This window comes from Nuphar pumila, chromosome 6 (assembly GCF_984573655.1).
Source record: "Nuphar pumila chromosome 6, dmNupPumi1.hap1.1, whole genome shotgun sequence".
In the NCBI taxonomy this organism is placed as follows: Eukaryota; Viridiplantae; Streptophyta; class Magnoliopsida; order Nymphaeales; family Nymphaeaceae; genus Nuphar; species Nuphar pumila.
Window position 1 is genome coordinate 16,105,576 of NC_143254.1, and position 121,896 is coordinate 16,227,471.

The following is a 121,896-nucleotide window of genomic DNA, read 5'->3' on the forward strand; positions in this document are numbered from 1 at the left end:
TGGTGAAAAAACAAAAGGATACCGATGGTTTGACTTATCAAATAATAAACTTTATATATCAAAAGATATTACTTTTCTTGAAGAAGATGGTTTTGTAATTGATAAGCCAAAAGAAAACATTGACTATTCTTTCTTATTTGATTTACTACCCCAATAAGATGAATCAAATTCGATTGAGAATCTTGAACTTCTCAATGATGTTGAAAATCAAAATGAACAAACTTTTAACAATGAAAGAAATGATTCTCATGAAAGTATAGATGAACATGTAGAAAATAATACCCAAGTTTATACTCAAAGAAGTGAAAATACCCATCCATGTGCTTTTGACAAATTTTCTCAAAATATGTCTTTAGAAGAATCATCTTAAAAAAGGTTAAATCGTATCTCTGAAGCACCAAATAGATTTGTCTTATGTGTTTTTTTCACCACATTTTAGAGCTTATTTATTAGTCATCAACTTCTTTTATGAACCATCTCATTCCAATGATACTAAACAATATGCACATTGGAATGAAGCTATGTAACATTAACTTAATGCACTTAAGAAAGCTCAAACTTGGGAAATTGTTAATCCCCCTCGAAAAAAGAAACCCATAAAATGTCGATGGGTTTTTAAGGTAAAAACGAAAAGTGATGGATTCTTAAAAAGATATAAGGCTAGATTGGTAGCTAAAGGCTATGCACAAGAGTATGGGGTAGATTATGATGAGACGTTTGCCCCGATTGCTCAAATGATAAGTGTTCAAGCTCTTATTACAATTGCTTCTATTAAAAAACGATATATTTATCAACTTGATGTTAAAAATATTTTTTTAAATGGAGATCTTAGTGAAGAGGTTTATATGGATTCTCCTCTATCATTGTTAATAAAACATGTGATTCTATTGTAATTCCTCTCATTTACGTTGATGATATGATCATCATAAAAAGTGACAAAGAGGGAGTAAATGACATTAAGTCTATATTAAAGAAAAAATTTGATATGTCTGACTTGGGTTTTCTGAGATATTTTCTAGGTATTGAGGTGGCCTATTCAAAGAGAGGATATATTTTATCCCAAATGAAGCTGACAACGAATATTTGTGTTAAGTCAGGGATTTTAGATGATAAGAAAGTAGAAACTCCTGAAGTTATATATAAATGTCAAATTAAGACTTGAATATGGTGTTCTATTTGATGATCCTACTCCTTATCGACAATTAATTAGATCACTTACTTATTTGTTCATCACCCGACCGGATATCGTTCATGATGTTCATTCAGTAAGCCAGTTTCAGTATGCTCCTACAACAATTCATATGTCAGCTGTCATGAGAATTGTGCGATATATCAAGAATACTATCTCAAAAGGGATTTTCTTATCCTCTTCTTCTTCTTTTGATTTAACTTCTTACACTGATGTAGATTAGGGAGATAATCCCAATAATCGAATCTCAACCATTGGTTTTTGTGTTTTCTTAGTGAATTCACTTTTTTCTTGGAGGTGTAATAAGCAACAAAAAGTATCATTTTCATTAATAGAAGCTAGATATCGTGTCATGGCGACTACAATTATGGAGATTGTATGGCTTAAAAGTCTTCTTTGTAATATGGGGGTCTCATCTCAACTCCTTTCAAAATATCACTACAAGAAAAACATCAATTAGCGACAGAAATTTGTGACAGAATTACATCCATCGCAATTTTACGATGGATTAGCAAGAGAAAATGAGTCATCCCTAAAATTTGATTTAGTTGCAGAATTTGCGACATAACAATTCCGTTGCCAAATTCGTCGCTAATTAGCGATAAAATTACGTCTGTCGGAAGCTGTGTCGCAACGTAGCGACAGATTAGCATCGGCTTTTTCCCGTCACTACTCTGTCGCTAATTAGCGACGGGGTTTGCAACAAAATGTTTTTGTCGCTAATCCGTCGCTCAGTAGCGTCAGTGTTGGTGACAAAATTGTTCCATCGCAAATCCGTCGCTAAGTTTTAATGTAAAATGCCCATCCAGGGCACAAAATTAACTCTGCTCTCTCTCTCTCTCACCCGCGCTACTCGACCCGACCACCTACCGCTCTCCGACGACAGCTCCGGCCACCTCCTTCTCCCTGTGTCTGGCAGACACCCCGAAGACCCTGAGACCCCCCCCCCCTCTCCATGTCTCCTCTCATTTCCCCAGCGGCCATCGATGACTAGAGCTGTCGGCGATTACGTCGACGATCTCCCCGTTGTCGTCCCTCTCTGACCTCGCTCTCTAGGAGCCTCCCTCGGTCAACGACCTCTTTTCCCCGGCTACGCCTCCCTCAAACCCTTCTGGTTGCCGTCGACATAACCCCGAGCCCCATCCAACTGCCAACCATCGTTGTCGTTGCTCCGGCGAGCATCACCACGCCTCTAATTCCATTCCTCTCCTCAGATAACTCCTTCCCCCTTTTTTCTTCGGCCTTCTTCTCCTTCGTCTTCTTCGACCTTCTCCCTTCAGCAGGTGGCAGGGTTGCTGCCTGCGTTGGGTCGAATGGCCAATAGGGGCCAAGCCCCTGCTGCCCCCTCTCTTTTCCGTTGGCAGGGGCAAGCCCCCTGCCTTCGATTTTGTCTTCCATCCCCTGCCTTCGTGTGTCTTTCGGTAGAGGGCAAAGCTCCCTTTGCTCCTTTTGTTTTTCCCGACAGGGGGCAAAGGCCCCTCCCTATTTTTTTTTTGCCAGGGAGGGGCCGATCCCCCTCCCTGTCTCCCTGTCTTACGGGATATGTGGGAGGGGCTCGACCCCCTCCCCTATTTTTTTTTTTCACCAGGGAGGGGCCGAGCCCACTCCCTGTCTCCCTGTCTTACGGGATGCGAGGGAGGGGCTCGACCCCATCCCCTATTTTTTTTGCCAGGGAGGGCCCGAGCCCCCTCCCTATTTTTGTTTTCGCCAAAGAGGGGCCGATCCCCCTCCCTGTTTTACGAGATGAGAGGGAGGGGCCGAGCCCCCTCTCTATTTTTTTTTTCGCCAGGGAGAGGCCGAGCCCCCTCCCTATCTTGCGGGATGCGAGAGAGGGACTCCGACCCTTCCCTGTTTCCTTTTTTGCCAGAGAGGGGTCGAGCCTCCTCCTTATATTGTTTTGTATATTTGTGCTTCGCAGGTACGTTGCTGAGCTAATTTCGCGATGCTTAGTGCTAAGCATCGCATGCGGTTAAAAATGCAATACAAAAAGAAATAAGAAAAAAGTGCAAAGGCAAAAGCAATGCAAATTGAGTAAATATCCGTGGTGAGTAAGTGATGCAAGCACATCACATGTTATTTAATTTTTTGGATGCAACACTATTCTGTTCACCCAATCACTTAGTTGTGGATATCTAGGACTGCTTTGACAGAGTTTGGAGATCATGCTGCGCATGATTTTAAGGTATGAAAATAGAAGTGTTCTTATTTTTAGAGTCCAGATTTCATGCTAGGCATGATAGTAGTTAGCGGGATATTAGAGTGTATTTGCTGCAGGTATACGAGACAACGTCGGATGCAGGGTCTTATCAGTGTGACACACAATGACTTATTCAAATAGTGTATATCGATAGTCAACCGTAAGTATTTCATTGTCACATGTCTAATACTTATCTTATAAATAATGTATATCGACAGTCGATTGTTAATGTGTATCAATTCATGTGCAGTGCGAGGTTTGAACAACAAGAAGTAATATGAGAAATTAGGAAGTCACTACTGCAGTATCTTCCAGGACCGAACGTGCAATAGAAAGAGTACCCGACGATGGTGTTGAAGAGATTAATGTCCTCATTCATGGTATGCATTCATTTATCATAACTAATGTATTTTATATTTAATTTTTTGTTATACTCATGTGTGCAAACTTTCTGAAAGTATTTGTAGGCTTCCCATCGCTTTGCTACTGCGAACGAGGAGAAAGACGCGAGGGTAGTTTGACAGAAGGTGATTGTCAATCGATTTGCCGACATGCTGCACAATATGAAGACTGCAACAAAAAAAAGCAGCTGGTGGGATAGATGATCCACTGTAGTGGAAGGGCCATGAGCCTTCTACTATCAGAAAAGATTATTGGGAGGGCATGTGCGACAAGTGGGCGAGCAATGAATTTAAAAATCGCTCAACAAAGACTGCATAAAATTGAGCGAAGATGCCCGATGCCCATCTACACACAGGTATGTATTTATTGTATTAATAAACATTATAATATACAAGTTATTATAAATTACATTATCATAAACATTATAATTTTTAATTCATATTGGAATCATTACTTTATAGGAGTCATACGAGCAGCAAATGGTAGAACGATATGGCGATGACTCTACTCAGCATCTGCCTTTTGATCCTGCAACATGGGTGTCTGCAACTGGTGAACCCAAAAAGGGTTGTGTGTTCGGGTTTGGGAGTAACATGAACACCACAACAGTCGTTGCCTCCTGCAGCCATAGCTCTCAGAGTTCTCTCGCCAGCATCAACTCCCAACGTCCAATTGACCCTGCTATGTCTTAGGATGGTGTTTGTCAGCATCTTAAGGACAAAATGCAGTATTTTTTAAATGAAGTCATTCTCAATATTGTTCATAATGAGTTTTGCAACTTTTTTTAGGACGGAGAAACTTCGTCTGCATTCAACATGAGCTCCGGTGCCCCTACAGGTATAAAGATTCATGTCATTTGTTTCATGTCGTTAGATTTCAAGCTAGTATATGCATGATTGAATACATATATGCATGCTTGCCTCACTATGAATTTTTTTGACACCTTTAGAACACATATATGTATGATTGATTCACTATACAAATTTTATGACACCCTTATAACACATATACGCATGATTGAATCACTATGAATGTTTTTTTACAACCTTACAACACATATGCATGATTTCATCACTATAAAATTTTCTTAATGCCTTATAACACATATATGCATGATTAAATCACTATGAAAGTTTTTTGACAACCTTAAAGCACATACAAACATGCTTTCATCACTATGACAACCTTAAAACAATATGAGAATGATATTAGCATATATGAAAGTTTTTTAATGTCTTATAACACATATATGCATGATTGAATCACTATAAATTTTTTTGACTGCCTTAGAATATGCTATGCATGATTGAATCACTATGAAAGTTTTTTTACTGCCTTAGAACACATATGATCATGATTGAATCACTATGAAAGTTTTTTGACAAACTTAGAACACATATAAGCATGATTTCATCACTATGGAAGTTTTTTGACTGTCTTGTAATACATATATGCATGATTGTGATACATAATACATTTATTTGACAACCTTATAAACCATATATGCACGCGTGAATCACTTTGACAACCTTAGAAAACATATCTGCATGATTGAATCACTATAATTTTTTTTCAGTCTTAGAACACATATCTAAATTTTATTAATGTCCTTCAGTTTATTGCTAGTCTATGTGTCATTCAGCCATTTACTTTGTTGCATTAGATTAGGTGCATTGCATATAATTTATTTCATTATATTTTGTTTATAAATACAAACAATTTGGTTCTCTTGTAGGATGTTGGAGATGATCAGCGTAGAGGAGCTGATGGAGGCATGGAGGGAGAGGCAAATAGAGAAAATAAAGAGGTGATATCCCGAATCTTGATGAGAATTAGATTCACGTGTTTAATTTGTTTGACGTACTTATAACTAATTATAACTTGGCAAAGACTGTATTTGGTTGTTAAAGTTGTTTAACATAGAACTTGTGTGAAATTTATTTCACCTGCATATGTATTTTTTATATGTACTTCATTTTTTATAAGCAGATTATATGAATTGTATAACGAGAAATTTGCTCGAGTTTCATATTTCAAAATTTATTATTTTTTTTTTAAATTAGCGACAGACAATATCCGTCGCTAATCCATCACCAATTTAAATCAGTCAATGGTTTGTGATGGAATTTAAGTCGTCGCTAATGTTCGTCACCAATTTAGTGGCAGACATTAACGACAAATACGTATCCCTCGCTACAGTTTAGTGACAAATTAAATTTTGTCACATAACCAAATCAACCTCTATTTAGCGATGGACATTATCCATCACTAAGCCGTCGCTAATTAGCGATGGATAGGTGATAGATAAATTCTGTCGTAGTTTAGCGATTAGGATTATGCGACAGATGCTATCCGTCCCTAAGCCATCGCGAATCCGTCGCTAAACACGTTAACGACGGATTTTACGATGGAGTAGCGACAGATAACGTCCGTCTCTAATACACGATTTTCTTGTAGTGTGTGTTGTGACAACAAAAATGCGATCTACATTGCAATCAATCATACCTTTCGTGAGCGCACCAAGCATATTGAAATAGACTGTCGCTATGTTCGAGATGAATACCTCAGAGGGACTATTACATTGTCAGCAATGTTACATAAGAATATCAGTTGGCTAACTTCTTCACCAAAGCACTTTCAACTCCTCATTTTTTGTTTCTTCTTAGCAAACTTTCGATCTTTTTATCGTAAAGTTTGAGGAAGGGTGTTTATATATATATATATATTATTTTGTGTATTTATACCAAGATACCTGATAGAGGTATTTTTGTCATTTCATCATGTACTTTTTTATTTTTCTTATTTTTTACTTTTATTCTTTTTATTGTTCATGTAAGGGACCATTAGGGGCTCCCCATAATGGATCGTTGGGCTCCCCAACGTCCATTATGGGAGCCACAATGACTCCCTCCTTTACTGGTTCCCTCGTGTATATAAAGGGGTCTCCCCCCCCCCCCTTTCAAAATGTATGAGTTCTCTCACTTTTTTTTTCTCTTGAATAATATTCTTTTTGCTTTTTGGTTCACCCCAAAGTTACCAGTCGAGGAAGCGAGAGCGGGAACGGGAAGCGAGGCACTTTCAAAATTTTAGGAAGCGGGAAAGCGTGGGACCACTTAGAAGAAAATTCTGAATCATCTCGGAAGCGACCTAGGAAGCAAACCGAAAGCAAAAAAAAAGAAAAAAATGGGGAAGCGAGGGGAAGCGCGCTTTTTATAAACAGGAAGCGACACACTTCTCATAAAAAGGAAGCATGCTTCCCAAAAAAGAGGGACGCTTCCCCTCACGCTTCGAAAGCGCGATGTTTTGCGCTTTCGAAGCGCGCTTTCTCTTTTGCCTAGGCGCTTCCGGTAACTCTGGCTCACCCCCATAGTGGGTTTGCCTAAATTGCACAGTAATTAAGTGAGTGCTTGTGTTATTTGGTTCATCGTTGAAACTTTTGTATTTCCACATATTACATGAGGGCACATCTCAAGTGAGATGCTTTTTGGAAATTGACTACAAACTCTGAATATATTCGTTGGAAATTGACTACAAACTCTGAATATATTCGATATGACCTGATCTGCTCTAATACACAGGTAGGTCTCTCCAATATATCGTTTGACTAGGCTCAGTTGGTCGTCTAAAGACTTGAGAAAGGCTGTATATTTTTAGCTTGCAGGCAACACCTGAACCCACTTCATTAAGTCGTATTATGCAGTGATTCACCATACTGACTGACTGACAGCGACTTTCATGCCTCTGGTTCAAGTATAGCTGTATAGGCATTACCTAGTCTCCATAACACCTATTAAAGCTGAAATGAGGCTGGTCTTGTCAAACAGATTTGCTTTTGAGAAATCCAAAACTGACAAAAAATCTGTTTCTGCATTTTTTTTATGGGTTTTTAAGTGCTTAGAATGTTTTTAGGTGTATAGTGCTATTGCAATATATATGATGACATTTGTCTCTTTCCATTCCTCAAATTTAAGAAAAACAGGTCATAACTGCTCTTCTTGACATAGGTTAAGGAATGAAAATCACAATCATGTCGGCGAGTTTTTCTCTTTCTAAGCTAAGTGATCCTTTAATAAAGTTCAGTTGTGCATTCAAATTTTATAAATCTAGGGGGTTAGATTTGACTCTGTTACACTCTCAGTCAACTCCGGTAACAAGTTTCCGTGGTTTGCTTAGCAAAAAAACATGTTCTAGATCGAATTGTTTTTTTTTTTTATAAAGTTCCATTTCACTGTGGGCTGCTTGTTTTTAGATCTTTATGAAAACTTGCATACACGTGTAAAACCCGTGATTTAACACGTTCTCCACTAGAAGACCATAGCGACACATGGTCAGATTCACAAGACAATCAAGGGGAGATTCTAAAATCAGACTGTTCTACTAGAGCGTACATGCTACCTAGTGAAGTTTATTAGGTTTTTATTTTCTTTTAGAAGAGCTGCAGATATGATTTACATGTCTTTGTGATAAAATGATTGAAAGAGCCGAAACTTTGCATTAAAACAACTGGATCTTAGACCATTTTATGGTGGTATTTGTTTGATTTACAGAGGACTAATCTCTAAAAACACTTCTGATCATGGTCCAACATAAAGTTTTGGATCCCAACTCCAACAGTTTCCAGAGTTGGGATTGGTCTTCTACTGGGTAGTGCGTCGAGTACGTCCTCGATAGAAAATTTTAGAAACCCATCTAACGTTTGTTTTGCTTTTGAGAGTTTACAAAGATACGCTTGGGTTAGTAAAATAATTCTCAAACACCTGACTGCTTCAGCTGAGGTAGGTTTACAATGGTCAGTCATGCATGTTTAAATTATGAAATTAGCTTTTTTTTTACCATTTTACCACAACAAGAATAAGGGTTTCTTACCAACGGGTGCTCCACGTGGTTGGTATGAGCTGTCAGTGCAAGTCTCCTTGTGGTGGGACGTTGCAGGTTCAAAACCCAGTGGTATATTGAATAATAACTGGTCGGGGTCTGCCTAACCCTAGCTTGCCTTTCAAAAAAAAAAAGAATAAGGGTTTCTTGCCTATCCCACGAAACAAAAAACAAAACTTATGGGAGTAGGCACCTCGTATCGTTGTTTGGATGAGTGGGGAGGAAACCCTTTTTTTGTGGGTAGGCAAGAAACCCTCATCTTTAGTTTCCTTTAAAAAGGTTAAAAAAGAAAAGAAAAGAATAGACGGGGGTAATATTGTAACTTGATTAGACTAACCATGGTTTGACCATGATAAACCTACCAAAATCATAGCTTTACCGTGAGATTTTCCTTTGCTGAGAAAATCCCGATAACATGTTACATATTTTCTTTGTAATTTTTTCTGACAAATATGAAAATGAAAATTTGGAAAATCTCCCAAGAATTCCGTGTCTCATAATTTGTCTTCATAAAATTCTGTCAATGTGCTGTCTGAAACTTTGTCTAAGCCTATTACATGAGAGAGGGAACGACTAATTTGATTTTGATGACAGCTTACAAGGTAACAATAGAGAGAGAATGAGCAACTAATTTGATTTTGATGGCAGGTAACATTTTATATATATATATATATATATATATATATATATATAGAGAGAGAGAGAGAGAGAGAGAGAGAGAGAGAGAGAGAGAGAGAGAGAGAGAGAAACTAATTTGATTTGAATGACAGCTTACAGGGCATCATTGGAGAGAGAGAGAGAGAGCAACTAATTTGATTTGAATGAGAGCTTACAGGGCATCATTAGAGAGAGAGAGAGCAACTAATTTGATTTTGATGACAGCTTACAGGGTAACATTAGGTCAAGAAATCTATCATATTAACTTGTGGTTTGCACGTCCAAGTCAGCTAACAAGTTTTGACATCCTAGAAAGATGCGAAACGAACTATTGGCCGTGTTGGTTGCGGATAAATGTCATTAGCAAGAAGGAATCTAGAGAATCAATATGGTTTCAACAAAGTTTTTGATATAACCAAAGGCTGTAATTTCTTAAAAACAAAAACAAAAAACAAAGGCTGTACTGGTTGTGGGTCAATGTCATTATCAAAGAATCCGGAGAATTGATGAATTGATGATATCATCAAAGTTTATAACAACCAAATATACTATTCTAAACCAGTAGATACCAATAAAAGCTAATGATGGTTTAGAATATTATATTTGGTTGTCATAAACTTTGATGACTAGTAAGCTAAATGATGCCAATAAAAGTTTAGTTTATGACAAAACGGGACGTGGGCCCCAGGAGAGCTAAAGAAGGTGTTTGAATTGTATATAAGGGAAGAAGGATGACTAGAGTTTTAAGTTGCATGTGAGAAGAAAAGATAGGAAGCACACCATGAAGCAGAAAGGGTCGAGTTTCCCCAAGTTGGTGAGTCGATATGGCGCTACCAACATGGGCTCTGGTGCATTCGCTGCAGGGTGTGCTATAAGCTGTTTGATTGTTCTTGTGGTTGTTAAAGCTCTACTTAGCTGTAAGAATTCTCTAAGCTAGAATTCTCTTCAGTTTAGCACGTAGACATCCATATGAAGCATGGCATTTTGTGTGCATAGCTAAGTTGTCAATGAGCATGTCCTTGAATTCCACATATATCTCAACTCTCCAAGTCCCGACTCGGGCTGGGTTTTCTTCTGTCCTATGTCACAGGAACACACCATTTTGGCTGTGCATATCTGGTGACACGACTCGACTGGACACGACGGAGACACCTTGACACATATGTTATCTAATAATTTGTTCATACTTTTTAATATTATTTCAATAAAAATGCATTTAGTTTTTCATTGGTTAGCAAAACTTAAAAACTTCAGTGTCATCGTGCCCTAATTTCCAAAGAAAAAAAATTGAACTTGCCTGCCGAACTCGCGTCACGTGTCTGTGTATTCACGCCTTTGTCATATAGCCCCTGTCTAATAAAAGAATTTATGGGACAGGATTTTCATTCCACAAAACAAGTGGGCGCTAAAGAAACTGTTCTTTGTATTTGGAATCTTTTTCTCCCCCTCACATCTTACTCACAGTCATTATTGCAGGGGAACTGAAGTCATTTATCTTCTCGGATCTTTACGTCATAAGAAATGAAAGTTCTAGTCATTCACTGTCAGGTAAAAACCTCGAGGCTTTTCGTTTCTTACTCTTATCTTTAAAGCATATTATGAACCTCTTAAAACCACTTAACCTAGCACTGTTCTCATGTAACAAACTTGCTATTTTGTTTTTTCCAGAAAGATAAGCATAAACTGCAGCTTAATTGTGTCGCTACACATATCTTAATCCGATTCGGTTCCACTGATCCCTTATGTTATTCCCATTGTCAATACCCCACTTGAGATCTCATTGATGCAAGTTGTTTTGATCATATCTAACCCCGCTTGAGATCTCATTGATGCAAGTTGAGATCATATATTAATAATTTTTAATATTATTTTTATATTTTGTGACACCTGTCATTAATTTGCTGGTTAAGAATTGGCCGATTCAGTTCAATTTGGTTCAGAATCGGAATCAGCTTACGATTCTGACACCGGGTATGATGATAGAGATGACACAAGGAATGAGCGAAACGGAGTACTGTGCTAATATAGGGATAGTTTGCACGCTTCTAACTCCCTTATCTTCATTCATGCTTGCCAACTATAAATTCACAGACCAAACAGAAGGAGATGTGGACGCTGCTATCACCTGTGATTTTTCACAAGAAAGATATGATTTTTGCCAGATGAAGGGAGACATTAGGATCCATGGAAATCAATCTATGGTCTATTTTAGTTACAAATCCAACATTTCTGCGACCGGGGGTATCCTGACGATCCGGCCCCATCCTCGAAAAACATATAAGAATGCAATGAGCCACGTTAAGGAGGTGACACTGAAGCCACTGGAGGACATTCACAAGCTTCCTCCTTGCTCAGTATATCACACAGTTCCAGCCCTTTTGTTTTCTGCAGGAGGATATGCTGGCAATTTCTTTCATGCCTTCACTGATGTAATCATACCACTTTACATTACTTCCCACAACTACAAAGGGGAAGTCCAATTTCTCATAGCTGACACGAGTCCCCGGTGGTTAAACAAATTTGGTGATATATTTAAACAACTCACAAATTATGAGATTATCAACTTTGATAAGGATGATAGAGTCCACTGCCATAGAATGGCAAATGTTGGTCTTATATCTCACAAGGAGCTAGGAATTGATTCCACAAAGAGAACTTTAAATGCTTATCACTCTATTATGGGTTTCAAGAAGCTATTAGCTGATGCCTACTCACTAGAAAGACAACATTCGCTTCGAATGACATTAGGTGAGAAGAGAAGACCAAGACTACTATTAATATCTAGGACATGGACAAGAAAGTTCATGAATGAGAGAGAAATAGAAGAAATGGCGAGCAAATTGGGGTATGATGTGGTGGTTGGAAGAGATGATATGTCAAGTAATCTTCAGGATTTCTCAAGAACTGTGAACTCATGTGATGTGATGGTGGGAGTCCATGGGTCTGGGCTCACCAATTTTTTCTTCCTTCCTGCTGGTGCAGTGCTCATTCAGATTGTTCCTTTTGGTGGACTAGAATGGACTACTAATTCTGCATTTGGCCACCCGGTTAAGGACACGGATATTAGGTACTTAGAGTATAAGATGTCCAAAGAAGAGAGTTCTCTTATGGACATGTACCCACCAGATGATCCAGTGCTCAAGGACCCACCTTCCATTGGTAAAAAAGGTTGGAATGTAATGAGCAGCATATATTTGAAGAAACAAAATGTAAAGCTTGATTTGATTAGATTTAGGGGAGTACTACTTGATGCCCTCGGCCTTCTTCATCAACAAACCTAAGGGCTTTGTGGAAAGGATCCACCTTCCACCGGATGTTAGCCTGTGGCCTTGCATGCTTTGACTTGGTGTATTTTCATGAATTAAATTAATATTTTCTTTTATTTTGTTTTAAATTTCATTAGTGTATATTCATGCTTGATGTAAATCGAACGTGTTATGATTTACTGATGAAATTATGTGCTTTTAATGGTTTGTATTCACGCAGTAAGAATTCATCAGTTAATCAGCACTATAATGTTTAATGCGGTCAAGACTGCTTGTTAGGGCAGTACAAGTTTAAGATAACAAAACCCTCATCCTCGAATAATACACTACATTTTTAACGAGTCTCTAGGTTGAGTTAGGATAAGACTATATATAGGGAAAAGATACCGTGGTACACACTCTTGTCTGTAAAGTTCTATCAACCAAATGATAAATCTAATTAACCTTAGAGATGTTAGCATAGTTTTATTTATTATATTAGAAAGTTTCATCATTTTTTTTTTACCAACGGGAGCTCTGCTTCTCTGGTAGGAGCACGTCACTTTGTGTTGGGATGTTGCAGGTTCAACACCCAATGGAATAGTTGGATAACTGGTAGGAGGTCTGTCTAATCCAGCTTGGCTTTCTTTTCAAAAAAACAAAGAATTTTTTTATATAGTGAAAATCAACTACTCACAATTCATGAAAATAAGGGTGGTTTAAAAATAATATAAAACATCATATTTGACTCAACTTTAACACATGAAAATAATAAGTAGAACATGCTAAACATTATCCAGTTAGATTTTGCTTTTGAAGCCTAGATTTATATATGTAAATCAAGGGTGCACACCATAAGCTATGGTGGTACAATACCATTATAGAAACACCCATATATATATATATATATATATATATATATATATATATATATATATATATATATATATATATATATATATATATATATATATATATATATATATAAAGGGTAACGTTTGCTAACCCTATGGGTAAGGAACTCATAGTGAAAAAATGTAATATTTTTATTTTTTTTCAGCTTTTTTGCACATTTGTTTGACCCTCTAGATGTGACGTACAAATTAAGTTTAGCCTAGCATTTGGATCATGTTTTTTCCATGTGAATGCCAAGTATTATGAAGGTTGAAAAATCAATGACCTACAATATACCAATTTTTCAAACCTCAAAAAAATGTATTTTTATGTTAAAAAGCTACAATCCAAAAGTAGATTCCTACTATTTCTCCATGGTGAACACATCCATGAAGTCAGATTTGGTCAAAACAGCATCCTTCTATGAGTTTTAACTAAGGGTTCCTTACCCATAAACCTAGGAAATACTATCCCTATATATATACAAAATGAAAGCCTACAAAATGGGCACAGTGCTAAATGAAACATGCTATTGGATTTTTGATGTTTTTTTAACATTCTAAACTTACAGATGTGATTTATATGCTTGTTTTTATAGGAATCACTTCTTGTGGCATTTTATTTCCATGCATGGATAGGTTTTTAAAAGGTCTCAAAAAAGCCGCGGCATACAATTTTCATAAATTTTTGACACTCCAAATACCATTTTTTTTCATTCAAAATGCATGACCCCAATGTCAATTTCTAGTAAATCAATGGTGTTGAACACATCTATAGGGTTGAATATAAAAAACAACACACACACAATGAAAATCCATAAGCATGTTTCATTTTTTTAGGTTTCATCCCATATATATAGCAGTCAGAGTTGGTGAATTTATGGTTTCAACTAACATATGTCGGGAATTAGTTGTTAGTTTTCATATAGAATTTTACCCTGTCTATGTTAGGTAATCATCGTTCAGCGCTCATATCTCACAACTCAGGGTTCCAATTTATGCGTTTTTAAATTTATTGGACTCAAAAAATCATGTTCTACACCTTTTTATAACTAGAATCTAAAACTCAATATTTACTGGTTGAAATTATTAAAAACTAATGTTGTCAGATTCTTGGGTGAACATTTCTGTGTATATTTCAATATTTTCATGCATATTTTAGGAACACAATTTAATAAAATTTCAGCATTTGAATCATTTACCATTGTTAATTGTTGATTCTTTGTTTATTATTGTTTTTGAATGGAAAATTTTCAAATGCCCCCCAAGATTTTGGGTCTAATTCATGCGCACTCTAAACGTTTAAGAGTTTGCAAATTCACAACAACATTTTTAATTGGGTTAATCAAACTTCCCCAATCACAAATTAAGGTTAGGTTTATTTTGGGTTAACACTAACTCATATTTTAAAGTTACCATTTTACCTTTGTAACTCATGAGGTAAATTACTAACTTACCCCTATTGTAGAAATTTGAACAAAATTTGTCTGTCAACAAAATGTATTTAATGTAAAAAAGTCTATTGATTGCTATAATCATATTTAAATTCCAGCAAGCCAAACTAGGGCTGTCAATGTACTCAACCCAACCCGAACCCAAATTCGTGGGTATGGGTATGAAAAGCACCAATCCAAAAGTATTAGAGCAGACCCGAACCTGACCTAAACTATATGCAGCCTGGGTTTAGGACATGATTTTTTTCAAGTACCTTACCTGACCCGAGTATTTTATATATTTTTTAATAAAAAATAAAAATTTGAAATTATGCAGGTCCAAGTTTGAGATTCCATTTTCGTGACTCAGCAAAAACCAAACCCAGAAATTTATTATTTGGTTGGATTTGGGTAATACCTTGATATGTTGGGTACCAGTTGACAACCCCACATCCAATCAACATAACAAGAACCCGACCCACTAATAGCGCAAAGTTCGTGCTTGAAAACTTGAAACTTCATGTGTGGAAAGCATGGATTTGATTGTGCTATGGGCATGCCATTTTTGGATTGAATGATTGCTAGAATTTAAACATGGTTATTTGGTGTAGTGGTTAGTGTTTTGTTTTATTTTGGAGAGGTCATGAGTTCAATTATCATTGCTTGTTCATTCTTCTAGAATAAGGGTAAATTAGTAATTGATTTCACGAGTCATGAGTTAAAGGGTAAAATGATCCTTAAAAAAATGAGTTAGTATTAACTAAAAAACAAGTCAATGTTAATTCATGATTTGGGAGAATTTGATTAACCTAAGTAAAAACTTTAGTGTGAATTTGCAAACTCTCAAACTTTTGGTGTGCTCGTGAATTAGACCTAAAAGTTTGGGGATATTTGAAATTTTCCTTTTTTAATCCTTATGTAGTTATGTACTTATGTTAAAGAATATTCAACTAGAATCATTGTTAAAGTTGTCTATGTATGTTTCCTAATTTATTTGAGTATATTTTTAGAAACTTGTTTAACGGGAATGAAAACTGAATTTTAGTAATCTAGTTAAAGACGGAGCAAACATCCGAAATTTTGTATAGCCTCATCTAGACCATCCAATTATGTTAAAAAATAAATAAATTTGATTTAATAAAAAAATGCTGCTAATCTAGATCTGGATCTTGTTTGGCTTCTCCTTGCTGATATCTAAAAGGGATGAACGTACATGCACACAGGGGTGCCATCAATTCAATCACTGTTCACATTTTCTCTTATAACCATAGTGCAAAATATTTGCAGCCAAAAACTCGTGAGAAATTGAAAAGTTTTTAAAATTCTTGTGTTTTTTGGAAAAATCTTGATAATTAAAATAAAAAATATTTTTATAAAGAAATATGAATAAAAAATATTTAGAAATAAAAACCATGGTTTTTTCGTGATAAATAGCTGATTAAAACATAAATATTGCTTTCAAAATGCAATATTTATGTTTAAAACTCGTGATACATTACCATTTTACAACCAAGGTTTGCTCTGTCCAAATTCCAGGTTGGTTCCCAGCAATAAGATTTGATGTCCTGACCTAATGGATACATGCACATCCAAGCAATCAGTTAAGCCACCTTACTTGTTGATAGGGGTAGGCAACGGGTAAGGCAGCCCAATGGGCCAAGCCGACCCAACCCACCATGAGTCAGGTTTCGGTCAAAGTTTTAGGCAGTGACCCATTAGCTACTATGTCAAAACCCGGCTCAAGAGTTATCTTGTCGACCCAATGGGCTTGAGCTACCTAATTAATTGCTTACGATGTAAGTTGGTAACTATTTTGCCTCTTGTGAGGGTGCTGATATGAAGGCATCGGATCAAGCCCCTCTGGCGCACGGGTGTGTCCGTAGCTTTTAGAGGTGGGTCACTTAAGGCAGGGTGGTTGTGGGGCTAGGTTTTCCTCAATTCAGCAAGGGTTTCTCATCATAAAAAAACTATTGTTATTTACCTAATCAATTGCATTAACTTTATGAAAACTAGAAAGATAATTAGTTTGGTGCATAGTAAGTTAGCTATTTACCACTTACCTAATTGAATGCATTAATTTTATAAGTAAAAAGATAATTAATTGGATTCATGGGGTTGTTGGTTTACCATTTACATCATTATTTTTTATGGAATCGGTGGAGATTTTGCGTGTCTATGATGTGCATGAAATATTGAGTGTTTAATATGATTGGGAATTACCATGCATGCATTCATTTATAATAATGGGTTTAGATGGGGTTGAACTAACTCGCTAAACATTGGCTCTTTGGGCCGGGTCATGAGTTGATTTCCAAACCCGTGCCCATTAAGAACCGGGTTAAAACCTGGCCCATTACTAAATGGACCGGGTTGTTTCTAGGCTGGGTCATACTCAAAGCCCGAAAGGCTGAGCTGTACACGGGCCCGGCAAAGTCTGGGCCAGCCCGATGCCCACCCCTACTTGTTGATACTAGTTCAAACAAGCTAATTTGCTGGTTGGCCATGAGCAAAGTCACGAGCGGCTCGGCTTGTTTTCGGCCGTACCCACATGCTTCTTTTGTAAAATTTACTTTCTAAAAGCCTGCAGGCTACAACAAGTGTTTGGATCTTTTGCATTGTCGTAGAGAGGGTTTGGACGGAAAGCATAATTACAAACATTTTCAATAAAAAAAATCTCAAAAAGGAAAATCAAGCAATATTTTCAAAATTTGGGTTTTTTCTCAAGAAAATTTAGAAAAATCTAAATATGTAAAAAGTATAAAATATATATAGAATGTATAAAATAAAATAATACTACAAAAAAACATTTTATTTCTCATGGAAGGATACTTGAAAATATCGTCAACATGTCCCTTGTCCACAGGACATTGGGAACGCAATCAGAAAAGTCATAGAATTCCCCTTTCGAAAGAATATAAAAACAAGTGATTATATTCAAATCAAGGATGGTCCTGATCACCGTCCATCTGAGGATGCACGAAGGCCAGCACCTCTATCTTAAATGACCAAAAATACCCTCACCGCAAAAACCTCCCCTAACGTCGCCTTATCGCTTAAGAGAGTCCTCTCGTTTGCATCTGCAGCGGACATAGATGTGGCAACGCCGTCGCCGGGAGCAGTGTTCCCGATGGCGCGCACCTCGGTCGCCCGAATCACGCTGGCGTCTCTCCGCGATACCAGCTTATCACAGGCCGTCTCGGACGCAGCCTTCAGCGCATCGTCGATCATGAACGCATCAGTCGCTGCCACCGGCACTGCGGCCACCATGCACCTCGGTCACGACCTGAGTCACCACACAGCCGACCGAGAGGTCACTGTCAGTGAAAGTCACGTCTTCCTCTCTGGCCTCCAGCGAAAGGCTGGTGCGGCCAGCCCCCGGCTGCACCATCGAGTCCGGGTCAGCATTTTGGGTCTTGCGCCCCCTTGGTTGACCCCAGTCTGCATCATGGGGTATCTCGGTCAGGAACGTCGTCGGAAACATTCATGGTATCGGCCTGGTCGCAGTCAGGGGACTTTGCGGCTAGCCCTGGCTCACTTTTGTGGCAGAGGGGGTCGGATTCCGGCCAAATTTGGTCGGTGAAACTACAGTCAATGCTGAAAAGTTTTTAAGTTATGGTCGACGAGGGCAGTGGGGTCTTATAAGGGAGGGTGGTGTATGTTCGCCCCCGATGATTCATTGAATCCCACGTCTGTGTTCGGGGGGTCGAATGAGCGCCACGTATTCATGCACATGGGTCTCGTATTCCCGTGTAAGTTGACATAACTTTGCATGGGACTCTGGTGTTGTTGCAAAGACCTAATCACCCTTACTTGCTTTTCATGCCCTGAAACAACGGTTCGAGGAAATAACAAAAATATCCTTCATTCAAAAGTTGTGAAACGACGGTTCGAGAAGCGGACAAAAAAGTCCTCCATTCAGAAAGTTTGATGTTAACTATTTAAAGTGGAGACGTTCCCTATTCATTAAACTCCTGCGCCATCTGCTGTAACAGTAGCTCCCATTATCAACCCAAACTTTGCCTTCGTCTTCAGTCGAGTTTTCCGCCTTGTTTTTTACCCTGTTTTACAACACATTGTTTCCTTTTCGTGCCTACCTTGTGTTACAAAACATTCCCGTGTCTTCTCCTCATTTTTGCTGTCGTTAGGTATCATGGAAGAAAGCAATGATGCACAAACATTCCAACCAGTGCCATTAAGGCAGCTTGAGTAGCTTTTCATCTCATCATGCAATCGATGAAGAAGGCATGTCGTCTTGTGTGCCATTAAGACATTGTTCGGTTATTGCAGGTAGATCTTGTTCTTACGATGGTTGGAAAGTTTGATGTTAACTATTTAAAGTGGAGACGTTCCCTATCCATTAAACTCCTGCACCATCTGCTGTAACAGTAGCTCCCATTATCAACCCAAACTTTTCCTTCTTCTCCAGTCGAGTTTTCCGCCTTGCTTTTTACCCTGTTTTACAACACATTGTTGCCTTCTCGTGCCTGCCTTGTGTTACAAAACATTCTCGTGTCTTCTCTTCATTTTTGTTGTCGTTAGGCATCATGAAAGAAAGCAATGATGCACAAACATTCCAACCAGTGCCATTAAGGCAGCGTGAGTAGTTTTTCATCTCATCATGCAATCGATGAAGAAGGCATGTCGCGTTGTGTGCCATTAAGGCATTGTTTGTTTATTGCAGGTAGATCTTCTTCTTACGATGGTTGAAAACTTATCGATATTTGTAAGACGCTGGGACCTGTTGACAAGAATGCTTGTTTACAAATGCTAGGAAGGGCCTCTACCCCATCAGGTATCCTACATTGTATGTCAAACCCCTGTATTAGTAACATACTCCCGTTTTTGTGAGACACATTTTTGTTAGTTAATATCGATTTGTTTGCTATTATGCTCAATTTCTTCCTTATCGATTTGTAATTTATTGTGCGATATATTTATCCACCTTTTAGACAGTATGGTTTTGTATTGTTGAGTTGTAAATTATTATGCTGAACTGCCGTATCGATTTTCAATATCTTACAAATCGATTAGTATATCGATTTATTCGATATTATATGTTTTGTAATATGTATTTGTTAGATATTTGTACACAGACTTTGAAAACGTGTGCGTGCAGAAACACATCGTTACACGCATTGGGGGGTGATTTTTGCATGCATATCGCTGCTCTTTCAGCGACTTCTATTGAACTCGCGTTATAGCCTCGTGGATATAATGAGAGCGTTATCGTCAACACACATGTACGACATGAGTATTCTATTGGCATGGTAAGCGACAACTCGATGCTCATTATAAGCAAACATCAAATCACATACTGTCATTCATTAAATTGTTGCTTTGACTTGCTTAACCTTATCGGTATCCGTTGTTACATGCATCCTGATTAAATCGTAGTAAATGTATGTGCTTGCTAACACAAATTGATATATTGGTTACAAAACATTCCACTATCTTCTCTTCTTTTTCGTTGTTGTTAGGCATTATGGAAGAAAGCAATGATGCACAAACATTCCAACTAGAGATTTGTGGCAAATAAGTTTGACCACGGCACATTTTCTTGAATTGATCTCGTAAGCTCATCCATCACTATAGCAAATAGGAAAGGGCTTAAAGCAGAGCCTTGATGTAACCCAACCGTTATAGGAAAATTGGTTGTCGCCCCTCCACAAGTGCGGACATTGGTTACTACTCCTTTATACATATCTTTAATTATACTGATGTACTTGAGAGAAACACCTTTCTTCACCATTGTCCACCAGAGAACGTCCCTAGGTACTCTATCATATGCCTTCTCTAAATCAATAAAAATCATATGCAAATCTTTGTTCCTCTCTCTATTTCTCTCAATAAGTTGTCTAAGAAGATGTATAGCTTTCATAGTTGATCTTTCAGGCATAAAACCAAATTGATTCTCCGATATCATGACAACCTTCCTCAACCTAGACTCAATCACCCTCTCCCAAAGTTTCATAGTATGACTCATGAGTTTTATACCACGATAGTTTGTGCAATCTTGTATATCACCCTTATTCTTATATAGAGGCACCAAAATACTCTTCTCCACTCATTAGGCATCTTATTTGTCCGCCAAATCTTGTTAAAAAGATTTGTCAACCATTCTAAACCTTTCTCTCCCAAGCATTTCCAAGCCTTGATAGGTATACCATCTGGGCCAACTGCCCTTCTTGATTTCATTTTCTTCAAAGCCTCTACAATTTCTTTCTTTTGAATCTTGCGCATGAAGTCACGATTCATCTCATGAAAAGGAATGGACAAGTCTCCAAGATCCTGAGCATGACTTCCATTAAATACCTTATCAAAATAATCTTTCCATCTCTCTTTAATATCCTCATATTTGATTAAAACCCTTTGTGTTTCATCTTTGAAACATCTAACCATACCCAGATCCCTCGATTTTCTATCTCTCATCTTAGTAAGCTTATAAATATCTTTCTCGCCCTCTTTGGTATCCAACTTGCCATAAACCTTCTTATATACCTTATCCCTCGCGTTTCGAACTACTTTTTTAGCTTCCTTCTTTGCTATCATATACTTCTCCAAATTCTCATTATCATGACTCTTAGATTTCTATAACACTCTCTTTTAACCTTAATAGCTATTTTGACATCCTCGTTGCACCATGATGTATCCTTACTTAGTGGTGAACGGCCTTTAGACTCACCCAATACCTCCTTAGCCACCTTTCTCATGCCACCTGCTATCTTATTCAACATTGATTCTGAATCCTCCTCAAGACATTTGAAATTGGTTTGAGAAAGTTAGATTTTGAATCTAACTTAGAAAGAGATCTGAAAGGTTGCAGCTCAAGTCTCTGAAACAAAAAAAATAGCAAGTTATTTCAAGGTTGTCATCCATCATATAGTCAATGCACGAAAAAAAAGAAAGAAACTTTTCAACGCAACAAAGTTTCACTAAAAAAATGGCATTTGATATCTGAGGTTGTACTTTCTTGTACTCAAAATAGTAAACATTTAACGACTGAAAACTTAATCTTTCATGCCTTTAATTGAAAACTATGAAGGCTATCCCCTATATGAGTTGCATGCTATCTTATCGAGCAAGTAAAAATTTCACAAGTTTCTGACAGAGGTGCGCACAGAACAGCAAGCGCTTGCATCAAGCCAATCACAGATTGGATGTCTCCACTCAATCTCTTCCCTTGAAGTGATCGGGCACCAATGCAAAAATCAGCAAATTGGCCAAGTGTACAACTTGGATAACTGTTTCAAATTATTAAAGACACATATAGAAGAGAACATGTGCTAGCAGGAGATTCAAATTCATGGGAATGATACAAATTTTCAGCTTTTTTGTTTTTGTTTTAGAAAAGATCATTGCATTCGCCATCTTCTTGAAGGCTTATAATTTTGGGCACATACTCAAACTAATAAATGTATCTATTGGAGAATCTCAACACTTAAACACAAGACTACCAAAAGGATGAGTTGTGTATAAGATGGAAACTAAGTCACTACAAGATTAAGAGAAGAAGTGACCCCCCATGCTCCTTTTGGAGCAGAACTACATCTTGAAAGAAAGGGAAAACAACAATGTATGTATGCATGCTAACATTTCTTAATTCTGAGACCAACCCATACAGACTCAAGAAAAATAAAGAAAAAAGAAAAAGAAATAGAAAATAATACCTTGGCCAACCATGCATGTTAGAAAACAAATTGCACAACCATGCATGCAATTTCAAAGATGAAAAGGGGCAATTTGGGTACGACAGATGGAGGGGTGATGATGAATCTTCTGCAGGATCCATTTCGGCAAGGTCTATGGTGACGGTGTTGAGGCAGATCGAAGGGACAGAGAGAGAGAGAATAGGGTTGAAACCCTCTGCAAATCTCTCCTTTGGAAACCCCAATAGAAGGGGGTTTCTCATGTGCCTTTTTCACCCAAGCGCCACCTGTTCTGGCTACTCCCTCAATCGAAGGGGGTTTCTTCGATTGATCTCGAAACCCCAAAGGAGAAGGCTTCATCTACCTCGTTGTCACCTCTTGAGATCGTTGGCGAGGCAAATGAAAATGGCAGCTCCATCACAGACGCGGTCGTTGACTTCGCCTTCACTGCTAGTGGCTTCGATTCTGCACCGCTGCTCGGTCGTGTCCTTGGCGTCGGTGACATGGCTGCCTTTCACTTTCTGCTTCGCCAACTTGCCGATCTTGATGGAGCACTTGTCGATGAGCAAGTCGACGAATGGAGAGGGAACCAGCGCAGGCCGTTAATCACTTCCCCAAATCCTTCTTCTCCTCGTTTCTTCTCTCGCACACCTGATCCTGTTAAATCTACATGCGAGGTGGGCAAGGACGCCGCCCAACTTGGTGCCGCCGTCGGCGGAGGGGTCATCGCCATCGTCGGAGATGACACGGATGACGACGGAGTCGACCTATGGGAGAGAGGAGGCGACGCGCCCTAAGCAACTCTGTAATGAGAGAGAGGGAGGGAGAATTTAGCGCCCTAATTTAATAAAAAATTAGCGAGGGACTGTCTGTCATAAAATCTGTCTCTAATTAGTGACGAATTTTGTGACGAAATATTTATGTCGCTTATTAGTTGCTAAATTGTGACGGTTCTTACGACAGATATTTTTTGTCGCAAATCCGTCCCTAATTAGCGATGGATTTTGCGACAGAAAGTTTTCCGTCACTAATGTCGCAAATATTTTGAAGGTTAGCGACATATAGTTTTCTCTCGCTAGTCCATCGCGAATTTGCGAAGGATTTTTTCCGTTGCAAATTTTTGTCGCTAATCGAGGTTTTTCTTGTAGTGCAAGAAAATCATTGGGAATCCTGGCCCACGAGAAGTATAGTCAACCGTGTACGGTGGTTCTATCCCCTACGGCTACATGCTATTAATAGATATGCGCGACCGACGTCAGCTCCATACTCTGTCAACGGATTTATGGATTTTGGCTTTTTATTTCATGAGGAGAAGAGGAAAAACACGACAACAACTCAGATAGTACTGGAATCACAAGTTAGGTTTCTTTTTAGGGAATTCCCGAAAAATGGCTGCGTAAGGGCTCTTTGTTGGGCATTCTCGAATCACAAGTTAGGTTTCTTTTTAGAGAATTCCCGAAAATGGGTTGCTTAAGGGCTCTTTGTTGGGCATTCCCCTTTCGGGAATTCCCAACAAAGTTAGTGTGGTCTTTCATTAGTAGTAGCATATCCACATGAACCACCAAAATTTGCAAAATTCACCTTCATATCATTTGAAAACGGGTACTATTTTTCAGCATTTATGTATTCTTGGTCCATCTCCCTCAAATCACTAAAATGATCCATAATTAGTGATCATTGACGATCCAATAAGATGGACATGAAACAAGACGTTTTTATAGAGCCTAAAATTTTCAGGCAGAAGCAACAAAATGCAGAGTGCTCATGCATCCACCCATAGAACAGAAAGTATTAGCCTCATTTTGTAAACCTTAAGATCTATTCGATACCATATTCCATTTTTAAAAAAAGCAAAGAACGAACAATCTTAAATAATAAGGTTCAACCATGATTAACAAGAAGCAGGATTTCAACAAGGGAAATTAAAATAATGTTGCTTTGAAGGTTTTTCTATAGGAGATTCCCACAACACCATCAATACGAATTCATCCAAACCACGAAGAGAACCATAATGAAATACTCATAAGTGCAAGCTTTGTTTAATCGGTCTGGCCTCAATATGAATGTGTCCAGCATTGTTGGTTCATTAGACATCACGTTTAGACCATTGATTTCTTTAAGGTCTTAGAAAAACCTTCATATGCAGCACAATTGAACGATCCAAAATGTGGTTCTTACTAATGCTGAATTGCCGATCATATGTGTAAGGTTTGATCAAAAGAATAAAGTGTGGAAGAACAGGCGGCTAAAACTTGTTCGTAAACAGTTTGGCCAACATACATGTAATTTCACCCAAACCTGAGTAAATGAATTTAGGAATTAATAGGGTTTAACACTATGTCCAAATTCCAAACATTGGAGGCTGGTTTCATATGGGTTGTTGGCTCAGTGAGTGCTTAGTTAAATAATAATAAATAGCGTCACTGACAATCACTGAAGCAACATATGGCAGCACGTTTATACTGACATGCAGTAGAGATAACTTCAGTGCTATATATGTGATACACTCGCTTACATAGGGATACGAGTGCTTTTGTCTGCTACACACACTACTGTTACTTCCATCATTGTGGCCTCCAATTTGGCCACTTGATCTCTCTCTCTCTCTCTCTCTCTCTCTATATATATATATATATATATATATATATATATATATATATATATATATATATATATATATATATATATATATATATGAGACTGTTCAAAGTTTGTGTCATATTTATTGCAATTTTGTGAGGGTGAAACTCATACTTCCTTGAGCTTTGTTTCATGTTTGTATCATGTGTGTTGCAATTTATTGTCTTTAGCTCTATAGAGATGGAATAACCTTCAAAATGTTGGGGCTTGGCATTACCTTGACATCTAGTTGCTAGAAACACTTTTGCACCAAAGAGAGTCCTATGTGAAAGAGCCAACATTAACCACGTGTTGACATCTAGTTGCTAGAAACACTCTTTCCAGAATGTCTAGGAATCTGTGGTCTATGACACATAGATAATTTATTTTGACTGTCGTTTTATATATTGGACATATTGGAAACTTCATAAAATAGTGATATTTTTGTATCGCTTGTCGTATCCATGTGACAGAGACTATCACAACACCAAAAGTGGTCTCTAGCGGCGCTTTTATCCAGTTTCATAGATTTGTTGTGGCTAGTCCAGAATCCCCTGCTTATGCCGGAGTGCAGCTAAAGAGCTTTGTTTTTCTAAGCCTGTCCTCAGGTGTACAAATTCATTTTGGCATATTTTAATTTAATAACTTGACCGCAGCCTTCTTGTTTGTATGATAACCGAGTCACTGACAAGTTATTCAACCCCTGGCCCTTTTTAATAAATGATGAAATTTCCTTCAAATTGAAAAGCAAAGAATCTATTGTCAGCTGCCCTTTTCTCTTAACCATCTGAATCTAGGAGTTTGTGCACACTCTTTATGACAAGTGGGAGTTTTTAAGGACATGTTAATAAATATGAACTCTGGCATAAGGCCACACATCAGCTCAAGTATTATGGAAACATCATTTTCAGCAGATATATAGCCCGACATGAAAAAACAGTATTTTATTAAACATAATGGCAAACAATTTTTAAAACGGAAAATGATGGTACTAGATAACAAAAATGATATGTTTCTCGAAGTGCCACACAAATTTTGAAATCCACCCCATGTTCAAATTTGCAAATGCCTAACTTTATTAGGACTATTTTACCCTTCTCACGAGTGAACCTCGTGAAGTTCATATGATATTTTGGTATGCTCTCTAGGTGTCACAAACTCACACTAAAAGATAAATTTGCACTTTTTTTTGCATACCTCACGAAATCCGCATAACCACATCTACAAACTTCTTGTAACCGAAACCTATCGAAACTTCACAAATATTCTACTAATTTCAAATATCTAGTAAGAAGTTCACATAAACAAATATGTGAACTTCCTGTAACTGAAAATTATTGAAACTTCATAAATATTTTACTAAATTTGTATATATAGTATGAAGTTTATATAGTCAAATACGTGAACTTCTTATAACTAAAATATGTTGAAACTTCACAAATATTTTACTAAATTCATATATAGAGTATGAAGTTTGCATAAAACTGTGTGAATCTCCTTTAACCAACTAATCTCCAAGGAGATATGCAAATACGTAGCAATCTGCATATATAACGTGTTATAAAGTTTCATGAAATTCATATTATGAAACCACTATCGCAAATAAAGCACTCACTACAAAAATAAGGTAATTGCGAATATGCTCTTTATATGTAGATTTTCTAACAAATTTATAGATTTTTAAAAATATTGCAAATATTAGGGATGAATAAAATATGAATTTTTTCTTTTTGCAGAGTTTTATGCGATCATTAAATGCAACCCTTCGATTGTTTAAAAGCTGATTGTCTGCAACCCAATGTTATTTTTTGCATAAACTAGAGTTTTTTTGTGGTCCCTAATGTATTTCCACACAGTGATTAATTTTGATGACTTTTTCTAGTGAGTCATTAGGGCATCTCATCATCAAGCTTTTTAAAATCATCGACAATGAGTTTTTTTGGTAAGTATATATTTAACCGCTGAAGCAATTATTTTTTTGAAATAATAGCTTGAATAAGTTATTTTTTGAAACATTGGCATAAGTTAGTTAGTTTGTAAAAGAATTACATGGTTTTCAAGTTATCTTTTCATGCTCAATAACCTTATGAAATCATTTGTGTGAGTGCTCGTTTGTCTAACTAGTTCTTTAACGATTTGTATGCCTCTATTCTCTAGTTTGGTTGTTTATGTGTTGTGTATCTTGTATTATAAATATGATTAGGGAACATTGTTTTTTTTTTGTTTCTAGCAATGCTTTTTAATAGCCTATATCATGTATGTGTTGCTCGCTTGTTCACCTATATTTTTTATTTTGTTATTGTAGAATATTTTAAATTTGTTTGTTATAATATGGAAATTAAAAAGAGTGTCTCGGGGGGGGGGGGTCCATACCTACATCATCTGCTAGTGTTGGAATAAAAAAAATGCCAAGAAGAAAAATTATGACCTAGGTGATACTTCTTACTATGAAGTATAGAGTAGGTTGACACATGGGTAGAAATGGAGTCTGTGTCATGGCCAAAAGCCTGGGTGTTTGATATTTTATAAAAAAAATATAGCATCACTAATTGAAAACACAAAAATCTATGCTTAAACAAGAAGCAATAGCCAATGACTTCAATATTGGCCAAACAACAGCTAGCATCTACAAAAAAGGTGAAGGAATTTGTCACCACATTCATGTTTCCCATCCCAGAATCATCTAAGGAGGGGGAGGGAGACTTAGCAGTAAATAAGTTTGACCTATCGACTCACTTTAAGGTTGTTGGTAATCTCATTGCCCAAATAGAGGAAGCTGAAGATGCAGTCACCTATAGTGGTAGTGGCAAGATGAAGATGGAGAGTGGAAAATAAAAGAGAATGATCATATACAATGTCAAAGAAGGTACCTTAGCAAGGAGAAGATGTGAACCTTAAGGTTGTGGTTAATGTGGAGGCTCCAGAGGAAGTAGAGGTGAGTGAAGGACCTTTGGTTGGATCGGGATGCTCAACCAAAGGTTGAGGCTGTGCATGGTGCAGAGTGCACAAAAGGATGTGAAGGGATTAGAGAAGTATCCTCAGGAGACCAGGGCTGATGTCCAGGTACAAGAGGCCTTGATTTGTTATATATATATATATATATATGTGTGTGAAATGTTCTTAGGATAACTAGTTTAAATATACACATTCATTAATTTGTCATATATATATATATATATATGCATGTGTGAAACATGTTTTTAGGATAATTAGTTTAAATTATTTTAACTAAGTAATTGTATTTGTATGTGTATAATTTAATGATTAATTTGACTGATTTCAGCAAAATGAATTATGATTGTAGGATCCGCAACAAAAATATTCAGATGATCTAATAAGCCACATGCATCAGTTATACTAGTTTCAAGCACGAGTGGTTCCTAAAACTAATGGAGAAAGTGAAGGATAAGCTAGATTAAATGCTTTTCTGAAATTTCTTGGAGATCTCATAATGGAACATCAATTACTATCTCCTAGAGGTTGTTTTGCAATTTTAGAATCTAGCAACCAACACATTCCAGTTCAGAGATATTGATATGACCATCACATTGAAGAACATAGCACAAATCACTGAATTTAAGTGTTGTGGGGAGCCAGTGAGTGCACATCGATGAAAAGATTTTAACATTTTAGGTTTTTATCTACAAACGGATGATGATGCGTTCAAAGAAAAAAAAATTAAGTTATCATGGTTGAGGAAGCACTATGATCCCAACAAGGAGAGGAGAATAAAGGGAAACTTGCCATGTGTTAGGGGAAAGGGTGATCCTAGGGTAGACAAGGAGGTGACAACATTCATGGTGTCCTTCTTTGGCACATACTTATTCATCAACATTAGTAGCAAGTCGATCCATGTATTGTACATTGAACTGTTGCATTACTTGAATCATGTCGATAAATATACATAGAGAGCAACCTCACTTGCAAACCTACATGCAAGTTTGAGTACAAGGCATGAAAGAAAAAACATCTCTGGTTTGTTGGTTGTGTTTGAGGTATTTATTTTTTCATTGTACCTAAACTTTTGAGTTATTTAACATTGTTGATGTACTATATTATGTATTAATTTGTGTTAATCATTGTATTGATTCTTGTAGATTTAGATATATGAGCACATATACATTAGAATGCCCCTAAGACGTGACTATCTTTCTGAATTTTCATATATTACAATGTAAAGTCGATCACACAATGAATAGAAGGAGAATGATCGAAGAGCGTTGTGTTCTCACATGGGAAGGCCCCATTGCACTGCATTATTGCGCAGGCTGATAAGGGCACATGTATGTATTTTTAAAATAATTTTTTATATTTTTATAAATAATGTGATATAGGACTAACCATAAATAAAACTTCATTCTATAGGTAAAGTAGTGACCATACAAATGATGGAGGATGAAGAGAATTAGGATGTAATTGTGCAAGTGAAGGACAATGCAAGGAGGGACATTTGGTTAGTTTAATAGTCCGACAACTTGGGTTGTTTAACAACCACCATATGGCTCTCGCGCAGTTAACATAATTGTTTCGATGATAATGAAGGATCAGATGAAGGATTATCCCACGATATTCCTCTCTAAACTTGAAGACTAATACTATGATGACAAAGACATGGGCTTGTCATCCATTATACGTGCCTACGATAACAAGGATGTAGTTGTTGACAACCTACAGTTTGCAAGCAACCCCGCCACAAAGAGGTGCATCAAGGAGGAGGAGGAGGAACTTGAGGTAAGGAGTCCAAAGCATAGGACTCTTAGTGGACTGGAAAGTGAATTGTTTAAATCCGTATGCTGGAGGAGTTGCTTAAAGCAAAGGAGTCCACTATATAGACTCAAATTGACCTTATCACTAACAATAATGTTATCAACGAGCAATCAATGTGTCGGATGCATCTACATCAGTGACTTTAATTTTTAATTATTTTGTATATCATTGTAATTAATTAAATACTATTTTATAAATAATTATAAATATAGTTGTAATTGAATTTTAGTTTAATAGATTAATTAGTTTAAATGTATACCAAGTTTAATAGTTTAACTAGTTTGAATTATATATACCTAGTTTAAATATAATATATTAACATTGAATTATGAATGGATATATATAGTTTTGTGAATTATGCTACATGTTTCAAATCTATATACCTATAAATTTGACTGTTATCTGATGTAAATTTGTATATTATAGGTGAATTTGAATGTTATAGGTGAATTATGTATTTGCAAGAAATTTAAATATTATAGGTAAATTGTGCATCTACGATAAATTTGAATATTACAGGTGAATTGTGTATCTACTATAAATTTTCTCTTATTACAAGTGAATTTTGAATGTTAGGTGAATTGTGTATCTGCGAACTTCTTATAATTAAAACATGTCAAAACTTTAAAAATAGACTACTAAATTTGCATATATATTATGAAGTTCACATAACCAAATCTGTGAACTTTTTGTAATTGAAACCTGTTAAAACTTATGAAATATTCCACTAAATTGGCATATATAGTATGTTGTTCACATAACCAAATGTGCGAACTTTCTATAACTGAAACATGTTGAAACTTCATAAATATTCAACTAAATTCATATATATATATATAATATGAAGTTTGCATAAACAAATCTATGAACTTTCTATAATTGAAACTTATTAAAACTTCATAAATATTTGACTAAATTCGCATATATAATATGAAGATTACATAGAACCGTGCAAATCTCCTTTAATCCACAAATATATGGTGATCTGCACATATTGTATTGCAAAGTTTCATAAAGTTCTCACTATGAAATGACTATCGCAAATATGGTACTAACTTTGTAAATAAAGTTATTGCAAATATGCTCTTTATATGCAGAGTTTCTAGCAAATTTGTGAATTTTAAAAAATATCATAAATATTGATCATGTCCTTGTTACAAAACATTAAATCTGAAATAAAATTAAGTATATAAAATATACACATCTTTCACATAATAAAATTAAACATACAAAATATACATAACATTAAACCTGAAACAAATATTTAAAATTTATTTATAGAACAATTTTATCAAATTTATATATAATTTTTTATAATTATGTGAAATTTATGTCAAATGTTTTACATTAGTAATCAACTTATACTCCCTATAATTGTTCACGACTTAGCTTATGATATTTTGTCATTTGACACCTCATTGTCCAATGTCTCCTCATCATTCTCCTTTTTGTTTGGCCTTTGTCTCATCCTCATTCATCTGTTTGGAACCCTTTAAAGGAGTCTTCTCCTTTATGCGTTTATAGAATTTGATCATGCAGTTCTTGTAGACTATTACATCATTATGAAAAAGGGTTATTACCTAACAACTAATTATACCTTACATCTCAAAAACACAACAAAATAGGATATATATAAATATGTACTTGTGTGAAGTTTAATTCTTGGTTTTTGCCCAAATATTGTATATACAGTGGGACAAATATACCACCATCATACTTGTAACAATTATATACCAAGTGAAAAATATATACACATCTGAATTGAGTTAACAATACATATATGAATTGAGTTAACAAACATATGCAAAATAATTACTCATTTTTATTTTGAGGAATACCCTCCATGCGCTAGACCATCCAATAAATGTAATAGTCGAAGTCAAACCACCCTGTAAAAAATGAACATGCAAAACAATATTCAACCTACATAGTACGAGAAAGAAATATACACTATTAAACAAGTAATGTTATCGTACTAGTTCTCGGACGTTCTTATCTACATTAGTTGTGGTCTTTGTTGAATTGTATACCCTGACTCCCTTGCATCCGTATTCATTTCTTAAAGAACCCAGTGTTGGTTGCTCCAGTTGACATAAATTAAGATTTGCAACATAAATTGAGTTTAACGACATCATGTTAGTAAAAATTTATATTTTATAAGTATGCAAAGTTGTCCAATAAATACCTTTCCATATTCAAAGAATGTATAGACAATTGGCCGATCTCCAAGAATCTACGAGCTTCATTTGTCTTTCCTTTAGTTTGGATCATTTGATGTGAACAACTAATGTTTACAAGTCATTTTTTATTAGTCGGTAGAAAAATAATAGAAACATCACTTTTAAGACCCATAGAGAAATACAAGATAAGGTAAATAGTCTTAAAAAGTTTCGCTCATGTTGTCATATGTTGGTTGTGGCACGCTTGGATTCTTTCTATGAATCTTATTAGATGCTACATAAGACATTAGATATGTGATACATTTATGTTAGATTCAAATGAGTTTATATATTAACATAGTAAAAAAACTAACTAACTAACATGTAAACCTAACATGTATGTCACTTGCCAACAAAGTTTTATCATAAAATTCATAATGTTTAGGCATTTTTGGTTTTTGCACATCTTTTTTATTCTCACTAATATGTTATTATTGTCAATTGAAATTGAATATAAACACATACATGTCAGTATCATTGATTGTCTACATACATAACTCAAGACATTCAATATACCTTAGGCACCACAATTAGATCATTGCTTGGGGGTAAGGTGGGGGGTTTGGTTTTTTTTCTGTTGCCACATTTTATTTATGTGTATAAGTATTCATTGTGAAATACTTATAATATAAATAGAAGATATAAGACATTAAAGCAATTCATTAAAAAATAATAGATAAATATAAAGAAGTAATTCATTAAATAACTCTTAGCAAATAAATTACATAAGGCATTGAAGTAGTTCATTAAAAAATAATAGATAAATAAAAAAATCAATTTATTAAAAAACTCTTAATAAATAAAATACATAAGACATTAAAATAATTTATTAAAAAATAATAAATAAATACAAAGAAACAATTCATTAAACAACTCTTAACAAATAGATTGTATACGACATTGAAGTTATTCATTAAAAAATAGATAAATACAAAGAAGCAATTCATTAAACAACCCTTAATAAATACATATTTTATAAAGCATAGATACATATGCATATTGTTATTTGTGCTTTCAACTGTTGTTGTCAACCTCACTATATACACTATACTTGTATGACACATCCTTGTGTTCTGTTATCTCTCTCTTCACTTTAGGTTGTTCTGCTTTACGAACTACTTTTAGTTTATAAACATAAATAAGACTCGATGGAGCGATGTGTGGAAAATGAACCACTATCAAAAGAAATGTATATATATTATATGCAGCTCGATACTATTCAATTCTAAAGAACTTGTCCCAATAATCTTCTAGTAGTTTGCCCTCATACAAAATACCTATGATCGCATGTTCGCATAGAATCTTACTAATCTGTCACTTTTGACAAGCGCATAACTGCTTCTTAAGATTAACACTACAATCATGAGATTGGTCGTGGTCTTCATACCGACATCAATGGCAATGCTACCTGTACACATAGTTGTTGTGTCTTTCTCTTAGGTGCCTCTACCTTTTCTTTGACCTCAAACACTATAGTGACTGACATTTTTTGCTCGATATTTTTTCTTTTCTCAAAAAGTTTTATAAGCATAAGATGAAGATTTTTAACAAGAGGAATTAAGGGTTTATCACGTATGACGATAATCTACAAATTTAAGCCCTCTGCTATATTAGACATTAAGCACCCATATATTTTAGCTAGAAAGTGATTGGTAGCCCAATGTTCCAGTTTTACATCAGTGGCAATATAATTGCATATGGCTAAGTCATGCTCTCAAAAGTTTTGAAGAAAATAAGTGCATTATTGTCTCATGACTGTTTGAGTTGCACTTCACCAAAGTGCACTTAGTGGTAAACCAAATTTTTTAGAAAAATTCTCTATCAATATCTAACATGACATGTAGGCCATGTGTGAGGAAGATCATACTTTAGACCTTTAGTCTATCCAAAATAATTGTAAGTTGTAATCTCTTTATATTCGTCGAAGACATTGAACTCTTAATATACTTCAAAAATCATGCTTATGAATCCTTTGACTTCAAATTCACAATTGTAAATGCTATTAGAAATATCTGACCACAATGATTAATACTGTGAGCCAACAATAATATACACATGTATTTTCTTTTTAGGAATGTATCATCTACCATAAGAACTAAAATGCATTATTTCAAAAGCCCATGGTGCATAGATGGAAGGATAAGAACATGTACTTAAATTATTTTTTTTAACTGGTCTGAATATACCCTAGCGATCCCCGGTTAGCCTTCGTCAAATGATCCGAATAGGTGAGAAGCATCCTGAAAGACTCTTTGAATGAACCATATAGTGTTTGTTCTCGTCTACACCATGCTTATTTGTAAGTAATCTCCATACCTTCCTCACTACGGATGCCATTCATGACTTTTTTTTTGCATCATTTTCAGGTTATCGTGCATGCGTTTGTGGATAACACTTGAAATTTACTTTTTATATTACAAGGTTGCCCAATGATCTACTACATATATGCTCATTTTTATACTTTTTCACTTGAAATTTTTTCTGTACACCTTTGTGCAATAAATCTTCTGAGAAAAATTAACCATAGTCTGTGAATTCTTTCCCGTGCATATGACAACGACTTTGTTATTGTAGCTCTTCACAAATTTTGCTTTATAGTTATTTTAGATCACATTATCTTTCAAAAACTCGTGATAGTGCTGAAGATCATTAAATCTTGTGCCGACAACAATTTATCAATTATTTGAACTTGTTAGCTATTTTCACAATCACTAAGTTTCATTATGCAACTCATCATACAACTGAGATGCATCAATTTTAATAATTTTTGTTGTTCTTCATTTTATGAGAATCCATTTAATGAGAACTTATTCAACCATATCTCATTAGTGTAAAAACATAAAACAATTCTATTATCCAACAAATGCTTATATAACTTATACAACATACCAAGGGTTCGACTTCTCAATTGTCATTTATGCAACATTTTCAATCATTGTTATTTTTTAAATGGCATCAGTGTCTTGGACCTCTCCTAGCATTTTTAAGTCTGACTTAGCAAACATGGTATAATCATCATTATCGATATCATCTGATTCTCTATTTTCTACGCCATCACTGCTACCACTAATTGATCACAAACTAAATCAAAATTCATTGTATATATCACTTTCTTTGCTTCCATGCATACAACATTTATGTATTTTCAACTTTCAAATTTAACCAGAAAAAATGTAACATTCATTACCATGCCTACATCTCAAGCATAAATTACAAAGTCAAACAACTTGTACCTAGTTTTTTTGCCTGCTCTAGAAGGTTGGATGTCATCCATATTATTGCAATCAAGATCACTAGCACAAGTTTACCCATGTAGTTCAACATCCTCTACAATACTCCTCTGATCATGTACAACATCAATTATTCATGAAAGTTCTTCATTGCTAGCAGGTTAAAAATCTATATTATTAATTAGTTTGGGCAATTGTTGCCCTCTGCGTGTGTGAGCTCAATGTTTAGGACATCAATATTGTTCCATGTTTGGAATAATTGGATGTTCGCTAAAGCACTGAGCTCGATAGATGGTGCCTGAGATAGATGCACATTCTCCATAAGATTCTCATCATTCCATTCATCAACTGCTTCTTGTACATCACTTTCAACTGCTTGTTTAACTTTATAACCATTGTCTTCTTGTTCAGCTTTGTAATCAACTAAGTAAATGTCGCCACTAAATAACATTAATTCTACATCATCATCGTCTAAGACACCTATCTGTATTTATTGGCTATCTACGTTTGGAGAATAACTATACCAAAGGCTTCATAATTTTTCCACATAACAGGTTTTATGAGACATTAAAACTAGAAATTTGTTAAAGCTACTATTTTTTGAAACCAATATAGATATCCAATTAGCGATAGTGTATTTTAATCCTTTCATAGACCATAATTAACTGTGTACACTAACCACACGACATATCATTCATTTAATGAAAATATCATGTGAGAAAAGACTATCCATATATACTTCATACATTCAATTAACATAACTATTTACAACTACTGCTCTTAAAACCAACTACATACAATAACCCCTTAAACCCCTATTCAATGTTTGTGCACAGTCAACCTTATCCTCATTACACCAATATAAAAACACTAAATATTAATTAAATGACAAGCAAACAAACATAATTCATCTACAACGTAAACAAATATATATATATATATATATATATATATATATATGAGAAAACCTAAACATAGTAAACCCTAAATGATAAATTTGGTGGCAAATATTAAATAAAACATAAGAAAATACACAAAAAACTTTCATAGCAACAACCAAACACAAATATGCATGGGGACATTAAATATCCATATCTATAAAAAAAGAAGTTTGAAATGAAATAAAGCAAAGTTGTTTATATAGAACTCACATTTTGACCTAACCACGGAAGTCGATGCGAAGGATACTACAACCTTATCGAAATGCATCAATTTTTTTTTAAAGGAATCATCGGAAGGAGAGAAAGAGAAAATGTTGAGGGTTTTAGAGGGAAAGGGTTAGAATTCTTTCTAGAAACAAATGAAAAAAAAACAAAATAAATAAAAATAACTATATATATTATTCAACAAGAATGCAAATATATAAAAATTCACAGGCCAAAAATTCATGCAAATTGCCATATATTTTCAAATCTCCCTGAGGATCAATTATTAAAGGAGGTTTGCATGGTATATCCTAAATTTTGTACTATATAAGCAGATTTAGTATGATATTTGCAAAGTAACGAGGTTTTGCAAACTTTGTACTATATAAGTGAATTTAGTATGGTATTTACAAAGTTATGAGGTTTCATTAATAGGAGGTTCACACTATATCTCACAAATTTTATATTATATATGCAAACTTAGTCTGATATTTATGAAGTTACGATATTTCAGTAATAGGAGGTTCACACGGTATCTCACGAATTTTGTACTATATAAGCGAGTTTAGTGTGGTATTTGCGAAGTTATGAGGTTTCAGTAATAAGAGGTTCTCACTGTATCTCATAAATTTTGTATTATATATGCAAATTTAGTCTAGTATTTGTGAAGTTATGAGGTTTCTGTAATAGGAGGTTCACATTGTGTCTCACGAATTTTGTATTATATATGCGAATTTAGTATGATATTTGTGAAGTTATGAGGTTTTAGTAATAGGAGGTTCACACTGTATCTCACGAATTTTGTATTATATATGTGAATTTAATATGGTATTTACGATGTTACGAGGTTTCACAAATTTGGTTATGCGAACTTCGTGAAGTCCACAAAAAAAATATGTGAATCTACCTTTTAGTCAGGGTTTGCGATACTAGGAGAGCGTACCAATATATCGCCCACACCTCAGGAAGTTTACTTGTGCGAAGGGTAAAAAGATTTTAAAAAAGATAAACATTTGTGAATTTGGACATGGGGTAAATTTCAAAAATTGTAGAGCAATTTGAGAATCGTGTCATTTTTCCTATACAATATGGTTATTTTTCATTTTTAAAAGTCAAAAGTTATTTTTTGGTTGATATTTTTTGTGGGTTAATGATTTATTTCTAAAGATGTTTCAAAGATCCTAAATAGTTCAAACATATAAGCAAATAAGTGTAGGTGGAAAATACATACAAATAATTTCTTGTTATCAATCATTTTGATTTTTGACAAGTATGAGCTAAATCAAGTTTACAACTTTATGGCCTGTATGTATAGAGCTTTCTTAGTCGTCAGTCCTTTATAGTGCATTATGCCTAATAATATTAAATTCATTAAATATCCTAATACTAAGAAAGGACTACTCTCCAATTAACTAATACAAACATAAACTCTTTGTGTCTCTAACTTATGGGGTAAAGTAGATATGGTTTTCACTTTGATTAGAAAATAATTATGTAATACAAACAAATTTTATTCAGACAAAATTTTAACACCATTTTTTTTTTTTGACAAGATGCTTCGTTTGAATATTTTAGGGCGCAGAAACGAACCAAGCGTGCCTTGTTCAATGAACGTTAGCTTCTGTTATAATGGTGATGGCTCAAATCGAATTGAAGATCATGCATGTCTCAAATCTTAATCATTGAACTAAGGTTGTATGATTAACTTGCTCTCACTTTATTAAAGGTGACACCTCAAAAGTTCTCCCAGCAACCGTGGGGTCGAATGAGGCAGCATAATGGTTATGTGTCACTATCATAAGCTCATGACTAAGGGGTCTTAGGTTCGAAACCCATGGGGTTTAATCCCCTAGCTTTGCTTGTCAAATGGAAAAGATGCCACCACAAAAAAGGGAGAATATTTTGTCCTTCTGGCGACAAACAACAAAACTTAGTTGGCAACCTAATCAATAATTCTTGTCATTGGTTGGGTTTGACACATAGCCCATGATGAATGTCGGTCACGCTCTAATGCAATTAGCCAACTTATGATGCAGATCAGTCACCATATAGTGACAAACGTTTTTTTCGGCAAAATCTCGTTTTTCAAAAACTCACGAGAAATTGAAAAATTTTCATAAATCTCTCAATTTTTTTCGGCAAAATCTCAGTAATAAAAAAATAAATTAAAAAATATAAAAATTATTTTTTATAAGAAAATATTAATACAAATGATGAAAAAATAAAAATACATGGTTTTTTTATGATAAATAGCTGTTTAAAACATAAATATCATGTTTAAATCGCAGTATTTATGTTTTTCATAAATCTCATGATATTTTAAAATCTCGGGAGAAATCACCGTTTTAAACTTTTAGGCAATTTCTCACGATATTATCGCAAGATTTTTCATAAATCTGGCTATATTTGTCACTATGTCAGTCACACACACAGACTCAGACTCTGGTCTTCATTTTATCGTTTTTATTATCATACATGGAACACACTGACAATGCAGTGCGGGTTTTAAATGGTAGTTTCTCAAGCTATTTTCAAAATACCACATTTAAATATTACGTTTTCAATAGTTATTTATTATGAAAACATTGTGTTATTATTTTTAAATTTGTATTTATATTTTTTCATGATTTTTTAAAATTTGGAATTTGTTTATTATTCGCCTATATTTTACCGAAAATGTGATTATTTTCAAAAAAGTTATAGTTCTCTCGATATGTTGACTGCCGATATTTTACCTACTTTTCCTTTTATCCTTTTTTTTAAGAACTCGTGAGTGTCATGGAAAAGAGAGAGAGAGAGAGACCTCTGACCTTTGCCAGGTAGAAGGCGTCCTTTTTCTCTTTATGGAGAAACTATTTTTTTTTCACACTCTGTTTTTTGTCGCGTCATCCATACACTGCGGCACTGGCAGTCCGCTTTCCCACGTGACTGTTGCACGTTTAGTGACCCCGCTCCCCCCTTACGTCACGTGCAGGCTGCAGCTGCCCGCGGGCAGCCATGTCAGTGGGTCGGGTCGCTGATTTCATGATATCGAGAGATGGATCCGAACTATGTACGTGGGGGAATTCTCGTCAAAGATATACCGCACGGCCACGAAGATGCCGTCCCGTCCCCATGCGTGTCGTGTCAGTCGCAACCGGTGAATTGGTGCACTCACGCTTGGAGACGGACGGCGTCGCGTGCGCTACGCGAACGCTTGGTTCTGATACGATTTTACGAAAATGACCTCGAAGCGTACCCCGTTCCGTTTTAGTCGTTGCTTTTTGAGTACAATGATTTGTCACCGGATGATTACATGGGACGCTTTTGGCTGCATGCATGAACGGCATGATGATGGATAACTTCAGTATCGGCGGCGGATACGCATCGCAGAATTTTGATACGCTTCCGGCCTGAATAGGCTATTTTTTAATAAATATAAAAAATATCAAAGGGTATTTTTTATATTATTTTAATAGTTTTAACACATGTCTTGACACATAATAATTTTTTATTATTTTTGAGCCGATACAGAATGATACAGATGAATCGGTGGCTGGGCTGATGACAACATTGGTTTTAACTTTAACGGTCATTATATAACTGGTGGGCAATGTTGTCAGTATCCGTGTATCATATCGGAAGAAAATCGTCAGCTATCTTTTAATAAATGCAAAAATACTTAAAATTAATTTTTAATAACTTTAACACATATCACGTTCTGATTGATATGTAATATTTTTTATTATATTTAGGGCCGATTCGTCTGAATAGTTGGCCTAATGATTCAAAGCAACATTGCTTGGTGAAGGGAAGTCTAACCCCAGCTTGCTTATAAAAAGAAAAAGTTTACCACCAGCTTTTTAGCAAAAAAAAGTAGATAGCAGTGGACCACGGGAAAATGGGGTCCTGCCTTGCCTTATCCTGTTTGGACAGGGGATAAAGGGTATGAAACGGGGATGAAGGTTGAAATTCATCCTGGTGCGGCGATGAAAGCAGGGATGGACTTACTCTTTCCCCTGCTCCGCCTCCTCCCCATAACAATCCCCGCCCATCTCCAATCCTTTTAAGGGATGGAGAAATGAACCCTGCCTTGCCTTCATTTGGACCGGGGATGGAGGACATGAAACAGGGATGAAGGCGGGGGCGGAGGTTAAAATCCATCCCCGTGCGAGGATGGAGGTTCGGGTTTTGAGACGGGCACACCACAGTCCATTGTCATCCCTAATGGTAGTGACTGTAGTACTTGCATCTGGGTTAGGCAGACCCCCACCACTTGTTATTCAATCTTATCACTGGGGTTTTGAACCTGCAACATCCCACCACAGGGAGACGTGTACAGACAGATCCCCTTCCTTGGTTTACTTATAGTCATTGTTTTGCCAGTGTAAAACTCAAAGTTCAAACATGAGGAAATATTTTTCAATATTTGTTATATTTTTAATGTATTATCTGCTGATGCTTTTTTTTTTTTTCTTAGATTTTTAGTGAAAAGATAAAACTTGTCAATGAGATTTTTTCTCTTAGATTTCCAACATGAGAAATATTTATAGGGGAAGGATTACATGGGAAATATATTAATTAACAGGACTGGCACTTCCATTCAAATACAATGATGACAATCATTATGAGCATGGGAAAAATAGTTCCAGTGTTTCTGTTTGAAGGAAAAGTTCACCATCGCTCTCTTCCAACTGTTTCTTACCAGCCTCTCTCTCTCTCTCTCTCTCTCTATATATATATATATATATATATATATATATATATATATATATATATATATATATATATATATATATATATATATATAAACAAAACCAACCATGCTCCAATATTTCATGCAATTCAAATATGACTACAAATAACTCAAAACGATATTCTGAATAGCCAAGTCAGAGTTTGCTTCGACCCAAGATTTTGAAATTTGGTTTCTACGTCTTTGTTTGTGAATGTCATTAAGCTGAAAGGACAAAGCACTTATATGAATGTTCTTTTCTATTAGATTAAAACTAAGGGCACGTTTCAAAATGAGAAAGACGTAGGAAAAGAGATGCAAAATGAAAAATATATATGGATTTTTCGATCACTTTGAAAGTTCTTTTAAACATTCCTTTAGGGATGAGGGGTGGAGGCATGTTTTCTACCAAGAGAAAATGGTGATTTATACTCCCTACCACCCACTACCATCACCACTACCCATCGATGATCCAGGTTCATGCTATACAAACAAGAGAAAACTTTTTATTTAGAAAAGTTATCATATCAAAACTTTTCATAGGCAATTTTTTTTTCATATAAGAGTTTTTCTCGCTTCCAAACGTGCCTTAAGTGTGATTCCTAATAGGTGAGGAAGTCATTGTGGTTTTTATACTAATGAGTTCTCAAGTGAGTGAGGAGATTTTTCTTGGCTATCAAAAAAAGGGAGAGCGGCCTCCTCAGAATTTCTCTTTGGCAAAAAAAGTATCATCAATTTTGGCTCTACACATCTAGGATCGGTTTATGTAATGACCTCAAACTGACTTTCGAAAAATATAGTTTTTTTTTTTAATTTGCAAAAAAACTCCTAAGGACCAGGGGCATATTCCATATTTAATATTCACAACCCATCAATCATTTCAAACATAATTGAATAGTCTCAATGAAGTTTCACTCTTTTCTCAAAAAAAAAATATCCATATCCGTCAAAACTCGAGCCATCATATCCATAATCCTTGAGTCCTAACATTCCAGTCACATCATCACGGAGCATCAGTGCCTAAAAACTATTTTTAGAAAATTAGTAAGAACCAAAGTTCTTATCTGAGACCTTCTAAAATTTTAACAGTAAAAAAATAACATAAAGTAAATCAAGTATAGATTTAAGAGGATTCACAAGTAACAAGTCATTAAAACAAACTTATTATCTAGGTAGTTTAAGCAAGCATTCAAAACTTTATGCTAAATCAAACATTTAGGGATGCATAAAATTAATGTTAAACATTTAGGGATGCATGAATCAATGCAACATACATGAATAATTTTTTAAATTAATTTATCAGAATTGTTTTGGCATGTAAGTCCTTATTTAATGCACACAAATTTAATTTTTACTTTATTACAAACCGCCGAATACTTAAAATGGGCAAAGTTCTCGAGGTTTAAGGCAGTTTCCAGTTGTAGCTTAACAAACAACACTACAAGAAATTTATGGATTAGCAACGATTGTAATCCATCGCAAAATCGTCGCTGAACAATTTAGCGATGGGTTAACGATAGATAACTTCCATCACAATTTCCTAGTCGCTAATTAGCGACAACAAATATATGTTGCTACTTTGTGATGAATTAGCGAATGATATGATTAATCGCAAAGCCATTGTTAATCCGCAGAGATTTGGTTTTGTGACAGATACACATCTGTCGCTAATTCTGTTGTTATTGTAGTGATAGAATTGTGACAAATTACAATCCATTGCAAAACATAATAAATATATGTCTCTAATCCATCGCTAAATTAGAGGCTGATACTAATTAGCGACGAATATTATTCATCGCTAATCTGTTATAAAAAATAAAAAATAATAATAAAAAAAAATGAAATATAAATATCAAGAAAAATTTTCTCGTTGTATAATTTATATATCCTGTGTATAAAAAATAAAGTACACATAAAAAATACATATACAAAGCAACTGAAACAAATTTAACACAAGATATAAGGTGAAAAAATTTATTGATCCACTATAATTCTTGCCAAGTTTTAATTATTTACAAGTGAACATTTACAAAGAGTTTTTTTTGAAACAACAAGAAGGTGCAATAAATTCAACACATGAATCTAATCATTGCCAAGATTCTGAGTATCATCTTCTTCATTGTCTCGATTTGCCCCTTCATCCATGCCTACATCAACTCCTCTATGTTGATTATCTCCAGCATCCTACAAGAGAAAAGAAATGTTAGTATTGATAAACAAAATATAATGAAATAAATTATATGCAATACACATAATCTAAGGCAATTAAAGTAACATGAATGAATTATACATAGAATAACTAGCAATAAAGTAAAGGACATTAACAGAATTCAGATATGTGTTCTAAGGCTGAAAAAAAAATCATAGTGATTCAATCATGCAGATATGTGTTCTAAGGTTGTCAAAAAAATATCATAGTGATTCAAGCATGCATATATGTGTTATAAGGTTGTCAAATAAATGTCTTTTGTATCACAATCATGCTTATATGTGTTCTAATATTGTCAAAAAACTCTCATAGTGATTCAATTATGCAGATATGTGTTCTAAGGTTGTCAAAAAACTTTCATAGTGATTCAATCATGCATATATGTGTTATAAGGGAGTCAAACAATTTTATAGTGATGAAATCATGCTTATATATGTGTGCTAAGGTTGTCAAAAAACTTTCATAGTGATGAAATCATGTTTATATATGTGTTATAAGGTTGTCAAGAAACTTTTATAGTGATTCAATCATGCATATATGTGTTATAAGGCAGTCAAAAAACTTTCATAGTGATGGAATCATGCTTATATGTGTTCTAATGTTGTTAAAAAAAAAATTATAGTGATTCAATTATGCATATATGTGTTATAAGGCAGTCAAAAACTTTCTTAATGATGAAATCATGCTTATATGTATTCTAATGTTGTCAAAAAACTCTCACAGTGCTTCAATCAAGCATATATGTATTATAAGATTGTCAAAAAACTTTCATAGTGATTCAATCATGCATATATGTGTTATAAGGCAGTCAAAAAACTTTCATAGTGATGAACTCATGCTTATATGTGTTCTAATGTTGTCAAAAAACTCTCATAATGCTTCAATCAAGCATATATGTGTTCTAAGGTTGTCAAAAAACTCTCGTAGTAATTCAAACATGCATATATGTGTTCTAAGGTTGCCAAAAAACTTTTATAGTGATGAAATCATGCTTATATGTGTTCTAATATTGTCAAAAAACTCTCATAGTGATTCAATCATGCATATATGTGTTTAAAGGTTGTCAAAAAACTTTCATAGTGATTCAATCATGCATATATGTGTTATAAGGCAATCAAAAAACTTTCATAGTGATGAAATCATGCTCATATGTGATGAAATCATGCATATACTAGCTTGAAATCTAACGACATAAAACAAACGACAATAAACTTTCATACCTGATAAGCACCTGCAGACGAAGTTCTCCTGTCCCGAAAAAATCTACACAACTCATTACGGACAATGTTGAAAATTGCTTCATGTAAATAGTCACACACCGTGTCCTTAACAAGCTGACGAACACCATCCCAAGAATTAGCAGGGTCAATCTGATGGTGGGAGTTGATGCTGACGGGAGAACTCTGAGAGCCCTGGTTGGAGGAGGCAACGACTCATGTAGTGTTAATATTACTCTCAAACCTGAACATACGACCATTTTTTGGTTCACCGATTACAGTCACTCATGCTACAAGATCAAAAGGCGGATGCTGAGTGAAATCATCGTCGTATCGCTCTACCATTTGCTGCTCGTATGACTCCTATAAAGTAATGATTACAGTATGGATTAATAATTAAGAATTACAATGTTCATGGTGACTTGTATATTATAATATTTATTAATACAATAAATGCATACCATTGTCGCTCTCGCCTTCTTTGATACGAACTTTTTCATGCTCTTATATTTATGTGTTTCAACAAACACACCCTTGTAAGGCATAATATCTTCTTTTTATTCTTCCTGCGAGGTTAAATGATAAAAAAAATTTATTTAAAAAGTATGCAACAATACTTATAAATTTGACAATATATATATATATATATTGATAAGTTGTCATTTTCTTCAGGTGGCTCCCAAAAGTCCTAGATCCACCTATGTATAGATGGACATCTGGCATCTTCGCTCGATTTTGTGCAGTCTTTGCTAAGCAGTTTCGAAATTCATGTCCCGCCCACTTGTCGTACATTGCATCCAAAAAATCTGACCTGATAGTAGGATGACCATGGCCCTTCCACTACAGTGGATCATCTATCCCACCAGATGCTTTTATTGCTACAATCTTCATATTGTGTAGCATGTCTGCAAATCGACTGACAACCACCTTCTTCCACACCCGCCTCGCATCCTGCTCCTTCATCGTAGTCGCGAAGTGATTTAAAGCCTATAAATAATTTCATAAAGTTATTATACATGACTATAACAAAAAAATAAATATGAAACATATTAGCTATGATAAACGATTGTATACCATGAATGAGAATTAAATCTATCCAACACCTCCTTCGGGTACTCTTTTCATTGAGCGACCGGCCCTAGAAGATACTGAACTAGTGAGTGCATAATTTCTCGTATTACTTCTTGTGGCTTGAACCTTGCGCTGCACATAAATTGGTATATATTAACTATCGATATATAATATTTATAAGATAAGTATTAGATAAGTAGAAATGGAATACTTACGGTCGACTATCGATATACACTATTTGAATGAGTTATCATGTGTCAGACTGAGAAGACCCTGCATCCAGCTTTGTCTCGTGACGTGTATAAATAACTAGTGTATGTGAGTCATATGCAGACAAAACATCATCTATAGAAAAATGAGTTAGAAATTCACACAATGCATATTTAAACTAATTAAGTATATAATTAGTTAAATGATATACTTATCGAAGCAGCCCGTGAAGATGAAGGTTGAGACTGACTACCACTAGGTGCTCGACCACTGTGACCTTTACGAATCATATTTTAACAAATAAAAATTTTATTTGGATCAGTTACACAACTCTATATCTTTATAGATACATAATCAAATCGAAAATCACTTCATGCAAGTATGCATATAGTCACATCAAACATTGTAATATATTCAAATCATTCATATCAAACATGTACCTGCAACAAACACACTCCAATATCTCGTTAACTACTACCATGACTAGCATGAAATCCGAACTCCAAAAATAATAGCATATGAGAAAGTGATGTGGTATGTATTACAAGATGTATTTAACTAGCTTGAGTATGCTTCCTCATCACTTGTTTGACTTTCATATTCTTTTTCTTCCTCATCCTCCTCTTCGTCTTCTTCTTTATCGGGCGCCCATCTATTTGGTATATCATTTGGATCACATTCTTTTTCATACGTATGTCATCAGACAATGAAGATATGACATACATATCATGTGTAACATCGTGACCGTAAGAGAAGTCATACATATCATCTGATTGATAGTAATCACCCTCTTCAGCAATCTTGTCTTCCTATAATTGATCATACACAAGGTATAGTTTAGACATCACCTTGCAAACTACCCACCATTCATTTTTATCTAACTTCCATGTACTCAGATATAAAGTATGGTAAATTTGTTGAGCTTGCGAGGCTAATATGAATTGTTCATATATTTCAAACCTTAATTTATGATTTACCTTCACAATGCCGGAGGCTTTGTCAACTCTTGTTGTTGTGGGATTAAAACAATGATACTTGAATAAAGTTACCCTATTATTTATGCCTATGTAAGTCAACTTTATTATTTCTTCTATAACATCGTAGTACTTATGTTCATTTTCATTTACCGACAAATGTTTTCAGTATCGGTATTAGCCCTGAATAGTTGGGCCACCGATACTAATACTCAAGTGAATCGTTCTGAAATAGCCAGAAAATAATAAAAAGAATATTATGCATCAATCCTAACATGACAAGTGTTAAAATGATCAAAATAATATTAAAAAATAATTTTTGCATTTATTTAAAAAACAACCGATTCAGGGTGAAGCCTATCGAATTTTCTGATGATACGATGCATATCGGCCGATGCAGGCCGATACTGATAACATTGGTTAGGTCAGGTATCGGACAAAAAACATAACCCAAATTGACAGCCCTATACATCCCTTAGGCACCCAAAAATCCGAATCTCTGTAAAAACCGATTCGGAAGCTATTACCGAGACTGCCTAGGAGGGGACATAACGGTGACTGGAACAGAAAGAAGTGGCTGTTACTGTACAAGTGCATCTGTGAGAGAGAGAGAGAGAGAGAGGTTTTAGTTTTGACCACCGTGATAGTGGTTTTGTTTTGACCACCGTACCAGCTTTAATTCCTTCATTCCTTTCACCACCTCTCCCCTTTTTTGCCCTTTTTTCCTCTCTCTCTCTCTCTATCTCTCAGAGGGACACACTCTCTTTCCGTCTGGAGGATCTTGAGAGGCTGGACGGAGATCCTCTGGCGTGGTGATCAGACGGCTAGGGTGGTCCTATCGGCCTCCCGAACGTGTGTAAAAAAGGCAAGGGACTTTCTTAATTGTTCCGAGGATTTTATCATGTTCATATGATCTCTCTCTCTCTATCTACCCAATATCGTGGTATGTCTTCTCGTCTAGTGTTCTTGTTCATTCGTCATTATGTTATTGATTAGTGGTGCTAATACATGATGGTAATTATATTCTACTATTGTTGTTGTTGTCAATAGCGTTATTAGGAGGAAGATGGTGGCCTTCGTTTTTTTTTTCTGGTTCTGTTGTGCATGTTGCTGTTTGGTCGGTAATTTTCGTTATCACTAATCGAATTCATCAAGGATGTGATTGTTGGTATTTTTTGCTAAGTGATGACTTGTATGGGATTTGTTTCTGATTCTGGTGGTTTTTCTTCTGGAATATGAAGTTGTGGTTTGATTTAAGAGTTGAAAAGAATTTGAAAGCGACGGTTTGTTTGTTTCTTTCATAAGAACTTGAATTTTGAGCTTTATTTTAGCTTAAGGAGGGGGTCTGGTTTCTTTTTTAGGCGTTCATGGTGTTGAGTTTTTGTTTATAATTATGTCAAGTGGATGCGGATCCGGACTCGAGACGCGAGTACGTGACTTTTGTGAAAATTAGGACAAAGTGATGTGGTTTTTTATAATGTTATATATAATATATGTTTTTAAAATAAAGTAAATAAAAATTAAAAAATTATGCTGGTCCAGACAGTCGTATCGTGTCATATGGCATGACTGCGTAATGTGTTCCTGTGACGAGAGGTTTATCGGAAGCAATCATTATATGCATAAAGAACGTGTTTAGAGCGTCAATGACATGCGCAATTGTTGTAGAGAGATTGATTATGCAATGTTTGTTATTTTAAAATATGTTTACTTCCCGCCTAGAAGAATGTAAAACATGTTCAGTTGGCTGTGAAAACGACAGCAGAGACAATTTAGTGTTTGAAATACAAAGTTTTTCTTTCTTTTTTTTTTCTGTTGGCTGATTTAAAATCAGGAACTTCTTTTTTTTTTATATATGTGAACACGTGATAAGGAATGCAAAAAATTGCTTGACCCAGAAAGCAATTGAACAAAAAACAGAATAGGAGGCATGGGAAAGAAACCATGAATGCTGATATGAAAATTTGATACGAATCCTTCTAACATAATTATGTTTGAACCTTTTAAGTGAATGTACATGTGGATTGAATCAAATAACATCGGGAGCAGGACGGATTAGATTTACTATTTGCATCATTCTGAAAGCGCCTCCTATTGCTCCTTAAGTGTAGGATGGAGCATTCCAAATTCTTGCAGAGAAATCCTTAGAAAAGTCTGGCATGAAGTGGTTGACAGATGCTTTTGTTGTTTGTTGCATGCTATGATCTAAACACTCTTTATAAGCTGAAATATTGCACCATGGTTATTGACAAGCTCTTTCTATTTACAATTTGTCACTAATGTAATTCTCCATCGGAAGTCTCTTCTTTTTGGTGCCATTTGAGATACACATATTGTTAAATATCTTATCAACAACAATTCCCTGCTCTAGATGCATTATTTCCATTTTCTTCCAGATTTTCTTTTTTTCTTTTTTTTGTTTCATTTATGTTTAGGATGTGCATATTTTTTTTTTCACTTTCCCATTTTTTCTCCTGGTGTTGGATCTAAGAGCTTCTAAATTCTCACTTGATAAAGTTATCATTTTTAACCTCAGCAGCCCATGGTTTATGAAATCCAACTTAGTTCCTACAGTAAACTGTAAAAGTTTCTTGTATATTTACCATAGTCACAAATATCGGTATCGGCTATATCTCAGTGAGGCTATTTCTCGTGATATTATAGGTTTTGTGTTAACTCTCAAGGCTTAAAAAATATAAAAATAAGAAAATATCATGTTTAGACAAAAAATACATACAAAATAAAAGAAATAAGTAAAAAATGTAAAAGAAAGAACAAAAACATATTTAAAATGCAAAAATTAAATAAAAACAACAAAACTAATTGGTAATATCATGATAAATCATGAGAATATCACAATATTCTCATGATAATATCATGATATTATCAAATTGGTGATATTTTCAAAATATTGCGGTATTTTACCTATATTAACGTTTGCTGAATTTACAGTGATAATATTGCAATTTTTTGAAAATTTTGCTGATATCTGTGACTATTATATTTACTGAAAAGCTATCTTAATTGATATCCATGCTGTCTTAAATCTGTTATAGAGGAAGTTTCTTAGTTTGGTACTTGTGGCTTGTAAGAAAAAAATTGCTTAGTGTGCTGGTATTAAGAAGGTGTTAAGTGATCTCCTCACATAGTGAGCAGAAGAGTATGATATTGGGCATCAATACTCAATCTACCTCATACAGAAATAGGATGAAATGGTCTTTCTCTTGCTGTAGATGCAATTCTCACAAAAATTCAAGTAAACTCTGTAGTTCTGTGATTCTGTAATGATGAAAATATTTAGAGACAGAAAAGGGAAAAAAGGAAAGTTAAAGAATGTTGAGCAATCATGTCTGAGCAAGTTCAAGCTATGATTGTTCGTCACAGGGTCAGTCTTATGACTAACTTTCACAGGATTCAAGGGAGGAGCAATAACAGTTGAGAATCACAATTGCAACTTGCAGTTTCTCATGTTTCACTCAACTTGAGAAAGTGCTGTGACTGTGATTTGCAATCACAGAATCTTGAGAAAATCTAAGAATCACAGGGCATTGAAAACATGCCCTAAGTGAAAAAAAACCTGTCAGACTCTCAGACATGGGCAGCAGAAAAATGTAGGACCTTTTTCCTTCCACATGACTGCATCATGCAATCATTTCCAAGTATCGATGCCATCTTGCTTTTAACCTATGATCTTACTTGGCCATTCTGTATTCAGTTAGCATCGACCAAAAAATGGATGATTCTTTTGAAGATCAAAGCATTGTTTTATGTGTGTTTGCTTCAAGATTGTAATGATGTTCAATCAATATATACAGGCAACATTAAGGCCGGCACATCTATGCTGGCCTTGTTGCTGTACCAGTGTTACATTGGTACTGGTTTATTGATATTTTGGGGAGAGATTTAAGCTATCCTAGTGGCCCCCTCCTCTCTCTGGGACCAATTGTTTGTGTTTTTCATTTTCAGTGAATCAGCTCTTTTGTATTCTAATGAAAGAGTTCTATTTACTAGAGAGAATGATATTTTTGGAGCTTTGTATGTATTTTTCTTAATGATGATTGGATTCTAGTGTTTACACCATCTATTGACTTTGCAGGACAGACGTGTTCCGATGAGAGAGCTGCTTATGGAAGCCAATGGCTCTTATAAAATGAAAAGAAACAATGTCAGAAGAAATAATGATCTGAAATTGTTGACTGATGTTAATGATATTGATCCATGGACCGCATGGGCATACAGGCCTCACACTGTTACCTTGTTACTCATTGGTGCTTGTCTTCTGATGTGAGTTCTTTCGCTTATGTAAAATATGGAGTGCATAGCAAGTTCTTTTCAATTGGTGGAGTTTGCGCTTTGACATGCTAATTACTAAAGATGTTCTAATATTTTTTGTTAAGAATGTGATGTTTTGCAATATGATGGCCTTGTTTTTGCAAGTTGTATGGTGAAAAGTGTTTCAATATTTTTAAAACGTATGATCTGATAGAATTTGAGATATATTTTATTAAGAGTTTGTCAGCATATTCAACGAGCTTGGTCTCTAAAGGTTTTATCTTTGTTTGTTTCTATTTGAAGCTGTAGTCTGACTAAGTGGCTGTTCTTTGATCTTGTCTCCTTTCTGCCCCATTCAAGTCTTAGTTGATATTCCTCTCTTCTTGCATGTTTAACCTGAATCAAGTGACACCTCTGTTGTAGTGCCTCATGCCTCTATATGGCACACCTAAGTCATCTTAAATTAAGTTCCTCAATTTATGCTGATATTTACTACCCTTACACATCCCAGACTGCCTTTCTTCGTGCATGTTTAACCTGAATCAAGTGACACCTCTATGATGGTACCACTTCATGTCTCTGTATGATACATGCAAGTCATCTTAAATGAACTTCCTCAATTATGATATTATTACTACCCTTAAATATCCTGTAACGTACTTGTTGCCAATTATATTCTTTCTTGTTAGCACTTCTTTTTGCTTGTTCGTTCCCTAACACTGTATCATACAAATAATCTCCTTTTCTCATGCAAAATACACCATCCCATTGTAATTAATTTTTTTTTTCACTAACACAAACTTCTGAGCACATACACCTAAATACATATTAAGTTTACATTAATGTAAAAAAAATCTCAATTGCCATGTGATGATGTAATCTTTCACGAAGAGTCTCCTGTCTCCTCTCTTTTAAGAACTTACAGCATTCATCTCTAACTGTGACTTTACTCCTTTTCTAGATCCTTAGTGTTCAAGTAAATTTTATTGAAGTAAAGGTTGACTCTTACTATGTTCTGATCTTTTATGAAGCTTTCTCTTTATGCTTGATACCATTTTTAGTCTTATTATCATTTCTGCTTGTATGAGCAATTTGTCATGGTCACACAGAGAAATAGGGTGATTTGGGAGGTGATAACTGGAATGCAGTTGGAAGTGATGGGTTTCAGAAACATTGGTTCACAAAGACAGATGGCTGATGGGGAGAAGAGAGGTTTGGAGTCTTTGGACTAGGGCTGGATAATGGGTGACAGGAGAAAAGGTTTGGTATGAGTGAAGAGAGGAGGGAAATGGGGTAGGAAGTGATGGGCTTCACCAGAATTGGTTCATTGACCAAATGTTTCTTTGAGCCATGTTAAGTTTTTTATTAAGATAAGACCAGACGGTTTACAGAGGGTGCACGGTACTCATTTTTCTCTCTCCCCTTCTCTGCACATGTGCCTGCACACACACATGCACATACATGAATGCATATACATAGGTCTATGCTGCATCTCAGCAAGGCAAAAATTTCATGATATGATAAATTTTTTGATAAACATGGGAAAATATCAAAAGATCTCAAGTTTAAAAATATAAAACATAAAAATAGAGAAAAGAAAAGAATGCACTTTAGTAGTTTTTTTTTGCAAAAATTGTAAAGACAAAGTAGATTTTTTTAATATAAAAAAGATAAATAATAAAATATTTATATTTTGTTTTGAAAAAGAATAATAAAGAAGTTTGGTAAATATAGTGGTACATTCTGTTATGTTATGATAATATCATAATAATAATACTATATTTCATAATTATTTGCACTTTTCTTACTTTTCTATATTTCGAGTATGAATTTTCTTATTCTGTATCCTTTTATGTTAAAAAAGTTTTTTCTACCTTTTCTTTACATTTTATAATTTGAAATATGTTCTACCTTTTAAGCAGATTTTTTATTCAAAATTGTGTGTGTGTGTGTGTGTGTGTGAGAGAGAGAGAGAGAGAGAGAGAGAGAGAGAGAGAGAGAGAGAGAGAGAGAGAGAGAGATTTTCAAAATATTAGCAATATTTGTCAGTGATTTCAAAAGACCAGTTATTTTTGTGATGTATAAATCGTGATATATAAAAATATCACTATATCCCATTTCAGAAAAAGGCTATATTCAGCGAGCTGCATTGTATTTGGAGACTATTGTTGCATATGGCTGGAAGCAGATGCGAGAACACATAGGTTTTATATTTGGAGACTTGTGTTACATATAGCTGGAAGGAAATGCCAAAGCACATTGATGCTATTGTTGCTACCAATACCATCGTTCATTGCATGGTTTTGATTGTGATATATGATCTATGGTATGTTTGGCTGGATTGTCATAGGAAACATTTTTTTTCCAGGACAATGTCATTGTGTTATTGAATGCTGTACGTAAGTATGTTTTTTGGTTGCTTAGCTCTCTGGTTTGGCCTTAATGTCTGTCCCTTTATATGGTACGGAATGTTGGGCTGCCAAGAGACATCATTTGCAAAAAATGAGTGTAACTGAGATGCGTATGCTTCGATGGATGTGTGGAAATACACTAAAAGATAAGATTCGGAACGAGGAAATACGTAAGAAGGTAGGCGTTGCATCCATTGAAAATAAGATGAGTGAGAATCGTTTACGATGGTTTGGGCATATTCGGCGAAGGCCTAATGATGCTCCGGTTAGAAGGATGAAGAAATGGGAAAATCTATTAGCTAAAAGAGGTCGGGGTAGGCCTAAGAAGACTTGGATGGAGATGATAAGAAAGGATATGAATGCTTTGAACCTCACCGAGGACATGCCATTGGATAAAAATGATTGGAGGAGAAGGATTCATGCGGAGGACCCAAAATGATTTTCTTTTTGGTTCATATCGCCGACCCCAATTGTTTGGGATGAAGGTGTTGTTGTTGTTGTTGTTAACTCTATTTCCTTTGCTTATTATTTACGCATAAAAATTCAAGTTCAAATTGGAGGGAGAAGAAACATGTAGTATTTTATCACAGTGTTATGACAGATAATGCACAAGGATAAAAATATATTTGGACTTGAACTGATAGAATTAGAAGAAAACCTGAATTGCATCAATATACATGTTTGAAAAGACATTTGAGTACCTATTGATGTATATGATGATTAAGGACCATAAAGATGCCATCCTGCTCACCTAAAAGGTTGTTTACAATTTCCTTTGGTTTACTCTACTGCTCTACTAAGAAGATTCTTTAATTAAACTGCCATGAAGATGTGGTTGCATGTTGTTGGATGTATTAAATCTAAGATTCAAAATTAAGTGATATTCATATTAACTGATTATTTTGGAAGATTTTAGCAAATCTGTTTATTTTGGATATCCACTTTTTTCACAGCTGGTCCAGTGGAGTTCTTGATCCAGAGAAGGATTCAGTCCATGATGCTACCACATGTCTGAAAAGGTATCCTCTCTTCTTTATTTTATGTTTAAATATATCTTTAATGCAATTTACCTTGCTTTGAGGTACAAAAACATTAAAAAAAAAGGCTTATCAACTTGCGCTTGAAGCATGCTTTAAATGTTCTGGTTGCAATTCTATAAATTCAATCCAAGTATCTAACTGGATTCAGTGCAATCTTCATGTCCTTTTTTAATATAGCTCTTATTTACAAACCATTACTTCTTTTTGTGGATGGTCTTCGGATGTTTTTTTGCATGTCCTTGAGTGGTGGTTTAACATGTTTGTATATTCCATGGTTCCTCAGGGGGGTCTGGGCAATGATTGCCGTCTTCCTTGTCTACTGTTTGCTTCAAGCACCTTCAACGTATGTCTTGATTATGTCTCCACTTTTCTTTTTATATAGCATTCATAATATTTCTTTTTATCTCACTAAGAATAGTGTTGAAGTTATTTGTGCTGGTTGAAATGTGGATATTGAAATTTCATTCCGGTTCATTATAATACACTAATTAAGATCACTGAATATTTATTTTCTGTAGATTTATCTATGTTATTGTTGTCTAGGTGGGTTTTGTCACACATCCATCACCGATTACTTTATTGTCCTTATGTAATGTGATGTGGTCAGTTCTTTTTTATAGTACCTATAGTAAGGGCTGATTTGGAGTGTCACGAAGTGGCACAAAACCCAAGATACAACAAAGTAAAAATTACACTAGATCCTATTAGTCAAATGAAATCCAAATGCCACACAATGCATTTGGATATAAATATCACATAGACAAAAGTAGGAATTAAGAGTACAAAATAAATTAATCAAAGAATATACAAAATACATTAATCCTCACTACAAACACACTCATACTCACACCTAAACTACCCATCACTCTCACTATACAAAGCACACACCCACCAATATTTATGAGAGAGGAAAAGGGAAAGAAAGAAGGGACTAGCCCAACGGCTAGTTGGGAGAGGTCCAATGGCTAGCTTGGCCAACCTATTTTTACCAATAAAAAATAAAAATAAGGAACAAAAAAAGAGTAAGTTAAAAATGACTAAAAAATAAATGCAATAAAGTTCTTATTCTACTCCTAATGGTATATAAGTACACCCAATCTATGCAATACCTAGGCTAATGACCTATCTTACAAAAAGAAGTTCAAAAGATATATAAAAGAATATACCAAGTACACCTAGGTATACTTTGGTATGAAAACATACATTCCCAACAATACATATAACTTAACACTCCCCCTCAAACTTGGAGTGAGTAACCGAAAGTTTGTAAATACAAGAACAAAGGAAAGGATTCAAGTCTTTGAATGTCTTCATTGGTAATCTTCACCAAATGCCTACATCGGCTATCTCCATCTTCATAAGTTCTTCATGATTCCAACAATTATTTTCTCATCTCATATCTTTTAAGAACCTGCAGAGAGAACAAAACAAAGGTTCCAACTACACAAAGAAAAATAGCGAAACCAAGTATTTTTAATAAAAAAACAAAAAAAAAGTTTTTAAAACGGCTTAAGTTAACAAATAGTTATAGACTAGATGTATATAGTTTCAAAACAAATATATTTTGAGTAAGAACAATAATTAAAAAGAAACCCTAGTTAAAATAGATAGATATAATATTAAATAATATATATAGAGAGAGAGGATGATCAAGCACGCCAACAAAAACATAGAAGTACTGTTAAAATATATGTAATCTATATATTTATATATATATATATATATATATTTATCATACACTACCCGATAAGGGGTAGTTCTGTAAACTCGCCAAATAGGGGCATTGTAGACCTTTTCTTTTTCTTCTTTTTTCCTTTTTTTCTTTTCCTATTTCTTCTTATTTCTTTTTTTGTTTTTTTGTACCTTTTGTGCATTAAATGCACAACCATTGGGGGCCCCAACAAAGAGTCGTTGGGCCCCCAACGGTCAACAACTCCTTGTTGGGACTCCCAATGGTCCCTCTCTCTTTCTTTTCTCTAACTCTCCCTCACTCCTCTCTTGCCTATAAATAAGTGGGGTCTCCCCCTTTGTAAGTGTGGCTTCTTCAAGCCCTTTAGTGCCTTTATAAGATTTTATGCTTTTTAGCCATTATTGGCTTTTGTGTATGTCCTCTTTTGGACTTGCTCTTTGATTTTTTATGTGTGAATGTCCATTGTAGGACATACATTTCTTTTCCGCATATTTCATTACATGGTATCAGAGCCTTGGTTGTGCTCTTGATTCATATAGCTTGTTGTCTAGTTTTACCTCTCTCTTGCTTTGTCCTCCATTCTTGATTATATGATGGAAGGAGAACAAAAGATTGATCTCTCCTTCAAGCTTAATGGTACTAACTACATGATGTGGGCCGCCGCCATGGAGAACAACCTCAAAGGTAAAAAGCTTTGGGGATATGTTATGGGCACCATTAGGGAACCTCAACTTCAACTTACGAAAATGGATGGTGATCAAGAAAAAGCTCTAAAAGGAAATGCTCGCATGAAGGCTATTGAAGATCACCAATCCAAGGTAGAAGATTGGGAAAGTAAGCATGCAAAAATTCTTGCATGGTTCATGAACAACGTGGAGCTAAAGATTTGCGCCAACATTGCTAAATTCCGCTTAGCAAATGAAGCATGGTTCTTTATGAAATGTATGTATACCCAAAAAGACCTTGCTCGTCAATTCTTTATCCAAGAAAAAATCCGTACCATTAAGCAAGGTGAAATGAGTGTAAGAGATTACTATAGCACTCTTGGACCTTTATGGGATGACCTATCCCTTCTTGAACCCAAATGGGTATCTAGTGAAGATGTGAAAATGTGAAGAGAACAAATAAAAAAAGAACACTTTTTCCAATTTTTACATGGGCTTAGGCCCGAATATGAACAAGTTAGGTCCTCCCTTCTTCATAGATCAAAATCGCTTCCATTGGAAGATGCCATAGCCGAAATATGCCAAGAAGAAACACGTCTTGGCATGATTAAAGAAGGAGATGAAGTTCTTGCCGTGTCTAAACCCAGCAATCATATGAAAGCTTATAAGCCTCCACACTTTGGGAGGCAAAATAACTATAATGGCAATTATAGGAAAGCCATTTGCCATCATTGTCAAGAACCGGGTCATATAAGACCTAATTATCTAAAGATAAATGAACCTCCAAAAGGTAAAGTTGCTATTATTGAAGAAATCCCACAAAAGAAGGAGGAGCCAATGAAAGGGAAAGAGTCCTTTTCCCTTGCTCAACTATCCGAAGCACTTCAAATTCTACTCAAATCGCCGTCAACTTCAGGAGCCTCCATTGCCTCTTCTTCTCCTTCAGGTACGCCTTCTTGGATTCTTGATTCTGGAGCATCTTTTCATATGACCCCTATTGAAAATGGACTATCCAATGTATGTAGCAACTCCAAAAATTCTTTTGTTTCCACCGCCGATGGTACCTCTTTACAAGTTAAAAGTTTTGGAACCTTAGACTTTTCAAAAGATTTTTTTGTGCCAAATGTAAGAGTAGTACCTCAACTTAATTTAAATCTTTTATCTGTCTCTCAAATATGTGATCATGGATGTGAAATCTCCTTCTCAACCAAGGATTGCTCTATACAGGATCTCCAGTTCGGGAAGCAGATTGGGCAAGGCCATAGGAGGGGAGATCTCTACTACATGAACAATTTGAAACTTCCCACTAACTCATTTTGTAATCATGTCCAAGATAAAAATATTGAAACTTGGCATCAAAGACTTGGACATCCAAGCTTCTAAAAAATGTACTCCTTTCCTTTTGGAAAGAAATTTTGTAATGAGAAACATTTGTTTGCAAGAGTTGTATTTTTGGAAAAATGAAATCCACCCCTTTTCCAAAGAGAACATTTGTGTCCAAAAGACCCTTTGAATTAGTCCATTCGGATGTTTGGGGTCCTTCTCCGGTCATATCAAAAGGAGGATACTCATATTATGTTACTTTCATTGATGATTACACTCGATATGTGTGGATCTATTTTCTCAATCTAAAATCCGAAGTTTTTAATTTCTTTAAAAAATTTCATATGATTGTCAAAAATCAATTTTCAACTAATATCTCCATTCTTCGATCCGATTCCGGTGAAGAATATCTATCAAATGAATTTCAAGAATACTTGGAAACCAATGACATTTGTCATCAAAGGTCATGTCTTAGGACTTCCCAACAAAACGGTCTAGACGAAAGAAAGCATAGACACATCTTGAAAACCACTAGGACTCTTCTCATTTCCAAAGAAATTCCAAAATGCTATTGGGCCGAAGCCGCCTTAACTTTCACTTATTTGATAAATAGAATGATATCCTCATCTCCACAAAATATATCTCCATATGAAAAACTCTTTGAAAGAACACCCGATTTTAATAGATTAAGAATTTTTGGGTGTAAGTGTTTTGTCCTTACATATAAAAGAGATAAGTTATCTCCCAAAGCTATCAAATGCGTGCTTTTAGGATACAGAGAAAATAAAAAAGGTTTTAGGTGCTTCGACCCCAAAATCAACAAACTATATGTATCCAAAGATGTTACCTTTTTAGAAAATGAGAACGACTTTGAGAAAAATAAAGATATTGATGAAAGCGAATATGCTTTCTTATTTGATCTTCTCTCTCATGAAGATGTGACTCCTCGCGAAGAGGATGTTCCTAATGATTTAGAGGATACTCCTCTTAGTAATGTTGAAAATGGAAGTAATGATTTTGAAAATAGGTCAATTCAAACCTATGCTAGGCGTGGTCAAGAAACTCCCATAAGCGCTTTAGAAAAATATTCTCAAAATTCCAACATAGAAGAAACCTCTTTAAGGAGATCTAGCCGAATCTCCAATCCTCCTAATAGGTTTGTTTCCTATGAGTCCCTAACACCTAAATATAAGGCATGCCTAATTGCATTACACTCTTATCATGAACCATCACACTATAATGAAGCAAAAAATATTCCTCAATGGGTTGAAGCCATGAAACTAGAACTTAGTGCCCTTGAAAAGGCTAAAACTTGGGAAATAACTTTATTGCCCACTGGAAAGAAGTCTATTGGATGTAGATGGGTCTTCAAAATTAAAACTAAAAGTGATGGGTCATTAAAACGTTATAAAGCTAGGTTGGTAGCCAAAGGATATGCTCAAGAGTACGGAATAGACTATGAAGAAACCTTCGCTCCCGTAGCTAGAATGACTAGTGTTAGGACTCTTATTGCAGTTGTATCCGTTAAAAAATGGCCTATCTATCAATTGGATATTAAGAACACATTTCTTAATGGCGAGCTAAGTGAAGAGGTCTATATGGATCCTCCACCAAGAGTATCTATTGGTGAAAATAAAATTCTTAAACTAAAAAAGACACTATATGAGTTAATACAAGCTCCAAAGGCTTGGCATGACAGATTTAACAATGTAATGACTAGCTTAAATTTTCGTTCATGTTATACTGGCACTGCATTATTTGTGGAAAGTGCAGGGTCCTCTATAGTTATTCTACTACTATATGTTGATGATATGATCATCACTGGAAGTGATGAGCAAGGAATCCGTGATATTAAGAAATTTTTAAAAGAAAATTTTGACATGTCTGACCTTGGTTTCTTAAGATATTTTCTAGGTATTGAAGTTACATATTCTTCCCGAGGGTATATTCTCTCTCAGATGAAACTTGCTGCTGACATTTGTTCCAAGTCTGGAATTTCGGATGATAAGAAGACAGAAACCCCTGAGGTTATCAATGCAAAGCTAAGGCTGGAAGATGGGACACTTCTCGAGAATCCTACTCCCTACCGTCAACTCGTTGGTTCTCTGACATACTTATCCATCACTCGGCCAGACATAGCTCATGCAGTTCACTCCGTCAGTCAGTTTCAACATGCACCTACAACTGTGCACATGAGTGCAGTCTTAAGGATTGTCAGATATATTAAAAACACCATAACTAAGGGAGTTTTTCTTTCCTCTTCATCATCCCTTGATTTAATTGCTTATACAGATGCTGATTGGGGAGGAAATCCCAATGATAGAGTCTCAACCACTAGTTTTGTGTTTTCTTAGGTGACTCTATGATTTCTTGGAGATGCAAGAAGCAACATAAAGTGTCATTATCCTCAACTAAAGCGGAATATCGTGCAATGGCCACTACAACCATGGAGCTTGTGTGGTTTAGAAGTCTCTTCTGTGATATGGGCATCGTCATCTCAATTCCTTCGAAGATGTGTTGCGATAACAAGAGTGCTATCTATATTGCAAGCAACCACACCTTCCATGAGCGTACTAAACACATTGAGATGGATTGTCACTATGTTCGAGATGAATACCTAAAAGGAACCGTAGCACTGCCCTACGTCACATCCGAGTACCAGTTGGCGTACTTCTTCACCAAAGCTCTTGCTGCTCCTCGTTTCATGTTTCTTCTCAACAAGCTTTCTGTTGTATCCCCGTAAAGCTTGAGGGAGGGTGTTAAAATATATGTAATCTATATATATTTATATATATATATATATTTATATATATATATATTTATATATATATATATATCTATATATATAAATATATTTATCATACACTACTCGATAAGGGGTAGTTCTGTAAACTCGCCCAATAGGGGCATTGTAGACCTTTTCTTTTTCTTCTTTTTTCCTTTTTTTCTTTTCCTATTTTTTCTTATTTCATTTTTTGTTTTTTTGTACCTTTTGTGCATTAAATGCACAACCATTGGGGGCCCCAATAAAGAGTCGTTGGGCCCCCAACGACTCCTTGTTGGGACTCCCAATGGTCCCTCTCTCTTTCTTTTCTCTAACTCTCCCTCACTCCTCTCTTGCCTATAAATAAGTGGGGTCTCCCCCTTTGTAAGTGTGGCTTCTTCAAGCCCTTTAGTGCCTTTATAAGATTTTATGCTTTCTAGCCATTATTGGCTTTTGTGTATGTCCTCTTTTGAACTTGTTCTTTGATTTCTATGTGTGAATGTCCATTGTAGGACATACATTTCTTTTCCGCATATTTCATTACAAGTACCATATATAGAAATAATCTAAACAATTTTAAAAACAAGTATAAAAAAATAACTTTAAACAATTTTTTTTAGAAAAATTAGCAACAATTCAAGCAAGATATAATGGCCCTTTCTTTTGTATTTTAGTGTGTTTTAAGTTTCACACTCTTGTTCTTCTTCAACTCTTCCACAATGGCCGAAAAATATGCAAAGACCAAGATATAATAGCCCTTTCTTTTTTATTTTAGTGTGTTTAAAGTTTCACGCTCTTGTTCTTCTTCAACTCTTTCGCAATGGTTGACAAATATGCAAAGATTGGCCTCTCATTCAAATTGAATGAGACCAACTATAGAATGTGGGCGGCCGCTATAGAAAACAACCTTAATTGCAAGAAACTTTGGGGATATGTATGTGGGACTTTTCTAGAGCCACAATTAAAGCTCACCAAGAAGGAAATAAAGAAAAGGCCTTGAATGATGAAGAAAAGGCCAAAGCCATTGAAAAATATCAATCCAAAGTTGAAGATTGGAAAGGTGTGTTAGAACATCAGTTTCCTCTTGGGCTGATCTGCAAAAGAGGGAAAAGTGAGAAAAAAAAGATAGAAAGAAGATGAGACGCTGAGTCGTTTTTACTGCACATAGGCTCACAACTTTTTTTTTTCAATCAATTATCGTGGCCTGGTTTAATGTATTTAAGCATTAGGTTACAACTTAACAAGTTACAATATTACATCCGTGCCCCAGTAAATACGTCAATAGGATTTCCCAGCTTGGGTCTGGGTCAGACCCAAACTGGATCCAAGCCCAAATTGGGTTCAACACTATACAACATTTAATACTCTCCCTCAAGTCGTGCATGGTCTTGAACCATGGACAACTTGTTCTTCAGAAACCAAAATCTGTTTTTCGTCAAACCCTTTGTAAACAAATCCGCCACCTGGTCTTCTGTAGGAATGAAATGAGGCTCAATCTCTTTGTCTTCAACCTTCTGTCGAATGAAATATTGATCTATCTCAATGTGCTTTGTCTTACTGTGGAAAATAGGATTAAAGGATATGTTAATGGCACTTTGATTGTCACATAATAAAATAGACTTGGAAATCTGTTCCTCCAATTCATTCAACAAATGCCTTGTCCAAGTAGCTTCAGCTGTTGCAGCAACCATTGATCGATATTCAGCCTCAGTACTTGATCTAGCTACTGCTTTTTGTTTTCTACTGCTCCAGGATACTAGGTTTTCCCCGAGAAAGATGCAATATCCGGAATCCAACCTTCTTTCATCAGGATCTCCTGCCCAGTCCGCATCACTGTAGACCATGACATCATGCATGCTTCTTCTTTTCCAACTTTTCTGATACACCAACCCATCTCCAATAGTACCTTTTAAGTATCTCAACACCCTCTTGACTGCATCCATATGCCCTGTTCGTGGCTCATGCATGAACTGCGACACTTGATTGACAGAATAAACAATGTTAGGGCGAGTAAAGGTAAGATATTGAAGCATGCCAACTACACTTCGATATCTTGTAGGATCCGGGTACAAATCTCCATCCTGTGAGATGAGTTTTTGATGTAAGACACTCGGTGTAGACAAAGGCTTGCAGTCTTGCATACCAAATTTCTTCAATGAATCTAGTGTGTATTTATGTTGTGTCAAGGTCAGGTAACCATCCTTCCTGTCTACCTCGACCCCAAGGAAATAACGCAAATCTCCCAAATCTTTCATCTTAAACCTTTGACTTAATAGTCCTTTTATTTCTTCAATGTGATTAATGGAATTCCCTGTAACTATAATATCATCAACGTATATCAACAACAAGGTGGTTATGCCTTTATCCTTGAAGATGAATAAGGAGTGGTCTAAGAGAGATCTAAAGAACCCATGCCTCTGTATTTCTAAGGAGAAACTCCCAAACCACGAGCGTGAGGCCTGCTTCAAACCATATATGACTCTTTTTAGTTTGCATACATATGTGCTCGGGTCTCCCTCAGCATATCCTGAAGGTTGTTCCATGTAAACTTCTTCCTTCAAGTCTCCATGAAGAAACTCACTTTTGACATCTAACTGACTCAATGTCCATCTATGTTTGACGGCTAAAGACAATATAATTCTTATTGTCCCCATTTTGACCACAGGACTGAAAGTCTCATCATAGTTCTGACCATATTCCTATGTAAACCCCTTTGCAACAAGTCTTGCTTTGTATCATTCTATAGTGCTATCGGGTCTGTATTTAATTTTATAAACCCACTTGGAATCAACAACATTTTTGTTAGGAGGTCTGACAACAATTTCCCATGTCTGACATTCATGAAGCGCTTCCACTTCTTCATTCATGGCCTCAATCCATTTGTTTGATTTCACAGCATGATGAAACCCTATGGGTTCATCATGCTTATCAACCTGAGACAGAAAAAATTGAAGATCCATAGAAAAATTATTGTAGCTGACCCATCTGTCAATAGGATGTCTGATTCTATTTGAACTCCTCAGGTTTCCAACAGACATATAAATCCAATGTGAGGAGCGGGGGGGTACCTTTTTCTCTTCGCACATACACATACCCTTTAAATTTGTCAATAGGATGCGATTCTGGGTCTGGCCCTTCTTCAGTGTGTGAAGCTCCACCGACCTGATCACCAGATTGAGGTAAGCATGCTTGGCCTGAGTCAATATTATTTTGGTCAGCCGAGTTTGTTTCTTGAGTACATTGAGGTGAGCAATCACCATAAGTATCTGCAAATAATTCTGCATTCATCCACGGATGATAAACTTCTTCTCTGGAAATCCTTTGACAAGTATTAAATGATACATCTCCAAGATTATTCTCGTCAAACACAACATTCCTGAAAATCTTAATACGCTTAGTCATGGGGTCATAGCACCGATAACCTTTATAATCATCAACATATTCCACAAATCTATACTTAGGAAGCCTTTGGTTGGAATTTGTTCCTGAGAGAATCATCAATATGAACATAACAAATGCATCCAAACACACGCAGAGCATTATAATCGGGTTGAATGCCGAAAAGAGAACAGAATGGTGAACTATTTTGCAAAACTGTCATAGGCGAACGATTTATAATATAGACATCTGAATGGAATGCTTCTGTCCACAGACTAATGGGAAGATTATTGTCATGCATCATGTTCATGGCCGTTTTAACAATATGCCTATGCTTTCTCTCAGCGACCCCATTTTGTTGTGGCATATGTGGACAAGACACTCTACGCTTTATTCCATTACTTTGGAGAAAATCAGTAAAATCCTTCGATGTATACTCACCACCTCCATCACAATGAAAATGCAAAATATTGGTAGATAAATGGTTTCGAACAAAGGCATGAAAGTTGCGAAATATGAAAAAGGTTTCAGACTTATGCTTCATAAAGAATATCCAAGTATAACGAGAGTAGCTGTCAATAAAGATGAGATAATATTTGCTGCCAGAAGAAGAGCATACGGGCGCAGGACCCCAAACATCTAAATAAACAATTTCAAAGGATCTTGAAGCTCTTTTATTTATAGAATCCTATGTCACATGAGTGCGGGTGCGGGGATTCGGCACTTCCAAAAAACCCAGGTGCGGCAGGGGCAAAAATGTAAAAAATACATACATATATATATATATATATATATATATATATATATATATATATAAGGGGGTCCGGGGGTTCCCCCGACGCGGGTTTTTTCAAATTTCATTTTATATATAGCTGCACGATAGCGCACCCATCACGTCAGGAGAACAGTGAATACTAATAGCCAATAAGGCTACTACCATCATTATCATTTATTATGGAGAAAGAAAATCCTTTACGAAAAAGAAGGATCAGCAAGGCTACCACCATCATTATCATTTATTATGTAGAGAGAAAATCCTTTACGAAAAAAAGGATTAGCAAGGCTACCACCATCATTATCATTTATTATGGAGAGAGAAAATCCTTTACAAAAAAGTCAGGATTGAAAAGGCAGTAGCAGCAGCAACTGTCAGCAGAATTTTTTTAAAAAAAATTTCCGCAGCCCATTTCATAGGGCAATTTTTTTTTTAAAAAAAAAATCCAAAAAAAAAATAGACTTAAATGATCCTGGGTGTGGTCAACGCACCCAGGATCGAGTTGACCGCACCCGCGTTGAGTCGCGTCGACACGGGTGCGGCACCTTGCTAGCCGAATCCCTGTGACATAGATAGAATCAAAAGGAAGTACATGACTTACGCATCTGACAACTGAGACACTTTTTATTACTGATCTCAAGAGCTAAGCTTGATTTAGGAATTAATTTGCTTGATACAAGTTTCTCAAGAAAAGAATAACTGCAATGACCAAGACGATCATGCCAAAGACTTGGCTTATTACATTTGGAAAGACTAAAAACAGACTCAGGACCTGACTTAGATAACTCAGACTGAAAAGACTTAGACTTTAATAAGGGCTTCAAGATGGGACTGGTATGCGCAAATGGATCTTCCTTGAAGATTACATATTTCCTTTTCGCTCCCCTTTAGCGAATGTCTCCCTCGTTTAAAGATCCTTGACATACACAGAAGAGGGAGTGAATTCAACATAAGAATGTGTATCATCAACAAGTTTAGACACAGAGATGATGTTCTTTTTTATGTTAGGAGCATGAACAATATTTGACAAATTGAGAGATGATTTTGACAGAGGAATGATTGCATTACCAATGTGAAAAATGTGATGGTGAGATCCATCTCCAGTAACAATACTATTTTTACCAAAATAAGAAACCAAGTTCGAGAGCTTACCAACATCGCCTGTAACATGGGTCGTTGCTCCTGAATCAACATACCATGATCCTTGATCATTCTGTTTCAAGTATAACCCAGACAGTGCGGCCAACAAAAGTTGTTTCACCTCCCCATGAGACTTGGTAACATTATCTTCCTTCTTGCTCTCAATGTTTTGCAATTTGCCTTTATTTTGAGGATTAAACCAGCAATTTGCCTTAATATGCCCCTTTTTATTGCATAGGTAACATGTCGGGACAACTCTTTGAGATTGGTTCTTCGCATTAGAGTTGAACGACATATTAGGTGTGGGAAGCAAACCTGAACCTGCAAATCTACCACGACCTCTTCCTCCTCTGAAGCCATTTCCTCCATGACCATGACCAAAGGAGAACCCAGTGGCTAAGACATCTTGGGAGTCAGATTGAGCACCAGAATCTTCAGCGATGCCTTTCAATGACATTTCGTATTGTAGAAGTTTTGCTAGGAGGTCTTCAAATGCGGGAAGCACGGGCAAGCACAATAATGATGTCACCAATACATGATAATCTGGGCCTAAACCATTCAATGTCTGTTGCACTTTATCCTTGTCCCGCACTTCACATCCAATAATGGCTAATTGATCTGTAATAGTCTTCATCTTATTCAAGTAATCCATGATAGATAGACCACCTTTCTTAAGAAGCTGGAATTCTCGCTTGAGGAATAAAACTCTTGCTTCAGATATCTGAGAGTATGTCTGTGTCAACCTGTTCCACAATTCCATCGTTGTGCAGTCGTCGGGGATAACAACTAGTATTTCCTGAGACAAGGTAGACGTGATGTAGGCAATTAATGCCTGATCTTTTCTCATCCAAGAGACATAATCCGGGTTGCAAACAAGGTGAGTAGATGCAACCTCGTGAGCGTCTGTTTCCTCCTTTGCAATGAACTCTGGTGGGACTGAAATTAATCAATCCAGATGACCAAAGAGATCTTGGCTCCTGATAAAATGAACTATTTGTCTCTTTCAAGTCAGGAAATTGGAGTTATTTAATTTTTCAGAAACGAGTTGACTAAGGAAGTTTGATGACAAACCTGTAATGAAATGGTGGTCTTCAACAAATGCAAAAATAACTCACAAACAAGTGTTTATTGGAGACACTACAAGCATGACCCTTGAAAGGTTATAAAAGGAAGAACACTTGAAAAATAAATAATACTTTATTCATGAACAAAATGCTTAAGAAGCATTGTAGTTTACATTGAAGGGGTTCACCCCTATATATACAAAAAAGTGGAAGAGAGAGGAGAGCTCATTTTGAGCTCTCCAAAAGAGACGTTGGATTCCAACGTCTCTTAATATAGCTGTTGGACTACAGTCCAACAACATTTATTATTATAGCTGTTGGACTATAGTCCAACAACATTTATTATAGCTGTTGGACTATTCCAACAGCTACTTGCACAGTCAAGTTCCAACAGGAACTTGACTGGATCAAAATATCTAGTTTCTATTGAACTAGATGCTAAAAAAGAAAATAAAAAAATAGAAAAAGAAAATAATAAAAGAAAATATAATAATATTAAATAATATATATATATATATATTGCAGTTTACATTTTAACACTCCCCTTCAAACTTACGGTACAATGAGCGAAAGTTTGTCTAAGAGGAAGTGAAATCTGGGAGCAGCGAGAGGCTTGGTGAAGAAGTCTGCTAATTGATTTTCTGATGTAACATATGGCAGATCAATGGTTCCATGTAAGTATTCCTCTCTGACATAGTGACAGTCCATCTCAATGTGTTTAGTGCGCTCATGGAATGTCCGGTTGCTTGCAATGTAGATCGCACTTTTGTTGTCACAGCACATCTTTGAAGCTTGCGTTGCTTTAGCTCCCATATCCGCTAGCAATCGTCTGAGCCAAACAACCTCCATAGTGGTGGTTGCCATGGCTCTGTATTCAGCTTCGGTGGAGGAAAGAGAGACTTTCTGCTGCTTCTTGCATCTCCACGAAATTAAGGTTTCACCTAGGAACACACAAAAACCAGTAGTTGAGTGTCTATTATTGGGATCACCTCCCCAGTCAGCATCAATATATGCAATTAAATTTAATGAAGATGAAGCAGACAAGAAGAGTCCTCGTGAAAGAGAGGATTTTAAGTATCTAATAATACGCAAAATCGCTCCCATGTGCACGGAGGTGGGAGCATGCTGAAACTGACTGACTGTATGAACCGCATGAGTTATATCTGGCCTAGTAATGGAAAGATAAGAAATAGCTCCAACAAGCTGTCTATAAGGAGTAGGATCATCAAGAAGTTCTCCATCATCAATTTTCATTTTAACATTGACAACTTCTGGAGTGTTTACTTTCTTATCATCTGTAATTCCAGACCTGGAAACGATATCAAGAGCAAATTTAGATTGAGATATCAAATACCCCCGAGGGGAATAAGCAACTTCAATGCCTAAAAAATATCTTAATAAACCTAAGTCAGTCATTTCAAAGTGAGTTTTAAGAAGAGATTTGATATTTGCAACTCCCTGTTTGTCGCCTCCGGTGATGATCATATCGTCCACATAGAGAAGAAGAATAATGATGCCTGCATCAGATTTCTTAACAAACAAAGCAGTGTCAGTTAAACAAGGTTGAAAACCAATATCAAGCATAACATGACTAAATCGGTCATACCAGGCTTTTGGAGCCTGTTTAAGACCATAAAGAGCTTTTTGAAAAGAAGGCATTATTAACTTCATTGTGTATGTCTGGCCCGATCCATTTATGTAATGGATCGGGTCCAGATCCAGTTCATGTATTGTAAATTAACATTTTGTATAAAGGGTATTTTCGTACCCTAATGTTTTACACTTTATTTTAAATAGAATAAGAGGGCAGTCACGATCGACTGAACCCTCCTTCATCTGGAATCTCTCTCTCCCTCTCTTCTCTTCTCTCACTGTCGATCAGGGTTTCCTTCTTTCATGGTATCAGAGCCAGGCGTGGATCTGCGTGAATCTGCGTAAAGAAAGCCCAACGTGGATCTGCGTGAGTCTGCGTGATTCTGGACCTTTCATCAGCCGTGAATCTGTGTGAATCAAATACCCAGCCGTGAATACCCTGCCGTGAATCTGCGTGATTCTGGAATCTGTGTGAAGAAAGCCCAGATTCATCAGCCGTGAATCTGTGTGATCAAATATCCAGCCCTGAATACCCAACGTGAATCTGCGTGATTCTGGACCTTTCATCAGTGTGCTTCTACCAACTTCTGGACCTATCAGCCGTGAATCTCAAAGAATCACAACATCAATCTGTGATTCTTTCATCAGTGTGTTTCTACCAACAAAATCTGTGTCTAATAAAATCAGGTTTCCCCTTTCCTTTGTGAAAATTCGATCCTCTTTCGATCCGTGGTTTAATTCCTGTTGTTTTCTTGTTGTTTTTCCTACATTTAATTTGTGTTTTTCCCTGCTACCTGCTAATCATTGTTAATCTGCCTCTCTTGATCTGTGATTTCCTTCCTGCTGTTTTCCCCTGCATTGAATATGTGTTTCCCTGCTACCTGCTAATCACTGTCAATCTGCGATTTCTTTTTCTACTGCTTTGTATTTTTTGTTGATTCTAAAGAGAACTACCTGCTAGTAGCCATCTGTCTTTCCTCATTTGTTTTTTTTTCCTAAGTGTCAGTTCAAGCATATTCATCAAATGGAATTTACTCACGGTCAATCATGTCTGTCCTCAAGTTTTCTTGGTCAACTAGTTTCTGAAAAATTGCAATTTCTTAACCTGGAAAAGACAGATTATTCCGTTTATAAAAAGTCAGGACCTCTCTGGTCACTTGGATGGATCGGTCCCACCGCCCCCAGAATTCCTTTCGCAAGAAAAGGCGGACGATAAAGGAGAACAATCTGTTGTTCTTCATAAGAATCCAGAATATGTTGCTTGGATGAAGAGAGATCAATCGCTAGTGGCATACATCACTTCAACTCTTTCACAGGAGGTCCTTATTGCTCTTCCTGATGATTGTTCGGCAAAGGAACTGTGGGATACGTTAGTTCAAACATATTCACAAATTTCTGAGGCAAGAATTATGTTTCTTAAGCGAGAATTTCAAATGTTGAGGAAAGATTCCATGTCTATTATGGAATACCTGAATAAAATGAAAGGCATCACAGATCAGTTGGCGGTTGTTGGGTGTCTTGTTAGTGAAAAAGATAAAGTACAACAAACCTTGAGTGGATTGGGGCCAGACTATCATGTTATGACGACAACCTTACTATGTCTACCAGAACTTCCAAAGTTTGAAGATCTTCGTGCAAAGTTATTGCAATATGAGATGAATCTGAAAGGTTCCTCTGAAACCTCTCATGGGAATTCCGGAACACAAGATGTGCTGGCTATGGGAATGAGTTATAGTCGAGGTAGAGGAAGTTCTTTTCGAGGAAAAGGAGGCCAAGGGAGAAATAACTATGGAGGTCGTGGCATTCTTCCAACACCCAATGTCCAGGGACAACGACCCATTCCCACCTGCTTCCTATGCAACAAGAAAGGGCACATTAAAGCGAATTGTTGGTTTAATCCCCAAAACAAAGGGAAAGCTCCACAAGCAGAGACTAAAAAGGATGGAGAAGTAAAAGAGTTACTGTTGGCAGCCTTGGCAGGATTAAATATGAAGCAAAATGACAAAGGAATTTGGTATGTCGACTCCTGAGCAGCTACTCATGTTACAGGTGATGTAGGTAAGCTCTTGACTCTTACACCTTATGTTGGAAAGAATAGCATAGTCACAGGAGATGGATCCCATCATGCCATCTCACATACTGGAAATGCCATTATACACATGTCAAAATCCTCTATTAAACTTCCAAGTGTCATCCATGCTCCTAATATTCAAAAGAACATTGTTTCTGTCTTAAAACTTGTTGATGATGCTAATGCTTCAGTCGAATTTACTCCCTCTTCTGTTTATGTCAAGGATCTTCGCACGAGGAGGATATTCGCTGAAGGACAACGATGGAGAAACATGTACATCTTCCAAGAAGATCCTTCCTTCATTCATTCCAACTATTCATCCTTGAAGCCTCACCAACGTCAAGTATTTGATTCTGATTTTATATTTACTGTTTCTGAAAGTAATAAGCCAAGACTTTGGCATAGTCGTCTTGGCCATTGTGGTCGTCATTTCATTGAAAAACTTGTCATGAATAATCTTATTCCTAAGTCCAGTCTGAGTTCAGAAGTCGTTGATACAAAATGTTCTAGCTGTCATCTATGTAAGAGTCATGTTTTACCTTTTGCTTCCATTAATAAAAGAGCTTCAAGGCCATTTGAGGTCATTTGTTCAGATGTCTGGGGTCCTGCTCCAATTACTTCTTTTTCTGGCAGTAAATACTATCTTATTTTCATTGATAGTTACTCACGTTACACTTGGATATTCTTTATGAAGCACAAATCAGAAGTTTTTGGATTGTTCCAGAAATTTCACTCTTTTGTTCAAAATCATTTCTCTACCAACATTCTTAATTTCCAGTGTGATGGAGGAGGTGAATTCTCCTCGAGTGATTTTGTTAATTTTCTTCAACATAATGGGATAAAGAGAAGAGTGTCTTGCCCTCATACACCTCAACAAAATGGGATTGCTGAGAGGAAGCATCGACATATTGTTGAGACTGCGATGAGCATGATGCACGGGAGCAATCTCCCTATATCATTATGGACTAAGGCTTTCCACTCCACAGTTCATGTGATAAATCGCTTGCCCATGAATATTTTAGAAAATAAGTCACCATACTTCTCGTTTTTTGGCATACAACCTGATTATCATGAATTACGTGTGTTTGGGTCTGTTTGTTATGTGCACATTGATAGCTCACTCAGGCACAAGTTCTAAGATAAGGCTTTGAAATGCAGGTTTATAGGATATGCAGAAGATTACAAAGGGTACAGGTGTTATGATCCCCTGAGTAAGCGTGTCAAAATATCAAGGAATGTTATTTTCGATGAAATGAACTTTGCTGATCAGGATACTAATTCAACTATGGTGGATACTGATAACTCAAGCTCCAGCATTGAGGTATACTACCCATGGTTAAATTCAGAACTCTTCTCCAACGGTACAGTAGATTGTCCAGAAAATTGTAGTCAGAATGAGCCACATGAGGATTCAGCCAATGAGACTCAAACGAAGGAAACTGTCACATATGACTTGGAGCCAACAAGGTATAAGGGAATTGTGTACACTCGGCGAGAGAAAGAGCCCTCATTCATTCCTTGTACGAACACGGATCCATCTGGATCATCCGTTTCGCAGCAAATGGATATCAGAAGATCTTCACGGATTCGACATCCGCTTGACAGGTGGGTAAGTTATAAAAAATTTTCAATGGATTTTCAGTTATTCTTGACATCCATAAGTAAAGAGGATGAGCCTCTTATGTTTTATCAAGCTGCGAGCTCTAGAAGATGGGTAGAAGCAATGAATGAAGAAATGGAGGCCTTACATGAATGTGGCACATGGGAGATTGTGCCTAGACCACTGAACAGAAATGTCGTTGGGTCAAAATGGGTGTACAAGATAAAATATAAACCAGATGGGAGCATCGAAAGGTACAAGGCTCGACTTGTAGCCAAGGGATTCACACAAGAGGAAGGCCAAGACTTTGATGAAACTTTTCGTCTTGTTGTTAAGATGGGGACTATTCGTATTGTGTTGAGTCTAGCCATTAAACATGGATGGACATTGAGCCAGCTGGATGTAAAAAATGCTTTTCTGCACGAGGATTTAAAAGAAGAGGTCTACATGGAACAACCCACTGGGTATGCAGAACGAGACGCCAAAAAATATATATGCAAATTAAAGAGAGTACTCTATGGTTTGAAACAAGCTTCTCGTTCCTGGTTCGACAGTTTTTCTCTAGAAATACAACGGCATGGATTTTCTAGGTCTCTTCTGGATCACTCATTATTCATTCACAATGAACAAGGAGTTACTACTCTTCTGTTGATATATGTAGATGATATCATCATCACAGGGAATTGTAAAAGCCACATTGAGCAGGTGAAGAAGTTATTAAATCAGAGATTTAAGATGAAAGATTTGGGAGAGCTGCGATATTTTCTTGGGGTAGAAGTTGATAACAAGAATGATACACTTACCCTTACTCAACACAAATATACGCTGGACATTCTCGGCAGAGCAGGCATGACAGATTGCAAGCCGTTAACAACTCCAAGTGTCATTCGTCAGAAATTGAGTTCGCAAGAAGGGGATATATATGGAGATCCCACTAAGTATCGCAGTTTAGTTGGCATGTTGCAATACCTGACTTTTACTAGACCTGACATAGTATATTCGGTTAATCAGGTATCCCAGTTTATGCATGAACCTCGTGTGTCACATATGGAGGCAGTCAAACGTATACTTCGCTACCTAAAGGGTACAGTGGGTGATGGGCTGGCATACAAAGGCAAGGAATAATTAGATCCAGGCGGGGGCCATGAGATTGTTACTTATGCTGATGCTGATTGGGCGGGGGATCCAGACGAACGACGATCAGTATCCGGTTACTGCATCTTCATTGGGCCAAACTTGGTATCCTGGAGCAGTAGAAAACAAAAGGCGGTTGCTAGATCGAGCACTGAGGCTGAATACAAATCGATGGCCACTGCCACGGCCGAGGGTACATGGATAAGACATCTTCTGACTGAAATGGGAGAGTCGATTGCTCGGTCACTGTTGCTGTGTGACAATCAAAGTGCCATCAACATGTCATTCAATCCCATTCACCATAGTCGAGCAAAGCACATTGAAATAGATCAACATTTTATTAGGAGAAAGGTTGAAGACAAAGAGATTGAGCCCATGTATGTGTCAACTAAAGAACAAGTTGCTGATATCCTCACTAAAGGGTTAACAAAGGATAGATTTTGGTTTTTGAAGAACAAGTTGTTCATGGTCCAACACCATGCACAACTTGATGGAGTCTGAAAAGAAGGCATTATTAACTTCATTGTGTATGTCTAACCCGATCCATTTATGTAATGGATCGGGTCCAGATCCAGTTCATGTATTGTAAATTAACATTTTGTATAAAGGGTATTTTCGTACCCTAATGTTTTACACTTTATTTTAAATAGAATGAGAGGGCAGTCACGATCGACTGAACCCTCCTTCATCTGGAATCTCTCTCTCCCTCTCTTCTCTTCTCTCACTATCGATCAGGGTTTCCTTCTTTCACTTTTTCTAGACGAAGAGCTTTACCCTTAGGGATACTAATACCAGGTGGGGCTTCCATGTATACTTCTTCAACGAGATTCCCATTCAGGAAAGCATTTTTGACATCTAATTGAAAGATATGCCATGTTCTAATGGAGGCCAAGGCTATTAAAGTTCTAACAGTGGTCATACGGGCCACAGGAGCAAATGTTTCTTCATAATCGATGCCATACTCTTGGGCATATTCTTTTGCTACTAAACGGGCCTTATATCTTTCCAGGGTCCCATCACTTTTGGTTTTGACTTTGTATACCCACCTACAACCTATAGGTTTCTTACCCGGAGGGATATCTTGTATCGTCCAAGTATTGGCCTTTTCTAGTGCATCCAACTCTATTTTCATGGCTTCTATCCATTCTATATGATTTTTTGCTTGAGAATAGGATGATGGTTCAACATATGATTGTATTAATGTAATGGCGACCCTATACGTGGGTGAAAAAGATTCATAAGACACAAATTTTTCTGGAGGTTTAGAGATTCTAGACGTTCTTCTAGGTGAGACTTCAGAGTATTTTTGTAATGCACATGGAAGATTTTGCTCTCTACGTCTTGAATATTGTAGACTAACATCCCTATGGATTTGCTCTTCATTATCATCATTTTCAACAACAATAGGACTTTGATCATTGTCAAGGTCACATCCAACATCACATTCATTGGATTTTGAAGTTGGATCAATTAAAAACGAGTATTCAGTGACATCCTTGGATTTTTCAAATTCAAAGAAGCTTTCTTTTTCCAAAAAAGATACATTTCTTGACACATATAATTTGTCATTTTGAAAATCGAAACACCTGTAGCCTTTTTTATTATCAGCATATCCTAAGAAGGCACATGGGATTGCACGAGGAGAGAGTTTGTCATTTCTGTTGGTGAAAACAAAACATTTGCATCCAAAGACTCTTAATCTAGAATAATCTGGAGTTAAATTAACAAGCTTTTCTATTGGAGTTGTATTCTTTAATGAGGAAGATAGCATCCTATTAATGAGGTAGGTGGCAGTTAGGACCGCTTCAGCCCAAAAACTTTTTGGAACTTGATTTGCAATTAGTAATGTCCTAGTAGTTTCCATAATGTGCCGATGTTTGCGTTCAGCTAGGCCATTCTGTTGTGGAGTGTGTGGACATGATCTTTGATGTGTAATACCATGTAAATTGAGATAGTCTTTGAATTCGTTGGACATAAATTCTCCCCCTGAATCAGTGCGAAAAACAGAAATATCATTTTGAAACTTATTTTTAACCATTTTATGAATTTTTTGGAAGTTAGCAAAGACATCAGATTTATGTTTAAGAAAATAAATCCCAGTATGTCTAGAAAAGTCATCAACAAAAATGACATAATATGTATAACCACCTTTGGAAATAACTGGTGCGGGGCCCCAAACATCCGAATGTATTAACTCAAGTGGTCGTGAGGAAACAAAAGTTCTACTAAGAAATGGTAACCTTTTCAATTTGCCAAGAATGCAGTCTTTACAAGAAAAATTTCCAGAATTACAACATTTTTCCAAACTTGGAAAATATTGAATTTTAGACATATGAGGATGGCCAAGCATTTTGTGCCATAAATCCAATTCTAATTTCTGAATATTATAACAAAATGCATTCTTGGGTAATTCCAAAAAAGTCCATGTAATAAAGTCCTCCTTCTCTATGGCCTTCCCCAATCAGCTTCCCTGACTGGCGATCATGTACCCAACAACCATGAGAAGAGAATGAGATATTACATCCATAATCAGATATTTGCGAGACAGATAAGAGATTCAAATTAAGTTTAGGGATATATCTAACTTCTGGGATAAAAAATCTTTTGGATTTTTGAAGATTTTCAAAACATCCTATTCCTTTTACTTCAAGAGATGTGCCATCGGCTGTAAAAACCTTTGACACACTTGAGTTATTTTTAAGACATTCGGATAGACTATTAACATTTGGGGTCATATGAAAAGAAGCACCAGAATCTAAAAGCCAAGGAAAGTTACCTGGACCGGAGAAAGATGCAACTGCCGCTCCAGTTGAGACTTCGGTTGAGGAGGATACCCCTTTGAGAAGAGGTTGAAGGATTTCCATCAGTTGAGCCATAGACACAGGTGCATCTTGATCTTTTGACTCAGATTCAACAAATGCAACTCTTTTTTCTTCTCTTCTTTTTAACTTTGGACATTGAGGCCTATAGTGCCCCGGTTCATGACAATGATGACAAATAACTTTTCTTTTATCAAAGTCGTCGTTTTGCCTTCCAAAATGAGGCGGCTTGTAAGTACGAGTATGATTCCCCGGTCTAGATACAGCTAAAACGGAGTCATCATCAACTTTTGGAGTACTGTTTCTAAGTCTATTTTCCTCTATAGTGAGCTCTTCTAGAGTATTAACAATAGAAGGAATTTTTCCACGATGTAAAAGGGTTGATTTGGTGGATTCAAACTTCGGCCTTAGACCATTCACAAATTGATAGAAATGTTCCATATCGAGTTGCTTTTGGCGAAGCTCGATGTCTTTGGCACAATGCCATTTAGGCTCAAGAAGAGCCAACTCTTCCCAAAGTTCGGACAACTCATTATGATATTCTCGAATAGTTTTATCTTTTTGAGTCATTGTCCGAACTTTATCTTGTAAATTGCATACATGTGCAATATCTTTAAGGGAATACATGTTTTTGAGGTATTCCCAAGCCTTATCGGCATGCTCAAACTTAGCTAGACTAGAGCATTTTTTAATGTCTATGCTATTGATGAGCCATGACATAATTTTTGCATGCCCTATCCTCCATTCTTTCCATTTCTTTTCATAAGTGGCTAACGCCTTACTCTTCTCTTCTTTCGTTAGAGGAACCTCTTTATCACCCTCTTTCTTGGTAAGAGATAGTTTAGGTTCCAAATCGGAACCATCCACTATACCCCATAAATCTTTTCCCCAAATGTGGTGCTTCATAATCGAAGCCCACATTACATAGTTAGTATCATTTAGCTTCATAGGAATGATGGTGATCTTATCATTGTCATCCATCTTTTAGAAGGGTAAGAGAGGAATAAATAGGAGGAGAGAGAGAGAAAAATAAAAAGAAAAGAAAAAGAGTAGATAAAGAATAAGAGAGGATACAAAACCATTTTTTTTTTGTAGCACAAGTTCGCCTTTCTTCAAACAAATCTTCTTGAGCCAAGAACAAGGTGATGAAACACCTTTTATAAATGTGGCACGGAAATCGAGGCGGAAGCACTTCAAGATCTAAGGATTTCATAGCTCTGATACCATGTAATGAAATGGTGGTCTTTAACAAATGCACAAATAACTCACAAACAAGTGTCTATTGGAGACACTACAAGCATGACCCTTGAAAGGGTATAAAAGGAAGAACACTTGAAAAATAAATAATACTTTATTCATGAACAAAATGCTTAAGTAGCATTGTAGTTTACATTGAAGGGGTTCACCCCTATATATACAAAAAAGTGGAAGAGAGAGGAGAGCTCATTTTGAGCTCTCCAAAAGAGACGTTGGATTCCAACGTCTCTTAATATAGCTGTTGGACTACAGTCCAACAACATTTATTATTATAGCTGTTGGACTATAGTCCAACAACATTTATTATAGCTGTTGGACTACAGTCCAACAACTATTTGCACAGTCAAGTTCCAACAGGAACTTGACTGGATCAAATATCTAGTTTCTATTGAACTAGATGCTAAAAAAGAAAATAAAGAAAAATAGAAAAAGAAAATAATAAAAGAAAATATAATAATATTAAATAATATATATATATATATATATATTACAGTTTACATTTTAACAAAACTAGACTGGGATGGAAAAGAATCCATGGTTACGAGACACGAGAATATAAAATGGAAAGCACCCTATAAAAAAAGCAATCAAATGACTACTTAAAACTCAAGATAATGTGACTGTTTAAAATCAGTCCAGAAGAGAACTCGCTATAACAGAACTCGGATCTGCCCCTTTTTTTTTATATCAGATCACGAGAATACTCAAATTATCAACTCAATATTTATGAATCAAGCCAAAGCACAATTAATCAACGTTGTGCATATTCAAGTTATCGGATCACGTGAACAAGTGTCAGATCACGTTGATTAACTGAGTTTTCAGATTAATCAACGCTGAATATGTAAGAATGTGCCCAACGTCGTTGGTTTGGTGCAAAGAAGGGAGAAGACGCATGTGAGAGAGTGAGAGGTTGCGGCAATGAATGGTACGATCCTCAACAATAGGATCATGCCCTATATGTTATACTTATATTAAAATTAGATTGGGTCTGGATATTACATTATGTTACATTAAATCCAGACCCAATACAAACAATAGAATAAATACATGGATTTCGGGTCCAGATCCAAACCCATAATAGGTACAATGATACAACGATCCAATCAGTCTTAATATCCTCCCTCAAGTTGTGCATGGCCATGCACCATGGACAACTTGCTCTTCAAGAACCAAAATTGTATGTTGGTAAGACCTTTAGTGAACAAATCCGCCACCTGATCCGCCGTCCGAATATAAGCAGGTTCAACTTCCCTGTCTTCTACTTTTTGCTGAATAAAATGTTGATCAATCTCTATATGCTTTGTACGACTGTGATGAATGAGATTGAAGGAAATCTGGATGGCACTCTGATTATCACACAAAAGAGTAGTGGGTAGAATGGTTTCTCCTAATTCTATCAAAAGATTTCTCAGCCATGTAACCTCTGTTGTAGTTGCTGCCATAGACCTATACTCAGCCTCTGTACTGGATTGTGCAACTGCACGCTGTTTCTTGTTACTCCATGCTATTAAGTTTTCATCAATAAAAACGCAATAACCAGACACTAACCTTCTGTCATCTGGATCTCCAGCCCAGTCAGCATCTACATACACAAGTAGTCTATGTTGCTCTCCTTTGGTCTTAGATTGATGATAAACTAAGCCATCCCCAAGTGTTCCCTTTAAGTACCGAATAATTCTCTTGACATCATTCATATGTTCTGTGCGTGGATCATGCATGAATTGCGAAACTTGATTCACTGCATACACAATATCAGGTCTAGTGAAAGTGAGATATTGAAGCATACCCACGAGGCTGCGACATTGTCTGGGATCTCCATATGCCTCCCCATCTAGAGCACTGAGTTTATGATTCAATACACTAGGAGTGGACAGAGGTTTACAATCCTTCATACCTGCCTTATCCAGTAAATCCAAGGTATATTTGTGTTGAGTTAGCAAAAAATATCTATCCCAGCGGTCTACTTCAACCCCCAAGAAATAACGTAGAACCCCCAAATCTTTCATCTTGAACTTTCGACTCAAGAGAGTCTTTGTAACTTCTATATGTTCATTAGGATTCCCAGTGATAATAATATCATCTACATATATGAGAAGTAAAGTACTGACCTGACGATCTCGAAAAATGAATAATGAATGATCGAGATAAGATCGAATGAATCCATGTCGTTGAACTTCGACAGAGAAGCTATCGAACCAAGAACGAGAGGCCTTCTTTAGCCCATAGATGGCTCTTCGTAATTTACAAACATGAGTGTTGGGACTGCGTTCTGCATAACCAGAGGGCTGCTCCATATACACTTCTTCTTTCAGACTGCCATGCAAAAATACATTTTTGACATCGAGTTGACTGAGAGTCCAACCATACCGAACCAACAAAGATAAAATTAATCGAATTGTTCCCATCTTGACCACTGGGATAAAGGTCTCATCATAGTCTTGCTCATATTCTTGAGTAAAGCCTTTGGCTACAAGTCTCACCTTTTAGCGTTCAATGGATCCATTAGGTTTGTACTTGATCTTATAGACCCATTTAGAACCTACAACATTTTTGTTTGAGGGTCTAGGGACAATCTCCCAAGTTCCACATTCATGTAAGGCTTCCATCTCCTCATTCATGGCTTCAATCCACTTAGTTGACATGTATGCATCCGAGAAGCTGACAGGTTCATCTTGCTTTTCAATCTGAGAAACAAATAATTGCAGATCTGTAGAGAAATTGTTATAACTGACCCATCTCTCAATAGGATGGCGAATTCTTCCAGTTCGTCTGGGCTGCACATCAATTGACTGATCATTATTCTTGTTTCGTCGTACATAGACGATTCCTTGAAATTTTGCGGCATCTGAAGTAGATGTGCTAGGAACCTGCGCATTTCTCAATTCTTCCATCTGAGGTTCAATACCGGTCTCACTCGGTTCAACAGGTGGCGTGGTCTGAGGTTCAATACCGGTCTCACTCGGTTCAACAGGTGGCATGTGACATGAGGAAGCATCATATGTCTCTATCTGGTTAAGCAACTCAGTGGCAAGCCACGGCTGGTAACACTCAACGGCCTCGTTGTGTCCATCTACACTTCCTGGGTGTTGAACAATGGTTTCATCAAACACAACATTTCGTGAGACTCTGATGCGATGAGTGATGGGGTCATAGCATCGATACCCTTTGTATTGGTCAGCATATCCCACACACATGCCTTATCCTGAAACTTATTTCGTTGAGAGCTATCAATATGAACGTAATATATACAGCCAAACACTCGCAACTCATTATAATCGAGTTGAGTCCCAAAAAGAGCAAAATAAGGGGATTGGTTCTTTAGCAATGTCATGGGTAGACGATTATGATATACACAGCTGAGTGGAAGGCCTCAGTCCACAAACTCACGGGAACGTGAGTGTCATGTAACATACTAAAGGCACTTTCTACAATGTGCCGATGTTTTCTTTCCGTCACACCATTTTGTTGTGGTGTATGTGGGCAAGATATACGATGACTTATTCCATTATCTTGAAGAAATTCAGTAAATTCCTTTGATAGATACTCACCTCCTCCATCACATTGAAAATGTTGAATTTTAGACGAGAATTGATTACAGACTGAAGCGAAAAATGAACAAAAGAGTTTGAACACTTCAGATTTATGTTTCATAAAATAAATCCAAGTATATCTGGAGTAGCTATCAATAAAGGTTACGTAATAGCGACTTCCGGATAAAGAAGATTGTGGGGCAGGACCCGAAACATCAGAATACACAATTTCAAAAGGTACTGAAACTCTTTAATTTATTGAATTAAAAGGAAGAACATGATTCTTGCATATTTGGCAATTGGAACAAAGTGAAGTATCAGACTCAACACTCAGACTAGACTCTGGAACAAGTCCACTCGACACTAGTTTCTTAATAAAGGAAACATTACAATGACCCAAACGACGATGCCAAATCTCTGGCTTATTACACTGAGATAAACTAAAACAATCTTTAGACGACACTGGTTGGACTGGCTGAACGACGAATGAATTTGATGAAGCACCACGAATAAAAGAAGAAGAAAGTTCCTTGAGGATATACATATTTCCTTATCGTTCTCCTTCAACGAGCGTCTTCTTCGTGAGAAGATCCTTGACACATACAAAAGAAGGAGTGAATTCAACAGAAGAATTAGTATCATCAACAAGTTTAAAGACAGAGACAATATTCTTGACAATACTTGGAGAATGATAGACATTGGACAAATTTAGAGAAGAATTAGGGAGGGGAAGGTTAACATTTCAAGTGTGAGATATAGAGTGAAGAGTACCATCTCCAGTTTTAATATGAAATTTTTCGCGATAAGGAACAGGTTTTAAAATCTTACCGACATCACCTGTCACATGCGCTACAGCCCCAGAATCAATGTACCAGGTTCCTTGCTCATTCTGCTTGAAGCTTAAACTTGAAAGGGCAGATATCAGAAGATTCTTCACATTATCCTTTTCATCATCCTTCGAGTCTTCTCCTATTCTTCCTCTGTGAGAGGATCCTGCACCATTGAATTTTCCCTTGTTCTGTGGATTGAACCAACAATTAGCTTTGATGTGCCCCATTTTGTTGCATTGAAAACATGTTAGTATGTTTTTAGAGCTCTGATTCCCTGGGAAAGAATTAGGTGACACGTTGGGCGTGGGCAACAATCCTTGTCCTCCTTCACTATTCCTTCCCTGTCCACGTCCACCTCGAAAGCCTCCACGTCCTCGTTCTGACATCATCCCTGTAATCAATACATCATGGTGGATGGAGTGCATCTCTTCTCCTCGAATAGTAACTTCATATTGTAATAGCTTCGCGCGAAGATCCTCAAAACTTGGTAAAGAAGGAAGGCATAGGAGTGATGTGACCAACATGTGATAATCAGATCCAAGACCATTTAGTGCCTGTTGAACTTTCTCTTTGTCAGGAATTTCACAGCCCACCATGGCGAGTTGATCAGTGATGGTCTTGACTTTATTCATGTACTCTGTGACCGACAAGTTTTCTTTCTTTAAGAGCTGAAATTCTTTCTTCAAATGTAGGATTCTGGCCTCTGAAATCTGTGAATTGGTTTGCGCCAACCTATGCCATAGCTCCATAACGGAGCATTCATCGGGAATGCCCACTAATACCTCTTGGGAAAGAGTAGAAGTAATATATGCCACAACCGCCTGATCCTTTCTCCTCCATACTATGAATTCTAAATTACGAACCGATTTGTTGGAAACCTCCCCTTTATCATCTCTCTCCTCTTGCAAAACAAACTCTGGTGGTGTAGTGACAAATCCATCAAGATATCCAGAGAGATCCAAACTCCTAATAAAAGGCAATATTTGCCTCTTCCAAGTTAAGTAATTCGAGTGGGTGAGTTTCTCGGAAATAAGTTGACCAAGGAAGCTAGATGGAAGGGAAGGAGAATCCATGATGGGAATAAGAATAAATGGAATTGAAGGACGAAAAATATATCAACAAGACAGTCCCACAAGTTAGAGAAACAATCGGTGTTCACGACCCTTTTTTTTTACGGGTCACTGCTTCTCGAATACCTTTAGTGGACTGCACAATTAGTACTGGTTAGAAGCTCCACAGATTATCGCAGACTCCAAAATGCAACGACAGGTTTGATAAAATTGGGTATACGAGTTTGAAACCCAATAGATGTTGTAAGATGAGAGTTCTGACGTGAAGAGTCAGAACTGATGTTAATGCAAGGTAGATGCACCAATCAGATCTGATGCACTAATCAGATCTAGAAGCAACGATGAAGGGGTAAAAGATTTTTTTTTTTTTTGCAATAGAAAAACACGAACTCAGATCTGGAACAAAATGAGAGCTGGAACGAAATCAGGTCTGGAACAATAGAAGATGGAATGGAAATAAAGAATCGATGAGAAGAGAGGCAGATCTAAAAAAAAAGAATATAAGAATCGAAAAAAAAAATTGTTTTAATAGGAAGAGACGAACTCAGATTTGGGACGAGAACAGATCTAGAACGAAATCAAATCTGGGACAAAATCAGATCTGGAACGAACACAGATCTGAAAACCCAAAGATTGAATAAAGAATCGGAAAAAAAATGTGTGGTTTTACTAACCTGTGACAGAAGATGAATCTCTCGAGTTATTTTCTGGAATCGGATTCACGCCCTTAAACCGAAATCAGATGTGATCCCGCTCTGATACCATGTAAGAATGTGCCCAGCGTCGTTGGTTTGGTGCAAAGAAGGGAGAAGACGCTTGTGAGAGAGAGGGAGGCTGCGGTAATGAATGGTACGATCCTCAACAGCAGGATCGTGCCCTATATGTTATACTTATATTAAAATTGGATTGGGTCTGGATATTACATTAGATCTAGACCCAATACAAACAATAAAATAAATACATGGATTTTGGGTCCAGATCCAAACCCATAATAGGTACAATGATACAACGATCAAGTAAGTCTTAATAGAATATTCAGATAAAGGAATGTGAAAACAGATCCAACAGAAAGAAAAGAAAATAAAGCACGAGCGACGATTCAAGAGATGTTGATTAATCATATTTTCAGATTAATCAGCAATAAAGGAATGAGAAAACAAATTTTAGAGAAGTAAGAAAGAAGAAATCGTGTTTTCAGATGAAGGAAGAAAGAGGAAATCACGAGTTTCAAGATAGGGTTTCAGATGAAAACACGAAAATGCTTTCAAGAAAAGAAAATCTGGATGAGAAGAAGAGATCGTTGGTTTAAGAGAAAATACGATAACACAGATTGTGGAAGAGGGAAAGTTTCTTTGCCGAAATCAGATGATCTCTAAGGTCATACCTTTTGGAATCAATACCGAGCCCTAGGTCCAACCACGCTCTGATACCATGTTAGAACATCAGTTTCCTCCTGGGCTGATCTGCAAAAGAGGGAAAAGTGAGAAGAAAAAGATAGAAAGAAGATGAGACGTTGAGTCATTTTTACTGCACACAGGCTCACGACTTTTTTTTTTTCAATCAATTATCGTGACCTGGTTTAATGTATTTAAGCATTAGGTATTAGGTTACAACTTAACAAGTTACAATATTACATCCGTGCCCCAGTAAACACGTCAATAGGATTTCCCCGCTTGGGTCTGGGTCAGATCCAAACTGGATCCAAGCCCAAACTGGGTCCAGCACTATACAACACTTAATAAGGTGAGCATGCCAAAATATTGGCATGATTCATGAATAACGTGGAGCTCAAAATTTATGCTAATTTAGCCAAATTCAAAAAGGCAAATGAAACATGGTTCTTCATGAAAGGTATGTATACTCAAAGAGACCTTGCTAGACATTTCTTTTTGCAAGAAAAAGTGAGAGTAACCAAGCAAATAGATATGAGTATTATAGATTATTATAGTACTTTATCCCCTCTATGGGATGAATTTGCTCTCTTTGAATCTCAATGAAAAGGAAGTGCTATTGTCATGAGGCAAGATCAAATGGAGATAGAATTTTTTTTTTAATTCATTCATGGGCTTGGACTCAAATTTGAACAACTAAGAGGATCCCTACTTCATAGGTGTTCAACTCCTCTTAGTGAAATTCTTGTCGATCTATGCCAAGAAGAAACTCTCTTGGCTCTAAAAAGGATATTGATGAAATGCATGTAGTATCTAAATTGGACAATAATATGAGGACATATAAACCCCTTCATTTAAAAAAAAAACTATAACAACAATGGTGGTGGAAGAAAAATCGTGTCACCATTGTAATGAACCAGGATATCTTAGACCTGATTATCCTAAGCTTAAGAGAAAAGTGGCTTTCATTGGAGATAAGTCAAGCAACTCAAAGGAAGATCAAAAAATGGATGGAGATAGTTGTGTTGCTACAACAAGAGTGTCATCTACATTGCTAGCAACCACACCTTCCATGAACGAACAAAGCACATCGAGATGGACTGTCATTATGTTCGGGATGAATTTTTGTGTGGCATTACTCAACTACCATATGTCACTTCAGAGTATCAACTTGCAGATATCTTTACCAAAACTTTGCCATCCCTCACTTTTTACTTTCTCCAAAGCAAACTCTCGGTGATCTCATTGTCAATTTGAAGGAGGGTGTTAAAATATATATGTTCACACACACACACACACACACACATATATATATATATATATATATATATATATATATATATTATGAATGTCTTTTGTAATGCTCACTAGGGGCAATTTAATCTTTTGTATCATATATAAATAGACATGTCCACTAAGGACATTTTTTGGTTTCTTTATTTTTTATTTTATTCTTTTTCTTTTTATTATTTGGCCAAGGGCAAAATTGGCACTCCCGTTAGAGTCATTGGGACCCTCCCCAATGGTCATAAATATGACCGTTGGGGGAGCTCCCAACGACTCTATGGGAGCTCCCTTTGGTCCCATATGTTGTATAAGTAGGGGTGAATACCCCCTTCATTCTTAATGCTTTTTTACACATTTCTTAATACATTATTTCTTAAATTTTAGCTTTCTCTCTTCTCACTTTGTGTGTGTTTGGTGTTTGCCCTTTGTGGCACATTGTATTTAGTCCATTAGAGACATCTTGCTTATGTATTTTCACCTTATTGTAGTCACTTTGTGACATTGTTCTTGGCACTTGTATTTCATTACATCTGAACCTGTAAAACAGATTGATTTTGTTAATTAATTATTAGAAAAGGTTGGACCTCCATCTTTATTGACTGTTATTTGCTCTAGATCCACCTTGAAAATGATACCTTGAGTTGCATAAGGGGAAGGTGTCATATGGTGTCTGGGTGATCAGGTGTGGGTGTAAATGTGTAAGGTCTGGAACTGTTTACAGTTCTACAATGTCTAACACGTTATAGGATGGATGTTTTTCAGACATGCTTTTCTTTGAGGCCTGCTGTGGGACAGATAGCACCTTTTTGGCTCCATGGCTGCTAGGAACAGCCACAATTTTTTAAGGCTACTGTACGGTCACATTGTATGCCCAGATGAATCATACCCATGCGAAACTTTTTCACCTGGCCCCTACTTGAGGCTATATTCCAGTCATTAGCCTAGTGGATTCTAGACTAGTTCTTGTCTATCCCCCCTAGTGCCTCACCATGTGGAAACCACAGAAGTCATGGATTTTGAACAGTGATTTTTATATTTCTCAATGCTATTGGAGTGATAAACATTGTATTGGGTTCCTTTTCCACTCACTATTTTGTGTAGATAAACTAGCTGAAATTTTGATAGAAATGCAGTTTGACATGAAGGTTGAATGATTGATAAACTTTTACATGGATACATCAACATAATTGTGATCTATGTCACATGGATACTCCATTTTGGCCCCTGTATCATATCCCCTTGTATACTAACCATATTGTAAACTTCATAAAAATGGCCATGTCCCCGTATCTGCAGCCATATTCATGTGACATAAATGTGATGTAACACTAAGGTATAGATATTGGTTTGTTGCATATTTTCTGAACTTCACAGATTTTTGCATGTGGGTTATTGCTCTATGTGCACAGTTATGGACTTTTGTCATGTCAAAAGTGTAATGTACTGTGGTACACTAGTGTCTTTCATGATTATTTGAGTATATTATTATTTGTGCTATGATAAAACAAAGAATCGACTGAAATCATGAGAATTATGATCACAATTTAAAATTAGCTTTTAAATTAAATTTCAATACTTTTGCTAATTTAGTTGTCCAGAAAGAGGCTCGCATCAGATATGTTAGGCCAGGACAGAGAAAACCTATTGCCTAGGGCCATGCTTTTTGCTTTTTTGAAAGTAAAACTAATAAAGACTTGAAACCTTCTGTACGGTTGCAGCTATATACCTAGTGATGGCGTTAATGTAAGCATCAACCTAGGCTTTGATAAGTTTTGTAGTCAACTTGAAAGTTTCTAGTAAAGCTGGAAGGTGCAAATAGAAAAAAGGCAGAAACCACTAACACCCACCCTCACGCACACACAGAGCAAATAGTTTAAGAACCCAGTTGTCCTGGTTCTTAAAATTCTTAAAATAATTTGAGGTGACTTGTCTCAGTTAATGTCATGACACCATGACATTTTGTTATAACTTGAAATGAAATGGGGATCTTCGAAACACGAGCTTAGATTAACAAGAGCAAGTGTCAAGAATGACACTAAAGCATAACCCTTAAAAAGGGTATAACTGGAAACAAAATAAAAATAAAAATGTATTCTTTATTGATATGAAAAACCAATTGCTTAAGAAGCATTGGAGTAAAATACAAGAGGGTCTGCACCCCTTTATATACACAGCTGAAAGATGACTCAATAGAGCTGTTGGGCACAGTCCAACAGCTCTATTTAGAGCTGTTGGAATGTGTCAGTCCAACAGCTCTATTAAGAGCTGTTGGACTGTGTCAGTCCAACAGCTCTATTGCTAGTCAAGTCTGGACAGGACTTGACTAGCAACAGTCATTCTAGTTCAAACTGAACTAGATGACATAAAGACCAAAAATAAAAATAAAGGAAAAAAATTACAGAAAAGAAAGAAATGAAAAATGTATATATATATATAATATTATTATATATACATATATGTACAGTTTTACATTTTAACACTCCTCCTCAAACTTACGGTACAATGAGCGAAAGTTTGTCTAAGAGAAAGTGAAATCGGGGAGCAGCGAGAGGCTTTGTAAAGAAGTCTGCTAACTGATATTCTGAAGTGACATATGGCAGATCAATTATCCCGTGTAGATATTCCTCTCTGACGTAGTGACAATCCATTTCGATGTGTTTGGTGCGTTCGTGGAATGTTCTGTTACTGGCAATGTAGATCGCACTTTTGTTGTCACAACACATTTGTGAAGCCTTTGTTGCTTCAACTCCCATGTCAGCAAGCAGTCGTCGGAGCCAAACTACTTCCATGGTCGTGGTTGCCATGGCTCTGTATTCAGCTTCGGTGGATGAGAGAGATACCTTCTGCTGCTTTTTACACCTCCACGAGATTAATGATTCCCCTAAAAAGACACAAAAGCCAGTGGTTGAGTGTCTGTTATTGGGATCACCTCCCCAATCAGCATCAGTATATGCAATTAAATCAAGAGAAGAGGAGGAAGATAAGAAAAGTCCTCGTGAAAGAGAGGACTTGATGTATCTGATAATACGCATGACTGCTCCCATATGAACAGAAGTAGGAGTATGTTGAAATTGACTTGCTGTATGAACAGCATGTGCTATATCTGGTCTGGTAATGGATAGATAGGAAAGTGCCCCGACAAGCTGTCTGTAAGGAGTAGGGTCTGCAAGAAGTTCTCCATCATCAATCTTCATTTTAACATTAACAACTTCTGGAGTGTCGACTTTCTTATCATCAGTAATACCAGACCTGAAAACAATATCAAAAGCAAATTTAGTCTGAGATAATAAATATCCTCTAGGAGAATAAGCAACTTCAATGCCTAAAAAATATCTCAACAAGCCCAAATCAGTCATTTCAAAATGAGATTTAAGAAGTGTTTTGATTATTTCAACTCCCTGTTTATCGCTTCCGGTGATGATCGTATCATCCACATAGAGAAGAAGCACAATGATCCCTGCATCAGAATTCTTAATAAACAAAGCAGTGTCAGTTAAACAAAATTGAAAACCAATATCAATCATAACACGACTAAACCTATCATACCAAGCTTTTGGTGCTTGTTTAAGTCCATAAAGAGTTTTTTCTAAGCGAAGGACTTTACCCTTAGGAATACTTAGACCAGGAGGGGGTTCCATATATACTTCTTCAACTAACTTTCCATTTAAAAAAGCATTTTTGACATCCATTTGAAAAATAGACCATTTTTTGATAGAAGCTAAGGCAATTAAGGTTCGGACAATAGTCATACGAGCCACCGGAGCAAAGGTTTCTTCATAATCAATCCCATATTCTTGGGCATAACCTTTGGCTACTAAACGGGCTTTATATCTTTCAAGAGTACCATCACTCTTGGTTTTAATTTTATAAACCCATCGACATCCTATAGTTTTCTTCCCTGGAGGAAGATCTTGAATATTCCATGTAGAAGCCTTTTCAAGTGCATCTAATTCAGCTTTCATGGCTTCTATCCATTTGATATCATTTTTTGCTTGAAAATATGTGGATGGTTCTTCATATGAGTGAATTAATGCAATAACTGCCCTATATGTGGGTGAGAAAGACTCGTATGATACAAACTTTCCTGGAGGCCTCGAGATTCGGGTTGATTGTCTAGTTGGAATGTTAGAATATTTCTCAAGTGCACATGGAGGATTAGACTCTTGTCGCCTGGAATATTGAATACTAGTATCTCTATGAACTTCTTCATTTTCAACATTAAGATCAATAATTCTTTGATCATCATCAAAGTTACAGTCAAGGTCATATTCATTAGATGTTGATGTTAGATCTAGCAAAAAGGAGTACTCAGTGACGTCTTTTAATTTTCTAAAATCAAAGAAGCTCTCCTTTTCAAGAAAGGAAACATTTCTAGACACATATAGTTTATTATTTTTGAAGTCAAAACATCTATAACCTTTCTGGTTTTCAGCATATCCTAAAAAGGCACAGGGAATCGCACGAGGGGAAAGTTTATCATTTTTGTCAGTAAATATGAAACATTTACACCCAAATATTCTTAGTCTAGAGTAGTCTGAAGAAATGTTCATAAGTTTTTCAATGGGAGTGATATTTTGTAACGAAGAAGATGACATCCTATTAATGAGATATGTGGCAGTTAAGGCAGCTTCTGCCCAAAAGTCTTTCGGGACTTGATTTGCTATTAATAAAGTCCTAGTGGTTTCTATAATATGGCGATGTTTTCGTTCTACCAGTCCATTTTGTTGAGGTGTATAAGGACAAGATCTTTGATGTGTGATGCCATGCAATTTAAGATAATTTTGAAAATCTGTGGATAAGAACTCTCCCCCTGAATCTGTGCGAAAAATAGTAATATCATTTTGAAACTTGTTTTTAACCATATTATGAAAAGTTTGAAAGTATGAAAATACTTCAGACTTATGTTTGAGAAAGTACATCCACGTATGTCGGGAGAAATCATCGACAAAAATAACATAGTAAACAAATCCTCCTTTAGAAATTACTGGTGCAGGACCCCAAACATCCGAGTGTATTAATTCAAGTGGTCTTGAAGAGAAAAAGGTTCTGTTCTGAAATGGTAATCTTTTCATTTTGCCGAGAATACAATCTTTACAATAAAATGATTCAGAGTTACAAAATTTTCCTAGATTTGGAAAATGTTGGATTTTGGCTATATGTGGGTGACCAAGTCTCTTATGCCACAGTTCCAACTCTATTTTTTGAATATTATAACAAAAAGCTTTCTTCGGCATTTCCAAAAAATCCATGTAATAGAGTCCTCCTTCTCTATGGCCTTCCCCAATCAGCTTGCCTGACTGGCGATCCTGTACCCAACAACCATGAGAAGAAAAAGAAATATTACACCCATAATCAGAAATTTGAGATACAGATAAAAGATTTAAATTTAATTTGGGAACATGTCTAATTTCTGGAATAAAAAAATTTTTTGTTTTATAAATTTTTTCAAAATTTCCTATTCCTTCTATTTCAAGAGAAGTCCCATCAGCAGTAAAGACCTTTGACACACTTGTTTTATTTTTAACACATTTGGATAGACTTTGATTATTTGGGGTCATATGAAAAGATGCACCAGAGTCAAGAAGCCAAGAAATTTTACCTAAATCAGAAAAAGATGAGGCTGCTGCGCCGGTTGAAGCTTCAGATGAGGAAGAGGCACCTTTGATGAGAGGCTGAAGAATCTCCATTAGTTGGGCCAGGGAAACTGGTGCATCCTGATCTTTAGGCTCCGATCCAGCAATTGCAGCTCTTTTTTCTCTCAGCTCCTTAAGTTTGGGACATTGTGGCCTATAGTGTCCCGGTTCATGACAGTGATGACAAATAACTTTCTTCTTATCATAGTCACCATTTTGTTGGTTAAAGTGAGGAGGCCTATATAATCGAATATGATCCCCTTGTCTAGACACGGCTAAAACAGAATCATTTTCATTTTTTAAAGAACCTTTTCAGAGACGATTTTCTTCCATTGTTAACTCTTCAATAGTTTCAACAATAGAAGGAAATTTTCCCCGGTAAAGGAGGGCCGATTTAGTGGTTTCAAATTCCGGCCTTGATCCAGTGATAAATTGGTAAAAATGTTCAACATCGAGTTGTTTCTGACGAAGCTCGATGTCTTCGGCACAATGCCACTTTGGTTCTAAAAGGGAAAGTTCTTCCCAAAGTTCGGACAACCCATTGTAATATTCACGAATAGTTTTGTCTCCTTGTGTCATCATTCGAACTTTTTCTTGGAGGTTGCACACGTGTGCAATATCTTTAAGGGAATACATATTCTTAAGGTATTCCCATGCCTTATCGGCATGATCAAATTTGGCAAGACTTGAGCATTTTTTAATGTCAACGCTATTGATAAGCCATGACATTATCTTCGCATGAGATATTCTCCATTCTTTCCATTTCTTCTCGTATGAGGCAATAGCCTTGATTTTCTCTTCTTCCGATAGAGGGACCTCTTTATCTCCCTCCTTTTTAGTAAGAGATAGCTTAGGTTCCGAATCGGAACCATCCACAATCCCCCATAAGCCTTTTCCCCATATATGGTGCTTCATGATTGAAGCCCATGTTACATAGTTCGTATCGCTTAGTTTCATAGGCATGATGGTGACTTTATCATTGTCATCCATCGATTACAAGGAGAGAAAGAATAGGGATAGAAGAGAAACAAGAAGGAAAATGAAAAAGAAAGAAAAAAAAACAATACAACAAGATGTGAAATCTTCTCCAATGAAGTGATAAAACACTTCTCTTCAAGTGGCGAACACTTTTGCAAATGGGCACGGAAACCGAGGCAGCTTTTCCTCAAGATTTAGTACTTCCGCGGCTCTGATACCATGAAATGAAATGGGGATCTTCGAAACACGAGCTTAGATTAACAAGAGCAAGTGTCAAGAATGACACTAAAGCATAACCCTTAAAAAGGGTATAACTGGAAACAAAATAAAAAAAAAAATGTATTCTTTATTGATATGAAAAACCAATTGCTTAAGAAGCATTGGAGTAAAATACAAGAGGGGCTGCACCCCTTTATATACACAGCTGAAAGAGGACTCAATAGAGCTGTTGGGCACAGTCCAACAGCTCTATTTAGAGCTGTTGGAACGTGTCAGTCCAACAGCTCTATTAAGAGCTGTTGGACTGTGTCAGTCCAACAGCTCTATTGCTAGTCAAGTCTGGACAGGACTTGACTAGCAACAGTCATTCTAGTTCAAACTGAACTAGATGACATAAAGACAAAAAATAAAAATAAAGGAAAAAAATTACAGAAAAGAAAGAAATGAAAAATGTATTTATATATATATATATATATATATATATAATAATATAATATTATTATATATACATATATGTACAGTTTTACATTTTAACATAACTTAATTACATATCATTTCTCAAAAGATTCCTTGCATTTTTAAAGTGAGAATAATAAATGCGAGTGATAGTTCTAACAGTATTGAAATACCTTTGGTGGTGTCTTGTAAGGCACCAACATGGTACTTCCAGTATTTTCTTTTTGCACAGAAAATGTTTGTTGAAAATTTTTAATGTCCTTTAAAAGGTGATGGTGTAACCCCAGAAACAAGCACACTGATGCACAAACACATATATCAGCTTGATGATTCTCATCAAGCTGCTAAATGACATGAAGTCATGCAGTGTATAGTCGTTATGTGCATTTTTTGAGCTTTTAATTTTGGTCAACTGAAAGATGCCAAAGATGGACAGTTAAATGAACTTCCTGATACAGATTTTGTTCTATTGTTTTTCAACAGAATACTAATTAGGCCACATCCATCTATCTGGCGGTTGGTACATGGAATGGCAGTTGTTTATCTTGTGGCCCTCACTTTTTTACTCTTTCAGGTTGCTTCCTTTCTGTGACATTGTTTGATAGATTGCTCTTTGTCCTCAGTTTGTTGTAGTCCATATTTCTGCACTATTAAAGATATTATAACTGCAAACTCTGGTAAACTTTTGTCTTTCCTTTATGCTGTGTATATTGCTTCAAGATTATATGTTTCATGACTAAATTCTGACTGATGTTTGGGAATACACATGGCCACTTGAATTCTTGGTACTTACCTAGGCAGTAGTACCAGTTGCATAAAATGTTATTCATGCCAGCATGAAAATATTGTTTTTTCTTCTTTGTGCTATCTTCTTGTGTTGTTTTTCTTCCATCACCCCCTTCTTGATTGTTTTCAAAGTTTTTAATATCGGAAATTTGTTTTGAACTTACACGGGATGGTGATCTTTTGGTTGGTTATTCCTGTCCTATTATACAACTGCTGAACTCTGCTCTCTTTTGTCTTTGACTTGGATTTAACGTTCAGTATGCTGTAGTATAAGTTTTATTTTTCCTCTGTTCTCATTGGTGTCTCTTGGTTCTATCCTTTATGGTGCATATCTGCTCAATAAGCAACAGATGGAGCTGCTGAATTTACCCACATTACCATAATATGATGCTTCATCTGTGCATACACACATACACAGGGTGCTGCAACTTATACCAAGCATTAAATGTGAAAGAATTCACTGTCGATTGCATATTTGTAGTATCAATATGGAAGTGATTAATTTATTTGTGATATTGCAAAATCTGGATTTTGTGGAATTTTTTGGCATTGCAGCTGTGAAATGCAAAGATTCTTATCCAATCCAACTTGCTTTTATATCTTTGCATGTACTAATGGCTTTGTATACGTATGTGTGTGCATGCACTTGCATGCCTCCATGCATGTGTGAAATGCATTTATATTTCTTATTTGTCATGTGGATGCATCATGTGATTCTCTTAGCTAAGGGTACAAAGAGACAAGGTCATCTTTTAAATTCTTTTGCTCTGAATGCAGGTGGACTGATCATTTTTTAAATTCTTTTATTGTGAGACTAAGGTTCACTTCGTATTTGCAGTTCTACTTTCATGTTTCCACTCATCTCTTCATGTTTTACATCAGCAATTTGGTATAATACATGTACTCATGTTTTACAAAATTTATTTTTTGATGAATATGTTTTCCTTAATTATATAAATACTATAATGCCTTGTCATTATCTCCATTAGTGATAATCTGAACATTTGGCAATGGAAAATTAGAACAGGAAGAGATATGTGCAATGAAATGACAACTCAAGTAGCAGAAGCAGGTATTTTCATGTAGAAGGGCTTCATGGGGAGGGAGAAGGCTGACTGATGGTTAATGGAATGTTATTTCTGGTTGTAGCCTTTTCATAAAGAAAAGGTGGATTAGAGTCAGAATCTGGAAATGAAAGTTTGGGGAATATGAAATCCAAAGAGAAAGTGGTTTAGGATTTCAGATTTAAGCTTATGTAAAATGACATGCCACTTGTACCCATTTGAGTTTGCATGTTAGCTGCACCCTATATGTAGATGGTCTTTTCTTGAATGTTGCCATAGTTTCCTTTACAAAGTTCCATGACCTAATCCAGGAATGTCCTTTGACTTTCTTCTCGCCATGCAACTCTTGGTACACATCTAGAACTATCAACTTGTGATCTTTGTTTGACATTGTGTTTTTTCTTTATTTTTTATACGTAGAATGTTATCAATTTGTGACACATTTGATTCAATCTTGAATACTGTAGGATGCTAACTCTTTTATTTAAGTATATAATATTTATTTCATCTATGACAAATGTGTTAAGACAAGGAAGCTGTACACGACAATTCAAGTACAAGATTTTGATGATGAACAACTGAAACAACTGAATTTCAGCTAAGGCAATGAAGAAAGATGAAAAGAATTGAAGAATTTGTTGAAGAATCTGTGAAGACAGATGTGCAACTGTAAATCTCTTTAAAAGTCTTAGATTCTTGTAAGAACCTTACTTTGATTGCATATCTTACTTGCATTTCACCTAAAAATACATAAGAAAAACTTTTCTAAAAGAACCCTTGGCGAAAATCATTTTAGAAAGTTCTTTATCCACATTTTCAGGTTTATCAGTTGACCAATAGACTCATCAGTCGACCGATTTTTTGCGCCAGTTTTTCAAAGCAAAACGTCAACTTTTTTATTAGTCAACTAATCGACTCTTAGTCGACCGGCTAAAATATTCGATTTCTAAAAAAATTAGCAGGAGTTGACTGAGTTTTTTTTCAGTCTACTGATGATTTTCATCAGTCGACTAACTTTTCTTTAGTCGACTAAATTTCAAAAAACAGAATTTAAATCTGTTTGGCTAGACACAGTAGTCGACTGACTGTCAGTCTGCTAATATTTAATTTCAGTCGACTAATAACTATTCCAGTAGACTAATATAGCCGTTTTCTGACACTTTTTAAAGGTGCGTCTTTTTAGTTTTTCAAACGATTTGACCGTTCAAAACTGACTGTTTTGACACCCTTTCGTACCACCAGTGTATGAAATTCCTCAGCTATAAATAAGAGTGTGATCTACGCTCATAATAATCGAATTGAATTAAATTACATTGATTTGAAATATCAAATTATTTGTTTTTCACTGCTATTCATTCAAGTATTTGTTTTCTCACTCACTGAGTATTTTCACTCTAATTCTTTCTGAGTTAGTGATTGTGAGTTGAGTATTTCAGTAGCCTTAAAATCCTATTCTATTCAATTTGCATTCATAAGAAAGGCTCGTAGGTTGATTGTAAGTTAGTTATTTCAATTTTTCTGTAAAAGGACAGTCTCCTTGGTTTAAAGGAGAAGTTTGCTTTCAACAGGGTTGTTGCTGAAAGTGGAACCGGTTTTGGTCTGTTTGATCTTGTGGTAACATGAGTGTGATAGTGAAAATCTCAAGCGGGTTTTGCTTGGGGACTATATGTAGGTCTAGAAGACCAAATTAGGATAAAATTCTTGTGTTCTTTGTGTGTGATTGCTTTGCAGTATTCAAATTCCTTCAAATTTCAAAGACGAAGATTAAAAACACTATTCACCCCCCCCCCCTCCCCCTCTAGTGCTCGTTGCATCGATTCTACAACACTTTCAAAATGTGCTCCCTATCCCAATGTGAAAATTCATTACTTAAACCCTTCATGTACCATCTCCTGACTACTTATTGTCTTATTACACTTTGCCCATTTAGGTCTCCACCGAGTGAGCGTATTTCTTCACGGGTATATCTTGTACCAACTCTTCCACTAAGCAGCAAAAAGCCTCTTTGACCCTTTCACTTAATCTTTATTGAGGTGTATGGTTTTTAATTACAATATATAATCTTAGTACTTATCTATCCTAGCTCTTTCTGGATCCTTACAGTCTTATCCTTTATATCTCTATTGTTGACAGTGCATACTATAGATCATCAATGATGTTTTTCTAATGGTACTTTTTTCTGTGAATTGTACCCATTGCGGAAGTTCAGATCCTGGATTTCTATTTTGTAGAGGGGTATTTTCCTTGAGATTGATGTGCTTAGTTTAACTGCTTTGTTGTGTTTTCCTGTGAAGTCTCAAGTTTTCCAATGTGAAGCCTCTATAAGTTTTTTCATCTGAAAGCTTACGTTGTCTAAAGATTGTTTATATAGTCAGTCTTGCTCATTATAATGTCTTTTTTCTCTAAAAATGAATTGCCTTTTCAGAAACGTGATGACGCTCGGCAATACATGAAATTTCTCCATCCTGACCTTGGTGTTGGTAAACTACTCTGATATTGCATTGCCTTTTGATATACCATATTCCATTTGTGAAAAATTTGTAAAAATTGCTGGAGTTGTGCAAATGCTATAAACTAAAGTATTCCCTTCAATATTTACAGAACTTCCTGAGCGCTCATATGGTGCTGATTGTCGTATTTATATATCAGATAACCCGACAAGCAGGTTTAAAAATGTTTATGTATGGTGTCTCTGTTGACCATCTTGTCCATTGTTTTTATTTTTCTTTATTTAGTTCTCTTTTTTTTCTTCCCTATAACTATTCAATAACACTGCAAAATTAAGTCTTGTTTTGCTGTCCACTGATTTCAATTATTAGTTCATTCTAGGAAACATTGTTTGATGAGTTTGTGCTCGCCCATATCTTTGGATGGTGGGGCAAGGCAATAATGATCCGCAATCAACCCCTTTTATGGGTTCTATCAATTGGCTTTGAAATGATGGAGGTATTTCTTTTTAACATCATTGAAATTGGCCATTTATGTAACTTGGGAATTTTTTTTATATTGCTCGTCATATTTCAACAACTTCATGTTTTCATTGCAGCTTACATTTCGACACATGTTGCCTAACTTCAACGAATGTTGGTGGGATAGTATTATATTGGACATACTAATCTGCAATTGGTTCGGTTAGGCCTCAGAACCCTTTTTTTTTTGTTTTCTTGGGTACATGGAGCTTGCATGAATGCACTTATTATTTTCTTTGATCTTTAGTTTGAAAACTTGCCGGGTCAACTCGTTGACTCAGTCCTGATCACCCAGTTACTGTGTCAAAAACCAGTACAAACTCGTTTTGTACAAAACTCAGCCGAGTCATTGGCTGACTCGGCTGAGTCAGCCATGTTGTAGTCGAGTTTTAGCATGACTTGGCCAAGTTTGCGCATGACTCAGCCGAGTCATTCATATATATATACATATATAATTACGTATATTATATAAAATATAATATAAATATTATATATATTATGTATAAATATGGTTTACGTATATTAATAAAACTGTACATTTAATATATCATAAAAAATATCATATAATGCATATTATATACAATATATTGGTAACATACTACAAAATATACATAGTATATACATATATTTACATATTTTATATAAAATATAAAGTTAACATTGTTAAATTATGTACATAATCATATAATGTAATATATATATTTTATATATATATGGTAATACATATACATGTATTAATATATATGTATATGTATCTACTTATTATATATATAAAATATATATTTCTATTTGTTTAGCCGTAGGGGTAGTTTAGTCTTTTTCCCTGTTTTACGCACATTCACTTTATGGATGTGATTGTAAATTTGTTTTTATTTTCTTTCTTTTTGTTTTTTTATTTTCTTTTATTTCTTTTATGTAAAGTACCAAAAGGTACCTGGGGGGCCCACTAACATAGACGTTGGGCCCTCTCCAACGGTCACATTTGTGACCGTTGGAGGGGCTCCAACGTCTATGAGTGGAGCCCCTCCAAGGCCCCTCTTGTGCTCTTATAAATAGGGGTTCTCTCCTTTGTATTTTTTTATGGCTTTGAGTCAAAGCCCAAGTGCTCAATAAATTGATTCCATTATTTTTATGCCTTTGCGCATTTGTGGGTTATTTGTGAGTTGTGCTTTTGTGCACAAGTGTTCTTATTGTGCATTCGTGGCGGGTTTATTATCAAGAATATTAAGGTCTTGATCTTAGTATTTTTTTGGAGATACTTTTACATGGTATCAGAGCCTCGTTGAAGGAGGAGGATCGTGCGTCCCGCCACTTGTGAAGTACCTCGAAAATCATGCCCTCAAGTAAGTGAAGTTTTGGAGTAAATCATCTACTTCGGGCAATATTTTAGAAGCAACTTTTGTCAAGAAAAGTTTGAAAAACTTTTAAGGTACGCTTTATTTTCTATCGTCTTACCTCTCTAATGGGTGAAAAAGACTCCCACTTCTCCCTTGGGTTTAAACTTAGTGGTTCGAACTACCATGTTTGGGCCGGCAATATGGAAGCCCATATCAAGGTGAAAGGCCTTTGGGGATACGTTGAAGGTTCCATATCGGAACCCGAACCCAAACTTTCTATCATAGAGAAAGGGTATATTAAGATTCTTGAAGGTGAAGATAGACAAAAGGCCCTAGAAGAATATTCAAAAAAGCATGATGAGTGGGAAATGAAGAACTTCAATTTTATCTTGGATTTTCTCATCCGTTGAAACCAAGATCAATGTCAACATCATTAAGTTTAAAAGGGCCTCCGAAGCTTGGTTGTACCTTGAAAAAATGTACACTTCAAGGGACTTATCTCACAAATATTATCTCCAAAAGAAAGCTTTGACCCTTCAACAAAATGATTTGTCTATTCGGGAATATTTTGCCGAACTATCATCTATTTGGGACGAGCTTGCTATGCTTGAACCAAAATGGAGCGGAGAAGCTATTGAATTAAGACACAAGCAACTAGAGGAAGATCGATTCTTCAACTTCCTAAATGGTCTTAGACCCGAATTTGAGCAAATTCGGTCCTCTCTCCTATCCGCTTTCACATCTCCTTCTATTGAAGATGTCATCACCAAGCTAAGTGGTGAGGAAACACGTATGGGGATTAGTAGAAATAACCCAAGTATCCTTGCTACACCTTCTCAAAGTGATTATGAAGTGGTTAATGCCATGTCAAGACCCAAAAATAATTTGAAAACCTACAAACCACCCCATTTCAAAAATCAAGGGCAAGGAGGAAATGATCGATATGGCAAGAGAGACTATAGCAAATTAACTTGCCATTTTTTGTAAAGAACCGGGGCATATCAAACCCCTTTGTCCCAAATGGAAGAAATTTCTTGCCGCGGCTTTAGCATCCCAATCAGAGGAACGACCTTCGTCATCAAATGAGTCTCTTTCGCTTCAACAAATTATGGATGCTCTTCAACCTATTCTCAAAGGAGGCATTTCTGGAGCCGCTATGTCATCCTCATCCTCTCTCGGTAAGACATCTTGGCTCCTTGATTCCGGTGCTTCATTTCATATGACTCCAAGTCCTTGTTTTCTTTCTGATTATTCTAAAAATTTTCTTCCATCATTTGTCTCAACGGCGGATGAAACACCTCTTGAAATTAAAGGAATGGGCAATTTTGAAAAACAAGACTTCTTTATCCCAAAAATTCGTCTTATACCAAAACTAAACTTAAACTTACTTTCCGTTTCTCAACTCTCGAACCATGGTTGCGATATAAAGTTTTCTTCTGATAAATATTGGATATAGGATCGCCAGTCAGGGAAGTTGATTGGGGAAGGCTCTAGGAGAGGAGACCTCTACTATGTTGATTTTCTTAAAATTCCCAAGAATCAATTTTGTAATGTTGCTCAAAACAAAGATATTCATGTATGGCATAAGAGATTGGGTCATCCCAACATTGTTAAAATCTCTTATTTGCCTTTTATCAAGCATATTTGTAATGAAAATTTTGTTTGTAATGAATGTATTCTTGGAAAAATGAGAAGTCTTCCTTTTCCTCAAAGATCCATGTTTACAACAAGACCTTTTGAAATTGTTCACTCCGATGTATGGGGTCCGGCTCCGGTGATATCTAAGGGAGGTTTCTCATACTATGTTATCTTTGTGGACGATTTCACTAGGTTTAGTTGGATATATTTTCTTAAACATAAACATGAAGTTTTCTCAACTTTTAAAACATTTCATATGATGGTTTTAAATCAATTCAATGGAAATTTAAAAATTCTTAGAACCGATTCGGGTGGAGAATATCTTTCCAATGAATTTAAAAGTTATCTTGAAAATTATGGAATTCTCCATCAAAAGTCTTGTCCTAAAACCCCCCAACAAAATGGGTTGGCGGAACGAAAACATAGGCACATTATTGAAACAACACGAACTTTGCTCATTTCACAAAATATTCCGAAAAAACTTTGGGCTGAGGCAGCTCTTACATCTGTCTATCTCATAAATAGACTTCCATCTAAAAACTTGAACAAGATTTCCCCATTTGAAAAATTATACGAAAAAGAACTTGATTACAGCAGGTTAAGGGTGTTTGGATGCAAATGTTTTGTCCTTACTGATAAAAATGACAAACTCTCTCCTAAGGCCATTCTGTGTGCCTTTCTTGGTTATTCTGAAACTCAAAAAGGCTTTCGTTGTTATGATATTAAAAGTGATAAACTTTATGTTTCCAGAAATGTAAGCTTCTTGGAAAATATTAGTGGTTTCGAAAAACTTTAAACTAATAACGAGAATATTGACTATTCATTTCTGTTTGATTTATTGACTGATGATGATGATACTAGTGATGATGAATCAAATCAAAATAACTTAAGTAATAATGAAACCCATTATGAGTCCTCAACACTTCATCAACATATCAGTGAAGAACCACATAGAGATCTCATAACCTACTCTCATAGAGATAGGAATACTTTCAGAAGTGCCCTCGAAAGATATGATAATGAGTCTACACCTTCGAGTGAAGAAAGCCTTCGTAGGACCGAAAGACTAAGAAGACCTCCTTCTAGGTTCATCTCATATGAGTCCTTTTCGCCTAAATATAGAGCCTGTCTAAGCGCCATTCACTCTTACATAGAACCTAGGAACTTCGAGGAAGCACGAAATTGTCCGGAATGGATAGTCGCTATGAATAATGAACTTGAATCTCTAAAGAAAGCAAAGACATGGGAGTTTCAAGACCTCCCTAAAGACAAGAAAGCAATAGGGTGTAGATGGGTGTTTAAAGTCAAGACTAAGAGTGATGGGTCCCTTGAGAGATATAAGGCCTGCTTAGTTGCTAAAGGATATGGTCAAAAATATGAGATTGATTATGAGGAGACCTTTGCCCCGGTAGCTCGGATGGTCACCGTCCGATGTCTTATAACCGTTGCCTCAATCAATAAATGGAACATCTATCAGATGGATGTTAAGAATGCTTTTTTAAACGGAGATCTAAACGAAGAAGTATATATGGATGCTCCTCCTGGAATGGAATCTCCTAAAGGAAAAGTGTTTCGCCTTCGGAAAACACTTTATGGTTTAAAACAAGCTCTCAAGGCTTGGTATGATAGGTTTAACTCCGTAATGTTAGATAATGGTTTCTCATCCTGCTTTACTGATACTGCTTTGTTTGTTAGAAAATCTAATGCAGAGATTGTTATTCTGCTACTATATGTGGATGACATGCTTATAACTGGGAGCGATTCTAACGGGATTAAAAGCATAAAATCCATTTTAAAGGATAAGTTTGAAATGTCTGACTTGGGTTTCTTAACTTATTTTTTGGGTATTGAGGTTGCATACTCTCATAGAGGATATTTTTTGTCTCAAACTAAGCTGGCATCTGAGATTATTGACAGGTCAGGTATTACGGACGATAAAATTTGTGAAACTCCTGCTATAGTAGGAGCTAAAATGAAGATTGATGATGGGGTTCCTCTCTCCGATCCTACTCCCTACAGGCAGCTAGTAGGATCGTTGATGTACCTAAGTATCACCAGACCAGATATCTCACATGCGGTGCATACGGCAAGTCAGTTTCAGCATGCACCAACTTTTGTTCACATGGGTGCTATCTTACGTGTCGTGAGATACCTAAAACACACTATTAATAAGGGAGTTTTTCTGTCTTCCTCTTCTGAGTTAAAATTAATTGCTTATACTGACTCTGATTGGGGAGGTGACCCAAATAACCGTCACTCCACCACTGGTTTTTGTGTATTCTTAGGAGACTCATTGATCTCATGGAGATGCAAGAAGCAGCAAAAGGTGTCTCTCTCATCAACTGAAGTTGAATATCGTGCCATGGCGACTACTACCATGGAAATTGTTTGGATTCATCAGTTGCTGAAAGACATGGGAATCACAATTGAAGGGCCCACCAAGCTATACTGTGACAACAAAAGTGCGATTTATATTGCTAAAAATCACACCTTTAATGAGCGGACCAAACATATCAAGATGGATTGCCACTATGTTCAGGAGGCGTGCCTCCAAGGAATCATTGACCTTCCATATGTCACGTCCGAGTATCAGTTGGCGGATTTCTTCACTAAAGCCTTGTGTGCTCCGCGTTTCAACTTCCTTCTTAGCAAACTCTCGGTCATCCTGCCCTAAGTTTGAGGGGGAGTGTTAAATTATGTACATAATCATATAATGTAATATATATTATATATATATATGGTAATACATATACATATATTAATATATATGTATATGTATCTACTTATTATATATATAAAATATATATTTCTATTTGTTTAGCCGTAGGGGTAGTTTAGTCTTTTTCCCTGTTTTACGCACATTCACTTTATGGATGTGATTGTAAATTTGTTTTTATTTTCTTTCTTTTTGTTTTTTTATTTTCTTTTATTTCTTTTATGTAAAGTACCAAAAGGTACCTTGGGGGGCCCACTAACATAGACGTTGGGCCCTCTCCAACGGTCACATTTGTGACCGTTGGAGGGGCTCCAACGTCTATGAGTGGAGCCCCTCCAAGGCCCCTCTTGTGCTCTTATAAATAGGGGTTCTCCCCTTTGTATTTCTTTATGGCTTTGAGTCAAAGCCCAAGTGCTCAATAAATTGATTCCATTATTTTTATGCCTTTGCGCATTTGTGGGTTATTTGTGAGTTGTGCTTTTGTGCACAAGTGTTCTTATTGTGCATTCGTGGTGGGTTTATTATCAAGAATATTAAGGTCTTGATCTTAGTATTTTTTTGGAGATACTTTTACAAACATGACCCGGCCGAGTCACCGTGTTGACCCAGCCGAGTCACGAGACACTCAAGGACGAGCCAGGTGACGAGTCACTGAGTAAGGAACAAATGATGAAATGGAGCACCGGTGATAGCAATTAGATGTTAAATGTTTTAACATGCAATAAATGCTTGACTTTATGGTTCAGCTTTGGGTCACATCCCTATTCATGCTCTTTGGATAAATGTTCTCCTTAGGACACGCATTAACAATGCCTCATAGTTTTCCCTACTTTCTTACTTGTTCCTGTTTTTGTTTTGGTTTATCATGTTTGCAATTATTTTCTCGTAATTTATATTTTTGGGTAGGGTTCTGTATGAACTCATGTTTTGTAACGACCCCAACTCCTACCTTTGAAAAATGCGGAATATTTTTTTTTTTTTTTAAAAGAGTCGCGGAAAACTTCCCAGAGACCTGGGGTCCCTACAGTTCCAATTTCAGTTGGATAACCACACACCACAAAACAACTTACATTTATCAATCATAACCAATCCACTGAATTCTTTTATTAATGAATCAATAAGAGTAATATGTTCCATGTCAAAAATGAAATATCAAACTGCAGGAAATCAGAAGAACTAAAAGAAAATAAAAGTAGAGCCACTCTGTCTGTAAGTGAAGTCGTCTGAAACAAATGTGACCCTCGTATCTCTCAGAAGCTAGTCGACTTCACTGATCACCTGTGCCTGGGAAAAACCAATAAAATAAGAGGGTCAGAAATCCGAAGAATTCTGCGTACAAGTTTCCCTAATGAATCAAATAAGAAAAAGAGCATAAATAAGATCCATGTAATATTTTGAGGAATACAATTATACTCAATTCTTAAGTCAATTAACCATTCATGCATAATTAAACAGTTAACAGGAGGGAACACGAAATATGCAACATTGATCATAACTTAATCAATAAGGCAATTAAATGTAAAATAGATCAACATCATACAATGATCAACATAAACAACTAAGTGAACAGGTAAATATGCATGAACTGATGCATAGCAGGAATATGCATGATTTGTGTGCAATGCATGAACCATTTATTATCTTCCATTTAAGTTTTCCTCTTTCCATATGCATGTCCTATTAAATGCACACATCCTTAAGTTCCTCTTTTTAATTACAGTGGCCCGCGGATACACCAAACGGGTACAATCCCCGAGGTTAAGTAGGGTTCCCGGGGTAGCTTCACACACAATTTGTATTTTGTTACCGGGTTCCAAACTTAGCCCTCGACCGATATCAGGAAACAGCACCATCCATCGGAACCTTGGAAAACAGCATCCAAAGTCGTGGACACCAGGGAAAACAGCATCCACTGGCGCCACTTTCTTGGTATACCAAAACAAACTCACAGCTGTGACTAACACACCACTCCCGGGTAAAGTGGCGGATTCTCCCTAAAACCGTGGCCAGGAGAAGAACCTCAATATCGGGTTCAGGGGCAACAAAACGCACACGGAGTTTTTGTATCCTCACGGTTTCCCCTAAACCGCAATATCCAAGATTCCCACGCTAAAGCAGGGACATCAAGGAGAAAGTGAATTACACTGTTCTTTACTTTCTTTTATCTGGTTATTAATTCATTTCTTTTACATTTGCAAATTTACATGCAGAATTAATAACATAAGCTTGCACATCAACATGCTAAGCTTTTCACGAGACCACCGCCCATGACAACATAGAACAGTGTGGTAAAACAACAAATCTCACATTTAATTTGTTGCAATGCATCAAAATAACTAAATCAGAGAACAACTAGTTCTCGAGGCTCACCCAGCCCCTATGATCCAATTGACCATCAATGCATTCATAAGCAAAAATCATCAATTACATGCCTCTCTGCATAATTTTCCACATGTTTTCGATGCATATTTATGACAAATTTTAAAGATGTGCATGAAACAATAATATATTTATGCATGTGCATGAGTTCACTATTCATGTGCATGTGCTTTTATGAAATCATTTCATACACATGCATTCATTTATGATTCATAAGTACATGTGGACAATCAAGCAGTATTGTACATGTTACACACACATCGATTTCATGTATGTATATGCACTTAAACAAATTTTTCGATAGCATAATACTTAGGCATGTCAAATCAAAGCAAATGAACAATCTCATTCATAACATGTATTAAAATTACCATACATGCATAACTAAATCTGGAAATTTAACTTGCAAATTTAAAGATCTAGCTCTAGAATCAAAATAACACTAAGTGTTAAAGTATACACTTAATATATATATATATATATATATATATATATATATATTTTTTGTAACATTTTACTCATGCACCCATACCAATCCCTTAATGACATGTCATGCAAAGAATCTCAAATACCTGTAGAAGAATTTGTGCTTGGCTTGTAGTGGATAATACCTATAAGTGAGGTTTTCCTTTGTAAATATGACGTATGGGCATAGAAAATCATTGGTAAATATACATGAACACCTTTATTTTTCTAGTAATATTCCCTATAATGAGTGAAGCACTGAAACTCCTCATGAAAACCACTTCAATCAAAGCATTCATTAGGCATTTGGAAAATTGAATGTGTCAGAGGCAGCTGCTGTTAGCCATTAGAGACAGACTTCAACAGTTTATGAAAAGAAAATCTGTTAATAGGGCAAACAAGCCCATGAAAAACAAAAATTTACAAGACACTTCTTTTAAGGTCTTCTGGTCTGGTCTTACTAGAAGAGGTGTTACATGATGTATTTGTTGTGCATCTCAAATGGATAGTTAAGGGGATTTTCCACTGACTCATGAAGAAAAAGTGTCACGGACTGCTTTGTTCTCCAACACCTAGTGAATATTACAGATCATGCTGCATCATCTTATGTCTGGGAACACCAAGACTAATTCAATCATGCTGATATGTGGCCAGATGATGGCACGCAATATGCACAAACATAAACTGATTATTGGGTCAATGCTCATTATCTTTTTTAGTGTTATCATAGATATATATTTATATTTTTTTTTCGACATCTCAAATGCATAGTGGAGTCATGAACTTTTAGTTACTATTCGACTGAGGTATATGTTCTCTGTACTTATCAAGGTATTATTGTGTACAATGGACTAAAGCACTCCAGATAGCAACCTACGATGCTGAGGGCAAGTTACCAATTCTCATAAGCAAACGATAGACACCTCAACTCCTCTGCCCCAGCAAAACCAAAATCTGGGAAGGTTTCTCCATCACACATCATGAAAGGCCTCCCAACATAATAGAAAACATATAACAAATTATGCACACAACAGAGAACCTTTTTGTAGAACAGGTATAAACAGTCGATATCAAGAAGCATACATGAAACGAAAGATGCCTCAACCAAGTGTTGCACATAGATACAAAACACAGTAATAGCACCACTTATGCTAAACAATGCCAAAACCAGCCACACAATCTCAACATATGCAACTCGATAGCACAAAAAAAACTGAAAATCAGATTACTAGACTATCGGTCCTGGAGAAAACCTTTGCTAGACAAGCCTATCAGCCACAAAACTGATTTCAATAGCATCCTCAACCCACCCAATAAGGTACCAATAAAACCCATAGCATCAAATTTCACAAATCTGACGATTTGGGGTTCCGGCGCCTCAAACCCCCAAATCTGCCCCTCTAACGATTTTCCTAAAATATTCCATGGAAAACAAATTTGCACCCTCTTTCCCACTCGAAATCAAGAGGAAAGACCCGTACCTTTACAATCCGATGTTTTGGGGGTTGCGGCTGACGTGAGGAGACGAGCTATTCCACCGGCCTCAACTGCTCCGGTGTCGTGATGGTCGCACGCAAGGGAAGAGACAACAAAAGGGGCTGCCGTGGCCTGCGGTGGCTGCAGCCTTCCGGCGATCTTCCACCTCCCCAATGCTCACCCACACGAGAGAGAGAGAGAGAGAGAGAGAGAGAGAGAGAGAGAGAGAGAGAGAGAGACGAGAGAAGAGGGTGAGACCCCCCTCTTCCACTTCCCATTTATCGCCGAACCCCCCCCCCCTCTTTTCTTGCCGAGATGGGTGGGGGTTTCGGTTACGCCTGCGTAACCCCCCCCCCCCTCTTTCCCCTTTTCTGCTCTGCTACAACCCTATCGGGTTGCCCCTTTCTTTAAAAGGGTTACACAGGGGGTGCGGCTCGGGTCCGGACCCGAGGCCCGTAACCCGACCCCCAACCATATGGATCCATCAGTTGGATCCGAATGGATCCAACTGTGGATCCTCGGATAAATAAAAAAAATAAAAATTTAAATTTTATTTATATATTATATTATTAGTTTTATTATGAATATGGATATAAAGGCCATTTCATGGATCTTAGATCCATATGTTGGATCCATTTGGATCCAAACACGGATCCAACCTTAAATACTCGGTTTTTCTTTTCTTTTATACTATTAATTAATTATTTAACTATTATAAGTATAGTTTTAATACCCCATTGTGGGTTATTTACACGTTCTATTATGGATCCGGTAACGGATCCGAGGCCCAAATTTAGAAAAATACTCGTTGTTTTCAAATAAATTTAAATAAATAAATTACAAAATTTGAGGTTATTACATGTTTCCAATCAAGCCAATAGAATCCCAGTAATTTGTCATTGAGGTACTCTTCTTTCTGTGTGGAAGTCAATATGCATTTAGTCTTGGTTGCGCTCATCATTGCCAGAGTCATGGGTTGTGGCATTCTAAATATTTTGTGGACTTTGGAGGCCTGGTTAGCTGGGGTACATTTTCCCTACATAGAGAACTTGTTAACCGCTATTTAGGTGGTACTAAACGGTCTATTGTAAACCTGTTTGTACTGTAGTCTACCTTTTCAACTTGCTAGCCACTATTTAGGTCGTACTAAACAATCTATTGTAAACCTTTTTGCACAGTAGTCTACTTTTTTAGATATTTATCAAGGGGAAACCCTAGTTCAGGTGGAGTATGGGAGAGTTTGATGCTATGCCATATGGCCCACCCTAAAACCCCTTGGCCGCCCCCCTTGCCCACTAGGGAGCCTGCTGCTTTGGATGTAAGGCAAGGGCTGTACAACCCGGGTATCAAACTCATAATGTCTTTCAACTTGAATGCCTTAAGCTGACCCACCTAGCGAGATGTGGCGGAGCCCTTGTTGACATTTGTACCGTAATCTACTGAAAATGTATGAATAGGTGAGATTGCACTGGATGATACATATGCATGTCCACACCAAAGGTGTGTGTGTGTGTGATATTTGGTCATGTCATTAGTACTTTACCATCTAGTAGACCTTTCTGTATCCAGTTCGTTGTCACCTATTCAAACCTTAACATGTTTTTTTTTTGTATGCTTTGTTAATCAAGCTTTGTAGATATAACACCTTGTATAGCAAGAAAAATATTTTAAATCATGCTATTCGATGTGTGAACATGTCTTTCAAGTGCTTCAAAAATCACTAGCATACAATGCTCTAAAATTTCATGATTGAAAAAGTTAGGGTTTAAAGTTGAAATGACTCAAACTAAAATATGTATCTTGGTTGGCGACCGTGTTGAATGCATCTACTTGTGAATACATGTAATTGCATTGTAGATATATTCTTTGAAGTGTTAGAATATGCTTCTTAAACATTATATATATATATAATCTATATGTATTCATGTACATATATATTATTTTTGTGGTTGTAATTTGTTGTACCCTTTAGGGGTATTTTTGGTCTTTTGACCTTTGTAATAGGAACATCCCATTAAGGGCTAAAATGTATTTTTCTATTTTTATATAGTGGTGACCTTTGCTATATTGTCAAGGGCATTATTGTCCTTGATTGTAATGACCCCAACTCATACCCCTTGAAAAGTGCAAAATTTTTTTATTTTTTTTTTTAAAAGTGCGGAAACAATCCCAGAGACCCGGGGCCTTTACAGTTAAACACCACCACCACCACCACCACCACAAGAGATTTTATACTCATCTTTCGTACCAAACCAAATCAAACTTATTTATTCAAATGTAAAGAGTTTGAGACATAATTAATTAAAAGTAAAGAAAGCAAAAGGAAAGAGCCACGCCATCCAAAGAATTTGCCCTGCAGTTGCGTAGTCCCCTTGTGACTCTTCTCAAAAGCAGGTCACCCCACTAGGCATCGATGGCTGTGAAAAACACAAAAAATAGAGTATCAAAATCCAAAGAATTCTGCGTACAGGTTCGTCTAATGAATCAAATAAATGAAAAGAATATAGATAAGATTCATGCAATATTTTAGAGGGACATAAATATATCACATTCATAATTCAAATAATTATTCATACAATAGGGAACATTTATTAAACATGAGGGAACATTTAATAAATAACAATAATCACAGTTAAAGGATTAAAGACATTTAACATGCATTAAGGAACAACATTATGTATTCTTCAATATATCACAATTAAGGGAACAAGTAAATATGCATGATTTAATGCATAGCAGAAATATGCATGACTTTAATGCATATGTATGAACACATTATTATATTTAGTCAAGTTTTTTTTATATGCATGTTCGTATTAAATGCATACAATTTAAGTTTCTCTTTTTAATTACCGTTGCTCGCGGATACACCAAACAGGTAAAATCCCTGAGGTCAAGTTAAGTTCCCAGGGTAGCTTAGCACACAAGTATTTTATTACTGAGTTCCAAACTTAGCCCTCGACCGATATCAGGAAACAACATCCATCGGAACATTAGAAAACAACATCTAATATCGGAGACACCAGGGACATCAGCATCCACAAGTGTTATTTTTCTTAGTATACCAAAACAACAATTGTGTCTACACACCACCCTCAGGCAAAATGACAGACTCTTTCTAAAACTGTGGCCAAGAGAAGAACCTCAATATCGGGTTCAGGAGCAACAACAATGCACACAAAGTTTTAGTATCCTCACGGTTTTTTCAAAACCGCAATATCTAAGATTCTCACACTAAAGAAGGGACATCAAGAAAACATAAGTTACATTGTTCTTTACTTTCTTTTATCTTGTTATTAATTTATCTCTTTTAATTTGCAATCCATCATGCAAAATTAATAACATAAGCTTGCAAATCAATATGCAAAGCTCTTCACAGTCCACGAGTGGCATCAATAGAATAGTGTAATTAGAATCATAATATAAATGTGGTTTTTGCAATGCATAAACAAGTAAAGTAAGGAGCACACCGGCTCAAGGCTTCCACAATCTACGATGATCCATCTTGATCATCAATGCATTTATGCAAAAATCTTAACATGTCAATGCATTCTTTTCATATCACATGCCTTTCGATGCACAATCATGAACGCCAATTTAGAGATGTGCATGAATAGATTGCCTATGGTTGTTTTGGAAAATAAGTCTCCTTATTACTATCTTTTTGGGGTTCATTCTAGTTATCATGATTTATGTGCCTTCGGATGTGTTTGTTATATGCACATTGATCGGTCCCTGAGAAACAAGTTTCAAGACAAGGCTCAGAAGTGTAGATTTGTGGGATATGCAGACGACTACAAAGGATATAGGTGTTATGATCCTGCCAATAGACGTATCAGATGTTAAAATGTATCATTCAACATTTGTAATATTATATATATTTTATATATATAAAGGATAATACATATTCATATATGGTATATATGCATATGTATTATCCTAATTATATATATATAATATATATTTCTCTATTTATAGGCAAAGGGGTAGTTTAGACATTTCACAGTTTTACGCATATTCCATTCGGAATATGTTTGTAATTTAATTTTATTTTTTCTTTTGTTATTTTTCTCCTTTTTTTGGGTTTGCGCCACCTAGGGAGGCTCCCCAAAGAGTCGTTGGGGAGCCCCCAACGGTCACAAATGTGACCGTTGGGGGCTCCCAACGACTCCTTTGGGAGCCCCCTTTGTGGCTCCTCTCTTGTGTTATAAATAGGGGTCTCCCCCTTGTATTTTTTTACTCCTTGGAGGAGCTTATGCTCCATTGTATAGGGTTTTTACCCTCTTCTTCCTATTTCTTCAATAATATTCAACTTATGACTTTAAGTCATATTTATCCCTTTTTATGGGTTTATGTATTAGCACTTGATGTGCTTGTGTTGTTCCCTTAAGTGGGTATATTCACACTTAATGTGCATGTGTATGGGTTCATTATCAAACCTAAAATATTCAAAGTCACTTTCTAACATGGTATCAGAGCTCGGTTGAGATCGAGTTGCTCTTTGGTGCATCGGGAAGCGTGGTATTCACGAAATTTTTAAAGAAAAATGGTGAAGTATTCATTTCTCTCTCTTTTCTTTCTTAAAGTTATTCGGTATGCATTCTATTTCTTTAAGTATTGTATGAAGAATTTAATATATATATTTTTTTATGTGTACTCTTTATCATTATGTCTTTTTATAAAAATTTGAGTTACTTGATACTCTATTGAATCTTTTTCGTATACATACTTTTTCGTATGTTTTTCTTTAAAAAATTTTAAATGATAACTTGTTTGGCGAAAAATTAGATATATGATTGCTCAAAACTTGCTTTAATAAATCGGTAAAAATTTATGACCATTGGAGCTTTGAATTTATATTTTAAACCTAACTTTGTTTATAAGAATACCTTTTATATGAATGGTAAGTCTTTAAAGAAAGGTATGTTAAGATTAAAATGTTTGTGATGTGTAGTTTTTTTGAAAAATGTTTGACATATATGAAAAATTCCTTAATAAGTTTTGATTCACTTTCCTAATGTGTCCTTTTTATATGAGCAACATTTAATTAAGAAGGGTTTTTTTCGGTTGAATTAAGTTTTAAAATAGTATTATGGAATATGGTGATTTTCTTTGCATCTTTATACTCTTAAAAGATTTTTTCAATTTGATTTAAAGAGCTTGTCTCATTATAAAATTTATGGTCTTCACTAATGTTTGTTGCGTACTTATTGCATTAGGAGTTGGTAATAATCTATTAAGTCATGTTTTTTGATAAATTGTTATGTCATTTTAGTTTGTCCACTTACCATATTATAGATGGTGGTTGAGGTGAGTTATGGGCACCTTGGGACTCTAGAATGATTTGGTATATGAGTGTGTCACTTGTTTAATGTTGGTCATTGATCTTATGGATGCTCTTATTTATATATAAATGTGATGGATATATGATGTTTAAAACCTTAAATGTTTTAAGGTATATTGAAATCAAGGTTTTGGGGTTATTGCTCAACCTTTTATTGTTTATGAATCATATGAGTGCATTTGCACATTTATGTTTTGTGCTTTTGTGCACAAGTGTTCTTGGTGTGTGTATATTCACACATTTTATTTCAAAATGATATTGTTATGGGTATTCTTTTTTGAAGAATATTGTTTCAAGGTTTTATTTATATGTTTGTCATTACAAGTTTTATTGCCTCAAAAGTATTCTCCTTTTATGCCCCTTATCTAAGTGTCATTGTATGTAGACAAGAATTTTATTACACCTTCGTGTGTTGGTAGCCCTTTGTTGGCTTTTGCTCTCTTGGTCTAGTAGCTGAACACACTTGTCTTGAGTGTTATTTTATGTAGACAAGGCACGTTGATTCACACCATGGTGTGTGATTCTAGTCCATGTTGGCGTTTGTGTCCTTGTTCTAGTCGTTGAGATGTATGCCCATGGTTGGCTTATTTCACTCATTTTAAGTGTCATCTTATGTAGACAAGAGATGTATTGTGTTTTAGCCCATGGTTGGCTTGTTACTCTTGTTCTAGTATCTGAACATACTTGGTTTTGAGTGTGTTTTTACGTAGACAAGAGATGCTTTTGGTCCATGTTGGCGTGTATTCTCTTGTTCTTGTTGTAGATGCACTCATTTCAAGTATTATTATATGTAGACAAGAGGTTCTTTTGCACACCTTTGTGTGTGTCTTTGGCCTTTAATGACATTATATTTATATTCTTGATCTAGTAGCTTATACACTTGATTTATGGGTTTTGGAGGACTAATGAGGTAGTGGTTTGTAATGGATGAACTATTGTTGAAATTTGCAAAATTTCATTTATGACTTGTGTTTTAAGATATTCAAGTGAATCATATTTTTGATATGCATATTTTAAAATCAAGTTGATTTTTTTTGGCATTTAATCTATATATTAAGTGCTTATGGTTCTTTGGCCACTTTTGTATGCAAAATGTGTTTTTTGTCAATTGAGTGAGATTTTCCTAAATGGGTAAGATTCTCTATTCAAATAACACTCTTCGTTTTGCCTCGTAAATGGATTTAAAACCTTGTGAACTCTTGCGTTTATTTTGTCTAAAGTATGCTTGGAGACTTCGTTTCTCTTGTTTGGCACTTCATTACATGTTTGAAGCATGATTCATTAATGATTCCTTTAAGTATTAATTCATTTCATGATAATATATGCATATGCTCTTTAAGGCCTTTTATGATCTCATTCAATAAAACATATGTAACTTATGCTTCTTCGTAGGCTTACTGTAGGGGACCATTGTGTTTTTCCCCATTATGGGGTTATGTTTGTCCAATGATGGACCTTATGAATGCATTATGCATTCTTGCAATTCATTTCCGCATAATTTGCTTCCGCTCACTCTTTAACATGATATTTGATTTTTGAAACTTTGGTCTTCTAAATTTTCTTTTCATGCTAAAGTAATTATCCTATTATGCATAAATTTTGCACCTTGTTAGGAATGTTTCATTTTGAGTAAAGTGCAAAGATATTTTTTACTTGTTCTTTGTTGTTGTTCCTAAGGATCTTGAAGATAAGAGGAAAAAAAGTACCTTGGATAAATCATGGAAGGTGTTCATCGTTAAAGACGTTGGAGGAAGACATTTGCAATGACATTCGTACTGATGGCTCTTGAAGCCTTGAGATTCTTCCTCTTGCTTTCTTCAATCTTTTCGTTCCCGCACGCAAAGCTTGAGGGAGGGTGTTAAATTGTATCATTCAACATTTGTAATATTATATATATTTTATATATATAAAGGATAATACATATTCATATATGGTATATATGCATATGTATTATCCTAATTATATATATAAAATATATATTTCTCTATTTATAGGCATAGGGGTAGTTTAGACATTTCACAGTTTTACGCATATTCCATTCAGAATATGTTTGTAATTTAATTTTATTTTTTCTTTTGTTATTTTTCTCCTTTTTTGGGTTTGCGCCACCTAAGGAGGCTCCCCAAAGAGTCGTTGGGGGAGCCTCCAACGGTCACAAATGTGACCGTTGGGGGCTCCCAACGACTCCTTTGGGAGCCCCCTTTGTGGCTCCTCTCTTGTGTTATAAATAGGGGTCTCCCCCTTGTATTTTTTTACTCCTTGGAGGAGCTTATGCTCCATTGTATAGGGTTTTTACCCTCTTCTTCCTATTTCTTCAATAATATTCAACTTATGACTTTAAGTCATATTTATCCCTTTTTATGGGTTTATGTATTAGCACTTGATGTGCTTGTGTTGTTCCCTTAAGTGGGTATATTCGCACTTAATGTGCATGTGTATGGGTTCATTATCGAACCTAAAATATTCAAAGTCACTTTCTAACATCAGAATCTCAAGAAATGTTGTCTTTGATGAACAAAATTTTGATCACAAAGCTGGCACAACAGCTATGTCCTCTACCACAACTGAAGTTTATTATTTTTTGTTGAACTCAGAACTTTTTGCTAGTCCCAATGAAGTTTGTTGTCCAGATTGTGTGCAGCAGGAAGAAGAAATGTTCGAGACTATTGGTGCATTGGGATCATAAAATGGGGAAGAAGTACCATCATCAGTATCGGGCAGATACAAGGGCATTTCCTATACTAGACAAAGAACGACAACGTCAGGTTCTTTTAATCGTGCCCCAGCAGCTACACCTACTTCCTCTCATATTCTTGAAGTTAAGAGATCCATCGCATGAGACATCCCATTGATAGGTGGGTCAGCTATAACAACTTCTCCTTGGATTTTCAGCTCTTTTTAATTGCCCTCAACAAGGAAGATGAACCTATTATGTACTATTAGGCAGCCACTTCTACCAAATGGGTATAAGCTATGAATGATGAAATGCAAGCCTTGCATGAATATGGAACCTCGGAAATTGTTCCCAGACCACCTGACAAAAATGTTGTCGAATGCAAATGGGTCTACAAAATAAAGTATAAACCAGATGGAACCATTGAACGATACAAGGTCAGACTGGTGGCAAAAAGGTTCACTCAAGAAGCAAGGAAAGACTATGATGAGACCTTTAACCCAGTGGTGAGAATGAGAACGATTCGAATTATTCTTTCCTTGGTTGTTGAACACGGATGGAAGCTGAGTCAGCTTGATGTAAAAAATGCATTCTTGCATGGGAATTTGAAGAAGGAAGTTTACATGGAACAACCACCTGGATATCACGAGCAAAATTGTAAAACCCATGTATGCAGGCTAAAAAGAGCTATTTATGGTCTAAAATAAGCATCTCGTTCTTGGTTTGACAGCTTCTCACTTGAGATTCAAAAGCATGAATTTTCACGCTCTCTACTGGATCACTCATTATTCATTTTTAGAAGTCAGAATGTGATCACCCTATTACTAATTTATGTGGATGATATTGTCATCACAGGAAACTCTGAGGATCACATCAAAGAAGTGAAAAACCTATTAGGTCAGAGGTTCAAAATGAAAGATCTTGGTGCCTTGCGTTATTTTCTTGAAGTAGAAGTCGATAGTCGAGCTCACGGCTTGACTCTCACTCAGTACAAGTATACGATAGATGTTCTCAGCAAGGTAGGTATGAAATACTGCAAACCTCTAGGAACTCCAAGTGTGTTTCACCAAAAACTAGTACTCATGATGGAGACCTATGTGAGGATCCCACCAGGTATCGCAGCATCATAGGGATGTTACAGTATCTCACATTCACTTGACCTAATATTGTTTATTTAGTCAATCAAGTGTCTCAGTTTATGCATGCACCACGTACTGGGCATATGGAGGCGGTTAAGATACTCAGATATCTAAAAGGGACAATTGGAGATGGGTTGATATATTCTCCACAGTCGTCTGACAAGGATGTGCGTGAACTTACTGTATATTGTGATGCAGACTGGGCAGGGGATCTCGATGAACGAAGGTCTACATTAGGATATTGCGTCTTCATTGGAGGAAACTTAGTCTCTTGAAGTAGTAGAAAATAAAAGGTTGTCGCTAGATCAAGCACTGAGGCCGAGTATAGATCCATGGCTGCCGCTACTGTCGAAGTCACATGGGTCAGGCATTTACTAACTGAAGTGAAAGAAACGATCTCTCGGTCTACCTTGTTGTGTGACAATCAAAGCGCTCTCAATATGTCATTCAATCTAGTACATCACAGTCGCGCTAAGCATATTGAGATCGACCAACATTTTGTAAGACAAAAAGTTGAAGAAAAAGAGATCGAGCCTGAATTTGTTAATACTGAAAGACAAGTTGCCGACATATTTACAAAGGGCTTGACAAAAGATCGTTTTTGGATGCTTAAAGGCAAGTTGTTCATGGTTCAAGACCATGATCAACTTGAGGGGAGGTGAAAAATTAGTGTTTTGTATAGTGTTTTGTATATTACACTTGTTCGAATGTACATTGTATTGGGTCTGGATATTATATCAGACCCGGACCCATATTGTATATCAAAACATTATAAATACATGTTTTTAGGTCACGATTTCATTATTAAAATCGTGATAGCCGCATCCCCTCTTCTCCTCTTCTTTTCTCTTTCTCACAAAACAGGTTCTAGAGAAAAAACTCACAGTTGCACCGTTTCACATGCGGGTCGTCCATCATGCGAGCGATGGACGCTCAGCAACATCCCATTTTCATTGTGCACCTATGGATTGTGCAGCTATGAATTTTTCATATATATATATATATATATAATTTGTTATACCCTCTAGGGGTGTTTTGGTCTTTTGACCCTTTTAATAGGAACAGCCCATTAGGGGCTAAACTGTATTTTTCTATTTTTATATAGTGGTGACCTTTGCTATATTGTCAAGGGCACTATTGTCCTTGACAATATAGCCGTTGGGAGCTCCTCACTCCCCCTCTTTGTGTATAAATATGGGACTTCAACTCCCTTGTAGGTTATGCATTTTGTATGCATTTGTTCATCAATAAAGAATATATTTTTTTATGTGTGTGTGTTCTTGATTAGCCCTTAAGTGGCTTTTGTGTTTATACCTCTTTGAGGAATTGCTTTGTGCCTCTTGTATGAGGTGAGTGGAGGCTTCTTGATTTCATTACATGAAGGGCAGCTATGTAAATAATAAATGACCTATTTGTATGCTTAAGTTGAGGTTACCTATAGAATAGTGTGAACTTATTAGAGTCATCATATTTAATATCTAAACGTTTTACTTTTTGGTGCCTCAAGCTTTTCTGTTGAATCACTTAAACTACAATAGAATGTGCGGATATTTCTGTAAATTTCTTTATTACCTTATGCATTTTATTTGTGAATTGCCTGAAAATTCCTTGTTGAATCAATTGAGAATCTCTCTCTCTCTCTCTCTCTCTCTCACACACACACACACACACACACACACGCACACACACATGCACATGCACACATTTTTGTTGTTATTGTGTTTTTGTAATTGTAAAGCCTATGATTAATGCGACCCCGTAACTTTGGGAGAAGGGGTGCTCTCAAGGATTTTATGTGCTAGATGGTTACTGTTTAATAACTTAACAATAAGGTTAGTAGCTTTCAAGTGGTTTTTGACAAGTCTGTTAACTGATTTTCACTTTACTGCTAATTTACAGCTGCAGCTTGATTTTCTTTTCTTTTTTATGGTTTTTGCTGTTTTAAGCTAAACAGTGGAAAAAAACTCTTGATTACATCTTGAACAGCATAACTTCTCTTTTTCACGTTTATTTTCAAAGTTGGTGTTTTTTGCATTCTTGTTATTAGAACCAATACAGTTTACATATAGCAGACTTTTGTTTCTCTGATTTTTAGGTATATGGGCTGGAATGTGCACTGTCCGATACTTTGATGGGAAAACTTATGAATGGGTGGGGCTAAGTCGACAGCCTAACATTATTGGGAAAGTATGCATTTTTTTTGCAAGTTTTCTATATTTAGTTTCTTTTCCCCTATTGTTGGTGTAAAATGTAGCTCTTTGGATAAGTCAGAATAAAATGCATTCTGTGAACTTAAAGAATAGTTTATTGATAAAAAAATTCGTTTGAAAGTAGACTTTGGGACAATTCTGCTCTGAATATTTTGGTATTCCCGTTTTAGTCAAATCATACAGCAACTAACCACTTGATTTGACAAAGTTTCTCCAGAATGACTCATAAGTGTATTTGAGGGATCTCCGTGCATCTTTAGCAGTGCCACATGAAAGTGATGTAGTATATATGTTGAAGGATTGAAACTCAAATCATGTACTGTTGTAGGGTTTTTTATGTTTCTAACTTTTCTTTTGTTCATCTCCCTTTTTGTGTACCACCATGTTTTGAATGAGTGATGAGGATGCTTGTAATCTAATAGTTGATTTGGAACTTTTTAATAAATGATCTTGCCAATTAGTATGAAGGATCCTCTACATTGTTGCCTAAAACATAGAAAAGGTAGGATCTAATTAAAGTAAAGCCAGGTGACACCTGTAGACTTAAATGTTGTAAAGTTTCAATCTAGGAGTCTATCTAACTGGGAAAGGGAAGTTATTACCCTATTACATTTTATGTATTCATTGTTCAAATTTATTGTGCATCTTCTCTTCTGGGATATTGTGGAAGTTGAGGTCATCAGATAAATAATATATCTTTTACTGCATAACATTTTTTTGTTTTAGATAGACCTTGTCTTCTCTTTTCAAGTTAGAAATATTATGGTGGTAAGATCATCTAATGAGACATAGTTTATTGATTTTTTTTTACTACCTCAAACATTACAAAAATTAGTTTCAGGATTTTGAGGAAAAAAGTACAGGTAACTTACACATTTGTGTTTTTCCAAAAATTAAATCTTGTTCAACTTTTTGCATATTTCAACATCCATGCCTTGATTAGTTTGGCCAAACATGCAAAATCAGCTTTTGGAATATTAAACAAAAAAAAGAGTATGTGCATGTTTGTGTAGCCCACCTGCCCTCACTCTCTCACACACACATAGCACTTCTTTATTTTATTATTGTTATTTTTACTGGGTTATCGATGTGATTGCCCTTTTGTATCATTTGAAGTTGAAAAGGACATTGGGCCAATTTACTCCTGCACGGTGGGACAAGGATGAGTGGCACCCTCTACTTGGTCCTTGGAGGTTCATACAAGTTCTCTCCTTGTGCATTGTTTTTTTGACCGTGGAGCTCAATACTTTCTTCCTGAAATTCTGCCTCTGGATTCCTCCTCGAAACCCAGTTGTTATTTATAGATTGATTCTCTGGTGGCTAATTGCACTGCCAACGATCCGAGAGTATAACTCATACTTGCAAGACAGGTCTCTCTCTCTCTCTCTCTCTCTCTCTCTCTCATGTGCACATACATGCAAGGATACAGAGTCAGCCCCTTGTTTTCTATTTCCTTTTTCACTTTTCAGGAAACCTGTTAAAAAATTGGGAGCATTTTGCTGGCTTGCACTTGCCATCTGCATTGTGGAGTTTCTTATCTGTATGAAGTTTGGCCATGGTACATATTTGTTAATTGTCCTTATTCCAATCTTTTTTTTCTTTTTTCCAAATGCTGCTTTTATTGTTTATTGCTTTTTTGTTGGATTTCATCTTGTTTCACAGGACTATATCCTGAGCCGATGCCTTCCTGGTTAATAGTTTTCTGGAGCTCAATTGATTTTGCGCTTATTCTGTTCCTTGCTATATGGTCGTGGCAACTCCACCGTAGTTTGAGGAAGAAAATGGTATGACAGAAGTTGCACCCTATCTGTTTTCCAAAGGGAAAACTTGTACATATTCATGTTTGTAAATGCTTTTTTCACATTCCTTGGAGTGAATGTTATGATATTGTAATTCTGAAAATAATTTATTTTCATATTGGACTTCCTTTGGAGGTGTACCACTTTCTAAGATCGAAAGATCACCATAGTGGAAAGAGAAAGTGTTGGATTAAATAGTTGATTGACCATTTTACCAGACATTGTTATCAAATGGTTGGTCTACACAAGTAGTTGATACACATGGAGACACTTTTATGTTCACGTTTCAGATTATCTTTTCACTTACCTAAATGCTTTCATGATATACACTTCCTGTTAGCTACCCCTTGAAGTATAAATATGTATTTGTTTCATCTGTTTTGCATTGTATGCTTCGGGTGCATGATGATCATTTAGAATGACGAGGCTACTAGTAATAGTCATTGTAGGGATGAAGCCAACTGTTGGGATACAGGTCTCATAGGCCCTTCGATCAGAGCCAGTTAGTAATGAATGGTAGTCACCGATTTACGTTCAACTTTATCTCAGCAAGGATCATCGAAAGCATAGAGAATGAGTGAGTCGTTCACATACA

General features: G+C 36.1%; 1 protein-coding gene and 1 pseudogene across 1 annotated transcript; both read left to right on the top strand.

The window, feature by feature from the left end:
• Positions 1–11,305: 11,305 nt before the first annotated feature.
• LOC149834101 (alpha-1,3-arabinosyltransferase XAT3 pseudogene) lies at positions 11,306–12,601 on the top strand (annotated as a pseudogene).
• Positions 12,602–51,038: 38,437 nt separating this feature from the next.
• On the top strand, positions 51,039–121,441 carry LOC149834102 (CDP-diacylglycerol--serine O-phosphatidyltransferase 1-like). Its single transcript, XM_090011211.1, has 12 exons — positions 51,039–51,196; positions 54,549–54,614; positions 54,919–54,978; positions 93,789–93,879; positions 97,581–97,635; positions 97,757–97,836; positions 97,985–98,101; positions 98,202–98,286; positions 119,388–119,479; positions 120,619–120,872; positions 120,972–121,060; positions 121,165–121,441. Exons 1-12 carry the CDS (start codon positions 51,039–51,041, stop codon positions 121,290–121,292), a joined length of 1,275 nt encoding a protein of 424 aa, XP_089867337.1. The 3' UTR covers positions 121,293–121,441.
• Positions 121,442–121,896: the final 455 nt, after the last annotated feature.

Excerpts from the sequence above, each read along its gene's own strand:
- LOC149834102 (XM_090011211.1), top strand. The coding sequence starts at position 51,039 with ATGGAAGCCAATGGCTCTTATAAAATGAAAAGAAACAATGTCAGAAGA. Across the intron at positions 54,979-93,788 it reads TTGCTTCAAGCACCTTCAAC|AATACTAATTAGGCCACATC; the intron begins GTATGTCTTGAT and ends GTTTTTCAACAG. Across the intron at positions 97,837-97,984 it reads GCAGGTTTAAAAATGTTTAT|GAAACATTGTTTGATGAGTT; the intron begins GTATGGTGTCTC and ends AGTTCATTCTAG.